This window comes from Coregonus clupeaformis, chromosome 29, assembly GCF_020615455.1.
Source record: "Coregonus clupeaformis isolate EN_2021a chromosome 29, ASM2061545v1, whole genome shotgun sequence".
Taxonomy (NCBI): Eukaryota; Metazoa; Chordata; class Actinopteri; order Salmoniformes; family Salmonidae; genus Coregonus; species Coregonus clupeaformis.
In genome coordinates, this window is record NC_059220.1 from 32,411,976 (window position 1) to 32,556,154 (window position 144,179).

Genomic DNA, 144,179 nt, shown 5'->3' on the forward strand with positions numbered 1-144,179 from the left:
CTAGGGCTCCGCTCCTCCGGGAAGGGAAGGAGCCCTAGGAGTGGTGCAGTGGTCTAAGGCACTGCATCGCAGTGCTAGCTGTGCCACTAGAGATCCTGGTTCGAATCCAGGCTCTGTCGTAGCCGGCCGTGACCGGGAGACCCATGGGGCGGCGCACAATTGGCCCAGCGTCGTCCAGGGTAGAGGAGGGAATGGCCGGCAGGGATGTTGGTAGAGCATGGCGTTTGCAACGCCAGGGTTGTGGGTTTGTTTCCCACGGGGGGCCAGTATGAAAAAAATAATGTATGCACTCAGTGACTGTAAGTCGCTCTGGATAAAAGCGTCTGCTAAATGACTAAAATGTAAATGTAATGTAAAGTGAGAGAGAATTAGAGGGAGCATACTTCAATTCACACAGGACACCAGACAAGATAATAACACCACATATAACAGACTGACCCTAGCCCCCCGGCACATAGACTATTGCAACATACAGTTGAAGTCGGAAGTTTACATACACTTAGGTTGGAGTCATTAAAACTCGTTTTTCAACCACTCCACAAATTTCTTGCTAACAAACTATCGTTTTGGCAAGTCGGTTAGGCCATCTACTTTGTGCATGACACAAGTAATTTTTACAACAATTGTTTACAGACAGATTATTTCACTTTTAATTCACTGTATCACAATTCCAGTGGGTCAGAAGTTTACATACACTAAGCTGACTGTGCCTTTAAATTCCAGAAAATAATGTCATGGCTTTAGAAGCTTCTGATAGGCTAATTGACATCATTTGAGTCAATTGGAGGTGTACCTGTGGATTTATTTCAAGGACTACCTTCAAACTCAGTGCCTATTTGCTGACATCATGGGAAAATCAAAAGAAATCAGCCAAGACCTAAAAAAAAAACATTGTAGACCTCCACAAGTCTGGTTCATCCGTGGGAGAATTTCCAAACGCCTGAAAGTACCACGTTCATCTGTACAAACAATAGTACGCAAGTATAAACACCATGGGACCACATAGCTGTCATACCACTCAGGAAGGAGACGCGTTCTGTCTCCTAGAGATGAACGTACTTTGGTGCGAAAAGTGCAAATCTATCCCAGAACAACAGCAAAGGACCTTGTGAAGATGCTGGAGGAAACAGGTACAAAAATATCTATATCCACAGTAAAACGAGTCCTATAAGCAAGGAAGAAGCCACTGCTCCAAAACCGCCAATAAAAGCCTGACTATGGTTTGCAACTGCTCATGGGGACAAAGATTGTACTTTTTGGAGAAATAATGACCATCGTTATGTTTGGAGGAAAAAGGGGTGAGCTTGCAAGCCGAAGAACACCATCCCAACCGTGAAGCACGGGGGGTGGCAGCATCATGCTGTGGGGGTGCTTTGCTGCAAGAGGGACTGGTGCACTAGTCTAATCTAGAAGTGACAAAAGCATGGATTAGCTTTTCTGCATCATTTTTCAACAAACATGTTACGAAGATGGAAAAAAGCTGTCCATGAAATATTCTTGATTTGTTTGTCAAAAGAGAGATCAGGGTCCAGAGTAACATGAAGGTCCTTCACAGGTTTTTTTGAGACGACTGTACAACCATCAAGATTAATTGTCAGCTCCAACAGAAGATCTCTTTGTTTCTTGGGACCTAGAACTAGCGTCTCTGTTTTTGTCAGAGTTTAAAAGTAAAACATTTGCCGCCATCCACTTCCTTATGTCTGAAACACAAGCTTCCAGAGTAGGCACTTTTGGGGCTTCACCATGTTTCATCGAAATGTACAGCTGCGTGTCGTCCGAATAGCAATGAAAGTTAACATTGTGTTTCCGAATGGTAAAATCATTAACCAAGAGGTCAAATATATAGTGAAAACAATAGGGGCACTAAAACGGAAATGAATTTGTTCATTAATGCCAGACTCAGTAAGTCCCAAATAAAACTGCCCTTTTTTTCTGGTTTAATATCTCGAAATGTATAGATGAAAGATGAATTTGCCGTTTGGATCACTTCAAAGTGACACAAAATAAGGTTTTACGAATTAGAAGTACAGCAGCTTTGTTTACAAATTGTAGGTCAGATTTATCCAAGGAAGCAAATTATGGTGGAAAATAAGTATTTGGTCACCTACAAACAAGCAAGATTTCTGGCTCTCACAGACCTGTAACTTCTTCTTTAAGAGGCTCCTCTGTCCTCCACTCGTTACCTGTATTAATGGCACCTGTTTGAACCTGTTATCAGTATAAAAGACACCTGTCCACAACCTCAAACAGTCACACTCCAAACTCCACTATGGCCAAGACCAAAGAGCTGTCAAAGGACACCAGAAACAAAATTGTAGACCTGCACCAGGCTGGGAAGACTGAATCTGCAACAGGTAAGCAGCTTGGTTTGAAGAAATCAACTGTGGGAGCAATTATTAGGAAATGGAAGACATACAAGTCCACTGATAATCTCCCTCGATCTGGGGCTCCACGCAAAATCTCACCCCGTGGGGTCAAAATGATCACAAGAACGTAGAGCAAAATCCCAGAACCACACGGGGGGACCTAGTGAATGACCTGCAGAGAGCTGGGACCAAAGTAACAAAGCCTACCATCAGTAACACACTACGCCGCCAGGGACTCAAATCCTGCAGTGCCAGACGTGTCCCCCTGCTTAAGCCAGTACATGTCCAAGCCCGTCTGAAGTTTGCTAGAGTGCATTTGGATGATCCAGAAGAGGATTGGGAGAATGTCATATGGTCAGATGAAACCAAAATATAACTTTTTGGTAAAAACTCAACTCGTCGTGTTTGGAGGACAAAGAATGCTGAGTTGCATCCAAAGAACACCATACCTACTGTGTAGCATGGGGGTGGAAACATCATGCTTTGGGGCTGTTTTTCTGCAAAGGGACCAGGACGACTGATCCGTGTAAAGGAAAGAATGAATGGGGCCATGTATCGTGAGATTTTGAGTGAAAACCTCCTTCCATCAGCAAGGGCATTGAAGATGAAACGTGGCTGGGTCTTTCAGCATGACAATGATCCCAAACACACCGCCCGGGCAACGAAGGAGTGGCTTCGTAAGAAGCATTTCAAGGTCCTGGAGTGGCCTAGCCAGTCTCCAGATCTCAACCCCATAGAAAATCTTTGGAGGGAGTTGAAAGTCCGTGTTGCCCAGCGACAGCCCCAAAACATCACTGCTCTAGAGGAGATCTGCATGGAATGGGCCAAAATACCAGCAACAGTGTGTGAAAACCTTGTGAAGACTTACAGAAAACGTTTGACCTGTGTCATTGCCAACAAAGGGTATATAACAAAGTATTGAGAAACTTTTGTTATTGACCAAATACTTATTTTCCACCATAATTTGCAAATAAATTCATTAAAAATCCTACAATGTGATTTTCTGGATTTTTTAAAATCATTTTGTCTGTCATAGTTCACGTGTACCTATGATGAAAATTACAGGCCTCTCTCATCTTTTTAAGTGGGAGAACTTGCACAATTGGTGGCTGACTAAATACTTTTTTCCCCCACTGTATCTGTCCCTATCCATCCACGACCACAGCAACACATTAACAATACATATCTAGCTATATCCCTCTCAACATTAACGAGACTCGTAAAATGAGAGTTGAGTGATACAGAATAAACGTGTAATTTTGCTGAAAAATGGATGTCGTAACGGTTAATCATATTGGCTCCTGGCTGTCAGTCCGTCTGCCTGTCTGTGCGACAGCTGACGATACGCAGGAGCACAGATTTGAAAACACTGGTGGGTCTGTCATTACAAAATTGCTTTGATGTTGCTAGCTTGAGTTTTTTTTTAAAGAAAATTGGAATTTGGGGTGATTTTCATTCACAAAATCCAGCTCTGTCTACTGGTTAGTGAAGCAAGCTAGCTAGCTAATTTAGCTGGCTAGCAAACAGATAGATCCACACACGATTGCTTGCAAATGTGCATATCCTACCGGTGGTTGATTAGCCTACAGCCAAATAAATGTTCAAGCACATGCAAACTTTGCTGGAGAGCTGGCTAATGTAATTGTTGTCCTCTTGGATGTGGTCGAGTTTACTATTGCAACCTTTTGATGGCAAATGTATTCAACCCAATAGTTGCTGAGGGTCGACTTTTTCAGGCAAGTGTTTGCACTGCAAGAGATCAAGCAGATAACGGCGCTACCTTTGCACTGCAGTAGGCTGGCTATATTGTTGAACTTATCTAGCTATGTAAATTAGAATGACATTTTACTGCTGTAACATTCATAGCAGACTCCACTTGTAAATTGTAATTTTTATACAGTAGAGTAACCTACATGCTTGTTGTAGGCTACAAGCAAACTAGAACACCAGCTGTCTGACTGACTGATCTAAGGGTGGCGGCCCAGCGGCCACTTGAGAACCCTCAGATAGAGCAAGTTATGAAGTCGTGCCTGGGTTTGTTTACATTATGACTTGCTTGAGTTTGTTTTATTGCCCTGACAGTTTGATATTTCATCATCACAAATACATAAATTAGACTTACTGGGTCTGGCTTTAAACAGACAGGATACACACTTAGGCTACATTACTCTGCCCTGATCACAGTCAACACACGTAGGGCCTATTTAAGAATTAATATAATGGAATATAACAGAATAAAATATTTTTCCACACACAACTTGAGTGTCAAACGTGTGGAACTGCTGTCATATATGCCTAAGCCTAACAAAAAGGTTTTATTTAGAAACAGAGCCCATGTCCTCATTTAATTGTTTTGCCTGTCCTCATATGCAGGGTAAATTCAGAATGCATTTCCGTCTTCTGTAACCTCTTTCACAGTTTACATTCCCCCAGATTAAATGCCAAAGCATTTCTGTGACAATAAATTACAACAGTTCAAGGACAGAAATACAAAGGGTCCCCAATTTCTCAAAAGGTTATACAGCTGCACCATCGAGAGCATCCTGACCGGTTGCATCACCGCCTGGTATGGCAACTGCTTGGCATCCGACCGTAAGGCGCTACAGAGGGTAGTGCATACAGCCCAGTACATCCCTGGGGCCAAGCTTCCTGCCATCCAGGACCTATATACTAGGCGTGTCAAGTCTAGGTCCAAAAGGTTCCTTAACAGCTTCTACCCCCAAGCCATAAGATTGCTGAACAATTAATCAAATGGCCTCCCGGAGCACCAAGTCTAGGTCCAAAAGGTTCCTTAACAGCTTCTACCCCCAAGCCATAAGATTGCTGAACAATTAATCAAATGGCCTCCCGGAATACTTGCATTGAACGCTGAGCTGCCATACAGGACCTCTATACCAGGCGGTGTCAGAGGAAGGCCCTAAAAATAGTCAAAGACTCAAGCCACCCTAGTCATAGACTGTTTTCTCTGCTACCGCACGGCAAGCGGTAAAGGAGCGCCAAGACTAGGTCCAAAAGGCTTCTCAACAGCTTCTACCCCCAAGCCATAAGACTCCTGAACAGCTAATCATGGCTACCCGAACTATTTGCACTATCCCCGTCTTTTATGCTGCTGCTACTCTGTTTACTATTTATGCATAGTCACTTTAACTCTACCCACATGTACATATGACCTCAATTACCTCGACTAGCCGGTGCCCCCGCACATTGACTATGTACCGGTACCCCCCCTGTATATAACCTCCCTACTGTTATTTTATTTCACTGCTGCTCTTTAGCTATTTGCTTTTATTTTCTATTTTTCTTTAATTAACACTTTTCTATTTTCTATTTTTCTTTTAAAAAAACTGCATTGTTGGTTAAGGGCTTGAAAGTAAGCATTTCACTGTAATGTCTACACCTGCTGTATTCAGCGCATGTGGCAAATACATTTTGATTTGATTTGATTTGATTTTACCTACAAAGCATTACATGGGCTTGCTCCTACTTACAGTGAGGGAAAAAAGTATTTGATCCCCTGCTGATTTTGTACGTTTTCCCACTGACAAAGAAATGATCAGTCTATAATTTTAATGGTAGGTTTATTTGAACAGTGAGAGACAGATTATCAACAAAAAAATCCAGAGAAATGCATGTCAAAAATGTTATAAATTGATTTGCATTTTAATTAGGGAAATAAGTATTTGACCTCCTCTCAATCAGAAAGATTTCTGGCTCCCAGGTGTCTTTTATACAGGTATCGAGCTGAGATTAGGAGCACACTCTTAAAGGGAGTTCTCCTAATCTCAGTTTGTTACCTGTATAAAAGACACCTGTCCACAGAAGCAATCAATCAATCAGATTCCAAACTCTCCACCATGGCCAAGACCAAAGAGCTCTCCAAGGATGTCAGGGACAAGATTGTAGATCTACACAAGGCTGGAATGGGCTACAAGACCATCGCCAAACAGCTTGGTGAGAAGGTGACAACAGTTGGTGCGATTATTCGCAAATGGAAGAAACACAAAAGACCTGTCAATCTCCCTCTGCCTGGGGCTCCATGCAAGATCTCACCTCGTGGAGTTGCAATGATCATGAGAACGGTGAGGAATCAGCCCAGAACTACACGGGAGGATCTTGTCAAGGATCTCAAGGACCATAGTCACCAAGAAAACAATTGGTAACACACTACACCGTGAAGGACTGAAATCCTGCAGTGCCCGCAAGGTCCCCCTGCTCAAGAAAGCACATATACAGGGCCATCTGAAGTTTGCCAATGAACATCTGAATGATTCAGAGGAGAACTGTGTGAAAGTGTTGTGGTCAGATGAGACCAAAATCGAGCTCTTTGGCATCAACTCAACTCGCCGTGTTTGGAGGAGGAGGAATGCTTTGGGGGTGTTTTTCTGCTAAGGGGACAGGACAACTTCACCACATCAAAGGGACGATGGACGGGGCCATGTACCATCAAATCTTGGGTGAGAACCTCCTTCCCTCAGCCAGGGCATTGAAAATGGGTCGTGAATGGGTATTCCAGCATGACAATGACCCAAAACACACGGCCAAGGCAACAAAGGAGTGGCTCAAGAAGAAGCACATTGAGGTCCTGGAGTGGCCTAGCCAGTCTCCAGACCTTAATCCCATAGAAAATCTGTGGAGGGAGCTGAAGGTTCGAGTTGCCAAACGTCAGCCTCGAAACCTTAATGACTTGGAGAAGATCTGCAAAGAGGAGTGGAACAAAATCCCTCCTGAGATGTGTGCAAACCTGGTGGCCAACTACAAGAAACGTCTGACCTCTGTGATTGCCAAAAATGGTTTTGCCACCAAGTACTAAGTCATGTTTTGCAGAGGGGTCAAATACCTATTTCCCTAATTAAATGCAAATCAATTTAGAACATTTTTGACATGCGTTTTTCTGGTCTGATTTTGTTGTTGTTATTCTGTCTCTCACTGTTCAAATAAACCTAACATTAAAATTATAGACTGATCATGTCTTTGTCAGTGGGCAAACGTACAAAATCCGCAGGGGATCAAATACTTTTTTCCCTCACTGTAGCTATTTTTTAATTATTTTTATTTCACCTTTATTTAACCAGGTAAGCCAGTTGAGAACAAGTTCTCATTTACAACTGCGACCTGGCCAAGATAAAGCAAAGCAGGGTGATAAAAACAACAACACAGAGTTATATATTGGGTAAACAAAACATAAAGTCAAAAATACAACAGAAAATATATATACAGTGTGTGCGAATGTAGTAAGTTATGGAGGTAAGGCAATAAATAAATAGACCATAGTGCAAAAATAGTTACAATTTCGTAATTAACACTGGAACGATCGATGTGCAAAAGATGATGTGCAAATAGAGATACTGGGGTGCAAATTAGCAAAATAAATAACAATATGGGGATGAGGTAGTTGGGTGGGCTAATTTCAGAATGGCTGAAAAGCTATCCTTTTCCCAGGATGCGTCGTCATCCACTGACCTGCTGCCCTGTTGTAAAAGGCCTTCAGACCCTTGAAGACGGTACAGTCAAACGGCTGCATCTTGTGGCTGCAGAGTGGTGAGAATCACTTTTGCTGTCAGAACAGCCTCCAGGGTCTTATTATTATTATATATTTTTTGTCATTTAGCAGACGCTCTTATCCAGAGCGACTTACATGAGCAATTAGGGTTAAGTGCCTTGCTCAAGGGCACATCAACAGATTTTTCACCTAGTCGGCTCGGGATTAGAACCAGCGACATTTCGGTTACTGGCACAACGCTCTTAACCACTAAGCTACCTGCCATCTTATGGAAGTGGTACCCATCGAGGATGAGGATGTGGGGTTCCTCAGGGGTGCAACCAACACTGTGGGCTAAGTGGTGGAGCCAGTCGACAAAGATGGTATTGTTGACCCAGCCTGACGTTTTGTATTCCCGTCTCATCCATGTTCCAAATCTTTGTAGGCCCGATGTCCCTGATGCTGTTTAAAACGTCCTCGTAGGCTGTAAAAAACTGGTCCACCTTAAGCTTATTAAAACCCACAGCCCTCGCAAGACTGGTTGCTTGCGGTACTCAAACTGACAGTTGAGGGTTGCGCTTCATGAAGCCACTGACACAATCCACCACTGCATACCCCTTTCCTTTGTTGAACCTGTGCTTGATTCCCATCCTCTCTGCCAGATCGAAGGCAAGTTTTCTCACATCCCATGATGTTAGGCCAAATAGGGCTCTTCCCATTTTCTATTGCCTTCAGGGCATGCTGTATCACTGAAGAATCGTCTGTATTCTTCTTGCATGTTCTCATCTGAAAATAAAAACATGAAATTATATTAGGAACTGTCCCTTAACCTAAGCCCTGACCCCTTATCTAACGGATGGCCCCTAACCCTAACCCTTACCCAAAACCCTCTCTAACCCTAACCCCTAATCTAACAGATGGCCCCTAACCCTAACTACCCCACACAGGACTGTGTACCTTAAGACAAGACAGTTTCTTTCAAACCACCTGACTCAAAGTATTATTATTAACCTGCAGCGGGGAGAGGTGCCAATTTAAAAGCTCTCTCTTAAAAACGTAGCTTGACATAAAGTGCTGTGTAAAATAGCTAAAAGGCTATAAAGTAAGATTAACTGTAAAGCTATCAGTCACTAGTGGAAACATTTACAACTGCAATTAAGTTGTGTTAACTTTTTTAATGTATTTTACCTCAGACGATCTTGTGGTAAGGTTGCTAGCTAGCACTGCTAGCAGCTTATGCTAACTAGCATTTACTGCTAGAGAGGTTGCTAGCTAGCAGGTTAACATAAACTAGCCCTGTCTAAATGACAGGTAGAAACACACTCATAACCTAGTAGGGGAGGCGAGTTGCCCCGAACACACTCATCCAACATATTACTACTTTACTCAAAAAGGGTACTAGGGGGCAGATACCCCCTAGTACCCTACATTTAAATTGAGAGAATAAATGCATTAAAAGCATTTATGTGAATCTTTGTGATAAACAAAGTAAGTTTGATGTGAGACAACAATAGAATGTTCATGATTTAATTATTGCCAAAGACGGTAAGATGAAAGGCAACGTTTATACTGGGTTGGCAGGACTTTTAAATAGCCCACATTACCGCAATCATGACTAGGTCAGTTGGCGGAAATAAAAGTAGGCTACAAGCTTTGTTGCCGGCAATACATTTTAGATATAAATAAAATGGGGCAAGAAGTTGGTGGCATGGTAAAGTTGGCAGAAAAACAAATCGGAATGACAGGTATATAATTACTCATTCCTTCTATGCGCCATCCCAGCTAAAGAGTCACATTAGGTCATTAACTAACGTTTTCATAGGAACGTTCCCGTGATGTTCAAGGAATGTTTCCAAGATACCATTCCCTTAATGTAAAATACAACTTACCCAGAACGAGGTTAAGATGTTCTCAGAACTTAAGATATTCATGTTCTAGAACGTTGCAAGAACATTCATGCCCTTACGAAAAAAGATTGCAGTCAGAGTGCAGTATAATTGCAGTACACTGCAGTGTAACTGTAGTTAGAGTGCCGTATAACTGCAGTTCAAGTGCAGAACACTGCAGTTATTCTGCAATTACTGCGTCCAAAATACCACAGTTGACTTAAGTTACTGCACTTTTACTGCAGTTTCAAAAATGCTATCTTTTTTTGTAAGGGTGTGTCCAGTTTTCTGTGCATTAGGAGAATATTCCATCAATGTCCCACCAAACATACACAGAACATGGTTGACATGTTCTCAGAACATAAGATATTAATGTTCTAGATACATTAAATTAGAACATTGCAAGAACATCCATATGGACAGTTTTCTGTGGGTTAGGAGCCTATTCCATCAACTTCCCACAAAATATACACAGAACATGGTTGCCATGTTCTCAGAATATAAGATATTAATGTTCTAGACATGTTTCATGGGAATAATGCAAGAACATTTATGTGTCTCACGTCACCCCGCTCCTCCGCACACTCCACTGGCTTCCAGTTGAAGCTCGCATCTGCTACAAGACCATGGTGCTTGCCTACGGAGCTGTGAGGGGAACGGCACCTCCGTACCTTCAGGCTCTGATCAGTCCCTACACCCAAACGAGGGCATTGCGTTCATCCACCTCTGGCCTGCTGGCTCCCATACCTCTGCGGAAGCATAGTTCCCGCTCAGCCCGGTCAAAACTGTTCGCTGCTCTGGCACCCCAATGGTGGAACAAGCTCCCTCACGACGCCAGGACAGCGGAGTCACTCACCACATTCCGGAGACATTTGAAACCCCACCTCTTTAAGGAATACCTAGGATAGGATAAAGTAATCCTTCTACCCCCCCCCCCCGTACCCCAACCCACCCCCCCAAAAAAAACAATATATATATATATATATTTAAAAAATAAAAAATAAAAATACGAAAAAAAAACATTGTAAAGTGGTTGTCACACTGGCTATAAGGTGAATGCACCAATTTGTAAGTCGCTCTGGATAAGAGCGTCTGCTAAATGACGTAAATGTAAATGTATGTAAATGTGTCAAAAAAACAAAAACATTACTGAGCCAATCAAGCGAACCACTGATAGCTCTTTGTCTGTTGGCAAAGTTAGGGATACTCACACACACAGTGCTTTCAACTTTGGCATACATGATTTCTGTAGATTGTGCATGTTCAGTTACAATAATTATTATTCATCATGGCCTCACCTGGGATTTGAACTCACAACCACTTGGTTCACAGTACTCTGATCTTCCTGCTATGCCACCAGGTCCTGTTAAACTGACCCCCTCTGGTGGCATTTTCAAAAAAAAGAAATTTCTAAACGACACATAATATTATATACTACCCTCATAAAGTATATTTTGGTTTCAAAACTATAAGTCCTACAAACACATGCTGTTAGAAAGGTAAGAACTGTGGGATTCAGATAAAGGTGTCAGAAACAATGTGACTACTACAGAGCCCGAGATACAGCAGAACCCCAATTGTCCCCATGTTGGGGAATAAGAGATTTGAATGTCTAGTTTTGAGATAAAATATGTCACCAATTACTGTTCCAAAAGGAATGTTAATTAAAATAAAAAAAATACCTAATGGTGGCGCTCTAAACATGCGCAAATTCCTATTGGAACACAGCCATTTTAATAGTGCAGGCATGTGCAATGTGCCATACCTTCATTTTTTGTCTTACAGGAATGATATACATATGATGAGAAAGCTGAAGTCTCTACCTATCCTCTGTCTGATTCCCAGTTCGTCCCCTAGAGAGCAGTAGGAGATCACATTACTTTTCTTGGCCACTTGAAATCAGTTGCGTGTGGTTTGGGTAGTGAGTCACCATGCCACAATGGCTGAATGGATTTTCAACCCCCCAAATTCACCGGGCCCTGTACTGGGCCCAACTGTATATACATATATATATAATATATATTACCTTATGAGTAACGGAATAATATAACAAATTACTGTCTTCAAATCTTGTAACATTATTACAGTTACTTTTTCAAATAACCAGTATATTACTTTCAGATGCATATCTCTACTGGCGTGTTATATATCTTTTTTAAAGCCTTGTCTCATGCTAATGGAATTCATGCTGTAGGCTAACTCGTTTCCAATAGGCTATCTTAAAGCTGAAAATCTAAAAAAGATGCAACTGTGTTCTTACCCGGCTTAACCTTTTCCTAGTGGAAATGCTCCAATTATTTTGAGTTAATCGAGGAGAAGAGAACAACATTTTAGTCAAATGCAAACTCTGCAAAGGCAGCATTGATCTCTTCGTCCAGAAACACCACATCAAACCTGAAAAAGCATTTGGAGGTTGTGCACAAAGGCACAAAGCTGGTAGCGAAAGTTCCAGAAATGCATGAAAGAGAAATCTATATAAATTATGGTAATAAACAAAGATGCATAAATAATATTTCCAAGTGTTCTAATGAAATGTACATATAGACAATCAACACGGCAAGAATGTGATAGCAGGGAGACTCCCCTAGCAGGTTTCAAACCCAGGCCACCAGCATCAATGGCAAACACCCTAACCACTGTCCCAATAAGGTCTATGTGTAGATTTGAAACAACTTGATAGGTGTAAGCCATAGGGTGTCACGCCCTGACTCAGGGGACGCTTATATGTTGAGTCAGGGTGTGTATATTCCTTGTTGTGCTTTTTCTATGTTGTATTCTAGTATGTATAGATCTATGTTGGCCGGTGTGGTTCCCAATCAGAGGCAGCTGTCGCTCGTTGTCTCTGATTGCGGATCATATTTAGGCAGCCTATTGGCACTGTGTAGTTGTGGGATCTTGTTCCGTGTAAGGTATGTTGTGTGTTCTACCTTGGACTTCACGTTTCGGTTGTTGTTTTGTTGTGGTGTTTATAAGTTAATAACATGTACGTATATCACGCTGCGCCTTGGTCTGACCCGTCATTCAACGAACGTGACAGAAGATCCCACCAAACGAGGACCAAGCAGCGTGCCCAGGCGGAGCGAATGGCCATGTCACAGGTGGACAATTTGTGGTCATGGGAAGAGATATTTGCGGGGAAAGGACCATGGGCTAACGTAGATGCCCAGGCAGGAGAGGAGCAACGGCAACACGGAGGAGGCCGGTCGAGGAGGAAGCACGAGTAGCCATTGAGTAGTCATTGAATGACTCTTTCATGTTGTACAATCAAGTCCATGACAGAAGATATAAACATCACAGTACCTGTAGCTGCAATGTGACATTTCTTATTTTACACATACAGCAGTGAAGGTGTTCAACTGCAGAGTGCAAACCCTATTTACTGAGAAACAAACATGTCTGAGAGCTTGAGAACATCCGCTGTTTGTGAATGACCCCATTTTCTGTTATGACCGAGAGCACATCAAGGCATGTGTAGGTGTGTAACAACCCTATTTGTCTGATCTAAAGCCCTGATTAGATCCTGATCAGACCCAAGGCTAGAGATACTGAGACACATTGTACACTGATTCTCTGATGTGTTCCCACATCAACACTAACAATACAGATGAAGTAACTATACCTACAGTGGGGAAAAAAAGTATTTAGTCAGCCACCAATTGTGCAAGTTCTCCCACTTAAAAAGATGAGAGAGGCCTGTAATTTTCATCATAGGTACACGTCAAATATGACAGACAAATTGAGAAAAAAAAATCCAGAAAATCACATTGTAGGATTTCTAATGAATTATTTTCAATTTATGGTGGAAAATAAGTATTTGGTCACCTACAAACAAGCAAGATTTCTGGCTCTCACAGATCTGTAACTTCTTCTTTAAGGGGCTCCTCTGTCCTCCACTCGTTACTGTCACGCTCGTCGTAGGAAGTAGACCAAGGCGCAGCGTGATGAACGAACATGTTTATTTATCTTTAGTGATAAATACGGACAATCAACAAACGACTCGTGAAGTCCACGGTACAAACACAACCAACTGGAACAAGAACCCACAAACACAAAGGGAAAACAGACAGTTTAAATATGGCTCCCAATCAGAGACAACCAGCCACAGCTGACACTCGTTGCCTCTGATTGGGAGTCACTCAGGCCAACATAGAAATAAACAAACTAGAACTCCCAACATAGAAACAGAACACATAGAATGAACACACCCTGGCTCAACATATAGAGTCCCAGAGCCAGGGTGTGACAGTACCCCCCCCTAAAGGCGCGGACTGCGACCGCGCCTCAACCAGAGCAAAACAGGGGAGGGCTGGGTGGGCATTCCTCCTCGGCGGCGGTTCTGGCTCCGGGCTTGCCCACCACCCTCCAATAAACCCCCCATAGCGCCCCTGGTCCGGTCTGGCCCCGCTGGCTGGAGCTGAACTGGACGTAGCAGGAGCGGTTAGCTTCAGCTCCGTAGTGGAGCAGTTGACCGGTACCTGATTAGGCACCGGTGACCCAGGCACGGGTTGTGCCGGACTGACGACGCGCACCCCTGGCTTGGTGCGTGAGGCAGGAAAGGACCGGACCTGGCTGACGATGCGCACCCCTGGCTTGGTGCGTGGAGCAGCAACGGGCCGGATCGGGCTGACGATGCGCACCCCTGGCTTGGTGCGTGGAGCCGGAACGGGCCTCACCGGACTGACGATGCGCACCCCTGGCTTGGTGCGAGTAGCAGGAACGGGCTGGACCAGGCTGACGACTCGCACCCCTGGCTTGGTGCGAGTGGCAGGAACAGGCCGGGCCGGGCTGGCGACGCGCACCGTAGCTTTGGTGCGAGTGGCAGGAACAGGCCGGGCCGGGCTGGCGACGCGCACCGTAGACTTGGTGCGAGTGGCAGGAACAGGCCGGGCCGGGCTGACGACGCGCACCCTAGACTTGGTGCGAGTGGCAGGAACAGGCCGGGCCGGGCTGGCGACGCACACCGTAGACTTGGTGCGAGTGGCAGGAACAGGCCGGGCCGGGCTGGCGACGTGCACCGTAGACTTGGTGCGAGTGGCAGGAACAGGCCGGGCCGGGCTGGCGACGCGCACCCTAGACTTGGTGCGAGTGGCAGGAACAGGCCGGGCCGGGCTGGCGACGCACACCGTAGACTTGGTGCGAGTGGCAGGAACAGGCCGGGCCGGGCTGGCGACGCACACCGTAGGCTTGGTGCGAGGGGGCAGGAACAGGCCGGACCGGGCTGGCGACGCACACCGTAGGCTTGGTGCGAGAGGCAGGAACAGGCCGGACCGGGCTGGCGACGCGCACCGTACATTTGGTGCGAGGGGCCGTAACAGGCCGGACCGTACTGGGGACACACACCACTGGCTCTACCCCGGGATCTGGAACGGGCCGGACCGGACTGGTAACACACCCCAGTACCTCTCGCCGTGCCTCTAAACCTTCTTTCCCTACTTTGACCAGTGGCCCCCGTAACCTGGTGGCCTTCTGAATACGCCCCTTTTCTGCCTCCGTCAGCCCCGTCGTCCATGCCCTGTGCCCCCCCCTAAACATTTTTTGGGGTTGCCTCTCGTCAGCCCGACGACGACACTGATCACGCCGTTGCTCCTCTCTCCGTCGCCTCTCTACTGTCTCACTCCATGGCCGGCGATCCATCCCGGCCAGGATTTCCTCCCAGGTCCAGGACCCCTGCCCGTCTAAGATCTGCTCCCACGTCCAGGCTGCCTGCTCCTGGACACGCTGCTTGGTCCTGTGATGGTGGGTTCTTCTGTCACGCTCGTCGTAGGAAGTAGACCAAGGCGCAGCGTGATGAACGAACATGTTTATTTATCTTTAGTGATAAATACGGACAATCAACAAAACAACAAACGACTCGTGAAGTCCACGGTACAAACACAACCAACTGGAACAAGAACCCACAAACACAAAGGGAAAACAGACAGTTTAAATATGGCTCCCAATCAGAGACAACCAGCCACAGCTGACACTCGTTGCCTCTGATTGGGAGTCACTCAGGCCAACATAGAAATAAACAAACTAGAACTCCCAACATAGAAACAGAACACATAGAATGAACACACCCTGGCTCAACATATAGAGTCCCAGAGCCAGGGTGTGACAGTTACCTGTATTAATGGCACATGTTTGAACTTGTTATCAGTATAAAAGACACCTGTCCACAACCTCAAATAGTCACACTCCAAACACCACTATGGCCAAGACCAAAGAGCTGTCAAAGGACAACAGAAACAAAATTGTAGACCTGCACCAGGCTGGGAAGACTGAATCTGCAATAGGTAAGCAGCTTGGTTTGAAGAAATCAACTGTGGGAGCAATTATTAGGAAATGGAAGACATACAAGACCACTGATAATCTCCCTCGATCTGGGGCTCCACGCAAGATCTCACCCCGTGGGGTCAAAATGATCACAAGAACGGTGAGCAAAAATCCCAGAACCACACGGGGGGGACCTAGTGAATGACCTGCAGAGAGCTGGGACCAAAGTAACAAAGCCTACCATCAGTAACACACTACGCCGCCAGGGACTCAAATCCTGCAGTGCCAGACGTGTCCCCCTGCTTAAGCCAGTACATGTCCAGGCCCGTCTGAAGTTTGCTAGAGTGCATTTGGATGATCCAGAAGAGGATTGGGAGAATGTTATATGGTCAGATGAAACCAAAATATAACTTTTTTGGTAAAAACTCAACTAGTCGTGTTTGGAGGACAAAGAATGCTGAGTTGCATCCAAAGAACACCATACCTACTGTGAAGCATGGGGGTGGAAACATCATGCTTTGGGGCTGTTTTTCTGCAAAGGGACCAGGACGACTGATCCGTGTAAAGGAAAGAATGAATGGGGCCATGTATCGTGAGATTTTGAGTGAAAACCTCCTTCCATCAGCAAGGGCATTGAAGATGAAACGTGGCTGGGTCTTTCAGCATGACAATGATCCCAAACACACCGCCCGGGCAATGAAGGAGTGGCTTCGTAAAAGAAGCATTTCAAGGTCCTGGAGTGGCCTAGCCAGTCTCCAGATCTCAACCCCATAGAAAATCTTTGGAGGGAGTTGAAAGTCTGTGTTGCCCAGCGACAGCCCCAAAACATCACTGCTCTAGAGGAGATCTGCATGGAGGAATGGACCAAAATACCAGCAACAGTGTGTGAAAACCTTGTGAAGACTTTTGTGAAAACGTTTGACCTGTGTCATTGCCAACAAAGGGTATATAACAAAGTATTGAGAAACTTTTGTTATTGACCAAATACTTATTTTCCACCATAATTTGCAAATAAATTCATTAAAAATCCTACAATGTGATTTTCTGGATTTTTTTCCCTCATTTTGTCTGTCATAGTTGACGTGTACCTATGATGAAAATTACAGGCCTCTCTCATCTTTTGTAAGTGGGAGAACTTGCACAATTGGTGGCTGACTAAATACTTTTTTTCCCCACTGTACATGTACATATTACCTCAATTACCTCGACCAACCGGTGCCCCCGCACATTGACTCTGTACCGGTACCCCCTGTATATAGCCTCGCTACTGTTATTTTTACTGTTATTTTACTGCTTTCATTTTTTTATCTATTGTTTACTTAACACTTATTTTTCTTAAAACTGCATTGTTGGTTAAGGGCTTGTAAGTAACCATTTCACTGTAAGGTCTACACCTGTTGTATTTGGCGCATGTGACAAATACAATTTGATTTGATTTGATTTGATTTGAGAACAAGATTCATGATGAAAACCGCTAACCTGCCGGAAATGTTAGTGAATGCTTATTTGTATTTGTGTGTACATGTACAGTATAACAGGCTACAAGGACAGTGGCCAGACATGTTGGTCTCTAAGCTGAATATGTTCTTCGTCTATACCTTTCCCTATCTGGCCACCTTCCTCTCTGATGCAGTGTTCTACCTCAGTCCCATGTACAAGAAAAGGAAAGCAATGCTTTATTCCAAATAGAGAAAACCTGCATTAAGCTGGAGTGACAGTAGAAAAAGTGTATGGCTTTGTATAATGTGCAATATTTGTACGTCACACTTTTCACTTACACTTGCATGTGTTCCAAATGCTCTGGAAGTGTACTCACACTCCTCCCCACCAGCAATAGATAAGAATAGTAGAGGTTTGGGAGGTAATCTAGTGGATTCTATATCATGTTACTGTGTCTTGCTGCTGCTTGCTTCACTCCTTAGCACAATCAGAATACAGAGCCTATGTGGTTGGTTTATGCAAGAAGCTGTGTACAATGTATATAGCAGCTTTTATGTATCATGCTTTACACTTTAAACATTATTTTGTGTTTTTCTCTCAGTTTTTTTGTTGCTATAATACTTTTAACACTACACAATGCTTTATGCAATAAACTTAAAGAATTCAACCTCAATTCTGAGTACATTATCAGTACTGAATCCATAGGCTTTAGTATCCATAGGTTTTAGTATCCACATGCTTTAGTTTCCATAGGCTTTAGTTTCCATAGGCTTTAGTATCCATAGGCTTTAGTATCCATAGGCTTTAGTATCCACATGCTTTAGTTTCCATAGGCTTTAGTTTCCATAGGCTTTAGTATCCACATGCTTTAGTTTCCATAGGCTTTAGTTTCCATAGGCTTTAGTATCCATAGGCTTTAGTTTCCATAGGCTTTAGTATCCATAGGCTTTAGTTTCCATAGGCTTTAGTTTCCATAGGCTTTAGTTTCCATAGGCTTTAGTATCCACATGCTTTAGTTTCCATAGGCTTTAGTATCCATAGGCTTTAGTATCCATAGGCTTTAGTATCCACATGCTTTAGTATCCATAGGCTTTAGTTTCCATAGGCTTTAGTATCCATAGGCTTTAGTTTCCATAGTCTTTAGTATCCATATGCGTAGTAACAGTTTCCCCGCTATTGGTGGATGTGTACCTTCCTCATGGTGCAGGAAACTGCAGTCTGTGTGAAGACCCTCAGTCTCTACAGTATATCTGTCTCTCTATGCTAAGGCCCTATTCCCACTACGATAGATGAAGGAGAGTCTGAGGAGTGGATTGGCGAAAGCGATTTTTACTTTATATCCTTGCCTTGCTTTACCTTTCGTTGTGGCTGTCAAGACAACATTCTTGGTCCGCAGCTCAAATTGACCGTAAATATCACAATAGCCAATAGACAGTAAGCACAAACTATTTAACAATCCAAGCAACTTTTCTTCTAAAACATATTACACTATTGAATAATTCTACCAAACCATATTACACTCTTGAATAATGCAACAATCCACAAGCATGTGTAGACAATGAATGGGTTTATTTTCTCATCCATACACATTAAATGAGTTGACAATACACAGCTAACTTCTGCAAGTTGACGTTTGACGTTTAGCTGAACCATAGCTAGATAGGAGCTCTTACACTAGTTAGCGTATAACATTTATCGTAGAACAAACCAGGCTTCATTTTATCAATATCATGGATGTCATTATATGAGAAAAAAATCATATTTGGTAAAAGCTTAGTCCCCTCCTGTACTCCCTGTTCAACCACGACTGCGTGGCCGGGCATGACTCCAACACCATCATTAAGTTTGCTGACGACACAACAGTGGTTGGGCTGATCACCGACGACAATGAGACAGCCTATAGGGAGGAGATCAGTGACCTGGTAGTGTGGTGCCAGGACAGCAACCTCTCCCTCAATGTCAGCAAGACAAAGAAGCTTATCGTGGACTACAGGAAACGGACAGCTGAGCATGCCCCCATCCACATCGACAGGGCTATAGTGGAGCAGGTCGAGAGCCTCAAGTTCCTCGTGTCCACGTCACTAAGGAATTATTATAGTTCACACACACCAACACAGTCGAGAAGAAGGCATGACAATGCCTCTTCCCCCTCAGGAGGTTGTTGGGGACTCGGCAGAGGCTACAAAGGAATTATCATGGTCCAAACCCCAACACAGTCATGAAGAAGGCTGAAAATATTTGGCATGGGCCCTCAGATCCTCAAAAGGTTATACAGCTGCACCATTGAGAGCATCTTGACTGGGTGCATCACAGCTTGGTATGGCAACTGCTTGGCATCCGACCGCACAGCAAGTGGTACCGATGCACCAAATCTTGAATCAAAAGGACCCTGAACAGCTTCTACCCCCAGGCCATAAGACTGCTAAATAGTTAGTTAAATAGTTAACCAAATAGCTACCCGGACTATCTGCATTTACCCTTTTAGCACTAATTATTCTGACTCGCTGCTGCTACTGTTTATATATCCTGTTGCCTAGTCACTTTATCCCTACCTATGTGTACATATCTACCTCAATTACATCGTACCCCTGCACATAGCCTTGGTACTGGTACCTTGTGTATATAGCCAAGTCTTCGTTACTTATTGTGTATTTATTCCTCGTGTTATTATTTTTTGATTATTTCTAAATGTTTCGCCCATAAGTAAGCATTTCATTGTTAGTCTACACCTGTTGTTTACTATGCAGGTGACAAATATTTGATTTGGAGTTGCTTCTTGCCTGGACATCGGTGGCTCAGTGCAGTCAAGCAAAAACTACACCGTTGAGATTTAAAGCAATGGCGACAATTTCAGAATGTAACAGGCTTTTACTACAATTTCATCAGGTTAAAACTCAACAAAGCAAGTCTCAAAAATAAGGAAAATATCAGCACATTTCAGCTGTTTCAAAATGTTGCTCAACTATTACATTTTTTTATGTAAGACTATTGGTTCAACGAGACAACTGTTTACACTGCCCTGCTTAGAGTGGGGCAACTGTCAGGCGAGTGTCGTGTGCTACCTCCGGATGTAGCGGTCGAGAAGTGACAAGGTCGCAAGTTCAGTAATATGTGTAGCCGAGGGTATTTTTGCAAAAAGTGTAGTAAGTGTGAAGACCCTCTAATTCTTGTAAATCATCATAAGGAGTTGTGTGAAAAATGTACCTTTGTGTTCAAGGGGGCCCTAACAACACATCCCGTATCCACTGTGTGTTGAGTTGAGTTGGTCACTTATAAACATACAGTTTATAGTGCATATGATAGTACACCGTGATAGAATCTATAATACACCATATGATATCACTGATTGTCATGAGAACCTGAAATCAGTCAAAAATGTATATATCTTGAGCAGCCTAAGGATGCTGTGACTGTCTATATGATTGGATTTTGTTGAAGTGTGTCATCATTAGGATTTATTAGATGTTTAAGAACATTACAGGTGGCTTCTGTGACACAAATACTATAGACCTTCTCCTATTATGCATTAATTCCAATTATAACGCAGTTGTACAACTGTTTTATCATCTCCACTTTTAGCTTCTCTTCCTCCACTCTATCTATGCCTATTGACTCTGATCAACACGAACACTTTAATGTGGAAACTTAGTCTGAAATGGTTTTATTTTCTCTTACCCTCCTCTAATTTTGCTCAAACCAAAACTATATTTGTTGCTGAAAAGTGTCTTACCTGAAAAGCTAATACATATAATAAAAAACAGGATGTTAAGAAAATAAAGAGGAAAGTCTTAATGTGTCTTGTAGTGATTATGGGCACAGGGAAGGGAAAGTACTATGCTTGCTTTTGTAAATACAGTATACTGTATTCCAAGGCTTCAGGGGAGAGTGGGATAAGATGAACCATCTTTTAGATTCAGCATCACTCCATCAAGGGAAATATATTATTATCTAATTATCTAACAAAGATATCTACATATATTTCAGGATGTTGTGTATCCCTGGAAATAATCTGAAATCATGTGAACATTAAAGTTTGGAAAACATAGCTTATCCAAAAAAAGTGTTCTCTTGACACAACTTACCCAGGGTATGTGTTAAGCTGAGCCGCGGGACAGGGTAAGTTAAGCCACCTACACATTTCTGTACTGAATGAAATATTACCGCTACCTTTTAAAAACCATCTATCTTTATTTCCTAAACACAATTCAACACAATCACAATCGCTCTTTTGTCTTTTAATCATTTAAATAATATTTTAGTACAGGCTTAACGCCTAACAAACATTTGTACCTTTTTAAACACTTTTCACATAGGCCAGGCGCTGTTCTTATCTCATATCCCAGTGATAATGCCTTCCATTACGCCTGGGAAGAAAACACTTTGCTCAACTTGCCCTTGGCTCCACTTAACTCAAGGCAAACATTTTGAGAATATAAGCCCACACAGCTACAAGGATACATTTCATGCTAGGTTTAGGACATCATATTTAAGCTTATAGAGACTGATCTGACATCTGATGCACAGTATAGAACAATCTTAAAATGATCTACTTTGGTTTAAATACAAACATCATGAAACCGATAACACAATAAATTCATTTGACTTGGTGAAAATACATTTTTGGGACCTACAGTGGTTTCTCAATTAAAAGTTTTGAGCTTATGCCTCCACACTTTGTGTGGTAGGCGGTGTCAGATTGTGGTAAAATGCATCATTGCTCCACACTATCACAAGGGAGAGTTAGAATGCTGATTATGCTTTTGGTATCGCTTTTGGTTTCCCTCCCTCGAAAAACAGACAGAAAGAATTCTAAGATTACAAACTGGCGTTATTTACCATGGTGTGGAACGACCGATAGCCCCTCTATATAAAGTGAGTTTCGGACGGAAAAGCGAGGATACGGACGGAAAAAGGTTGCCAATACTTTCAAGACCTGAGCTATTTAATTGATTTGTTTTGTTTATGAAATGTACTAGTTTCTTTAGGCAATGTAATATATTTGTTTAGGCTTGGCCTATTTAGTAGGCTATTTTGCAGCATAAAGTTAATCTGCTCATGTTGTGTGGGTTTATGTTCAATTATTTGTGACATTGTGGTTACAATGAATAATGTAAATGAAAGAAATCAAATAAATCCTATTCATAATTAATCATCAGATTTGTGTTTGGAGCTGTCATTTTTCCAATATATATACAGTTCCAGTCAAAAGTTTGGACACACCTACTCATTCCAGGGTTTTCTTTATTTTTACTATTATCTATATTGTAAAACTATGAAATACAGTACGAGTCAAAAGTTTGGACACACCTACTCAATCCAGGGTTTTTCTTAATTTTTAACTATTTTCTACATTGTAGAATAATAGTGAAGACATCAAAACAATGAAATAACAGATATGGAATCATGTAGAAACCAAAAAAGTGTTAAACACATCAAAATATATTTTCCTTGTCACTTCTTCAAAGTAGCCACCCTTTGCCTTGATGACAGCTTTGCATACTCTTGGCATTCTCTCAACCAGATTCATGAGCTAGTCACCTGGAATGCATTTTAATTAACACGTGTGCCTTGTTAAAAGTTAATTTGTGGAATTTATTTCCTTCTTAATGTGTTTGAGCCAATCAGTTGTGCTGTGACAAGGAAGGAGTGGTATACAGAAGATGGCCATATTTGGTAAAAGACAAAGTCCATATTATGGCAAGAACCGCTAAAATAACCAAAGAGTCAGTCAATATGGAACATTTCAAGAACTTTGAAAGTTTCTTCAAGTGCAGTCGCAAAAACCATAAAGCGCTATGATGAAACTGGCTCTCATGAGGACCGCCACAGGGAAGGAAGACCCAGAGTTACCTCTGCTGCAGGTGAAGCTGGTTGAGAGAATACCAAGAGTGTGCAGAGCTGTCATCAAGGTAAAGGGTGAAATATATTTAGATTTGTTTAAACCTTTTTTGGTTACTACATGATTCAATATGTGTTATTTCATAGTTTTGATGTCTTTTCCACAATGTAGAAAATAGTAAAAATAAAGAAAAACCCTTGAATGAGTAGTTGTGTCCAAACATTTGACTGGTACTGTATATATTTATAACAATACAAACCATACACATACAAACAACAACATCAGACAAGCATCAACTATATCACACCTACTCAGACCCACATGCTCACACCCCCATCTCCAGCTCCTGTATCACTCTCCACCATATGGCCACAAACTGCACCATTTTGTTTCTCTCCATTGCTCACACACTTTCAACATTTAGATAGTAAAGCATTTGACCTTTCTATTGTGTTAATGATAACTGTAACTTCCTTACCACTTTTTCCATGTGGTTTCTTCCTTCACAGACTCCATGAAATGATGACCTCTTCCTAAATATTTGGTCAAATTCTTAATTTTGTGTATGGTTTCCTGGAAACAAGGGTGGCTCAACTTACCCCTTAGCTCAACTTACCCCACTCTCCCCTACTGACTTGTGGGTCAGGGGTAAATTTGGGATTCAGCAATATTTCACCCAATAAGATCACACCCTGCTTCGTAGTAAGCACCTGTTTGGTCTTTCTGTTGGAAAGCTCCCCTTTGGCACCAAATTACTTTTACTGAAAGTCTGGTTTATGCAAAACATCCCATGGAACTAGTGAATGCTTATTTGTATGTTAGAATTTTTTAAAGAGAGATGAGATCTGTCACAGACAAATACATTTCATTTAAAGACACATAGCATCATTGCATTCTATTAGATTGCATTCAGTTAATCTTTATTCTATTGTTTTTATGTTTGAGTCATTCTTGGCTATATTTGGACAAATAGCAGTATCATGCTGTGAAACAAATTGGCATTGTTAAGCACAGAGGAATAATTCAATAGTTTTGTAAATACACATTGGACATTAGAGCAATTTCAATACATAATGATCAGTATTCAATATGACAAATACCATGTACTGTAGCTACAGCATCAAACAAACGCTCATACTGAATATAACAGTCACTACTGTAGTCCCTGACTAACCATGTTATCATCACCCATGGTAGTTGGAGGCAATCTCTACCTACTCCCATCTTCACATGGTGAATGAGGAGCCATTCTCGTTGTTGGATCCGTCAGTGGACCTGTGAGCTGGGATATAGAGGTCAGAGGTCATGCGTGAGGAGCGACCCGAGGGGTAGATGTACTTCCTGCCCAGGCACCACAGGTCCTCCAGGATCTTCCTGAAGTGGTTCCTGAACTTGACTCCGATGAAGGCGTACAGGATGGGGTTAAGGCAGCAGTGGAGGTAGGCCACGCTCCTGGTGATGGTGAGGGTGGTGAGGATGACCTTCTCCTTCTTACACTCCCTCTCCTTGAACAGCGCCACTGTGTGGTAGAGCAGGGCTACGTTGTAGGGCAGGTGGCACATGATGAAGACCACCACCACGGCTATGACCACACGCATTGCCTTAAGAGAGAGAAGATACAACAAGATAAACTTAATTGACCCTATAAGAAACATTGACTGTATTCTTAGAATTTAACATTCTAATTCTATGACTGGAACTTTGGTGGATACTGGAACCTTGTGCCTCTGGGTGCTGTGGGCCCTCAGCAGGGTCAAGATGATGCTGGCATAGCAGAGGACCATGACCAGGAGGGGCAGGAAGAACCCCATGGCCACCTGCAGGCTGGGTACCAACACCTTCATCAGCCGGGCGCTCTCGTTACTTTTGAACTGCTCCTGGCACACAGTTATAGTCTCTCCCAACCAGTTGGTCTCCTCAACCCGCTCGTTATAGATGACTGTGGGGATGGACAGGGCTACGGCCAGAGCCCAGATGGCTGTGCAGATGAGGCGGCTGTAGATCAGGGTCCGGGAGCGGAGGCCGAAGGAGCGCCTGGCCTGGACGATGGAGATGTAGCGGTCTCCACTGATGCACGCCAGCAGAAGCATGCCACTGTACAGGTTGATGCTGTAGGCTCCTCGCAGGGCCTTAGAAAATGAAGAACACATTCTTATAATTCCATGCAATGAGGAAATCTGCATCTGACTTCACTGTAACGTGAACGACATTGAAACATCAGGAGCTTTATTAGGAACTGCATCAGGAACTGTCCAAACCCGTACCTTGCAGACCGCTGAGCCCATGCTCCAGTCATGCTGTTCATTGTAGATGATGAGCGGCAGGGCCACTATGAACAGCAGATCTGCCACCGCCACGTTCAGAAGGTACATGTCCGTCATGGTCTTGGCTTTCTTGTAGAAGGCATATGTGACAATCACCAACGCATTGCCACAGAGACCGAATGCACAGATGAAGGAATGGACGTAGGTCTGAATGACTATCTCCATATCACGGTTGAGATTCACTTTACAGATATATTCTATTTCGTTATCATCGGGATCATCATAATCATATCCGTCTGTGTACGTCTGCACCTCCATGTTTATCACCTGTGGAGAGAAAAAATGTCTTTCTGCAAAAAGTAGTAGGCCTGCTATCATGATTTAGTCATTGAATTACTCTTTCATGTTGTACAATCAAGTCCATGACAGAAGATATAAACATCACAGTAACTGTGAACCCTTACCTGTAGCTGCAATGTGACATTCCTTATTTTACACATACAGCAGTGAAAGTGTTCAACTGCAGAGTGCAAACCCTATTTACTGAGAAACAAACATGTCTGAGAGCTTGAGAACATCCGCTGTTTGTGAATGACCCCATTTTCTGTTATGACCGAGAGCACATCAAGGCACGTGTAGGTGTGTAACAACGCTGTTTGTCTGATCTAAAGCCCTGATTAGATCCTGATCAGACCCAAGGCTAGAGATACTGAGACACATTGTACACGGCATCTCAAATTTGTTTCCACGTCAACACTGATGTGACAAAAACAGGTCAACCTGTTGCCAGTGAAGCCTGCTTGTCGCATACATATGAGATAAGCACATTGAGAATCAGCTCAAACACGGTATTATCATGACTGTCATGACTTATGTTTGATAAGAAACATAACTGAAAAAACAAGGTGTGTAAAGCTGAACTGCACTATTTTATGCAAGTACTGTAGCTATTTATAAGGGATAATAGTACAATAGCTGTAGAGATGTACAGTGACATACTGTATGAGGAACATTCTGCTTACTGTGTGGTATTGTCGTGCCACCACTCAAATGTTACACTCATGCTATGTTAAAAGACACTTAATAAAAATATGCCATTTAGCAGACGCTTTCATCAAAAGCGACTTACAGTCATGCGTGCATACATTTTTGTGTATGGGTGGTCCCAGGGATTGAACCCACTACCCTGGCGTTACAAGCGCTGTGCTCTACCAGCTGAGCTACAGAGGACCACCCATACACAAAAATGTATGCACGCATGACTGTTATCTCATACACTTCCCTGTTTCACTCAATACATGTTTCTGTTTCATATTTAGCTTCCCCAAAACACTCTGTATCTCACTGACAGCCGTTTAAATGGTTTATGAATTAATTTCAAGATTCTCTGTGCTCAGTGTCACAATAGTGCTGGTCCACAGTGTGAAGACTTTAATCTCTCAATCATCTAGGAACGGTTACGAATAAATGTGCTCATAGTGCTCAATGATTTGCTCTTGCCTTGGAATGTAGTGTGACTAGTTGCAGATCAATCAATCAATCAATTTTATTTTATATAGCCCTTCTTACATCAGCTAATATCTCGAAGTGCTGTACAGAAACCCAGCCTAAAACCCCAAACAGCTAGTAATGCAGGTGTAGAAGCACGGTGGCTAGGAAAAACTCCCTAGAAAGGCCAAAATCTAGGAAGAAACCTAGAGAGGAACCAGGCTATGAGGGGTGGCCAGTCCTCTTCTGGCTGTGCCGGGTGGAGATTATAACAGAACCATGCCAAGATGTTCAAAAATGTTCATAAGTGACAAGCATGGTCAAATAATAATCAGGAATAAATCTCAGTTGGCTTTTCATAGCCGATCATTAAGAGTTGAAAACAGCAGGTCGGGGACAGGTAGGGGTTCCATAACCGCAGGCAGAACAGTTGAAACTGGAATAGCAGCAAGGCCAGGCGGACTGGGGACAGCAAGGAGTCACCACGGCCGGTAGTCCCGACGTATGGTCCTAGGGCTCAGGTCTCTCAGTTGGCTTTTCATAGCCGATCATTAAGAGTTGAAAACAGCAGGTCTGGGACAGGTAGGGGTTTCGTAACCGCAGGCAGAACAGTTGAAACTTCAAATAACTTCAGATCCTCTTCAAATAATAATAATAATAATAATACATGAGACTTATGCAGTATATTGCTTTACAGTTATAGAAACAAATCTAAAAACCGAGCTCAACACCAGACCAAGTCACTATTATTCGAGTCACAAGCAAGTCACAAGGTCCAAGTCTCAAGTCGAGTCCCAAGTAGAACAGGTCAAGTCCAAGTCGTGCATTCTATTTACAGGCCTTGGTGATCCAATGGGGAAAGTGTCATATCATACAAAGTATACAAGTAGATTTACCAAATGTACAAAAGAAATAGCCTCTGTATCAGGCATAACCTGTCCTATCTGAACTGACACAGGTAGAGGGCAAGACTGCACAGCCTCCCCTTGAGAAACCACATTGAATCTGTCTAACAGGAGCTCAAACAGGTAGCCTACATACACTGAGTGTACAAAACATTAGGAACACCTTCCTAATATTTAGTTGCACCCCCTTTTGCCCTTAGAACAGCCTCAATTTTTCAGGGCATGGACTCTACAAGATGTCAAAAGCGTTCCACAGGGATGCTGGTTCATGTTGATTCCAATGCGTCCCACAGTTGTGTCAAGTTGGCTGGATATCCTTTGGGTGGTGGACCATTCTTGATTCACACGGGAAACTGTTGTGTGTGAAAAACCCAGCAGCATTGCAGTTCTTGACACACTCAAACCGGTGCGCCTGGCACCTACTACCATACACTGTTCAAAGGCACTTCAATCTTTTGTCTTGCCCATTCACCACCCTCTGAATGGCACACACCCACAATCCATGTCTCAATTGTCTGCCTTAAGGCTTAAAAATCATTCTTTAACCTGTCTCCTCCCCTTCATCTACACTGATTGAAGTGGATTTAACATCAATAAGGGATCGTAGCTTTCACGTGGATTCACCTGGTCAGTCTATGTCATGGAAAGCCAGCTAACGTTAGTCATCAAGCTAGAATTCATAACATATCATAAGTTTTGCAAATATGTAACATAATGTACGTTTTGCTAATATAATATGAATTGTAATTTGTAACATATCATGCGAAATGGGTAATGGACATCCACAAATTAATACATACCATACGTAACATATAATACTAAATGGAGTGTCCTGGATTTACGTACAGAATAATACTAAATGCTCTGAGACCAGTTTGCAGGCTCAAGGAAGGGAAAGCCTGTGATGTGTCCTGTATGAGTGAGCGAGCAGGTGGTGTTCATGTGTGTGTGAAAAATAACACTGTTTTGGTTCGTCAAAGGTTTTACAAGCCTCATTCATTACTAGACATTATTTCAGATGTGACTAAGAACCAGTTTATATCAAATACACTTCATAAGTTATTAGTACATACAGTGGGGGGGGGGAGTATTTAGTCAGCCACCAATTGTGCAAGTTCTCCCACTTAAAAAGATTAGAGAGGCCTGTAATTTTCATCATAGGTACACGTCAACTATGACAGACAAAATGAGAAATAAAAATCCAGAAAATCACATTGTAGGATTTTTTATGAATTTATATGCAAATTATGGTGGAAAATAAGTATTTGGTCAATAACAAAAGTTTCTCAATACTTTGTTATATACTCTTTGTTGGCAATGACACAGGTCAAACATTTTCTGTAAGTCTTCACAAGGTTTTCACACACTGTTGCTGGTATTTTGGCCCATTCCTCCATGCAGATCTCCTCTAGAGCAGTGATGTTTTGGGGCTGTCACTGGGCAACACGGACTTTCAACTCCCTCCAACGATTTTCTATGGGGTTGAGATCTGGAGACTGGCTAGGCCACTCCAGGACCTTGAAATGATTCTTACTCACTCCTTTGTTGCCCGGGCGGTGTGTATGGGATCATTGTCATGCTGAAAGACCCAGCCACGTTTCATTTTCAATGCCCTTGCTGATGGAAGGAGGTTTTCACTCAAAATCTCACGATACATGGCCCCATTCATTCTTTTCTTTACACGGATCAGTCGTCCTGGTCCCTTTGCAGAAAAACAGCCCCAAAGCATGATGTTTCCACCCCCATGCTTCACAATAGGTATGGTGTTCTTTGGATGCAACTCAGCATTCTTTGTCCTCCAAACACGACGAGTTGAGTTTTTACCAAAAAGTTATATTTTGGTTTCATCTGACCATATGACATTCTCCCAATCCTCTCCTGGATCATCCAAATGCACTCTAGCAAACTTCAGACGGGCCTGGACATGTACTGGCTTAAGCAGGGGGACATGTCTGGCACTGCAGGATTTGAGTCCCTGGCGGCATAGTGTGTTACTGATGGTAGGCTTTGTTACTTTGGTCCCAGCTCTCTGCAGGTCATTCACTAGGTCCCCCCGTGTGGTTCTGGGATTTTTGCTCACCGTTCTTGTGATCATTTTGACCCCACGGGGTGAGATCTTGCGTAGAGCCCCAGATCGAGGGAGATTATCAGTGGTCTTGTATGTCTTCCATTTCCTAATAATTGCTCCCACAGTTGATTTCTTCAAACCAAGCTGCTTACCTATTGCAGATTCAGTCTTCCCAGCCTGGTGCAGGTCTACAATTTTGTTTCTGGTGTCCTTTGAAAGCTCTTTGGTCTTGGCCATAGTGGAGTTTGGAGTGTGACTGTTTGAGGTTGTGGACAGGTGTCTTTTATACTGATAACAAGTTCAAACAGGTGCCATTAATACAGGTAATGAGTGGAGGACAGAGGAGCCTCTTAAAGAAGAAGTTACAGGTCTGTGAGAGCCAGAAATCTTGCTTGTTTGTAGGTGACCAAATACTTATTTTCCACCATAATTTGCAAATAAATTCATTAAAAATCCTACAATGTGATTTTCTGGATTTTTTTTCTTCAATTTGTCTGTCATAGTTGACGTGTACCTATGATGAAAATGACAGGCCTCTCTCATCTTTTTAAGTGGGAGAACTTGCACAATTGGTGGCTGACTAAATACTTTTTCCCCCCACTGCACCTGTAGACAAGCCCTTGAGAGGACAGGTTGCTGGGATACAAAACAGCTGATGAAAGACTTTCTGGTCAGGTTAAGTCCAAAATATATCCTTCTAAATCAAATCAGGCAAAGGCTGGTCAATCCTGTAAATTAGGATTCCCAGATATATGAACTTGAATTGAGAGTACTCATGTTAGGCTATAGTCTCGGATATCCCAGACATTGGTGCAACGTAAACTAGCATTGGTATATTGCCAGAAGCAACGGTCTGTCTACAGAGACTAGTTAGGCTACCTTATGATCTCTGCAGACAGAAGTTACTGTGTGTGTGGGCAGGACAGAGAGGTTCAGTGTGGTTGGTTGTGTCTCTCCTGGGAGGTGGAAACCCCACAGTGTCACAGCTACTAGCTTCTGCACAGGTTATCTGATCTCTCATTTTTTGATCTCATCTCCTGCACATCTACATCCCACCTGTGTTCAAAGATACGCAGGCTTGTATGTAATACCTACATACACCCTCTGACATCTTCATATTCAAATCAAACTTTCACTTGGCAGTTTGAGCATTTTCAGTTTCACATGAAAATGAATTGACATTTGAATATTCATACATGAACCCCTAGGCCCAACATTCTAGGCATAAGATATGAAAGGAATAGGCACTATGGCAATAGCTCCACCTTGCCCTCCGACAGGCTCTAGAGAGTTTTTACCACATTGCTTATACTTACAGTTTTAACCTCTTAGATGTTAAGTCGTCTATTTGGGGGACTTTGAGTGGTTCTGGACCAGTTCCGTCTGATATTTTGGTGTACAAAGCGCTTTGTGAACTTTGCAGGGTCCAGTGCCTTATAGCAGTGGTTCTCAAACCCCTAGATGTCTCACAATTTTGTTGTGGCCCTGAACTAGCTCACCTGATTCACCTAGCCAAGGGCTTGATGATTAGTTGACAAATTGAATCATGTGTGCTATCTGTGGAATAGATCAAATACATGAAACGGCTGGGGTCCCAGAGGAGAGGTTTGAGAACCACTGCCTTATAGTGCCAGAAGGCCTCATCTGTCTGCTTTCGGCTACCACTCTGTCAGCGGAGCTGACTTGAAGTGTCAGGTTTCACATCCCACATTTGCATAGGGAGTGATGTGTCACATTTTCTGGCCTATCCAGACAAATAATTGATTTCCTCTGCCTCAGAGCGACAGAGCCAAACTTGGGAGATCGCATTTTAAATGCTCCACAAAGGTGAATAGCTAGAGGTCGATTTGGGGGCTAGAGTTCGATTTGGATTGTTTCGTGACAATGTAGTTCGTGTGGATGAGAAACTGGTCCTTTGATTCTTCCAGATCTCAATTGTATTCTGCCATGTGAATAAATAAGTACATTTGATCTTGAACATCCCCAATTTGGCCAGCAGGGAGGGCCAACATGTACAAAATGCAACTATTGAGACAGGTTTTGCCCAGTGATTAGGCTTTTATGCCACAAAATGCCCACTTGACACAGTTTGGATATAGCATAGCCTACATTTCTATGTGAGACACAAGGTATACAATTTTCTTCTTGCCCAAATAAAACACCCTTTATAAATGAAATATTTAGATATTGTATTGGCATAGGCCTACAAGTAAAGGACAAAAGGTTTGGACAAAAAAAGTTGTGTCTACTATTTGGAATATTGAGTGCCAGCACCAGTCAAATAAGTGGATACAGCTCTGCTTGAGCAACGTGTGATTCATGTATGAAAATGAATCATCATAATTATTCATCATTGGTTGTTTATCACTGTGACAAATATGAGCACCTTTTACCTGTAGCTGCGGGTGGCTCTGAGAGTGTGCTGGAACTATTTTAGGACCCGGAAGACGACACTCCGCAGTAAAGGAGTTAAGAGATTTAGAAGTTCAACTGAGACAGGTAGAGCACCTTTATCACCTGCGCATTTGGAAATGCGCTCTTGGCCACTTGGCATGCGTTTTTTCCATTGCTATAGCTTGCAAATAGTCTGCGTGGATCGGTTGAATCAACTTTTTTGGTTTCTTATTTCGATTGTTGTATAATTGTTTCAATTCAATTTATTATCGACTTTATTGAAAAGCAGAATTTCGGGCAACCATGAGTAAATCTGGAACATTTAAAATAAATAAATTGTTTTATAAAACAAAGTCACCTGATAAAGAAAACAAGGATGGTGGAAAGCACACATTTAAAGATGTAACTTCATATGTAGATGGGGAACCTGCAAGCGCGTTACCGTCGAGTCCCGGACTTGTCAGCCCACATGATGGGACGCTTCCCGGTGATATTCTACCTACGAGTCCGCCGAGCAACGAGAAAAAGAAGAAGAAACGGTTCCCGTCCTTGAAGCGCAAGAAGAAACACTCCAAGGACTCAGGGAGCATCGATGACCCATTGTTCTGTAACGGTGCCGACGAGCTCGACAGCTTCAGCAGTAACATGTAAATTATAATCTTTATGAAAATTTGTGGGGACTGGGGTAGGTCTATTATTACATTATCACCTTGATTTGTTGATACTATTTATATAGGTAGCCTAGCTCTTGCGCTTAAAGGTAAGACATAAAATAGATAGGCCTACCTATCCTAATTTGCCCCAATGTTTCATGCCACTATGACAGAATGGATGGCATATCTTACCCTGCAGGCTACCTGCATTGATACCTGTCAGCACCAGCTTGGCGCTCAAATGTAGGCCACAATTTAGGCTATGATACAGGTAGGCCTACCTCAGGCAGAGTTATACTTCTGACAACAAATCAACAAATAGACTGATTTTAACAGTATGGTTATTTGCCTTAAAGCTCACCTCCATAGTCAATAATTGGGGATTTTATTGAGAAACAGGCTATTTGCATTCAGAGATGTGATTAAGAATATATTTAAGCAATAAGGCCTGAGATGGTTTAGTATATGGCCAATATACGAAGGCTAAGGGCTGTCCTTAAGCACAACGCAACGTGGAGTGCCTGGATACAGCCCTTAGCCGTGGTATATTGGCCATATACCACAAACCCCTGAGGTGCCTTATCGCTATTATAAACTGGTTACCAACGTAATTAAAAATAAAGGTTTTGTCATACCTGTGTTATATAATAATAATATAATATGCCATTTAGCAGACGTTTTTATCCAAAGCGACTTACAGTCATGTGTGCATACATTTTTACGTATGGGTGGTCCCGCGGATCGAACCCACTACCCTGGCGTTACAAGCGCCATGCTCTACCAATTGAGCTACAAAGGACCACAGCCGTCAGCCAATCAGCATTCAAGGCTCGAACCACCCAGTTTATAATATGTTTTAAATCCCTGTAGAGTTATCACAGATCTTCTATTGACTGATTGCCTAATCCCACTGTCTTTGTCTTGTATGAGGAGCAATTATTAGAAGAACTGGCTACTTTAATGTATGAATGCACCATGATCTGCACAGTGTAACAACAGCTATTAGTCGTGTGTGTGTGTGTGTGTGTGTATGTGTGTTGATGGGTTGGTTAGCAATGTAGTTGAGATTGGCTTCTGGATTTCAACAGAAATAGGCCTACCTGATATGATGGGCTGGATAAAACATAAATTATTTGGAATTTTCACGCCAAACAATGAGTCACAAGGAGTTGGCAAGATAGCGCAAACACATCTGGGATCAGGCCAGGTAATATGCAGGAAGGGTGTAATTCTCCACCTGCATTCTCTCATTTGTACTCTCATAAAGATAAAGTGAGTTCCTCAAGTACTTACTGTATGTGCATATTATAGCATAATAGATTACAGTCCCAGTTAATCCTATATTTCAGACGGGCCTACAATACATAACAACTCTATGGTATTCCAGGTAACACTATAGCTAGCTAATACTGTAACAAACCACCACCAGACCAGACATATGTTTCTCAAGTTAAACTCATTCCTCCAATAATGTTCACATGTATTACTGCACTGGAGGTGTTTGTCGACTTAATATATTTTGATGTATTCATGTCATGCTAAACGCAGAGCAGAGTGTATCTTTTCCCCTGTGGCAGTTTCTACAGGTAAACCAGTGAGGTGTCGAGTTCCTGCTCGTCTAGTTCAGTCTTGTCAGGTTTTGGTCACTGTTGAAGGGAAACAAGTTTGATCTGAAGTTTGGGTCGTGACCGGCATCCTTCCATCTGTGAGACATAATGGGGAATTTACCAGCAAGCAGCAGCAGTATAACAATGGGAAAAGCAATAACAAGGTGTGAGAAGGGTAACGGGGTAAATGAGGTGAACATTTAAATGGAAAAACTTATGTTAAACCAGGGTTATCAAACCATGTTCCTGGACAGCTACCCTCCTGTAGGTTTTTGCTCCAACACTGGTTGTAACTAACCTGATTCAGTTTATCATCCAGGTAATTAGAATCAGTTAGATTCGCTCCAACCTGCTAGATTAGGGTTGGAGCGAAAACCTATAAAACATTAGCTCTCAAGGAACAGGGTTGGATAGCCCTGTGTTAAATTGTGGTTTATTATTTGTTTGTTCTTAAATGTTTGGGTGGATTTAAGTGTGCAATCTGTAATTTTAACAGCCTGGATGGGGTTGAGGAAATGTGTCTCGATATTTTTAAACATATTTTGAAGCTATACATGGCTTACCATATGGCATGAACAGCCATGGCAGCTGCTAATTGTTCATGGTGGTTATGTCATGATTATGTTGCCCTTATGGCGGTGAAAATGTTTTTAGGTAAAGTGTAACCGACAGGGATACTCAACTCATAATGCATAAGTTATATTTAAACAATAAGGCCCGAGAAGGTGTGGTATATGGCCTATATACCACGGCTAAGGGCTGTTCTTATGCACGACGCAACGTGGAGTGCCTGGACACAGCCCTTAGCCGTGGTATATTGGCCATATACCACAAACCCCTGAGGAGCCTTATTGCTATTATACAGTGGGGGAAAAAAGTATTTAGTCAGCCACCAATTGTGCAAGTTCTCCCACTTAAAAAGATGAGAGAGGCCTGTAATTTTCATCATAGGTACACGTCAACTATGACAGACAAATTGAGAAAAAGAAATCCAGAAAATCACATTGTATGATTTTTTATGAATTTATTTGCAAATTATGGTGGAAAATAAGTATTTGGTCACCTACAAACAAGCAAGATTTCTGGCTCTCACAGACCTGTATCTTCTTCTTTAAGAGGCTCCTCTGTCCTCCACTCGTTACCTGTATTAATGGCACCTGTTTGAACTTGTTATCAGTATAAAAGACACCTGTCCACAACCTCAAACAGTCACACGCCAAACTCCACTATGGCCAAGACCAAAGAGCTGTCAAAGGACACCAGAAACAAAATTGTAGACCTGCACCAGGCTGGGAAGACTGAATCTGCAATAGGTAAGCAGCCTGGTTTGAAGAAATCAACTGTGGGAGCAATTATTAGGAAATGGAAGACATACAAGACCACTGATAATCTCCCTCGATCTGGGGCTCCACGCAAGATCTCACCCCGTGGGGTCAAAATGATCACAAGAACGGTGACCAAAAATCCCAGAACCACACGGGGGGACCTAGTGAATGACCTGCAGAGAGCTGGGACCAAAGTAACAAAGCCTACCATCAGTAACACACTACGCCGCCAGGGACTCAAATCCTGCAGTGCCAGACGTGTCCCCCTGCTTAAGCCAGTACATGTCCAGGCCCGTCTGAAGTTTGCTAGAGTGCATTTGGATGATCCAGAAGAGGATTGGGAGAATGTCATATGGTCAGATGAAACCAAAATAGAACTTTTTGGTAAAAACTCAACTCGTCGTGTTTGGAGGACAAAGAATGCTGAGTTGCATCCAAAGAACACCATACCTACTGTGAAGCATGGGGGTGGAAACATCATGCTTTGGGGCTGTTTTTCTGCAAAGGGACCAGGACGACTGATCCGTGTAAAGGAAAGAATGAATGGGGCCATGTATCGTGAAATTTTGAGTGAAAACCTCCTTCCATCAGCAAGGGCATTGAAGATGAAACGTGGCTGGGTCTTTCAGCATGACAATGATCCCAAACACACCGCCCGGGCAACAAAGGAGTGGCTTCGTAAGAAGCATTTCAAGGTCCTGGAGTGGCCTAGCCAGTCTCCAGATCTCAACCCCATAGAAAATCTTTGGAGGGAGTTGAAAGTCCGTGTTGCTCAGCGACAGCCCCAAAACATCACTGCTCTAGAGGAGATCTGCATGGAGGAATGGGCCAAAATACCAGCAACAGTGTGTGAAAACCTTGTGAAGACTTACAGAAAACATTTGACCTGTGTCATTGCCAACAAAGGGTATATAACAAAGTATTGAGAAACTTTTGTTATTGACCAAATACTTATTTTCCACCATAATTTGCAAATAAATTCATAAAAAATCCTACAATGTGATTTTCTGGATTTTTTTTCTCAGTTTGTCTGTCATAGTTGACGTGTACCTGTGATGAAAATTACAGGCCTCTCTAATCTTTTTAAGTGGGAGAACTTGCACAATTGGTGGCTGACTAAATACTTTTTTCCCCCACTGTAAACTGGTTACCCATGTAATTAGAGCAGTAAAAATAAATGTGTTGTCATGCCCGTGGTATACGGTCTGATATACCACGGCTTTCAGCCAATCAGCATTCAGGGCTCGAACCAACCAGTTTATAATATTCAAAAACCAATGGGTACCGTATATCATTGAAATGACCATTGAAGACAAACAGCAGATAGTCACTGTCACACTTGCATCTATCCAACCTGTATGTCTGTGTTACTATGCAGTGTAAATACTATGTTATTTATTGATATTACAGTACTTTCAAAAAGCTATAGACTCTCTCCTCATGGTTATGCAAGTGTACTGCATATGTTTTCCATTATAAACCAAATTCCATAACACACCCCAACAACTCTCCCAACAAGATGATGACAGTCAACCATAACCTAACAGGGTTCGTCCACTGTCAGACAGATACATTGTAAATCCTTATGGTGGGACTCTCACGCACATGGTGCTATCCAGTGTAATTGGCCTTGCAAATATGCATGCATTAATTCAGACAAAGTGTTGTTTTCCTCCTACACATTGTATTGTTTTAGCATTGAACTTTGACTACTGACTAATCCGGTGTGATGGTGATGTGCATCATATGCCTGGCTGAGGAGGTGGCCTGGCCAGCCTTACATAATATTTGAATAGTTGATCAGAAACTTGCTGCACCGGTAGTCCCATGCAGTGCAATCATATCAGCCTGAGCTCAGTGATGTGTGATCCATGCAGGCCTGACAGGGAGGAATATGACTCACACGCACAAACACGCATGCACTCGTTCAGCATATTAAATGGAGATAGAGGAAGTTTTCAGATTCCCGGTAAATGCATGCTAACAGATCCTATCTGTTCTTGAGGTTAGAGGAGAACTGCTGTAACTTTTTATTGCAATACCGCAGTGACTGTCATCACAGAAAACCAGGTGGACTTACTTTCTGTCCTGTGTTTGTTTGTTCATTGTAGCTCAAAGAAACACAGACCATTCAGTTTACATACAGTAACATATCTTTGTTCAGATATGTTTTCAGAGATATGCTCCAAATTCCTAAACCTTCTACCGTACTCTGTCAACAACACCCCTATATAAACAAACCTATTTATAGCACCCTAGTACAGTTCTGTATTCTCAGTCATAAGGTATAAGTGACACAATCGTTTTTCTCCACTGTGAATGACACAGGTCTTGCGCTCAAAACAGTTGTCAATGTAAGGTTTCAAATGGCCCTCAGCTGAAATTCTATACAAAGCAGTCATAGGTAAGGGATATGTAATGATTTGGATTGTAGCACAGTTGCCAGACGGAATGCCAGAAAGGTGTAGCTCATGGCTCCAGCATGCTTGAATGTATGGTTTTGGATGAGAAAAGACAAGTCACATACTGTACCAGTGCACAGGCCCTCATGCATCCATCAAAATGTTAGCATCATTAACCTAATAATCCATGTCTTTCTGTGGTTCCATTATCATTTCTTCAACAAAACAAGCACCCTTTAATTTTGCTGCCCACCCATACTGGAATTATAAGACCGAACACCATTCCAAAACAGAGTGCCTCTTGTTTTGCTTTATGGGCTTACTCACAGTCCTTCATTTGACATAATGTTGAATAGTGGGAAGGGATGTATTTGTTTTAGATATTTTTAGTCATTTAGCAGACACTCTTATCCAGAGCAATTAGGGTTAAGTGCCTTGCTCAAGGGCACATCAACAGATTTTTCACCTAGTCGGCTCGGGGATTAGAACCAGCAACCTTTCAGTTACTGGCACAATACTCTTAACCACTAAGCTACCTGATATGACCCACATAGTCAGTTTGCACAGTTTGTCCAAACATTCACAGCCTTACAGCTTGGATAAATTATTTGCTTATCATACTATAGAACTGATAGATTGTTTTCAGTAATGTACTGTAAATGGTGTTTTGTGACAGAAAGGGGACACTGATTGAGGTGCAGTTGCTCTCTTTCTGTGCTTTGTGAGTTTTGAGTTATATATTGTTTATTTTCCTCCTGTCTTTTATATTTCCAAGCCTGCGGCTAAGTACTGCACTGTGTATTCAGTTCAAGTTTTGGACAGAAGTAACATAATAGCAGAGCATGAATGAAAGTAATTTAGTTACATTTCTCTCATGTAGGCCTTTTCCCCCAACATGCATCCTTCACTGACACAATGACATCGTATCAAAACTTGGGGCTATGAGCAATGCTCCCTCTAATTGTTTTAGGCAGTGAGCAAATTTCAGGTCTGCTGAGCGCAAACTTGAACGTTGTGAAAATTCTCTGCAACTTCCAGTGTGCGTTTACTGTGAACACTGAGGCTGTACCTACTTTAAGTTACAGTTTCAGACAGTGGTCAAGTAGGCTACTGTGGATGATCATAATATAGGCCTACCAGAGTGGCTTATGATCAAAAACAATGGAGAAAATGCATCCCATAACATGGAAATAGCTGTTCTATCGTTCAGACTACAGTAGCAGCCAATGTGTTGTGTTCAATGTAGGCCTACATTCCATGAGACTTTTGAAAAAAACATGCAGGGCTTGACATTAACATTTTTACATTTACATTTTAGTCATTTAGCAGACGCTCTTATCCAGAGTGACTTACAGTTAGTGAGTGCATACATCCAAACTGTTAACCTGTTTATCCACTTATCCTTCAGACAAGGAGGTGACTGAAAATGTTGCTGTGTTGATGCAAGAAACCACTTTACAAAATAAAATTGATTATTATTCCCATACCATTATTACAGAGAATCAGACAAATTATGCTACCCTCTGGCTATTGGCTACTTAGCTTATACAAGCCTGTCTCAAAATACAACACCGCCCCTTTAAGAAAAAAAAAGCTCTTTACCCGACTCGCTTTTCAAAGATGTCTAGAAATGCAGACGTTTTGTGGTCTTGTAAGAAGCAATCACTCCCCCATTGCTGACTACAAAGGATCTATAACTGGGCTAATAACTCACTAACTAGCAAAGGGTATGAACAAATGTGCACACGTGGCTGCATGCAGCTCTCGATTTGGTCTCAAAACAAGCACATCTACTCATGACTGCTCATGCTGTAAACACAGTTCATTTCAAAGTGAATGGCACAGATGCATTATGGCAATGGTCTATTTGCATATAGGCCTACTGCCGTTATGGCGCACCGGTCTGTGTAGAGTACAGAACTGAGTCCTGCCTGTCAATGCAATAGAATCCTACTCCGGTGCGTTCTGCCTACAACAAAATCGCTTGCATAGTTAGTTTTGCATACTAAGTCTTGCAGAGTTAGTTTTGTTTCGGTATGTTGCATTGAAAGTGGATAGTGTTTGCGTTGTTTTGATCACAATTCCCACAGTAATGGGAAATGTTGAGTGAAGTTCAATCTCGTGCTTCTCTGCAGGGGCTGATATTTCTTCTGCAGAGCAATCCCTTGGGAATTTGGCTATGAGCCTTATAGACAAGTCTCTATCAGTATCGTTGAGCGTACAACTGCTCTATATTCCTAGTAGACTCTGTACTGACAGGCTCTCCAGTATGATGTGAAACAGCCAGGTTGTGGTGAGTGCCTGGGGGGAAGGTGTGGACAGGGCCAAGTGGATTCTAACACAACACCTGTGGTTTCCCTTCACACTATAGGACTGCTCCAACACTCCGACGCTGTAGCTTATAGGCCTACCTGTGCTCCTGATTAACACATGCAATGTTATGGTATGACTCATTTACTATGGGTTTGGACTGTAACAACTGGAAGGATGGTCCCCTTTGTGACACTAATGTTGTTGTTTCCTACTGTTGGTTAAAGTAGTCTGCTCTCAAATCCCAACATTGTGTTCTATGGGTGTGTGTACTGGTCGTCTTTGTCTGTTTTCATTATCTACTACTGAAATTGTAGTTGTTTTAAGCAAAGAGTAGGCTGTGCCCCTGGACAACCAGCTTTACATGGCCATTGGCCAAAGTACAATTTACCTTCTGGGATGAATGAATATGGATATTCTCTCCATGCTTGTTTAAGTTTGCCATGGTTTCAACTACCATTGAAGATTTCGTAGTAGACACATTCCAGTTTAGTTCCCTGAAGTTAATGTTATGTGTTATTTTACCTGTAGGAGATTTCCGTTGGTAAGACTTTGATGATATTATTCATATATTAATTCATTATGAGTTTTGATGTTTTGATGTTATTGTTTATTGGGAATGTGGGAATGTGGCAGTTCAGTTACAGATTGTATGAACTCAGTTCTCTCCTGTAGAAGCGGACACATGCAGTATCTGTAGTAAAGGGTTATTTTCATTTCTGTTGATGGAGTTTGCCAGGGGAACTCAGAACAATAAACAGAGGTAGCCTGACTGCCAACTGCTGCAGATCAGAGCAGAGTCAGTCTATTAGTGGTCTGTCACCGGCTCCCTGCTTTCACTTTGATCCCAGCTGGCCCGGGGAGAGTGTTTGTATGAAACTTATTGTAGAGCGAAAGGAAAGATGCCATTGTGTTTGACTGATAATATTGTGGTGAGACACAGCACGCAGACACAGTCACAAAGCTCATCAGCTGACATGTTTCAATCATAGAATTAGAAGATGTAGACTAGCGATCATGTCGCTGTGTAGACATACTCAATTGGTCTAGTTCCAATCACTTTTTCACTTATTTAAACATTCCTTGCTCCATTATTCATATTTCCCAGGCTTGAACGGCTTTTCTTTACCAGATAAATCTGTGTAAATCTTCTCTGATGTGACATAATTTATTCCCCTACCTGTTCCGCGTTCCCTCGATCATCAGAGTCACTCCATTGGAATGCACTTAGCAAGCAAAGCTTTGACAAATAGTTCCCTACTTTAGGACCATTAGATAAGACATTGATTCACCATTCTGTCCATATCAGCCCTATTGATATCCTCTCCTACTGACAGACAGTATTGCTGCCTGGATTCCTAAACCGGTGTTGGCCATACCTCACTCCCAGGGGGAGGTTCTATATGTTTGTGTCAAGAAAACAACCATTTCATATGGGACAAGGCCTGTCAGTGGAGAGCATGAAGGACAGTTGTCAAAAGCATAAAAAATTATAATTACAAACTCTAATCGTTCATGGTAAAGGTTGAGGGGAGTCATATCTGTGCTATCCTAGGTATTGAGCATTATCATATTGAGCGCTTGTGTGAGTTTGAGTGGATTAAGAGAGAGTACCAGACAGGGCCCTGCAGGTAGAAACAGAATAGAGGGTGAGGTCGGAGAGAGGGAGCAAAAACAGGGATGGAATGAGGAAGGGGATGGGGTGAGGTTGGAGTGAGTGATGGGTGGGAGGCTTGAGTGAGAGGGAGGAGTATGGAGGGGTTGCGAGGCGTGGGAATGAGGAGGTGGGACAGTGGAGGATGTAGGGAGAAAAAAAACCTGTCTCCATGAGCTCAAGATGAGTGAAGCATATCGCCCAGTGCTTTCCAAGGGGTTGGGAGATGTACTTGGAATTTAACTGTCATGTCTGACTGGTTTTGGAGTCTAGAGAAGTAGAAACCTTAAGTACTTGTCTGCAGTGAGCACTTGTCTGCAGTGAAATAGAATGCGCATGGTATGAACCCAGAACCAAGGTTGAGAGATCCTGTAGAATTTGCTCTCCTGAATTAAATGTTTTGTTTGACTAGTTCCTTTATTGCTTTATTTAAAAATACATACAGAAAAGAAAAGGAGTTGAAAAGACTTAGCTTAACAGCCATTTAAACCCAATGGCTGAGGCGTCATGGCAAGGTCACAGTTACCATATCAGCACTATCTCTCTGAGTGACAGTATGTTGGTCCCTGCTCTATTGGTCTTTATTGTTTCTCCTCCCCACATTTCTCTATGTTGACAGATTACTCTCTACACCTCCAGGTAAAATGGATGCTTTAGGCGTCACTCCATCACCATCACCAACACATAAACACTGACACAATCACAGGGCCGACAAGGCCGGACGTAGCCTACAGCTCTGATGGGTATTTAGTAGGTTGTGCTGTTGTATCTTGTTAAGGCCAACTCTTGATTTTGAGACAATGAATCAAGGCTTTGCTTTTCAATGGTCAATTCAATTCAGCTTAGTACACCTGTTTTACCCTACCTATCATCATCCAAAATAAAAGGTTGTATTACTTTATATTTTTCATGTATGGAAGAGTATTGGGGCCAAGTGAAAATACATTTGTTTAATGGTGATGGCTGGTGGTACTTGCACGGATATTACTTTAAAAACTCAAAATACTTTGAGAATAAAGTCGACATTTTGAGAATAAGGTCTCAATTAATTTTCGAGAAGAAAGTAAAAATTTAATTTTGTGAATAAAGTTGCAATATTTCAAGAATGAACTCGAAATGTAATTTAGAGAATAAAGTCAACAATTCTAAAATGAAGTCTACATTTTGAGAATAAAGTCGCAGTTAGGGTCAAGTAATACAATTTCAAGATTAAAGTAGAAGATTTGGTTAATTGCATTCCTCCCTGGCTCCCTGTTGCTGTGCGTGCCACAGTTAAAATGGCTGAGTTAGATGACTGCTGAAACTATACATTAGAATTGACTTTAGTAACAAGGAAATCCTTGCTCTTTAAGCACATATTAACCATATAATTAATACGAATTAGGACCTGGAAGAGGTTGTGCCACAGATTGGGTCTTTTCAGAAGGAGGAACCACACAGACTTGGACGAGGTATTTCGAGGCTGTGTAGTTACATACATTGGTAGATATGGGTGGGTTGTGTGTGTATGCGGGTGTGTGTGTATGGGGGGTAAAATGTAAGGGCAAAAGAAACGGCCATCAATCTAATGATCAAATACAATTGTTTAAACAGGCATCGCTGCACACGCACTCATGCTCGCACACACACACACACACACAGACACCAAGTTTCCTCCTGGCAAATTCAGAGTGGATGGATTCTCCCTTTCTTGAAATAATCATTGATCTAAATATAGGTCTATTAGATCAATGATCAATAAATAAATAATCACTGATCTGACATGACTTGGTTGGTAGCCTAGCCTAAAATCTCCTTTCAGGTATCCATCTATCGGTGATGTTTTCAAGGATGGGAAGAATGAAGGTTATCCCAAAACAGGGGCATAGTCTCAGTTATGCTATAGGCTATGCATTAGTCTCAGCTATACAACTAACTTAGGCTACCACTTGTTCACCTTATAGAAGCTAGTGGCTAGACCTGTTAGGTCATAATAATGGACTGTAAAATTGCTGTCTTAAATGGGGATTTAACATTCCTCCCTGCCCCGTGGCTATGCAAGTTCCATGACAGGGGTTTGGGGGCAGCCCTTGAGCCCGACAGGGACGCGCAATCGTTCTCCACGCAATCCATGACTTACATTCACAAGATAATAATCATAGATTGGCCTATGAGGTTACTTCAGCGGAAGTGTACATAAAACACCATGCCATTACACACAAATTTGTAAGTTAACCTTTTGTTTTGACATATAGGCTGCTAGGCTAGCTATTACACTCTCTAAAATACAATGCAAGGTGTTGGCATACGCAGGGGATTGATAACATCATAGCGAATTGGGTGTGTGTATGTGTGTGTGATTTTGGTTTTACTCTCCTTGTGGTGACCAGAAGGACAATTCTGACAAGTGAGGAAATTTCGCAAAATACTATTTTATGTTTAGGGTTACAATTAGAATTAGGGTTAGGGGTTAGTTTAAGGGTTAGGGTAAGGGTAAGGGTAAGGGTAAGGGTTAGGAGTTAGGGTTAGGGTTAGGGTTAGGGGTTAAGGTTAGGGTTAGGTTAAGAGTTAGGGTTAGGTTTAGGGGTTAGGGAAAATAGGATTTTGAATGGGAATCAATTGTTTGGTCCCCACAAGGATAGTAAAACAAACGTGTGTGTGTGTGTGTTCATTCAGAGTGGTTACATTTCGGAGTGGTTACATTTCCCAAGCCCAGCCCTCAAAAGTGTCCCTGCTCCTGATGCCTAGATAATGGATTGTAAAATATGAAAAGTATACAGCTTTGCTGTGACTCAGGTGACTCTCGTGTGTGCGTGGGCTTATGTGAATACTTGACTGGTTGTCATTGACAGGTAGTGTTTTCTCCACTTTGAGACAGGCCTTTCTATCAAGTTCGGAGGACTATGATTGGTATGATAATTAAAGAAGGACTTCTGAGGCTGAAGATCCTCCACCACACCTGGCTTCATTGTTTCCATTCTAGAGTAACATAAGGAGCCCCGTTTATACCTGGTTCTAACATGTGTGCTTTGCCCTGATCTTGTCAACATACTGATTGTGATCAGATCTTCCTGGCCAACTCAGGAATTAGTCAAGCACACATTGTGTCTGGACAGTGAAACAATGTAACCATTCACCATTATCCCATCATCTAAAATCATTGACAGCTGGCGGCGCACTACTGATTTATGGCATCAAGATGTGTCTTAAAATAAAGAAATATAATTTAGAAGAATTATCTGTCAAATATTTTGCATATAGGGAGACTATGAAATCTGGTCACAATGCGGATACAGTGGAGGGACAAGAGACACATCTTAATACCATGTGTAAACGCATTTCTGAAAATGTGGGCACAATCAGAATGTGAACAAGATCAAGACAGAGGACGCATGTTTGTGCCTGTTATAAACGAAGGCTAGGGAGTGTGAATGCAGTCTGTCTCTATGTATACAGCAATTTGGTGCTCCAGGTTCAACTAGACGAGAGTAAGTGACTGTTACCTGCAAAGTTTAAGTTTGGATAACCTGTGACAGTCCATTGGTCTGTTTTCAGTCCAGGCAATGGAATGTGGCTGGTACAGTCTGAGACTAGACATACAAACTGTTACAACTGACCCAGATTCAGCTTTAGGTAGTTAAAATACCAGATTACCTGGTGGCATGTGACAATGATCTGACCTGGGAATATAGCACTTGACATTAAAGGTGTAGCCTATTGTTATTTTTACATCCAAAGCCAATGCAATGCAATCTGGGTCAGAGTATTATAGGAGTGTGTGCGTGTGCTGCACATCCTGTTATTTGTGCATGTGTGTGTGTGTGTGTGTGTGTGTGTGTGTGTGTGTGTGTGTGTGTGTGTGTGTGTGTGTGTGTGACCTTCAAAAGACTATTGACCCTGTCAATGCAGTTCCTATCATTCTGCAAACCATGTATAGTAGCAGGATATTCATGTAATGTGTGTGTGAGTGTGTGTGTGGTGGGAGGAAGTGTTTCTGTTGTTTGAGGGGACTAGGTAGAAGTCAATAACTATTCTAGCTGTTTTGGGGCAAACACAGTCTTTCTAGAGGACTACAATGCAAACATAACCCTGCTTTGAACATCATCCCCCTGCACACACACACTGTATATACAAAGACAAAATCACATACCGTAGGTACTGTATACACACAGACCCACAGAGTGGTATCCAATAAAGACCTAGGGATCATGCTGACACCAGTCATCTTCTGGGGAAATAAAGCACTCTTTGTTGTGCTGCAGTGACGACTTAGCAATCATTATTGCAACATACAGACCTGCCTGTTTGAACGAGATGTGTTTCCTAGCCCCTCCCCCCTGGTTTTACTAAGATCCAGTCTAATTTCTCTGCCACCAACTTTGTTTTCTAGGGATATTTGGAATAAAAATTATTCCAAGATCTGTTGCATTTCTTCCATTTTGTCAGAAATCACTCAACTGCAGGGCTCCAGACTGTGACCATTTAGTCTTGGCTGTGCGAGTTACAGTTTGTATTGGTCACATCGGTCTGAGCTGCACATTCTACATGCTCACCTCACTCCAAACGTCCTCTTTTTTAGGCTACTAAAAGCAGGATTTGGTCAAACAGTAATGTGCATTATTCTCATTCTTTACTGTAATGAAAGTTGCTCCCCTGCCCCTGTGCCTGTTTCGCTGGAGCTTACTTCTGTGATGATCAAACCTCACTCCCTCTCCCAACTCGCTCCGGGAGAAAATAATGTGTTCTGTAAGTAAGCATTTCACTGTAATGTCTGCACCTGTTGTATTCGGCGCATGTGACCAATAAAATTTGATTTGATTTGATTTGATTGTAGGCTGTAACATTTCAAAATCCAACTGCGGGGAAAACACAGCTTTGGAGGCAACTTATGTTGTCACTGTTGAAGAGAGAATATTCTCAGCTTTCTGTAGGTATAATTTGTATTTCTCAACTCTTAATATTGAGCTCTATAGCAATTATTTTACAACCAAGATATTTGATATGGCTTTGAGAAGTATTTTTTAGGACATTACATTTAATGTTAAATTAATACATGGCTACCAGGAGTGGGTATTATGTTTAGAGTTAATGATCTAGCTACCCAGCTAGCACATAACGTTCTGAGAACCATATGTTTCTTAGAGCTTGGTGAGATCGTGGTTGTCCTATGGTTATTTTTCAGGATAGTTGCTTAGCTTTGGAACATTCTTAGCACATGGAAGGAACTTGAGAAAATAACGGAATTTTCTTGGTATTTCATTACTTTAACAGAGTTCAAACATTGTTAAATTGTATAACATTTTGGTAATGTTCTAGGAACGTTCTCCAACTTGTTTGACATTGGGAATATTCTCAAATATTTCAGAGAACTTTAAGAAACAATGTTCTTCTGTGAGAATTTCAGTATAACATTTCCTACAGGTTTCCTCATGGTTCTATTTAAAGTAATGTCCTCAAATTGTTCCGAGAACGTTAAGAAAACGTTCCATAAAAAAAACAAGAAAACTTTAGTAATGTTCAGAGTTCTAAAAATGTTATTTAAAAAACACATACACTATTCTCAGCATCAACAAAACTCTCTCTATCCTCTATCTTGTTTAGTGTGTTCAGCTGTGTTTGCCGCACCCACTAATTGGCCACACCTGGTCTTAATGATTGCTTGTTTCCTTTGAAACAAAATAAACAGCTTTGTATGAGTTATAAAAGCATGGCATGCTAGCCCCATCCTGGTGGTGCAGTGGACTAATTCCATGGATAGAGAACAGAAGAAGATCATAGGTTTGAATCTCCAATGCCACAATAAAAAATACATTTGTTTGCATGATTAATGCCTAACCAAATGAATTTCTATGTGTCCTACCTGTGATTTGAGTTCAAAACAGTAAACTCAAACTAAGCTAGCAGTGTTATTGAAAAATGTTTTTAGAACGTTATTTAATTACCTTCAAATAACCTATCATTTCCATTCTCAGAACGTTAATAAAACCTCCCAGGAAGATTCCCTGAATTTTAGGTTGCACATCAAAATATCTTGAATCATGACATTGAATACGACTTCAGAAGTCTATTACCCCTCTTAATAAAGCATAGTATATTAATTTATAAGATGATTACTACATTTTTATATTGCGTGATGCCGCAAAAAAATAATTGGTGTCACCAAATCATGGGCTGGTGCAACCAACTGAAAAAGTTAGTCTGGAGCCCTGAAACTCATGATCTAAAGGCCCATAGCATTCCATATAGTACATTGTTATTCTGAACAAAACTTCATCATGTCAAGTGTTGCGTTACATGTCCCATAGATGTCTATCTTTATGTGGAGCAGTGAATAACAGGAGAGAGATAAGTGCCAGGATGGATGTGCGTTCTTTCCTCATCCTCCTCCAAAGTAAACATGTCAGGGTTACAACAGGCCTGATTGTGAAACCATCACAACCTTCAGTAGAACAGATCACACTGCGTTGGTCCGTTGTGGTAACATCATATTTGTTTTTCAGTCTCCTTGGTGATTAAAAAAGGGATTAATGTAGTTTTTATTACTCTCTACTGTACTTTTGGATCTCACACAATGTGGTGACAGATATCTATAGCCTACAGTAATTTATTCAGACACACATACTGTAGTTGCGTAATGTATGTGCACAGAGTGCTATATAGTGTTTAATGTTCACATTCTGTGTCAATTAAACGTAAACACACGTATCATTCAGCTACCATTGTAAGCTGCTGTCCAAACCAGAGCCGTTAAAGTGTGTTTTGGAGTTTGCATTAGATTGGGCCTGGCAAGAACAAACTTATCTTTCATCAATAACCACTGGTGAGTCACCCAGCCAGCCCCACTCATAACCTGTAGAATAGTGGTTGAGTCAGGCCTTGACTTCCCTCCATCCCTTGTTTGACTTTATGAAGTCCCACAGGGTCCACACGTTTTTTTCCATGCGTATGTTTATTAAAACATGTTTGTGTGTTTGTTTATATGTGATGAGTGATGCGATTCATGTGACTGTTTTGATAACCTAGGCAAGTTGGCATTGTCATGGCATCGTACTGTGCCAAGCTACAAGTTGTGCTAAGCTGTCCAGTGTGTGTGTGTGTGTGTGTGTGTTTGTGCGTGCGTGCGTGCGTGCGTGCGTGTGTGCGCATGAGTGATACACTGCCTTTTTGACAGAACAGTTGTGTTGTGTTACCATTGTAAGTGTATTGTGTAAACATGCCCAGGAAACTAGTGGGAGTGACCAAATGTATTGCACAACAGTTCATTGAACTTCCAATATGTCTAAAACTTTGTACAACGTTTACATTTTCTATGCTAGTGTTTCAGGAAAACGTATTCAAACTGTTAATGTTACACTCTTAGAAAACAATGTTCCAAAAGGGTACTTCTGCTGTCCCCATAGGATAACCCTTTTTAGTTCCAGGTAAAACCCTTTTTGGTTCCAGGTAGAAACATTTTGGGTTCCATGTAGAACCCTCTGTCTACATGGAAGCCAAAACGGTTCTACTTGGAGCCAAAAAGGTTCTACCTGGAAACAACAAGTGTTCTTCAAAGGGTTCTCCTATGGGATAGCCGGTTTTAGATAGCACCTTTTTTTTTCTTCTTGTTATGCAAAATTGTGCCCGATCTGAATACGTGCTATCTCCAGAGCTCTGTACTGTGTGGGTGACATCAGTTGGCATGGCATAAGGCTATGCTCAAACCCTACACTCCAACCCGAGCACTCCGTTCTGCCACCTCAGGTCTCTTGGCACTCCCACCCCTACAGAAGGGCAGCTTCCGCTCAGCCCAGTCGAAGCTCTTCTCTGTCCTGGCACCCCAATGGTGGAACCAGCTTCCCCCTGAAGCTTGGACGGCATAGTCCCTGCCCATCTTCCAAAAAAATCTGAAACCCTACGTCCTCAAACAGCATCTTAAATATGCCTATGATATGTGGTTGTCCCACCTAGCTATCTTAAGATGAATGCACTAACTAAGTCGCTCTGGATAAGAGCGTCTGCTAAATGACTAAAATGTCAAATGTAAATGTAACAATGAAAGACCAGGCAGGTTGGAGCTGGTTGTTTGGGCCTTGGCTTTGTGTCAAGAGGCTGCAAACTGCAAAATTGTTAATGGTTTCTGTGGTCTTTAAATTAACTTATAGTGCATAGTTGTTGCATTGGATAGGCCTATGTAATAGTGAATATCCATTATGAAACATATGAAAGCAATTACGTATTGTCATCCTTTCAGATCTTTTCATATCAAGCCATGTATTTGAGATATCGTAATCGTGTTCTGACAGACGTGTTTCCTCCTTGGGCTTGAAGTTTGAACAGATACCTCTGTCTTCACGTAGACAGTAAGAGAATGCAACTGCTCTGGATGCTTCCTCTGTGGAAGTCTTGCAAACTCAGCATAATTCATAATCAACACCATTCATGCAACATCCCTGGTTCATTCCCAATTCATGGCTCATAGAAAGGAATGTTGTACAGTGCGGAAAAAAAAGTTATCCCACTTAAAAAGATGACTGGCTAGGCCACTCCAGGACCTTGAAATGCTTCTTACGAAGCCACTCCTTTGTTGCCCGGGCGGTGTGGTTGGGATCATTGTCATGCTGAAAGACCCAGCCATGTTTCATCTTCAATGCCCTTGCTGATGGAAGGAGGTTTTCACTCAAAATCTCATTCATTCTTTCCTTTACACGGATCAGTCGTCCTGGTCCCTTTGCAGAAAAACAGCCCCAAAGCATGATGTTTCCACCCCCATGCTTCACAGTAGGTATGGTGTTCTTTGGATGCAACTCAGCATTCTTTGTCCTTCAAACACGACGAGTTGAGTTTTTACCAAAAAGTTATATTTTGGTTTCATCTGACCATATGACATTCTCCCAATCTTCTTCTGGATCATCCAAATGCACTCTAGCAAACTTCAGACGGGCCTGGACATGTACTGGCTTAAGCAGGGGGACACGTCTGGCACTGCAGGATTTGAGTCCCTGGCGGCGTAGTGTGTTACTGATGGTAGGCTTTGTTACTTTGGTCCCAGCTCTCTGCAGGTCATTCACTAGGTCCCCCCGTGTGGTTCTGGGATTTTTGCTCACCGTTCTTGTGATCATTTTGACCCCCACGGGGGTGAGATCTTGCGTGGAGCCCCAGATCGAGGGAGATTATCAGTAGTCTTGTATGTCTTCCATTTCCTAATAATTGCTCCCACAGTTGATTTCTTCAAACCAAGCTGCTTACCTATATCAGATTCAGTCTTCCCAGCCTGGTGCAGGTCTACAATTTTGTTTCTGGTGTCCTTTGAAAGCTCTTTGGTCTTGGCCATAGTGGAGTTTGGAGTGTGACTGTTTGAGGTTGTGGACAGGTGTCTTTTATACTGATAACAAGTTCAAACAGGTGCCATTAATACAGGTAACGAGTGGAGGACAGAGGAGCCTCCTAAAGAAGAAGTTACAGGTCTGTGAGAGCCAGAAATCTTGCTTGTTTGTAGGTGACCAAATACTTATTTTCCACCATAATTTGCAAATAAATTCATAAAAAATCCTACAATGTGATTTTCTGGAGAAAATAATTCTCAATTTGTCTGTCATAGTTGACGTGTACCTGTGATGAAAATTACAGGCCTCTCTCATCTTTTTAAGTGGGAGAACTTGCACAATTGGTGGCTGACTAAATACTTTTTTCCCCCACTGTAGCACACCTTTCTTCACAGTTTACCCAACGTCACTGTACCAGTGAATCATTAACAAAAGAGACTGGCTTCAAAGTGTTGGCAAAGTTGGCATGACCAGGGTAACTAAACAAATGCCAAGGGGAAACAATAGATTCTGTAGAATGGCAGTATGATGACTTTTTATTGTTCTGTATGATTCATCAGTCAATTTTGAAGTGAGGAAAATGTAATCTGATACACCCCCTTGTGGGCAAAGATGGTATAACAAAGCCAGAAGATGCTGGTCAGTGTTACCAGCTATCTTGAACAAACATAGCGTCCTTTTGTGGTGAGAAATTCACATGACCAGCCATTTTCACTTGGCAGGGGTTTAGGTGGTTGAAAGTTCCCGAAAGTAGAAGATAAAAATTTAAGTGAATAGTGTAGAAGATTATCTTATTGATTGATGTGAAAAGTGTTTCCCTATGTACTGGATTTATCTTCAACATTGCTGAAATATTTATTAACATTTCACCCCTCTTAAAACACCCCTGGTGTTGCACACATATCTACACTATCAGTGGAATGCTGTTTACCATTCTGCATTCCGGGAGTGATTACCATAGCTCACTATTATGGGATGCCACAGTGGGTGAGCTAGCCTAACTGCTTCCATTGACAACACAGAGTCTACTTAAAAGCCTTTGGGTATAGTGATGACAGCCAACACCTCCTGAAAACAGACCAGTGCCTCTTCACACACATGTACCATAATCCACGCTGTGTATTCTAACTGCTGTACACACACTGGTGTAACTTGTGACTAAGAAGCCCTGTGGAGTGAATATCGTCCGACCAGTGTCCCATTTCTCTCTGCTATAATTGTTTGTGTTGTCTGCCATGTGGAGCACGACGAGGGTGTCAACACTTACAATGAATGCTCTAATGGACCCAACCCATCTGGAGGCAGGAAAATATTTTTGTTTGTTCCTGTACTGCAGTACATGTATGTATGTACACAGTGTGTGAAGAGAACAACAGATGTCAGAGTTGAAACAGGAAACACACGTTTTGTCGTTTTGTTCTTGGATAAGTTGATGTTTAAGAAAACCATACTCTTCTGTTTTACAGGTGATATTATTTTCAGAGGGTCAAGCAGTCATGGGAGGTGACTGGACCTTTGTACCTTTCATTTTGACAAGGTCATAAAACATTCATGTGATAACAACAACATATGGGTGGGTAGGACAATCAGCCATGCCATGGGTCTGTGAGTGTGTGTGACAGAATGTGGGTCAGAGGATAAGGATAAAGAATATGATAGAAAAGAAATAGAGGCTGAGTGAGTAGACACAGGATAGAAACAAAGTTACAACATGTTATCTGTGGTAATGGGTGAGAAGATCTGCCTGCTCTAAGCCTAACAGTATCTCTCTCTCTCTCTCTCTCTCTCTCTCTCTGTGACAGGAGTTTTGATCAGCTGAGCGTGTCGACGGAGTACAGCGTCAACAGCACCAGGAAGGAGAGAGACAGGGACGCTACCTCCATGTTCAGCTTTGACATGTCAGCCTTGAACAGCCTCAGCCTCAGCCCCACCCAGTCCAGAAATAAGGTACATCACAATATAGTAGACTACAACAGGAGTCCTCTTTTGTGTTGTGGAGAACTCATCTGGAAATATCCATGATATACTGTATCTGAATTACTGTACTTTTAAACCACACATTCTTTACTTTACTTCCGTGAGGCCAATCTGGACTCCTTTAGGATTTTTGATTTGATTTATTAGGATCCCCATTAGCCGACATCAATGGCAACAGCTAGTCTTAGGACAGACTCATCTAAGAGTGATGTTGAAATTAATGATGAAATGTGACTATAGTTTACATAGTAGCTAATCATACTGTACCATACATGTTTACCATAGTTCTACTGTTCAACAATTGTCAAAAGTATGTGTCAACCATAGAGTACTTTCAGAGTGGTTAGATTGATATCCAACCCACTTGATAACACTTGATTTAAACAAATTGAAACTTTTTTCAAATCATTTGAGAGTGACAGAATCTGTCACTTAGCTTACAGACATTTACCCCATACTACTGGCTGCTAATGCTTGCGCTGAGCCTGGCAGGGAAGTCATATAAAAAGGGTTTAGAGGAGGGCAGTATTGACTCACTTTGCAGGGCATCGGCTGCAAGAGAGGTAGTGTGGTTAAAGGATGCATTCCAGATACACAAATCCTCCTCAGAATATCTTTACATATTGACTGTGTCATTTGCACAGGCCTGTGCAGAAATTGTGTATCTGGAACACACCTGTAGTGTTATTGATTTTAACTGGCCATAAGCATTTATGCAGCAACTGAAATTCTTCAGACAGACCCCTCAATATAAGTTTATGACTCAGTTTATAATGTAGCTTTGCATTACACAATATTTGAGTTTAGAATAACAATTTATATGAGCATTTCTTCAATGCCTGGAGGCATTAAGATGAACGTAAGACTGACATTCTTTATCAGCAGCCCCTTCAAAATGGTATACAAATCATTAGGGTTGAAGGGTAAAATTATAAGATATCATAGGTTATTCACCATTAACACAGACTTGTCCAACCTGTTCTCCAACCTGGATATTATAGTTATTAATGGGGTAGGATTCACTCTCTGTGTTCTATTAATACAACTTTTACAAGTACATAATTGAGCACATTAATCCGTTCAAGAAGAATTATGTTTTTCCTGGAAACCTGGTAACTAGGGTAAACTTTTATTTTGTTTAGAGGTATTTCTATGCTGAGCATACAATTTGGAACATGAACTGGAATACAGTACTGTAACCACAAAGTCTGTGCTTTTACCTTCCATGTGTTTCCTGAACTGTTTGAGACCATTTGGAAACAAAGGAACAATGAACTCTGTTTCAACAGGATTTTTAATAGGTAAAAGTCCTGTTCTTCTCTGTTAAACCATTTCTACTACTGAATGAAGGATGTGCACAGGTCCATATGAAACAATATCAGCAAATCATTCAACTTGTGTCAATTTAGAGGGAAAGGGTCAAAATGTGTGTCCTTGCATGTGTCAGAGTTGGTCAAAACATTCATACTGTACACAACTGAAACATACTGTGTTACGTACATCCACAATAGATGTATTATTTCCTTGTTTCAGTCCAACTGAAAGTAGCTCTCCTGTCCATGGTATTATTATATTGATAAAGAGGTTCCCGGGCTACTGACTTGCTCCAGTTTGATTGAGGAAGGAAGGGTGGGGTTGTTAGGCAGACATCCGTGTCTATACATTCTCATTAGATCATTTATTCCTGTGAATGTTTGCTATGTGAAAGCTCGTTCACAATAGCCTTTATGCTGCACTGTACTTGGCGGTACAAATGGAATTATGCCCTGAAGCGGTGTACTGTAGTTTGTTTGATAGTCTACTCAAGGCTAGACATATACAGATACACACAGACATCACACACAGACTGTCTGTCTCTCTGTGAAGGTCATTTTTCACATTGTTGGATTTGGCGGCATTATGACTCTTATCCCAGCTAAGCAGGAAGTAAAAAGCTGATACACATTAACTTTTTGCACCTGATATGCGAGTGGTCAACTGGGGTGGAGTGGTGCAGTATATGGTCAGTATGTTGGGATTCTAAAGAAAAGAAATCTACGGGTTAAATTCCAGCAAGTGTCACTAAAATGGTATGTAGCGGTCTAATTTTTAGTGTTAGTGCGTATTATCTTTTGTTATGATGTTCTGTATCCTGTTCCAGCCTGTACTAGGAAACAGACAGAGTGTGCTGTGCTTTTGGATGTATGCCACTGTGTTTTTATCTGGTCAACTTTTATGTGATGTGTATGTTTTATTGATTCGATGGAACCCAGGACTCCCTGGAAAGCAGTGGCAAGTGTTCCTGAATGGACTATCCTGGCTAAATAAATAGATGAAAATAAATTAAAATACAGTATGTGACGAAACAAACAGACCACGTCGTTATTGACTTGCCTGGCTAAATATAGGTTGAATAAGACATGGCAATATATTGTACTTGCTTTTAGGTATGATATTTAATCCAATGATACTGTATAGATCTTATTACGAACTAGTATTATTTGATGACCCTCCCATTCCTTGTTTGCCTCGCTGGTTCTCATTCCACCTATCCCGCAGTGGGTTTTAATACCTGTGGTGACTGACTTGTGGGGATCACAGAAATGTTCCTGTAATGTTATATCTGTCCAATGTTGTCATTACCCATGTGCTGTAGCAGCCTGATCATGTTCAACCTGGCTGTTAGTAGAAAGACATCTTCACCATTCAGCTTGGCTTGTGTTTGATTTTGACAATAATCTTTACCTAATCTTTGCGGTAATAGTTAAGGATATTAAGGTAAATGTACTAAATTATTGAACACTTTATATATCAAGGACTGAAAAAAGTGAGATGAGACCCAACCTCTGTGGTTATTTGTATAGCTGTGTCAAAAACAACAGGTGTGTCTGTTCTCCATCTGGGTATTTATCTTTCAGTTTTTTTGTCTCTCTGTCTCCTCCCAGAGCTCAGATGGAGTGTTTAACCGCATCGGAAGTTTCTTTTCCAACAAAAAGAAGAAGAGCCGGAGTGGTTCACTCTCAGTAGGCTCAGAGGATGGATCCTGGCTGGGTCCTGGCACTCCCATCTCACCCCGGGCCCCTGGTTCTCCTCTCTCCCCCCACCAGGAGGACGGGCTGAGGACCACCACTACCCAGAAAGAGGGGGAGGTAGTGGAAGCGGGAGCTGGGCCAGTGCTGGGGAGTCTGTCGGAGCTCCAGGCGAAGGGGTCGGTGTTCAGTAGCAGCTTCAGCCCTAGTACATCCAGCCTAGCTTCTCTGGTGGCGGCAGACAGAGGGGACATGCCGTTTGCAGACAGTGACAGCAGCGGCCGGGGCAGCGTGAGGGAGGTGCATGTGTGCAGGGTCAGCCAGGCGGAAGCAGAGCCAGACGGAGAGGCAGAAGGGAATTCCGGGAATCTGACTCCCACTAACTCGTCCCCCTCCGGAGCAGAGCAAACCCCAGAGCTCAGCCTCACTAAGGAGGTGAGCAGGAGGCTGCAGGTATATCTGCAGAAACAAACCACTGTGAAAGACGGAGAGGGGTCGGAGAGGGGCAGCCCAGTGGTCCAAACCATCCTCAGGTCGTTTGAGCTCTCTCAATCTCACCTTAAGACTGACGTCACCTCTCTCGGCATAGAGTCTAAAAAGTCCTCTCTGAAAACATCTGTTGGAGGTAAGGAGAGTTACCTGGTGGGAGTGACTCTAGGCTCTCAGTCTCACACCCCGTCCTCCTCAGACCCACAGCCAGAGGGAGAGGAGGGAGAGAACAGCCCAGCCATGGGGAAGAAGAACAGGAGATCCACCAGCAGCAGCTTGGCTGAAACAGCTCCCTCCAGCCAGACCATGTTACCTGGGGGAGAGGGGACGAGGCAGGACTCACCTGTGAAGCTACACAAACCTGTGTGGGTGGAAACACACCTGGGAGAAGAGGCCATACCTGTGACTGTGGCCTCTGTGGAGTACACTGATACTGCTGGTGTCCTGGCCACTATAACCCTTTCAGCGGTATCCGGTGGCAGAGAGCCAGAGCTGGCTGTATCCACAGCACCAGTCTCCAAGGACTCAGAAACAAACACAGCCCGGCCAGAGGCGACCAGTCCAGGCACAGACTCAGAGAGCAGCCCCCCTCTAGAGGATCAGACGGCCCTGAGCAAAGAGGAAAAGCGCAGAAGTGTGAAACTCTCCCACAGTGAGAAGCTTTTTACTAAGAAGGTGTATGTGAGCCCTGAGCCCAGTTTTGATTGGGATGAGCAGGTAGAGAGAGAGCTGGAAAAGAATGACATCGTAGACTTGGCTTCAAAGATTCCTCAGAAGTTGGAGGTGAAACTGTAAGTGTCTTTATTTCACATTTTCTTTGGTCTTTTTAAGGAGTGCTTTTATCCTTAACAGGGAGAGAGTGAGAGAGAGACAGAGAGAGAGAGAGGTGTGCAACCTGAGCTGTGTGTTCCCATGCCTCTTTGTACCAGAGGAGAACAATAAGAACAGTTCTTTACACAGCTGAAAAACTCCTGCGTCATTCAAATGTTCACCTACAGTACTAATACTTTACTTGGACTGCATGATACTGACAAGACTACTGTATGTACGGTAGGCCATCGACTATACAGCAATATCTTCTTATGTAATCGTCACAAAATACTGTGTGCACAGTCAGTCAGTCTTTACAACCGAGTCAGTAGGCTACCCTACATTGTTAAGAGTCTGCTGTTGAGCAAGAAAAAAAATACAGGGGAACTATTTCAATATTGTAGTATACTGTAATGCAGTGGTAAATAAATAATGATGCAGCAGTTATTTGAATAATATCATGAGCAACTTTTCCTTTTACCAAGCTAATAAGAATTTTGTTAAATTATGCTAGCAACGACCATGACAGCTTCAGATGTAGGATCTTAATTTGAGCCAATTTGCTACAGCAGGAAAATAATCCTGCAGCAACAGGAAATCTGAATTATTATGTGGATTAAAATGAATTTACATTTTTTGTAGGGGTTGACACATTTTTCTTAGGGCAAATCAAGTCTGACATTTTCAAGTGGAAATTCCAAACTTTAGAAGCCTTTTTATACCTCGAATACACTACAGGTTTGCATTTCCTGCTGTGCAGGAAAATTCTCAGCAACAAAAGAGTGATCAAATTAAGATCCTACATCTGTACCACTGCTGCAAAGCCTATTATCTTCACAATATGCTTAAGACTGTTAACTGTGTCCTCTGGCACAGGGGATTCTGAAGAGATAAATGTTCAGCCCAACCAAGATTGTCTTAAAACAACAGTTTTTTGTTGTTGTCTTAAAACAACTAATTTTCGAATTCTGTCAACTGTAACATTTCACACTAGTTATTTTGGAGGCCACTTTACTGGAGTAAGCAGAAGTTGGTAAACAAAACATTCAGAGTAGATAAACGTATGATGTGTAAAATATAATATACACTACCGGTCAAAAGTTTTAGAACACCTACTCATTGAAGGGTTTTTCTTTATTTTTACTATTTTCTACATTGTAGAATAATAGTGAAGACATCAAAGCTATGAAACAACACATATGGAATCATGTAGTAACCAAAAAAGTGTTAAACAAATCAAAATAGATTTTATATTTGAGATTCTTCAAATAGCCACCCTTTGCCTTGATGACAGCTTTGCACACTCTTGGCATTCTCTCAACCAGCTTCACCTGGAATGCTTTTCCAACAGTCTTGAAGGAGTTCCCACATATGCTGAGCACTTGTTGGCTGCTTTTCCTTCACTCTGCCGTCCGACTCATCCCAAAGCATCTCAATTGGGTTGAGGTCGGGTGATTATGGAGGCCAGGTCATCTGATGCAGCACTCCATCACTCTCCTTCTTGGTCAAATAGCCCTTACACAGCCTGGAGGTGAGGTGTGTTGGGTCATTGTCCTGTTGGAAAACAGATGATAGTCCCACTAAGCCCAAACCAGATGGGATGGCATATCGCTGCAGAATGCTGTGGTAGCCATGCTGGTTAAGTGTGCCTTGAATTCTAAAGAAATCACTGACAGTGTCACCAGCAAAGCATCTACTTTGCGTCTCACAAAGACACAGCGGTTGGAACCAAAAATCTCAAATTTGGTCTAATGTCCATTGCTTGTGTTTTTTGGCCCAAGCAAGTCTCTTATTATTATTGGTGTCCTTTAGTAGTGGTTTCTTTGCAGCAATTCAACCATGAAGGCCTGATTCACACAGTCTCCTCTGAACAGTTGATGTTGTGATGTGTCTGTTACTTGAACTCTGTGAAGCATTTATTTGTGCTGCAATTTCTGAGGCTGGTAACTCTAATGAACTTATCCTCTGCACCAGAGGTAACTCTGGGTCTTCCATTCCTGTGGCGGTCCTCATGAGAGCCAGTTTCATCATAGCGCTTGATGGTTTTTGCAACTTCTTTGCTTATTTGAGCTGTTCTTGCCATAATATGGACTTGGTCTTTTACCAACTGGGCTATCTTCTGTATACCCCCCCCTACCTTGTCACAACACAACTGATTGGCTCAAATGCATTAAGAAATTCCACAAATTAACTTTTAAGAAGGCACACCTGTTAATTGAAATGCATTCCAGGTGACTACCTCATGAAGCTGGTTGAGAGAATGCCAAAGCTGTCATCAAGGCAAAGGGTGGCTATTTGAAGAATCTCAAATATAAAATATATTTTGATTTGGTTAACACCTTTTTGGTTACTACATGATTCCATATGTGTTATTTCATAGTTTTGATGTCTTCACTATTATTCTACAATGTAGAAAAGAGTAAAAATAAAGAAAAACCTGTGAATGAGTAGGTGTTCTAAAACTTTTGACCGGTAGTGTATATTGCATGAGATGTAACCTGCTAATTAAAATCACTGAAAGAAAAAGTAACGTTTGTTCATATGAACTGTTATATTTCAATCAAAATGGAGGGCATCTCCCACTGGGCCCTCACTGGTTGAATCAACATTGTTTCCACGTCATTTCAATGAAATTACTTTGAACCAACGTGGAATAGACGTTGAATTGACATCTGTGCCCATTGGGCTGTGTTTACTTCAGGCGTTATTTCCATCCTGAATGATGACTCATGATGGAAGTTACTCTAAAGGTGATCACAAGTCACTCACTTTGTTTGACTAAAAGGTTTACTGAATAGAATCAGTACAATGCTGATAAAAGTAAGGCATGCCATTCTGATATCCATCTTTCAGATGTAGTTTTGCCACAAGGAATATGTATTTAGTTGTGTCATATTCAGGTGGAATAGCCTGTGTTTAGATTAAAACTATTGTTATACCTCAATGGTATCGAATTACAAAATGCTTGGATTTATTGTTCTACTGATACCTGAAGGGATGTTCTGCATTGCTGGAAGTTTTAAGGAAGAGCAGTTTAGAAGAATCTGTTTTGTCAAGTTACACAGAGCAGAAATATTTCAGTTTCACTTTGCACTTACCGGTATTGCTAAAGGCTGTTTTTCCTTATCTGAAGAATGTGTTTATGTATTTTAAAGTTGAATGTATAAATCAGGTAGCATCATTGTGGTGAGAAGTTTGTTCTGCACACTAAATAGTTTTCCCCTCCTCCCCTCAAAGTTAATATTTTACTGCAGTGGGCTAAATCAGGGTCACACAGAGTGATTCTTGGTAGTCTTAAACAAATCTACTTTGAAACAAAAGTATACACCTCACACACATGGTTATGGGCTTAAAAAAAGAAGACACCTGTACCATGCCAGATATAGAGTAGAAATGTATTCAATTTTGAGTTTTCACCCCAATATTACACTTTATATACATCACAGAAGATTGAAATATAACCAAACTGTTTGACATAGAAAAAACTGATTAATAACATTCCACCCATGAGGCCAAAGAGGGAGCTTTTGGTCATTGACTGCACGAAAGGTCTACTCACTGTTTTTCTATGTTCTCTCTCCAGGCTGCCAAGCCTCAAAAAGGTGAATGTAGATCTCAAGGAACCAAACAATGACTGTATCATCACTGCAGGAGAGATAACTGAGGGTACAGACTTTTACCTAAGCCACCATGAGCCCAAAGCTGTAGACAGTTCCACAACAACCCCAACCCCAGAGCTGGATGAGGCCTCTCCAACCACAACCATGCCAGGACGCAAAACACAGCCCAACACTGGGAGTTCAGGGGTTAGAGGTCAGGGGACACCACAGGTCACCCTGTCTAAACCAGAGGATAAAGTAGAACATGTTGCCAGTCGGTTAAAGAGCCCATCTCCTTCGGTTGGACAAAAGTCCAAAGTTGGCCTGGGCATGGCTAAGGGAAAGGGTCTCACAGATGGTGGCAAGGCGGGAGTTTCTAGTGGGGCTACATCGCAAATGACAACTAAAGATGGCGGTGAGAAAACAGAGGTTATGCCATCTACATTAAAGGATCAACTCACTGCAGGAAAAACAGAGGTCACCGACAGCCCCAAGTCGAGAATCCCCAAAAAGTCATTGTCAGAAGCTACATCGAAACCCCCACTATCACCAGACACAACCTCAGTGGTTGATGTTTCAGTGGTTGTGCCTGTGGCTGGTTACAAACAACAGAAAAACCCTAAACCTAAACATTTAATGATGAAAACAGACACAAAGCCTATCATTGAGGAGGTGAAGGGAGTGGGTTCAGGAGGAAAACAAACGTTTGGGCCTGTTAAGTCAGAAGAGGTGTCACCTACTAAAGTACCACTCATGTCACCTGTGAAGTCCAGCAAAGAGAAGAGCAAAGAGAGTTCAGATAAGGTTAACCTGGCCAATGGCCTGGAGAAAGACCCAGAGGACAACAACACTACCACACCCAAAACAAGTGAACCCAAAGATGTTAGAAAACAGGCTCCCACATGCCCAGACAGCAACAACAGCAGCATTATACCAAAGAGTCGGTTACCCAAAGCCCCTGACAACACTTCGTCTTCGGTCAGAAAGGCGAAAAATGGCAAACCCCAAACCATCGACACAGGCAGTAAAAATACCAAAACCCCTGAGAGAGCATCAGGTGTCAATAGTAGGCCTTCCACACCAACCAGTCCAAAGCAGCAGGAGCTTCCCAGCCCAGAGGAAAGGCCCACAGATGAGACCCTGATCCCTGAACCTGAGAAGGGTAAGACAAACGTGTCATGCATTTTAAACATGCGATATGTTAAGATAAGATTCTCTCTGCTTATTTATGGCATCTGTCTAGCTAACACATTTTAGTTGTGTGGTTAGTAGTGGTAATGTTTCAGAATTATCCAATGGTTTAATTGCTTTGATGGACTCGAGGTACTGTACATGTCACATATTTTAGAGAGAGGTATAGCTCTCATTTTGCATTGTATGATGAAAACGAACCAACAAACCGCTATACTGTCTGACTAACTAATTTATCACCAACAGGAAGCAAGCTGCCCTGCCCATTGCCAACAAACTTGCCCCAACAGCCCTCCAATAAGAGCACTCCCCGTGACGATAGTGACACACCCACCTCTCCCTCACTGGTGCCAACCAAGTCAGATAAACCTGCCTTCCTTAGACTGAAGAAGCAGAGTAACATCACATCCCCCACTATGAACAAGACTGCTGAGGATGCTGGGAGTTTGAAAAGTCCAGTGAAGGATCCAAGTGATTCTGTGACTGTGGCTAGCAAGCTTCCAATGTTGCGTCAGAAAAAAAAAACTAAAGGAAAACCCAGCAAACCCCTTAAGAAATTTGAGCAAACTGTGAACTCTGAAACACTATCTGAAACACAATCCACATTTGTACAAGATCATGTGTTGCTGGTCACAGATAACTCTCAGATAGAAGATCAACAAATCAAACCAGCAACAGACTCCTCACTAGTAGCAGACTGTAGCACTGAGCTTGTAAAATATCAAACAGATAAACCAGCAATCACTGGCACGAAGGAATCACTGAAGGACAGCTGTAGTAGTACACCTGAAACAAAACTGGATGCAAAATCGGAAATTGCACAAGAAAAATCCCTATCGGTCAAAACTACCTCTATTACACAGAAACAACAAACCAAACCACCCCCAGATCTCTCATCAGAGAGTAACAGTGACTATGTGGAAGCCTTAACAGATACACCACAGCTGCAGACAGGTAATGTAGAGCCAGGTGTCGTCGTGGAGAAACGCCCATCTGAACCAAGCCCCATTGTGTCTGCCTCAGGCACACCTACCCATGAGGAAGTAATAGATACATCCACCAAGCCTGCATTGACTGACCTCATTCATACTGACACTGACACCCGAACCAATCAGAAGAGTGATGAGAGCAATGACAATATCTCTACAGCATCAGAGAAGCTCATATCCGGTGCTGGAGAGGAAATAGGTAGTAAGAATCAGCCTGCGGAAAATGGCCTGGATGAAGCTAAGGAAAGCTCACCCAAAAACGCCTCCACTGTGGTTAAAAGTGGAGATAGTCACGATATGGCAACACAGCCAAATCTGATTGGCTTGGAGGAAAAATCACAGGCACTAGCTAATGTTCAAACCCCAGATATAGTACCTATTGGTAATGTCATAGTTTCTGATATATCCATAGTTTCTAGGAAAGAGAGTGAAGTACAGGAGGGAGAGCCAGTGAAGGTCTCAGACATTCTAACAAAGGGTGGGATTGTTCAGAAACCAGTTGAAAATGGTGACGTCCAACTGAACAAAGAGCTTCCTTCACTGACACAAAATTTGGCAGATGCACATGGGCAGCCACACAAAGGAAATAAACAAGAGGACAAACCAACTGAGGCAGCCACTAAGAGTACCGTAACTAAGATGGATGCAAAACAGGAATCAAAGACCATAACCACAAAGGCTATGAAGAAGAAGGAGAAGGTGACAAAACAAGAAGACAGACCGAGTGAAGGAGTGACTAAAAACACTGTCTCTAAGATATTAGACACAAAACAGGAATCAAAAACCATAAGCACAAAATCTCAGGAGGAGAAGATATTGGTCCTCAAAGAACCCCCTAAAACTAAAAAAGCAACCCCCAAGGCTGAACTGCCTTTTCAGCTGCCAACTTCTCTGAAGCTCCCCTCTCCCCCTAAACCTCTCCCTTTGAAACAGGACTCTCCCTCCAGCTGGTTAGATGTGGAGTATGGATCCAAGCGGGAGCAGAAGAAGGAAACCAAGAGGAGGCTGAACTGTTCAGCCAGCGAGGATGAGAGTCTGGCTGAGTCTGACGATGTGGAGGACTTCATCAGGAGCATAAAGGAACTGGGCACCCCCTTTTCCCTGCCCCCCAAGAGGCACCACAGTCATCCCAAGACCCCCTCGCCCCCCTTTGCTATGCCCGCCATCAAGGAGGACCGCTTCGAGAACCCCTTTGACGCTGAGGGCTTCCAGTTTGGCCTGAAAAAGAGGACGAAGGATAAAGTAACCCCGGCCATGTTGATAAAGAAACAGCCTCACCAAGAGGAGAATACACAGAAAAGACAGGCTAGAGTAGAGGGCAGCCTTCTCTACAAAGCCCTCCAGTCTCCATCTAGAGCCCTGAGAAAACCAGGGTATCAAACAGACAGGAAAGATGGAGAGGTAGAAGTGAAGGGAGAGGTGGAAGTGAAGGGAGAGGTGGAAGTGAAGGTAGAGGTAGAGGTGAAGAGGGAGGTAGAGAAGGAAGAGGAGCCAGGGAAAGTAGAAGAAACCGGGCAGCTCTCGTCGCGGCTAGGAAGGATGTCCATACTATCCAAACTGTTGAGTTCCCCCAAGACTTGCAGAAAGGGCAACGGGGATCCTTCCTCCTCAGTCTCTAATGGTGCTCCTCCTTCTATTACAACCCAGGGCACAGTTCCAGGAAGGGCGGGTGGGAGCAGTATGGATCCAGGCCTGCTTGTGGGTGTGGGTGCAGCTTGTGAGTCAATAATCAGTCCCTCCTCACCTCCTCCTTTTCCCTCATTCACTGAGCTAAAGCTGCCAGATCACCTGGAGAAATATCTCAGGAAAGACAAAGGAGCTTCACAGAGTAATGTTACACAGAGTGCTATGGTTAATCCTGTAATGGACCTAGGTCAGGGTGCTGGACTTCCTCCTCTAAATATGGGCCTAAAGGGACTTACGTTAGGACATCCTTCCACCGATAACCACATCCCACAGGCCCCTCTGAATGGTCTTCTTACAGCCAACACAAAGGTAAGAGTCTCAGACGACTGCATGAAACCAACTGACAGTTTGGGATTTCGCATTGATGTTATGTCTACCTTATTATACTCTTTAGCCAGATAGGGGAATTTTTGTCAGCAAGACAAAACATTGAGGTGAGGGGAATTTGTGTTCTTCTTCATAGGTGAAATTAAACAACATCAAAAATAGTATTTTCTTTGTAATTGTTTAAATGATGGGAGTATCCATGTATTCTGTATCCAACAGTTATGTTTGTTGAAAAGAGGAAAGGGAGAGCTATATTTCAAACCTATTTTGGAGTTCCTAGGTCAAGCCATGTGGTAACCAGCATCTTAATTAGGGGGTGGTTGGGGATGGTTGTCACATGGAATGTGGGGTTGGTTGTCACTATCAACTCCATTATAATAAATCCCAAGCTCTTTCGTGCATGTGCTATAAAAAGTTCCCTTTGTTGCCTCTCTCCCATACATATTTTTTCTGTCACACACCCACACACACACACGTGTGTGCAAACACACACATACACACACAAATATACTCAAAATGTCAAACGTTATTCTCACGGCCTAAAATTGCGAATTTTGTTAGGAATATCGTTTGATCAAAGAAAGGCTTGGCTATTTCTAAGACTCTTTATGCTATATGGCTTCATTTCCTGTTACAAAAGGAATAAGGTACTAGCAAACATTGTGACAACAACCAACATACTGTGTGACTTCCAACCCCGAGATGTGTCTGGTTGTCACAAGTAGACAGAGTATGATGGCTTATGTTGGAATAATATATGAGGATAAAAAGGGACCCCATTTTAACCCAAGACCTTGGTCTTGCTCCTAATATTGAAAATAGTCTTGTAAGATATACTGGTGCTGAGAAATACGCACAAGAGTAAAAAGTGTGACAACCAACCCTGGTCTACCCTACTTCGACTAGATTTAGAAGTTATTTTACATGGAGACAATAGAGAAGTGTATGATTAAGACATAGCTATGGTTGTCTCTACCTGCTTCTATTATATTCGCTCAGTACCGTCACTGCTTTAATGCTGCAAACCGATAATTAACTTTAACAACTGAATGAGTTTTGACCTGCAAGGCATTGTTTTATGGGCTGGGCAGGTCCTTCAGAAACTGTTCACTTTGTACAAAGTCCTGACAGCTACAGTATTATCTATCCCCAAGGCAACACATCACTAAATCACCTCAAGTCCAGCTTTTTCTTTTGGAATGTTGAAATCCATTCACAAGTTTTAGATCTTTACAAGGTATGGCTCTTAGAAACAAGCCATACATTGTTTGCAAGTAAAGACAAGAAGAAAAGGCATTCTTCACAATAAATGTTTCATATACGTCTATGCCAGAACGACCTCATTTTGTGCATCAGTGATTTATTCTCAGACCAGAGGGATCAACATGCAAATAGCCCTACTTCTCTCATGTTGTTTTGTTTACATGAGCAAGATGCCATGATTGCCATCTTACTTCCTGCTCAGCAAGCAGTGGGTGTAGACCAACGATGGTTTGTTCTTACATTTACATTTACATTTACATCATTTAGCAGACGCTCTTATCCAGAGCGACTTACAAATTGGTGCATTCAACTTATGATAGCAAGCGGGACAACCACTTTTTTTATGGGGGGGTGGGGGAGGGGGGGTGGGGTAGAAGGATTACTTTATACTTTATATTCTTACACACCACATACTGTGTAGACGACTAACTATTGATGTTCTATAGCTGGCACATTTTTTACTGCTAGTCTTTTGTTGAGTTATTTTTATCTGGAGGCGGTCCAGAGTTTTGTCGGGAGTACAGGAAATACACAGGATACTTCTGCTTTTCCACTCCCCAGTCCCTCAGAAGAAAATGAAAGACAGCATGCTCTCTTTTTCTTTGCAGATTCCAGAAGCGAGAGGTTTTCATAAACGGCCTGGGAAGGTACGGTTGACTTTACATTAAACTAACGATCCAATATCCAGTCCTTTACAGTAACACACTGATATTAGAATATGATGTAAGGGATACAACTAGTTGCGTTTTGGAGAGTTCTAAATGATTCACTCTTATATACTTTTTCATATTTTGTGATAATCTGATATTTAATAAAACAACATCTGCAGTATTCAATTCTATTTTACACACTAAAAACAAATGGTTCTATATAGTGCCAAATTAGGGTTATTTGGCTCGTAACGATAGCGGGTCCCTTTTTGGTTCTATATAGAACCCTTTTTTGAAGGTTCTACAAGGAACCATGCTCATAAGGTTCTAAATGGAACTTTTATGGTGATATAAAGAACCCTTTCCTAAGGTTCTATAAAGAACCATTAAATAAAGGTTGTATATAGCACCAAAAAGGGTTCCGCTATCATTACAACCCTTTTTGGTGCTATATAGAACCTTTGTTTATGGTTCTTTACAGAACCATTATGGAGAATGAGAAAGTTTCTTTATAAAACTAATCTACAAAACCTTTTGAAGAACCATCAGTGTTTTTTATACTGGTTAGCCATATTATATTGTAAAAACCCCATAGGTGTCATTATTTTGTTAATGACAAGTTGAACCAGGTGTGCGTATGCTAGTCATGGAACAGCTGGGTGTCCCTGAGAATTCAGAACCACTGATTTAGACAACAGTTCTCAATTGACGCAAGGCCATACGTGAGTTTTTCACAAGACACAGTCACTGGCCATAGTCATATTTAATATGTAATCGCATAACACAACAGATTAGATCAGGACTGCCCAACCCGGTTCCTGGAGAAGTACCGTCCTGTAGGTTTTTGCTCCAACCCTAATCTAGCACAGCTGATTCTAATAATTAGCAGGTTAATAAAATGAATCAGGGTTGGAGCAAAAATCTACAAGAGGGTAGCTCACTCACGGTTGCACAAAAAGATCTGGGCGCAAACCACACCCCAGAATATTCTAATGAGCCACCGCCCCTAAGTTTTAATTATCACTAAATGAGGAAATAACCATTTTCTGAACTGCAAAGAACCATTGAAGGGCTCAAAGGGTTCTTTGAGTCATTATGGTTCCACATAGAACCATCACCCTTCCCAAAGAACCCTTGAGTGTGTATGAGTAATTGCAAGTGGCCATTATACACTCACCAAGTGTCACATGTAATGACCATGAGATATACTTACTGTCATTCTCTACTTCCTGTTGTAGATAGTGCTCCATGAGCAGGCTCAATTTGAAGGAGAGGCTTACGAGGTGTTTGGTGACGTGGATGATGCCTCCACGATGAAGCTGTCTCCTGTCATCTCAGTCAGGGTCGTCAGGGGATGGTAAGACTGTTTGTGGGGGACAACATTCATCCCTCGGTCCCTCACTTTTTATTCCATCAATAAATGCTTAGAATAATACAAATCTTACACACATAAAAATCGTATTAACTTGTCACAATCCTTTATGAATTGATTGTTTCATATTAACAAAGCATGACAGCAACTCTAAACATATTGTCACCGTTATGAACATGCCTCTGTATGTCATCACTTCCTGTCTGTGTAGCTGGCTGCTGTATGAGAAGCCAGGGTTCCAGGGGCGGACCATCGCCCTGGAGGAGGGCCCCATGGAGCTGGTCAACGTGTGGGCAGAGGAGGTGACATCAGGGACACTGGACCAGATGGGTCAGCCTGTGCCAACCTCACCCATGATCATTGGATCCATCCGCCTGGCAGTGAGGGACTACAGTTTACCTCGGATTGACCTGTACACTGAGGTGAATGGTCTGGGGAGGATGTCATCATTTTGCGACGACATCATCGAGGTCTGTTCCTACGGGAACATACAGAACACCGGCTCCATCAAGGTCCACTCTGGAGTGTAAGTTCTACCCTCTTACCAACCAGGTTGAAGGTTCAAATCATAGTCCAGAAATTGCTTTAATATTAAGTTTAATCCAATATACTGTACTACATCAGGCTTGCTATTGTTCAAAAGCGTGTTGAAATGGATGATTCAGTTTGCAAACTATCATTTTGCATGTTCACTCAATATTGTGTGTAAGCGTTATTGTTGGCAACTCTTCTCATGGACAGAGTTTAAGGCACTTTAGAAATACAGTGTTATATAAAATACACAATAAGACCTGAGAGTGTATTTGTCTGGCATCTTTCTTCTCTTTCCTCAGTGGAAGGCAGGCTGGACTGTTTATGTTTGTTGGAGTGACTTAAACCTGCAGTTAGATGTTTTCACTCAGTCACTCATACTGTTGTTTTCTATATACAGTAGGTTACCTTGGTGATTTTATATCGATCGTCATTTTAGAGATAGTTTAGTAGATCTGCTCATGTCTGTCTTCTCAGGTGTGAATGACAATCACGGGGCTAACACCTGAACTTGTATTGGGATTTTTTAAAAAATATAAATATTTACATGGCAGCTGAAAAAGAAAGGTGCGATGTACGTCACTTAGTGTCTAATCTTTGTATGCGGTGTGTGTGTGTGGGGCCCTTTTCTCCATCCTGTAGCTGGCTGGTGTATGGTGACCCAGGGTTTGGGGGTCTGCTAGCGGTGTTGGAGGCAGGAGAGTACCCCTGTCCAGAGGCCTGGGGATTCCCTCAGCCCTTCATCGGATCTCTGAAACCCCTCAAAATGGTACTGGCATCGTCATGGCATCCTTATCTTTTGAAAAACACTTTCCCCATATAGCTTCTACTATTTTATCTTTATGATGTTGAAAGCCTAATGTGTGGTTTTGTGTCTCTTACAGGGTGGGATAAAGGTGGAGCATCCTAATGAAGTAAAGGTATGTTTACCCTTTGTGAATTCTTCTGTTTTATAGCTATTCCCATGGCCATTCATATTTACATCAATGTTTAAAGATGAAAAAAATAAACATAGTCAGTGAATGACAGTGGGAAGGTTCAACAACTGCAAGAGCCTCTTACCACAAAACTCATAATATCTCAACTCAATTTTATTCTCGTGACATGGCTGAAGACTAGCTGTGATATGATGACATGGCATATTATTATAGCACAGCTGCCATCCTAAATCCTCTGCCGTATCAAATCTGTCCATTGTGAAACAGACAGACAGGCTTGTTGTTGCAGGTGAATTGGCCAGTGACTAGTGAGAGAACGATGTGTGCACTGGCAGCTCTATGGACACATGGCACCACAGTGCTGTCTCTGCATGCTCTCACTCTCTCTGTCTAACCCAGAAGACAGGCCTGTGGTTACCAGTAGAGATGTTTGTTTAGGTCAAGTTCAATAGTCAATGTAAAATGTAGAAATATGCAAGCGCAGTTTATACATTTCAAGAGGCTGATAATGTAGTTGTCTGGCCCAGTATGTGCTGAACATTTGTTTATCCATTCAGACATACGATTGATTTATAGGTTAGGAAAAAGTACCAGGTAGCCATCTGGGCTTAAATTACACTGACATACAGGCAGTGGTGAAATACAGTATGTTTTGGCCAGATGGCACAGGGCCTAGGGAGCTGGAATGTGTGGTATGAGGAGCATGCAGCCCTGGGATGGGGACGGGCATGGAGAACACTGCCCACCTCAGCACATCAGCCTCAACTTTAACCCCTTCTCACCCCCTCAGGCTCTGGTGTACGAGAGGCCGTGCTTCGAGGGCAAGTGTGTGGAGATTGACGATGATGTTTACAACTTCAGAGAGGGAGGAGATGAGGAAGATGAGGAGGAGGAGGAGGAAGAAGGGAATCCAATCAAAAGGAAGACATTGTGTTCTGTGGGATCCATCAAGATCCTTAGAGGACTGTAAGTACTTGTGGTTGATCTCAGCTGACATACTGTACAGTAAGGGATAGTATTGTAGAATTGTGTATCTTATCTAACTATGTAATGACCCCCTTCTGCCCATATTAACCTGTCATAACACAGAAAACGGTCTATTAATTCTATACTGTATTGGGTTGTATGTACTCTAACATCACCCTCCTGATTGTCCCTGTAGCTGGGTGGGCTATGATGAGCCAGAGTTTGAGGGTCACCAGTATCTCCTTGAGGAGGGGGAGTACCCTGACTGGAGGGAGTGGGGAGGCTACGGAGACCAGCTCCTGTCACTACGCCCTGTATGCACTGTAAGTATTGCAACTCACATCCATTCAGAGCTATGTCAACATGACCATGGTTTAAATCTGTTTAATCTGTTGCAGAGCCATCTTTGATTGGTTTTGATGATTGAAAGTATGAATGGTGAGGTAGTTAAAAGATGGTCTAGTTTGATCTTGTTAATCCAGAGGGGCCATTTGAATGGTGTTTGTGTGTACATTCTCTGTGTTGTAGGACTTCCTGTCTCCCCACGTGAAGCTGTTCAGTGAGAGGGACTTTGGGGAGAGAGGGGTCAACATTGACCTGCTGGGGCCTGTCACTAACATGGAGGACACCGGCTGCAGCCCCAAGACGCAGTCCATCAATGTCCAGGGTGGAGTGTAAGTCAACTTCTCTGACAGTCCTATGTAGCAGGCCTTGCATCTACTGAAACTCAGTGTTTCACAACTGCAACAAGTATTCAGACCCCTTGACTTTTTCCACATTTTGTTACGTTACAGCCTTATTCTAAAATTGATTAAATTGTTTTTTCCCCCCTCATCAATCTACACACAATGCCCCATAATGACAAAGCAAAAACAGGGTTTTAGAAATCTTTGCAAATGTATTAAAAATAAAACACAGATCACATTCACATAAGTATTCAGACCCTTTACACAGTACTTTGTTGAAGCACCTTTGGCAGCAATTACAGCCTCGAGTCTTGGGTATGACGCTACAAGCTTGGCACACCTGTATTTAGGGAGTTTCTTCCATTCTTCTCTGCAGATCCTCTCAAGCTCTGTCAGGTTGGATGGTGAGCATTGCTGCACAGCTATTTTCAGGTCTCTACAGAGATGTTCAATCGGGTTCAAGTCCGGGCTCTGGCTGGGCCACTCAATGACATTCAGAGACTTGTCCCGAAGCCACTCCTGCATTGTCTTGGCTGTGTGTTTAGGGTCGTTATCCTATTGGAAGGTGAACCTTTGCCCCAGTCTGAGGTCCTGAGCACTCTGGAGCATGTTTTCATCAAGGATCTCTCTGTACTTTGCTCCGTTCATCTTTGCCTCGATCCTGACTAGTCTCCCAGTCCCTGCCGCGGAAAAACACCCCCACAGCATGATGCTGCCACAACAAGCTTGGAATTCAGGCCAAAGAGTTGAATCTTGGTTTCATCAGACAAATCTTGGTTTAATCTTGTTTCTCATGGTCTGAGAGTCTTTAGGTGTCTTTTGGCAAACTCCAAGCGGACTTTCATGTGCCTTTTACTGAGGAGTGGCCTGATTGGAGGCCTGATTGTCCTTCTGGAAGGTTCTCCCATCTCCACAGAGGAACTCTAGAGCTCTGTCAGAGTGACCATCGGGTTCTTAGTCACCTCCCTGACCAAGGCCCTTCTCCCCCGATTGCTCAGTTTGGCCGAGCTGCCAGCTCTAGGAAGAGTCTTGGTGGTTCCAAACATCTTCCATTTAAGAATGATGGAGGCCACTGTGTTCTTGGGGACCTTCAATGCTGCAGAAATGTTTTGGTACCCTTAACCAGATCTGTGCCTTGACACAATCCTGTCTCGGAGCTCTACGGACAATTCGTTCGACCTCATGGCTCGGTTTTTGCGCTGAGATGCACTGTCAACTGTGGGACCTTATATAGACAGGTGTGTGCCTTTCCAAATCATGTCCAATCAATTGAATTTACCACAGGTGGACTCCAATCAAGTTGTAGAAACGTCTCAAGGATGATCAATGGAAACAGGATGCACATGAGCTCAATTTCAAGTCTCATAGCAAAGGGTCTGAATATTTATGTAAATAAGGTATTTTTATTTAATTTATTACTGTTTTCGCTTTGTCATTATGAGATATTGTGTGTAGATTGCTGAGGATTATTATTTTTTAAATCCATTTTAGAATAAGGCTGTAACGTAACAAAATGTGGGTCACTCCTATCCTCTGATCGCAAGCTTTTAATGAACACACACTCACACACACAGCACTGGAGGGCACAAACATGAAAGAGAGGTGTGATTGTCACGCTTAGTAAAGTAATACTGAAGGTTAGACAATGGGTGTCACGCCCTGGTTCTGGGACTCTGTTATGTTGAGCCAGGGTGTGTTGTTTCTATGTGTTTTGTGTTCTAGGTTTATTATCTAGCTCTTGTGTTTCTGTGTTGGCCGGGGTGGTTCTCAATCAGAGGCAACAAGTATCAGCTGTTGCTTGTTGTCTCTGATTGGGAACCATACTTAGACAGCCTGTTTGCCACAGTGTTTGGTGGGATCTTGTTCCGTGTATGGTTAGTGTCTGTTACCAAGGACGTATCGTTTTGTTGTTTTGTTCGTGTGGTACTCTAATAAAATAAGTATGTTCGCAAATCACGCTGCGCATTGGTCCACTGTGTTCGACGTTCGTGACAATGGGTGGAGAAATGAGAGTGCTCTCTAGGTCTATATATTCTTAAAGATGAGATTAGGGTGTAAAGGCACAATCCTGGAGTCAGTATTAAAACCGTATAAGCTTTGTACCTTTTTCGAAGGGAGTGGCAATGTTCCAGACATTCATTTAATCACCTTGAGCTTCATTGGCTATTAGCGGGATGGATGCCGGAGCTCTTTTATATACGGTATAATCAGTTGTCTCAGTGGTTCAAGTCTCTGTGTTAGAATGAACTTAGAACTTTCATTCGAATGTATCTTTCCAAACTATCTAGTTATGTAGGGCCCGATTCTGACCCAAGTTAAGCACATGTAAATGGAACATAATTCCCTTTTTATGCACTTTTCTTTCTATGTGTATTTTGACCTTAAACTTAAGCATGAGAATAGCATGCTATTAACCAACTATTCATTAAGGTTGGAGATCTAAGAAATCAAGGTGTGGCAGAGGTGTATTCTGACCTTGACTTAATTCCTAAATAATTCTACCACCTTTACACCACAATTCTCCATGCACTGTAATTTAGAACTCGGTAAGCGCTATTGATGAGAGCAAGATAAATGAGTAATCCGTTTGGATAAGGGAATTGTAAATATAGGCCTAAATTACACTTGTTTTAGATCTATTTGACCTTATAATTGCTGGAGACTAATGTGAAACCAGTCATGTGGCAGTAAACTGAAGCATATCAACATATCAACTTTCCCACAGTAAAGTTTATGAAATGCTGTGCCAGTATGCAGAATTTCAAGTGTACGGCCTTTTAACAAGCAGCGATGGGCACTCTCAAATGTCTTAATTGAAGGTTACCTCGACTTTCTCTGTCTCCTACAGTGGGGAAAAAAAGTATTTAGTCAGCCACCAATTGTGCAAGTTCTCCCACTTAAAAAGATGAGAGAGGCCTGTAATTTTCATCATAGGTACACGTCAACTGTGACAGACAAAATGAGAAAAAAAATCCAGAAAATTACATTGTAGGATTTTTAATGAATTTATTTGCAAATTATGGTGGAAAATAAGTATTTGGTCAATAACAAAAGTTTCACAATACTTTGTTATATACCCTTTGTTGGCAATGACACAGGTCAAAAGTTTTCTGTAAGTCTTCACAAGGTTTTCACACACTGTTGCTGGTATTTTGGCCCATTCCTCCATGCAGATCTCCTCTAGAGCAGTGATGTTTTTGGGCTGTCGCTGGGCAACACAGATTTTCAACTCCCTGTTTTCTATGGGGTTGAGATCTGGATTCTTACGAAGCCACTCCTTCGTTGCCCGGGCGGTGTGTTTGGGATCATTGTCATGCTGAAAGACCCAGCCACGTTTCATCTTCAATGCCCTTGCTGATGGAAGGAGGTTTTCACTCAAAATCTCACGATACATGGTCCCATTCATTCTTTCCTTTACACGGATCAGTCGTCCTGGTACCTTTGCAGAAAAACAGCCCCAAAGCATGATGTTTCCACCCCCCATGCTTCACAGTAGGTATGGTGTTCTTTGGATGCAACTCAGCATTCTTTGTCCTCCAAACACGACGAGTTGAGTTTTTACCAAAAAGTTCTATTTTGGTTTCATCTGACCATATGACATTCTCCCAATCCTCTTCTGGATCATCCAAATGCACTCTAGCAAACTTCAGACGGGCCTGGACATGTACTGGCTTAAGCAGGGGGACACGTCTGGCACTGCAGGATTTGAGTCCCTGGCGGCGTAGTGTGTTACTGATGGTAGGCTTTGTTACTTTGGTCCCAGCTCTCTGCAGGTCATTCACTAGGTCCCCCCCGTGTGGTTCTGGGATTTTTGCTCACCGTTCTTGTGATCATTTTGACCCCACGGGGTGAGATCTTGCGTGGAGCCCCAGATCGAGGGGAGATTATCAGTGGTCTTGTATGTCTTCCATTTCCTAATAATTGCTCCCACAGTTGATTTCTTCAAACCAAGCTGCTTACCTATTGCAGATTCAGTCTTCCCAGCCTGGTGCAGGTCTACAATTTTGTTTCTGGTGTCCTTTGACAGCTCTTTGGTCTTGGCCATAGTGGAGTTTGGAGTGTGACTGTTTGAGGTTGTGGACAGGTGTCTTTTATACTGACAACAAGTTGAAACAGGTGCCATTAATACAGGTAACGAGTGGAGGACAGAGGAGCCTCTTAAAGAATAAGTTACAGGTCTGTGAGAGCCAGAAATCTTGCTTGTTTGTAGGTGACCAAATACTCATTTTCCACCATAATTTGCAAATAAATTCATTAAAAATCCTACAATGTGATTTTCTGGATTTTCTTTTCTCAATTTGTCTGTCATAGTTGACGTGTACCTATGATGAAAATTACAGGCCTCTCTCATCTTTTTAAGTGGGAGAACTTGCACAATTGGTGGCTGACTAAATACTTTTTTTCCCCCACTGTATTTCTATTATGTTAAATATTAGCCACTTTCATTATTGACTGTCAGTAGGCCTAATAACCACACATATTTAACTGCCAATTTAGTATTAGTTCCCTTCAGTTGGTATAGCCTACATTATCATTCCATTTATAATATAAATAATATGCCATTTAGCAGACGCTTTTATCCAAAGCGACTTACAGTCATGCGTGCATAATTTTTTTTTTTGTGTATGGGTGGTCCCGGGGATCGAACCCACTACCTTGGCGTTACAAGTGCCGTGCTCTACCAGCTGAGCTACAGCTACATTTAATTACATTGTTTCGTTTAACGTAATTTACTTCCTCTGTAAACGCCATCACGGCTGTATGGTTGTTGCTGAGGATCATTAGTAACAGTTGATAATGTTAACAAAAAGATATGTAGGCTAATTAAATCGTTATTGAGCGCAGACCAAGCCGTAACAGTTTGAAGCCGACACATGGCGCAATACTTGGCTGTGTCATCACACAGTTCCATGGTCAGTACAGGCAATAGACAAGGGTATAGCCTACTATTGTACACTATTCTCCCTATTATAATTCTATGTTCACTAACCTTCTAACATTACCATGGGTTGAAGAACTGAATGTGGCAATTTTCAGAATGAATCAAACCACATTTTTCTTTATTTAGTGTATAAAGGCTCTCCAATCCAGTTTTTATGATTCATAAATACTTTCCTAAACCTAAATAATCTACAAGATCCGAGTATTTATAAATCTACCAATTGGTGCTGAAACGGAGACGAGTATGCATATATTTAGATGTTTTTCATTCATTGAACCCTAATATTCTGAACCTGTTCTCTCGAGTCTGTCGCCAAAATTCTAACTTAAAAGGTACACCGTATTTAAAGTGATGGCTTAAGATAAATGTACTGAAAACCCTATTGAATGAAAACTCCAAGAGAAAAACTGTGGGCAAGTGGGAGGGTTTTCAGCGGTTGAATGAAATGTATTCAGAGCGTGCAAGGTAGCCACACCTGCAGAGCGAATTACCCGACTGAATAAGTTAAGTCTGAATACCAAATACTGAGAAGTGCGTAGGAAAGGCGTAAATTCTTAAATTGGAATCGGCCTCGTAGAGCATAATCGTAAATCTTATGTAGTTCAGAATGAACCACTGAATGGGGATAACCTTTACATAATCTCTTTTTATAACCTTCTGCTGTTTATTCACTAATTGTTTTATGGCCTTTCAAAATGCCAGGGCAGTTTGTTTGGTTAGTATGGAGCTAGAGCTAGTGATTTAAGTTATAAACATCTAATGCCAGGGCTGGTGGTTTGGTTAGGAATATAATGGATTTACAGCTAGTGATTTAAATTATAAACATGTAATGTTAGAGGACTAGAGACTACAGTGAAATGATAAGGCCCATAATGATCATATTCAGACCACCTGTTTAAAGTTTATGTAATACGGAAGGGAATTATGTTATATTGTAAAATGGTACAGTATTATGGGGTGTCCTACTTACTGTAAGTGTTAATTTACCAGTTCCAACCTGTTGTGTGTGTGCTCTAAACAGGTGGGTTGCCTTTGAGAACCCAGTGTTCTCCGGAGAGCTCTACGTTCTAGAGAAGGGCCTCTACGGAAGCCCAGAGGACTGGGGAGGACAGAACCTCAAGATCTCCTCACTGCAGCCAGTGTTCCAGGTAAATAGAACTTGTCCAGGAACTGTTAATTGGTGGACTAGGGAAAGCTGTTGTACAATAATAATCACAGTAGTACCACCTTTATAGGATCATACTAAGATTTTACTTGCATGACTCTGATAAGTTATGAGGTTGGTGAGGATACTTTGAACTGGTTTATCCAGTGACAATAAAGAATATAATCTAGAATTCCTTCTTTATTACTTTCAGGATAACCTGGGTGGATCAAGCAAGTTCAAGGTAAGTTTAGATAGTTAGTTAATAATATTTGTTTATCACTATCTTAACATAGTCAATAGTGTATGGTAGTGATTATACCATCAGTTTGCATGAAGAGTAGCCTACCTGCAGTGGTGTAGTGGAGGGTATAAGCAGGTATACGCCGTATACCCACTTATTTTTCAGTGGGCATTGCGCATACTCACTTCTTGATCGCCACTGATACGTACCAGAGTAGTGCAAAATGTTGATAAACTATTATTTCTTCACATTTTCAGCGCAGCAATGTGCACACGGCGGTAGCCCTAGAACGGTGCAAATGTTCCAAAATGCAATTTGTGGGAAAACACTGTTCTAAAATGCATACCACATATGCGAGTGGTTTCATGGACAGAGATGGACATATCTGTTAGAAATTTAGAGAGGTGAGATCTAAAGATGCAACAACTATCATGGGTTGCTAATATGACTAGGATAATGCCTTTAGCTGCTAGATAATGAAATAAAGTTGAAAGAAAACCAATAGAACAGGAGAAAGCATATGAGGAAGTCTTTATAAAATAATTGCCTCCAAGTTTCTATGGTGGGATTTTAGCTATAGGCTACTTTGAAGCAAGGTCAGACATGCCTCCATAATATTAAGTAAAACGTCTAGGTTTCAAACAATTAAGGAACAGGGAAAAAAATAGCGACGCTAATGATAAACCTAACCGTCTTCTGGTAGATCTAGTGTCAAACTCATTCCACGGGGGGCCGAGTGTCTGCAGATTTTTGCTCCACCCTTGTACTTGATTGATGAATTAAGGTCACTAATTAGTAAGGAACTCCCCTCACCTGATTGTGTAGGGCTTAATTGAAAGGAAAAAACAAAACCCCGCAGACACTCGGCCCTCCATGGAATGAGTTTGACACCCCTGTGGTAGATGGAAATGCTTTCCCAAAAACCTTCTCAATGAAATGTTAACTAGCTACAAAGTAGCCTATGCCTACCTGGCAGAATGATGTCATGATTATTTGCATCAATCCTGTGGCCATTTGTTTTGCAAACTCCATCTCATGTTCTACAAAAAAAATACTACTAACCAAACAACAGTGTTAGGTGCCCGAGCACTTTAATTAAAGGGTAACTACACAAAATATAAAACATTTCTTCTATTTTTCCCAGGCATCAAAAGTGGTGTCCTGATGTGGTTTAAGCATTATTGTGGACTTAGAATAATAATAATAATAATATGCCATTTAGCAGACGCTTTTATCCAAAGCGACTTACAGTCATGCGTGCATACATTTTTGTGTATGGGTGGTCCCGGGGATCGAACCCACTACCTTGGCGTTACAAGCGCCGTGCTCTACCAGCTGAGCTACAGAAGACCACAGCTGAGCTACAGAGGACCACCAATGAACATCCAATGTTGTAGTTTTTCTATTAAAATTGTGAATTTCTGACTCAGTTGACAGCCTAATTTATCTGTTTCAATAGTAGGCCTACTTGTACAGCTTGGGTTGGCCTGACTGTGAAAGACCAATATGGGATTTATCATTTTAGGTCATTCAGACTGTATGTCACTGTTTCTCATATAATTTTTCACACATGGCACCTTTCCTTTGCCGGGTGGGCCGTTTGGGAAATGTTGGGCAAAATTAGAGTATACCCACTTCTCCATGCACCACTACACACCTGTAATCCACTGTACATTATGGTGGGCCCGTCTCATGTCTGTCTCCTGTGTATGTACTGTAGGTCCAGCTGTTCTCAGAGCCTGGGTTCCAGGGCAGAGTTGTGGTACTGGAGGACAGTGTGGTAGCCCTGGAGGAAGACTTCTCCCCTGGCTCCTGTAGAGTACTGGCTGGGAGGTGAGCACAACATCCGCTTTAAATGCAGCATGTAAACATCAATACTGTACTTTTGATAGGTAAAAAAAATACTGAAATTGTGAGCTTTCCTTTTATATCTGTTGACGAAGACATTGTCCAAGAGCCCTCTGAACACTCAAAGAGGACTTAGTACTGGAGAGAGCTGTTGTTGACTGTGTGCCTCTGTGCGTATGTTCCAGCTGGGTGGCATATGAAGGATCCCAGTTCACAGAGCACATGTATGTCCTGGAGGAGGGAGATTACCCCAACACTGAGTCAATGGGCTGTCTGGGTCCTGACTCTACCATCCGCTCCATACAGACCATCAGCCATGTGAGTACAGAGGGGATTATGTGCGTTAGCATGGTATGCATGCGTACAGTATTTGTAAACCTAAGTCATGTCTGTGTAAAGTGACTGCATATCTTGGAGATGTCCTGTACCTACAATACCGTAATAATGTATAAGCTCACGTTTTACCCACCCACCCCTTCCCCCTTGTCTCTCCAGGAGTTCTCCCTCCCATCCATAACGTTGTTCAGTAAGGTTGGCTGTAGAGGCCGAAGGGTGGTGCTGACTGGAGAGGCAGTGAACCTGCAGCTGGCTGGGGTGGACAGACGTATACACTCCATGGTGATCCACGGAGGAATGTAAGTCATACCTGCATAGATTTGACAATTTTTATTAGGCGATAAAACAAACATAACATTTTAAAGCAAGAGTTGCATCTACAATTCATCTTGGTTGGTTGAAGCACTGTCTAAGCACCTAATAAACCATCAACTAGGGCTCAGATTGCGCAATATAAATGTAAATGTTATTTCCGATTGAGCTGACATATGCAGTGTTTACCGTGAATGCAGTCTCCGCTAGCATTGCCTTTAAATTTAATCACACTGTAAAGCTGAACTTCCACGATACGGATTGAATAGAGCCCATAGTTTTGCTGGGCTATTGTAAACAGAAATTGTGTAGGAAGCTTGATTGTTTACATTTGAGGTGTGTTAGAGATTTTGAATAAGAAGACCAACTGACTGTGTGTGATTGATTTCTCCTGCCCTACAGTTGGGTGTTGTATGAGGGTAGTAACCACCGTGGCCGTCAGATCCTGCTACCGCCAAGCGAACTGGGTGATTGGTGCAAGTTCAGCAGCTGGCCGCGAATCGGATCCCTGCGACCACTATTGCAGGTATGGAGGCGGGGCATGGTTCCGTTTTAGAATCACATATTGCTGTCTGTCCAATACAGTTTTCCCTATAGCTAAACAACAGTCAATGGACTGCATCCTAACATGAGATCTGTGTACACAACTCAACTTTTGCACTAATCTCATTTTGTCATCAATGCATGAATTACCCCATAATGCAAATTATATGCAGCCACCTGAAGTTAGGATTTGGCCCTATGACTCATAATGACCACTATCGGGTGAGAATAACTCTTATCTAGCGTAGTCAAGCTAATGTTATGTGTGTTGTTTGCCTGTTGCCCTCTACAGAAGCAGGTGTACTTCCGTTTACGGAGCAGGGAGACGGGCTATGTGATGTCCCTGTCAGGGCCTCTGGATGAAATCAAGCTTTTGCGGGTCCAGGCCCTGGAGGAGACAGGGGGAGTGGACCAGGTCTGGATCTACCATGACGGAGTCCTACGCTGCAAGGTACTTCATGGGCTCAAGTCTTTGTACTGGATCATCATTTCGACTCATTCCATCGCCACCAACTTCATGCATTCCAGAACTGGCTTCCTCATTCTTTCAACATAGTTTCATGTCACGTGTTGAGCATATCCCAGTGCAATTGTAATTTATCTCTCATATAAAATCAAATGAAACTTTGCTTGTCAGTTTGTATTCAATACAGAATCCACCCACATCTGAACCCATATTCCCTGTCTCTATAGCTGGTGGAGGACTGTTGCCTGCAGACATCAGGGAGCATTGTTATGGCGGGCAGCAGGCTGAGTGTGTCTCCTCCGGAGCAAGGGAAAGACAACCAGCTGTGGAACATTACCCCAGACGGCCTGGTCAGATGCCACCTCAAACCTGACCTGGTGCTGGAGATTAAAGGTCAGATCAGCTCTTCTTCTCTCTCTCTCAGCTAGCCTTACTCTCATTAGCAAAGATCTACAAAGGTAGGAGCTCTGACGTTCAGCTCAGTCTCCATAGTTATCGTCTGGCTCCATCTGGTGGTAGGTTTAGGAAGTGTAGTTATTTGCATTACCCACCTGTTGCCACATCCTCAAACTATTGAATAGGTAGCCTACACCAAACCTAAAGATTAATGATGCACTCTCAAACTTTTGTATGATTTCAGCCAGTAATTTTGAAAGTGGTGCTCACGAGCCAAAAGTGGTCCCCGTTTTGTGTACTAGGTCATCAAATTGTGTACCTCACCATCCATTCCATATATGTTACAGTGGGGAAAACAAGTATTTAGTCAGCCACCAATTGTGCAAGTTCTCCCACTTAAAAAGATGAGAGAGGCCTGTAATTTTCATCATAGGTACACGCCAACTATGACAGACAAAATGAGAAAAGAAAATCCAGAAAATCACATTGTAGGATTTTTAATGAATTTATTTGCAAATTATGGTGGAAAATAAGTATTTGGTCACCTACAAACAAGCAAGATTTCTGGCTCTCACAGACCTGTAACTTCTTCTTTAAGAGGCTCCTCTGTCCTCCACTCGTTACCTGTATTAATGGCACCTGTTTGAACTTGTTATCAGTATAAAAGACACCTGTCCACAACCTCAAACAGTCACACTCCAAACTCCACTATGGCCAAGACTTTGTTATATACCCTTTATTGGCAATGACACAGGTCAAACGTTTTCTGTAAGTCTTCACAAGGTTTTCACACACTGTTGCTGGTATTTTGGCCCATTCCTCCATGCAGATCTCCTCTAGAGCAGTGATGTTTTGGGGCTGTCGCTGGGCAATACGGACTTTCAACTCCCTCCAAAGATTTCCTATGGGGTTGAGATCTGGAGACTGGCTAGGCCGCTCCAGGACCTTGAAATGCTTCTTACGAAGCCACTCCTTCGTTGCCCGGGCGGTGTGTTTGGGATCATTGTCATGCTGAAAGACCCAGCCACGTTTCATCTTCAATGCCCTTGCTGATGGAAGGAGGTTTTCACTCAAAATCTCACGATACATGGCCCCATTCATTCTTTCCTTTACACGGATCAGTCGTCCTGGTCCCTTTGCAGAAAAACAGCCCCAAAGCATGATGTTTCTACCCCCATGCTTCACAGTAGGTATGGTGTTCTTTGGATGCAACTCAGCATTCTTTGTCCTCCAAACACGACGAGTTGAGTTTTTACCAAAAAGTTCTATTTTGGTTTCATCTGACCATATGACATTCTCCCAATCCTCTTCTGGATCATCCAAATGCACTCTAGCAAACTTCAGACGGGCCTGGACATGTACTGGCTTAAGCAGGGGGACACGTCTGGCACTGCAGGATTTGAGTCCCTGGCGGCGTAGTGTGTTACTGATGGTAGGCTTTGTTACTTTGGTCCCAGCTCTCTGCAGGTCATTCACTAGGTCCCCCCCGTGTGGTTCTGGGATTTTTGCTCACTGTTCTTGTGATCATTTTGACCCCACGGGGTGAGATCCTGCGTGGAGCCCCAGATCGAGGGAGATTATCAGTGGTCTTGTATGTCTTCCATTTCCTAATAATTGCTCCCACAGTTGATTTCTTCAAATCAAGCTGCTTACCTATTGCAGATTCAGTCTTCCCAGCCTGGTGCAGGTCTACCATTTTGTTTCTGGTGTCCTTTGACAGCTCTTTGGTCTTGGCCATAGTGGAGTTTGGAGTGTGACTGTTTGAGGTTGTGGACAGGTGTCTTTTATACTGATAACAAGTTCAAACAGGTGCCATTAATACAGGTAACGTGTGGAGGACAGAGGAGCCTCTTAAAGAAGAAGTTACAGGTCTGTGAGAGCCAGAAATCTTGCTTGTTTGTAGGTGACCAAATACTTATTTTCCACCATAATTTGCAAATAAATTCATTAAAAATCCTACAATGTGATTTTCTGGATTTTTTTTCCCTCAATTTGTCTGTCATAGTTGACGTGTACCTATGATGAAAATTACAGGCCTCTCTCATCTTTTTAAGTGGGAGAACTTGCACAATTGGTGGCTGACTAAATACTTTTTTTTCCCACTATGTCCTGTGCACTTTTTTTTTGTTGCAATTCGTATAATACGTTACGCATTTGTTTTGCTTAAGATCCTGGAGTGGATCTTTAACTGTATTATGTCTTCTTTTCACAGGTGGACAAAGTTATGACAAAACTCAAGTGATTCTCAACACATTTGATGAGAGAAAACACACCCAAAGATGGTCTTTGGAGATCCTGTAATGGCATATCAATCTGACCATTGCTCTTCCACAGCAGCTCTACCGTGGGACCCATACTCTTGCTTCTTGATGAAGTTACTCCATGGGCCTTAGTGCTCTGTGATGCTGGTCTGCAGTGGGCCTCGAGACATTCTGCAACATTTGTTGAGCATGAGAGCATACATTCCAAACTGTCTTTGTGAAATACAACTCTGAAGACAAAACTACACACGGCTATAGAACTATCTATAAAGCAAGGAGCACTGCATTTTAATACATGCGGCTATAGAACTATATATTGAGCAAGGAGCACTACATTCTACTGTGAGGACTTGATGATGCTGTACAAATACCACAATTCATTTGTTCACTTACCTCTCATTGACCATGCCAAAGAATAACTGTATGGGAATGCGCTAGTGTCTCTACTGTATTCATATAATTTACAATGACTTAAGCCCTGTGTTAATGCTGATTTTATCCACAAATCTCTTTTCTATGGTACTTTACCAGTCAATTACTGAGATGTCTGTTTTCTTACACAAAAATGTTGTAAATGTATATATTTTTTAGCACACTTATTGTTCTATGGCCACACATTCTTAATGTCATATATGAACACTCCTTAACTTCTCCAAATAATGTTGTGTAATGTTTTTTCAGGGCTTTTGAAGTCAAATTAATATTGGATTAATATTTTACTACTTTACTACAGACATCACTGCACAGTACATTTGCGGCAACAGGTGTATAGATTTTGTTGAATGATTAAATATCAATTTCAACACTGCTACAATATCATGCTAACCACTGTCTTAAATGTAAATATGTCAACAAAATGCTGTTACCATCTACAAAAAAATGGATGCGTTTGTTTTCTTGATTGGTGTTACTATGGCGAAGAATCTCAATTACACTTTCAATGAAGATCACAAGGACTTGAATTAACTTTACTTATCACATAGCTACAACAGGCAGCCTATTCTAAGACAGACACACAATCATAGCCTTAGCACAGACAGTCATAAAGGATCATCTCTTGTCCCTTAGAAATGTCTCATAATGGATGCCTCAGGAAAACCTTAAGCCCTGTGGTGGTGGTGGAGTATTTCACTGGTTACTCGGATGAGTCCTCTCCGCTGCTGATCTTGACTACAGTCTTCCCCCGAGCGTGACCCTGCTCTACCTTCAGCATGGCCTGGGGCACCTGGGAGAAGGTAAACTCCTCCTCCACCACTGCACGGATCTGCAGGAACAGGAAATGCGGTCACAGGAAGTAAAAAATCAAAAACAAACCTGACTTAGACGTGTGAAGGGACAAAGTTCGGGATTCATTCAAAGGCTTGTTGTCGACAAGTGCATTGCGCTTGCCTTCAAAATATAATTTACGCTTGAGCCAACATCTCTGCAGCACTTAGCATGAATTGATCTCCACAAACATCTAGGAAATTGCCTTTAAAAGGCGCATTGTTGGTAGTGCAGTGCACAGCCTGCAACAGGCCTTTGACTGAATCCCGACCAAATTGATCTTCCAAAAAAGAAATGAATAACAGAAAAAGATTAGAGGTCAGATATGGTGTTTATCTGTCAGCACAGTAGCCTACATTGAAAAATTGAGAGGATGCTGTGGTGATGATTAGGCCATCAAATCAGTTCCTCTTCTACACAGAATGACCTGATCTTAACCTCTGTGGATTGAGGATAAACTGTAATTGAAGTGGTGAGGATGTACTGACATCCTTCACAAACTACGAAGTACACCAACACCGTACACACAACAGCACCCTGTTCAGCCTAAGCTGCTCTCATCATGTAGGTATATCGTATATTTGAAAATGAGTTTAAAAAAAAGTTTTTCAACAAATCACTGAAGAGAAAATTACATCATTGACATAGTATACTACTGCATATTCTGTTGCTAACCTAACATTGTAATGAGTCAACACACACCTTTGCATCCTGTTGTGTTTGTTGTCATGACAAACATACCAACAGCATGGTATGACAACCAATTGTACAGTCGTGGTCAAACGTTTTGAGAATGACACAAGTATTGGTCTTCACAAAGTTCGCTGCTTCAGTGTTATTAGATATTTTTGTCAGATGTTACTATGGTATACTGAAGTATAATTAAAAGTGTCAAAGGCTTTTATTGACAATTACATTAAGTTTATGCAAAGAGTCAATATTTGCAGTGTTGACCCCTTTTTTTCAAGACCTCTGCAATCTGCCCTGGCATGCTGTCAATTAACTTCTGGGCCACATCCTGACTGATGGCAGCCCATTCTTGCATAATCAATGCTTGGAGTTTGTCAGAATTTGTGGGTTTTTGTTTGTCCACCCGCCTCTTGAGGATTGACCACAAGTTCTCAATGGGATTAAGGTCTGGGGAGTTTCCTGGCCATGGACCCAAAACGTCAATGTTTTGTTCCCTGAGCCACTTAGTTATCACTTTTGCCTTATGGCAAGGTGCTCCATCATGCTGGAAAAGGCATTGTTCATCACCAAACTGTTCTTGGATGGTTGGGAGAAGTTGCTCTCAGAGGATGTGTTGGTACCACTCTTTATTCATGGCTGTGTTCTTAGGCAAAATTGTGAGTGAGCCCACTCCCTTGGCTGAGAAGCAACCCCACACATGAATGGTCTCAGGATGCTTTACTGTTGGCATGACACAGGACTGATGGTAGTGCTCACCTTGTCTTCTCCGGACAAGGTGTTTTCCGAATGCCCCAAACAATCGGAAAGGGGATTCATCAGAGAAAATGACTTTACCCCAGTCCTCAGCAGTCCAATCCCTGTACCTTTTGCAGAATATCAGTCTGTCCCTGATGTTTTTCCTGGAGAGAAGTGGCTTCTTTGCTTCCCTTCTTACATTTTACATTCACATTTTAGTCATTTAGCAGACGCTCTTATCCAGAGCGACTTACAGTTAATGAATGCATACATTTTAGTTTTTTTGTTCTTGACACCAGGCCATCCTCCAAAAGTCTTCGCCTCACGGTGCGTGCAGATGCACTCACACCTGCCTGCTGCCATTCCTGAGCAAGCTCTGCACTGGTGGTGCCCCGATCCCGCAGCTGAATCAACTTTAGGAGACGGTCCTGGCGCTTGCTGGACTTTCTTGGGCACCCTGACGCCTTCTTCACAACAATTGAACCTCTCTCCTTGAAGTTCTTGATGATCCAATAAATGGTTGATTTAGGTGCAATCTTACAAGCAGCAATATCCTTGCCTGTGAAGCCCTTTTTGTGCAAAGCAATGATGATGGCACGTGTTTCCTTGCAGGTAACCATGGTTAACAGAGGAAGAACAATGATTTCAAGCACCACCCTCCTTTTAAAGCTTCCAGTCTGTTATTCTAACTCAATCAGCATGACAGAGTGATCTCCAGCCTTGTCCTCGTCAACACTCTCACCTGTGTTAACGAGAGAATCACTGACATGATGTCAGCTGGTGCTTTTGTGGCAGGGCTGAAATGCAGTGGAAATGTTTTTTTGGGATTAAGTTCATTTTCATGGCAAAGAGGGACTTTGCAATTAATTGCAATTCATCTGATCACTCTTCATGACATTCTGGAGTATATGCAAATTGCCATCATCAAAACTGAGGCAGCAGACTTTGTGAAAATTAGTATTTGTGTCATTCTCAAAACTTTTGACCACGACTGTAGAGGATCTGGTGACCAGGCTGAAGCTAGCCGTCGCCGTTTCATCAGAACAGAATGGAACCATGATGTCATGGTGGAACGCTTCCATAATACCCAGGCAGGCCATGAAGAGACAGGAATCTGTCCCGCTTCCAGGCTGGGGAGTGGACCCGGGGGCCCCGACAGGGCCGCAGACAAAGGGCCCGGATTAAGGGCCTAGCAGCAGGAATACACTGGCATTCCATGTTGGCTGGTCAGGACGGCCCGACATACCAAACCCAGCCTGCCTCACTGTCCCATGAGGAGAAAGTCCTTTCATAGTTTTTTTGTGTACCACCAAATCGATTCTTGTTTGCCATTCTCTGTCTGCACACAGATTCATTGCCAGTGCACATGGGAACGATTCAGAAGTAGAAAATGTACGCCTTTCCTATGCACTTCTCAGTATTCAGACTTACCTAATTCAGTCGCCTAACGCGCTCTGCAGGTGTGGCTAACTCGCATTCTTAATAAATTTGATTCAACCACTGAAAACCATCCCATTTTCTGGCCAAAATAAAGGTTTTTGCCTGTGCTGCTGACGGCTATATTGGTCCGCTAATACAGGACTATTAAAGGCCTAGTGCACTACTTTTGTGAGAAAACATTTATTTTCTCCTCACATTCTTTTTGCAATTAAATACACTACCAGTCAAAGGTTTGGACACACCTACTCATTCAAAGGTTTTTCTTTATTTTTACGTTGTAGAATAATAGTGAAGACATCACAACTATGAAATAACACATGAAATCATGTAGTAACCAAAAAGTGTTAAACAAATCAAAATATATTTTATATTTAAGATTCTTCAAATAGCCACCCTTTGCCTTGATGACAGCTTTGCACACTCTTGGCATTCTCTCAACCAGCTTCATGAGGTAGTCACCTGGAATGCATTTCAATTTGTCACCAAAGCCCCATATACTACCCACCACTGTGACCTGTACGCTCTTGTTGGCTGGTCCTCACTACATATTCTTCGCCAAACCCACTGGCTCCAGGCCATCTATAAATCACTGCTAGGCAAATCCCCGCCTTATCTTAGCTCATTGGTCACCATAGCAACACCCACCCATAGTATGCGCTCCAGCAGGTATATCTCACTGGTCATCCCCAAAGCCAACACCTCCTTTGGCCGCCATTCCTTCCAGTTCTCTGCTGCCAATGACTGGAATGAATTGCAAAAATCTCTGAAGCTGGAGACTCTTATCTCCCTCACTAACTTTAAGCATCAGTTGTCAGAGCAGCTTACCGATCACGGCACCTGTACACAGCCCATCTGTAATTAGCCCACCCAACTACCTCATCCCCATATTGTTATTTATTTTGCTCATTTGCACCCCAGTATCTCTATTTGCACATAATATCTTGCACATCTATCATTCCATTGTTAATACTAATTGTAATTATTTTGCACTATAGCCTATTTATTGCTGTACCTCCATAACTTGCTACATTTGCACACACTGAGTTGTTGTTTTTAATCGCACTGCTTTGCTTTATCTTGGCCAGTTCTCAACTGGCTTACCTGGTTAAATAAAGGTGAAATAAATAAATAAATAAATAAATAAAGTAAAAAAATAACCGGTGTGCCTTGTTAAAAGTTCATTTGTGGAATTTCTTTCCTTCTTAATGTGTTTGAGCCAATCAGTTGTGTTGTGACAAGGTAGGAGGGGTATACAGAAGATAGCCCTATTTGGTAAAAGACCAAGTCCATATTATGGCCAGAACAGCTCAAATAAGCAAAGAGAAACAACAGTCCATCATTACTTTAAGACATGAAGATTCTTCAAGTGCAGTCACAAAAAACATCAAGCGCTATGATGAAACTGGCTCTCATGAGGACCGCCACAGGAATGGAAGACCCAGAGTTACCGCTGCTGCAGAGGATAAGTTCATTAGAGTTACCAGCCTCAGAAATTGCAGCCCTAATGCTTCACAGAGTTCAAGTAACAGACGCATCTCAACATCAACTGTTCAGAAGAGACTGTGTGAATCAGGCCTTCATGGTCGAATTGTCGATGATCAGTGCCCCGCCCCCCCTTTGTTTTTACACTGCTGCTACTCGCTGTTTATTATCTATGCATAGTCACTTTACCACTACCTACATGTACAAATTACCTCGACTAACCTGTACCCCCGCACATTGACTCGGTACCGGTACCCCCTGTACAGTGGGGAAAAAAAGTATTTAGTCAGCCACCAATTGTGCAAGTTCTCCCACTTAAAAAGATGAGAGAGGCCTGTAATTTTCATCATAGGTACACGTCAACTATGACAGACAAAATTAGAAAAAAAATTCCAGAAAATCACATTGTAGGATTTTTAATGAATTTATTTGCAAATGATGGTGGAAAATAAGTATTTGGTCAATAACAAAAGTTTCTCAATACTTTGTTATATACCCCTTGTTGGCAATGACACAGGTCAAACGTTTTCTGTAAGTCTTCACAAGGTTTTCACACACTGTTGCTGTTTTTTTGGCCCATTCCTCCATGCAGATCTCCTCTAGAGCAGTGATGTTTTGGGGCTGTCGCTGGGCAACACGGACTTTCAACTCCCTCCAAAGATTTTCTATGGGGTTGAGATCTGGAGACTGGCTAGGCCACTCCAGGACCTTGAAATGCTTCTTACGAAGCCACTCCTTCGTTGCCCGGGCGGTATGTTTGGGATCATTGTCATGCTGAAAGACCCAGCCACCTTTCATCTTCAATGCCCTTGCTGATGGAAGGAGGTTTTCACTCAAAATCTCACGATACATGGCCCCATTCATTCTTTCCTTTACATGGATCAGTCGTCCTGGTCCCTTTGCAGAAAAACAGCCCCAAAGCATGATGTTTCCACCCCCCATGCTTCACAGTAGGTATGGTGTTCTTTGGATGCAACTCAGCATTCTTTGAGTTTTGACCAAAAAGTTATATTTTGGTTTCATCTGACCATATGACATTCTCCCAATCCTCTTCTGGATCATCCAAATGCACTCTAGCAAACTTCAGACGGGCCTGGACATGTACTGGCTTAAGCAGGGGGACACGTCTGGCACTGCAGGATTTGAGTTCCTGGCGGCGTAGTGTGTTACTGATGGTAGGCTTTGTTACTTTGGTCCCAGCTCTCTGTATGTCATTCACTAGGTCCCCACGTGTGGTTCTGGGATTTTTGCTCACCGTTTTTGTGATCATTTTGACCCCACGGGGTAAGATGTTGCGTGGAGCCCCAGATCGAGGGAGATTATCAGTGGTCTTGTATGTCTTCCATTTCCTAATAATTGCTCCCACTGTTGATTTCTTCAAACCAAGCTGCTTACCTATTGCAGATTCAGTCTTCCCAGCCTGGTGCAGGTCTACAATTTTGTTTCTGGTGTCCTTTGACAGCTCTTTGGTCTTGGCCATAGTGGAGTTTGGAGTGTGACTGTTTGAGGTTGTGGACAGGTGTCTTTTATACTGATAACAAGTTCAAACAGGTGCCATTAATACAGGTAACGAGTGGAGGACAGAGGAGCCTCTTAAAGAAGAAGTTACAGGTCTGTGAGAGCCAGAAATCTTGCTTGTTTGTAGGTGACCAAATACTTATTTTCCACCATAATTTGCAAATAAATTCATTAAAAATCCTACAATGTGATTTTCTGGATTTTTTTTTCTCAATTTGTCTATCATAGTTGACGTGTACCTATGATGAAAATTACAGGCCTCTCTCATCTTTTTAAGTGGGAGAACTTTCACAATTGGTGGCTGACTAAATACTTTTTTTCCCCACTGTATATAGCCTCGTTATTGTTATTTTATTGTGTTACTTTTTACTTTAGTTTATTTGGTAAATATTTTCTTAACTCTATTTCTTGAACTGCATTGTTGGTTAAGGGCTTGTAAGTAAGCATTTCACGGTAAGGTCTACACCTGTTGTACTCTGCGCATGTGACAAATAAAATGTGATTTGGTTTGATTATTAGGGAATGAAAGAAAGCCATCTAAATATATGCATATTTGTCATCCTGAAAGTTGCCACATTCAGTTCTTCAACCCATGGTAATCTTGGAAGATTAGTGGACATAGAATTATAATAAGGAGAATTGTGTACAATACCCTCGTCTATTGCCTGCACTACCCAAACTTATGTCTTGGTCTGGGCTCTGCTCCATAAAGATTTAATTAGCCTACATGTATTTTATTATTTGTATATAATAAACTGTTACTAATGATCCTCGGCAGTGACGGCGTTAACAGCAGAAGCAAATGAAGGTAAACGAAACATCTAGTTGTATAGATGTAATTATAATGTAGGCTGTACCAATTGAAGGAAACAGTAAATTGGGAGTTGAATGTGTGGTTATTAGGCCTACTGACGGTCGATACTGATAGTGGCTAATATTTAACATATAAGAAATGTTAAATATTAGAACTACTGTTTATTGACTGATCAGATAAGCCTCTTTCATTCAATTGGACCACAATCATCTCCACCCCTGAATAGGGATGGTACTAAAATTAGGTTATAAAAGAAGACACATAGAGATAGGAAAATACATTTGCATCGTTTCATTCTTCTAAACGGAGAGTAATTTTCATCAAATCAAAGACCATGAACCGCCTGATGATCTTCATGCTAGTGGCTCTTTTAGTCATTGCTTGTAAGTCAAATCAAATTCATTCTTAAAAGGCAGTATATGTGTAACAGCTCCTCTAACTAAGCTTCGATTATACAGTTGAACAGTAAAAAAAAAATGTTTAACTGTTTTTGTAAACTATAAAAACTTGATAAATGTGCTATATGGTAGGAAATAATGACATTTACATTTTTCTGGTAATTCCAGGTGGAATACAAGAGGGATCTGCATCTCTACATTTATGTTTTATTAGTGGGGGCGGGTGCAGAAACCTTCCTTTGTGCCTTGCTTCTGGTGGTACTAACATTGGAAAAATAGGATGTACATGGCCGAACGTGTAAGTTTATCAATGACCGAAAATTACTGTATGCATATAAATACAGTAGGGACAGTAATATCAGACTGGACTCCCGTTTGCTATTTTACGTAAATCTTTGCTCCTCTAATAAGTATATGGAACATTTCGTATGGGTACTAAAGACAGAAGGTTACTTAAGGGGAGGTTGGTCGGGCCGGATGAGTGGGCGTATAGTGCGACTGTGTAGCAATCCAAAGGTTGCGTGTTCAAGTTGCGTCGGGGACAAGTGTAGCATTTTAGCTACCCCTTCCCCTAACCCAATTCACCTAACCTTTAATTAAATTATCCTAACTTTTCGTATGATATTGTATGTATATTGAATTGACCGCTTTTCCATTCATAATGTAATGTAACATAAGGTAAGTAGCTTTGCACGATCCTTGGCTTTGTCACATGAACAAGTACAGTGAAATGCTTAACTTGCAAGCCCTACCCAACAGTGCAGTATTCAATAGCAAGAAAGTATAACTAATAAGAAAATAAAACAATAAAAAACACAAGAAATAAGAAAGGAAGCTACATACCGGGTAAATTTACAATTTGCAGGAATTGGAGTATTTGAGGTACACTACATGACCAAAAGTATGTGGACACCTGCTCGTCGAACATCTCATTCAAAAATCATGGGCATTAATATGGACTTGGTCCCCCCTTAGCTGCTATAACAGCCTCCACTCTTCTGGGAAGGCTTTCCATTAGATGTTGGAACATTGCTGCTAGGACTTGCTTCCATTCAGCCACAAGAGCATTAGTGAGGTCAGTCACTGATGTTGGGTTTAGGCCTGGCTCGCAGTCAGCATTCCAATTCATCCCAAAGGTGTTCAATGGGGTTGAGGTCAGGGCTCTGTTCAGGCCAGTCAAGTTCTTCCACACCGATCTCGACAAACCATTTCTGTATGGACCTCACTTTGTGCATGGGGGCATTGTCATGCTGAAACAGGAAAGGGCCTTCCCCCTAACTGTTGCCACAAAGTTGGAAGCACAGAATCGTCTAGATAGTCATTGTTGTGGCGTTAAGATTTCCCTTCACTGGAACTAAGGGGCCTAGCCCGAAGCATGAACAACAGCCCCAGACCATTATTCCTCCTCCACCAAACTTTACAGTTGGCACTATGCATTCGGGCAGGTAGCGTTCTCCTGGCATCCGCAAAACCCAGATTTGTCCGTCGGACTGCCAGATGGTGAAGCGTGATTCATCACTCCAGAGAATGCATTTCCACTGCTCCAGAGTCCAATGGCGGCGAGCTTTACACCCCTCCAGCCGACGCTTGGCATTGGGCATGGTGATCTTAGGCTTGTGTGCGGCTGCTCGGCCATGGAAACCCATTTCATGAAGCTCCCGACAAACAGTTCTAGTTGTTTCCAGAGGCAGTTTGGAACTCGGTAGTGAGTGTTGCAACCGAGGACAGACCATTTTTACGGGCTATGCGCTTCAGCACTCGGCGGTCCTGTTCTGTGTGCTTGTGTGACCTACCACTTCGCGGCGGAGACGTTGTTGATCCTAGACGTTTCTACTTCACAATAACAGCATTTACAGTTGACCGGGGCAGCTCTAGCAGGGCATACATTTGACGAACTGACTTGTTGGAAAGGTGGCATCCTATGACAGTGCCAAGTTGAAAGTCACTGAGCTCTTCAGTAAGGCAATTCTACTGCCAATGTTTGTCTATGGAGATTGCATGGCTGTGTGCTCGATTTTATACACCTGTCAGCAACAGGTGTGGTGAAATAGACAAATCCACTAGTTTTAAGGGGTGTCCACATACTTTTGTATACAGTGTAGATATGTACACGTAGGCAGGGATTAGGAGAAAGTAACTGGTAGCAGGATAAATCATAATAATAATAGTAAACAGTATGGCAGCAGCATAGGTGGTGAGTGAATGTATTGTGCAAGAGTGTCAGTGTAGCCGTGATAGGCAGATATACATGTAAACAGGGCTGAAAATGACTGGTAGCAGGAATACATAAATACCTATGGTAATATATACATGTAAACAGGAGTAATAGTGTCCAGTAGCAGGCTAAATATACTGAACAAAAATATAAACGCAACATGCAACAATTTCAAAGATTTTACTGAGTTACAGTTCATATGAGGATATCAGTCAATTAAAATAAATTAGTTAGGCCCTAATCTATGGATTTCACATGACTGGGAATACAGATATGCATCTGTTGGTCAAAGATACCTTTCAAAAAATGGTCCTCAGGATCTCGTCACGGTATTTCTGTGCATTCAAATTGGCATCGATAAAATGCAATTCTGTTCGTTGTCCGTAGCTTATGCTTGCCCATACCATAACCCCACCGCCACCATGGGGCACTCTCTTCACAACGTTGACATCAGCAAACCGCTCGCCCACACAACGGCGGTTGGACGTACTGCCAAATTTTCTAAAATGACGTTGGAGGCGGCTTATGGTAGAGAAATTAACATTAATTTCTCAGGCAACAGCTCTGGTGGACATTTCTGCAGTCAGCATGCCAATTGCATGCTCCCTGAAAACTTGAGACATCTGTGGCATTGTGTTGTGTGACAAAACTGCACATTTTAGAGTGGCCTTTTATTGTCCCCAGCACAAGGTGCACCTGTGTAATGAGCCTGCTGTTTAATCAGCTTCTTGATATGCCACAGCTGTCAGGTGGATGGATTATCTTGGCAAAGGAGAAATGCTCACTAACAGGGATTTAAACTAATTTGTGCACAACATTTGAGAGAAATAAGCTTTTTGTGCATATGGAACATTTCTGGGATCTTTTATTTCAGCTCATGAAACATGGGACCAACACTTTACATGTTGTGTTTATATTTTTGTTCAGTGTTGATATACTAATGGTAATGGAAATCAATAATCAATTAACAGCAGCGTAGTGGTAGTAATACATCTAATCAATAATCTATTTAGCAGCAGCGTAGGAGAAGCCTATCTACTGTTTCTGTAGCGTGAGGCAGCTTGAAGTACAAGTACACCCCCTGGACAGGATGCTAGTCTATCATAGGGCCTTACCCCAATTCTTTCTCCTAATGCTGAGTGCCAAGCAAAGACGCATTGGTTCACATTTTTACAGTCTTTGGTATGACTCGGCCGGGGATCGAACTCCCAACCTTCCAATCTCAGGGCGGACACTAACCGCAAGGCCACTGAGTTGGTCGTAACGTAACGTAATGTATCATACTAAATGGAGGGGAACAGATTTACGTACCAAATCTTACGAATTTCCCCGAGGCCAGGTTGGTAATATTCAATGTGTTCTATACAGCTCTAAATGCTGCTGTTGCTTGTTTTTCCAAACCAAATCTATTGGTTGCTTTCTCTTTCAGATGTTGTAAATGATACTGTCCAGAGTCTTGACAATGGCCACTGAGGATCCCATGGAACATTCAGCAAGAATAGGGACTAGGGGGTGTTAACCCCTGTGTCTTGGCCAGATGCCCAACTGGCAACTCCTACTGTCTTGGCTACCTATAATCTCTTTTGGTTCGAATTGACTATCCCTGCCTGACCTTGTCGTCATCCCTTTTGCTGAATAAAATTGCAATGGAAAACACAATTTGTTCCGTTTTCAATTACACAACACTATATCACAACAACATTTGAAAGGTTTTCACACATGCTTTCTTGCGGCACATGAAATAGACCTATGTTGCTATGCCTTGACCTGGAGTACTGATCCCACTTTCATTGTATAGCTGATATACTTTAATGCCTAAAAGTACAGTACAACTGATGCTAAGACAGTAATGAGCCGGGCTTTGACACTGTGCGATAACACAAATAACAGTTTCTGAAGCAGGTAAAGTTTTACAGATTAATTTCCTTCCCCCTTTGAGAGAAAACTGCTACATTCGGAGTTGCACATAGTTGCACTCCTCACCAAGCCAACAGCCTTCACCTATCCGTCATTCAGAATGCCTTTGTATGGGACTAGCGATCCCGGTTACAGCAGCATGACGGCCAGAACAGGCCCCAGGCTCTTAATCAGTCTGGGTGGTTCTGAGACCCTCACACTGTTGATGCTGAAGCCTGAACCAGAAGCATCCAAATAGCAGCCCATGTCCAAGGAGGAACTGAGGCTTGTGGCTGGGGGACCAGGGTGGAGGAAGGTGCATTCCAGCCTGTTGCTGATCTTCTGGCTAGGTTGACTGGCCATGCTGGGCTCCACTATAGTCATCATAGCACAGGCACGGAGCCCTCGGCCTGTTCCACCACATCTTCTCTGGTGGCAGAGGACAATGTTCTTCCGCCTGCAGCCAGCCTCGTTCATGGACATAGAGAGCGAGAGACCACGGGGTATCAGTATGCCCTACCTGAAGTCCCTTGGGGTGGGGGCTCTGATTCTGGAGGGGCGCCGCGACGTCTCCCCTTCTGACCTCACAGAGATGGACGAGGGAGAGTTGACAGTGGCTGAGATCCAACAGCTTCTCATGGAGAGCCACGAAGCAGGCCTCAGAGTCGTGTTGAACCTCTGTGACCTGGATCTGCTCAGACCACGGGACACTGAGGGTTACGACACAGAGGTTCCCTCAGGCCTCTCCAGGTCAATAAAGTATGTCCTCCGATACTTGTTGAAGCGGGGGTGACAGGATTTGGAGTCTGTGACACAGATCCTGCATATTCAGAGCAGACTCTGACAGAGTGGAGAGTTGTGGTCTAGGAGTTCAGCTCAGAGGACAATGACAGGAAAGTGATGGTGAGACAGACAGGAGTCTCTACCTGCCTGAGTGGCTCCAACATCTCATTGTTGGATTTAGTTGTGAGGTCACTGCTGCCACGCACAAATCACGACTTGTCCGGACAGGAAGTGGCTGTTGCCATGGAGAGACACCTGCAAACACATTTTGTAGAGTCTGATGGTGGGCAGTGGTGAAGCATCACAGGGGCTGCAGGGGGTACTCATGTTTCTGGTGATGACACTACCTGGAACACCTGTTTTCAAATGCAGCAAAGAAATCAGCCATTCACAGAGCATGTCTGTAGAGGGCAGGGCACGTGATCAGAGCAGACCAATGGACAGGGGGATCCTCAGGGGGAAAAGGGGAAACTCAAACGCTCCACCTTGGATCTCTTCCGCTCCCTCAGTTGCTCCCGGTCCAGAGAGGAAACCCTCCTTTTTGGCAGCTTCACCTTCCTCCCTTTCAACACTTCCTCCATCCCCTTCTCCTCCTCCTCCTCCACCTTCTACCCAGTCCTGCCATCGCCCCCCATCCTAGCCTTCCTATGCTCCTGGAGCTGTGTTCACTTCCTGGAAACACTGAGGCTTCAGCCACAGAAGGCCGTTGTCATCAAACTGTATGAGTCTTGCAGCTAGTCAGCCTACTGGACTATGATTTTATGGACTATAAATAATGTACATTCTACAGTAATTAGAAATGGATTATGTGAATAAAGTTTGATCATCTGACTTCAAATGGTGTTTAGTCATTAGCATTCTTACAAATCAACTTCCTTGTTGTTGTGAGAGACCTTATTTGGCAGAAAGTGTTTTGGCAAGGCCAAAACTGCCATTTAAAGAATGTTGTTCAATTCTGTTAATTCCTTCAACATTTCAATTTCTCTTAGTTTGATTCAGATTACAAAAGTCAGGTTACAAGTCGAGCGGAACAGAGGTTTTCATCAAATCCAAAGACCATGAACCGTCACTGTCTGATGATGTGGTCCTCTGTAGCTCAATTGGTAGAGCATGGCGCTTGTAACGCCAGGGTAGTGGGTTCGATCCCCGGGACCACCCATACGTAAAAATGTATGCACACATGACTGTAAGTCGCTTTGGATAAAAGCGTCTGCTAAATGGCATATTATTATGATCTTCATGCTCTGTTAGTCATTGTAAGTATTCAAATGTATTCAACATTTCCTGGATGGTTGCATAGTTTAATATTGTACCAATGACCATTCAGTCAGGATGCTTTCAGCACCTGTTATTCAGCTTGATTACTCTTATAAAAAGGGAACACAGCTGGTGGCTCAACTGAGAAAGTGCACGTTAAGACTGTACAGCACCTTTCCTGCATCCACCATCTCGCTGATGTCATCCAGGGCAGGTCCGTTGGGTGCAAACATCCCCCAGCGATAGTGCACTCCCTTGGATAAATGCTAGGAGTGACAGAGGAGAAAAAGGGAGATGAACAAGGTATTGTACCCTCAAATAAAACAAAGACATTAATGTTGGTGTTGTTTTCCACCCATACACAGACTAACATGCAGATGCTTAAGTCAAGATATGTGTCTCAGATGTACTATATACAAACTTATACAAACTACAAACTTCACATACAAACTTATCAGTCCATAACTAGGTTGAGATTATTACCAGTTTATAACTCACTCCTAACTATGGGCCTATAAAAGAGAAACATACATATGTAGATGAGCACCTTTGTCTGAATCTCTGGTTACATTTGCCTTCATTGCATGTGGAATATCCATGGTTTATAATGCTACTCATTACAAATGCATTGGTTTTATTATTCTGCTGTCGATCACTCACTATACCATTGAGAGGCAGTGTTGGCACATACAAGGCAAGACACCGACCCACACAGACACACCGGCATCCCTGGCTGTATCAACAACCTTCTATCCCAGACACCATACACACAAACGCGCAGATTCATTTTTTTTTTCTAAGGTGACATTCTAACCCAAAGAGGACTGTCTAAGTCTAATGGTCAAAGTATGTCAGGTGACAGGGCGTGGAGCACCCCTCTTTCATGAAGGCATTTCCTATTCATTATTTTTCCCAGCATCGAGATGGGATTCCAAAAGGAGACGGCTGAGTGCTAGGGTTTGTGGGTCGTGTCTCAGGAGGGTGTGGTCCAGGGGAAGGTTACTCAACATAAAGCCTCTGGGGAGATAATAGGATTTTAAAATGAGGACAGTTCAACTGGCAAACCGGTTGTCTGCACTTTAGTTCTCACTACGCTGTGCGTGCACTATGAACACTAAGAGTATGTGGAGAAAGAAAGGTTGGAACTGAGAGGGTGGATTATTTCCTGTCTGAACCCACAGACTACATCGGCAATTCATTATTTTCCACTTTGAGCTTTTGCATTCAGTGCTGCTCATCAATGCTTTATTCTACCAGTGCCCAATCTTCTGCTCCGTGGCCACATACAAACTTATGACACACACAGTTAACAGAGTTTCAATGGTTGGAAGGAGAAAGACATGTTGAGGAGAGCCACTGTGTGTGAATAGGATAACCGCTGTTCCTTTGGAACTCATTTAGACACCTAACAAACCAGGTGAACATACACTATCTGTATTAGTAATAGTAAAACAAAATATGCCTCCAAAGTGTCTAACCACCAAACCATAGGTAAACATTTAAACATTAACCAAATCTGTTAATGTACATTCTACAGTAATTAGAAATGGATTATGTATTCCTGTCTGAGGGCTGTTTCCATGGAGATGCTAGGCCAGGGGTTTGAGGAGCGAATTGTACCCTGTTGTTACATGCTCCCTCTCTGGGGACAGAGGCCTTCTCTCTACCAAAACTACCCAAGGCCCACTAATACTGGGCTGGCCGCGAGATCAGCTCGACACTCCCACAACATTGCAGCCAGCTTTGTTTCCCCAAAGCCTGAGGGCCATGTTTTCCCATCGTTGGCCCCGGACATTAGAGGGCCCAGGGGGCTCCATTACTGCTAATCACTTTGTAGGCTATGTCTTGGAAATGAGAGATCATATGTTCTAGAGAGTGGAGAGAGACAGTAAGGGAGAGGGGAGAAAGATCTGTGGGTGTTCAAAAAGGGATAGTATGGGGTGTTGATAAGGTGTGTTGACTTAATTCCCCCACCTCTTCTATATTCTAGCCAAGGTCTGACTCTTTCAACTGTTAACACTGTCCCGGGACAAACCCCATGGTACAAATCCACCATGCCATTCTACCTATAGTTGGGTAGAAGAACGGTGCATGTTTCCATGGGGTTCCCCCAAGACAAACCATGTCTTCACACACCCACCTTGTCTTCAGTTTCTATTTCCCAGAGTCATTGTCTTTCAATTTCTGTTACTAGAAACTATTACAGTACTGATAAAGTGAGAACCTTATGGCACTGGAGTACAATGTGTTCAAGTCCTACTTCTGCCTAGAAGTGCTACAGTCGTGGTCAAAAGCTTTGAGAATTACACAAATATTAATTTTCACAAAGTCTGCTGCCTCAGTTTTTATGATGGCAATTTGCATATACTCCAGAATGTTATGAAGAGTGATCAGATTAATTACAATTAATTGCAAAGTCCCTCTTTGCCATGAAAATGAACTTAATCCCCAAAAAACATTTCCACTGCATTTCAGCCCTGCCACAAAAGGACCAGCTGACATCATGTCTGTGATTCTCTCGTTAACACAGGTGACGAGGACAAGGCTGGAGATCACTCTGTCATGCTGATTGAGTTAGAATAACAGACTGGAAGCTTTAAAAGGAGGGTGGTGCTTGAAATCATTGTTCTTCCTCTGTTAACCATGGTTACCTGCAAGGAAACACGTGCCATCATCATTGCTTTGCACAAAAAGGGCTTCACAGGCAAGGATATTGCTGCTTGTAAGATTGCACCTAAATCAACCATTTATCGGATCATCAAGAACTTCAAGGAGAGAGGTTCAATTGTTGTGAAGAAGGCTTCAGGGCGCCCAAGAAAGTCCAGCAAGCGCCAGGACCGTCTCCTAAAGTTGATTCAGCTGCGGGATCGGGGCACCACCAGTGCAGAACTTGCTCAGGAATGGCAGCAGGCAGGTGTGACTGCATCTGCACGCACAGTGAGGCAAAGATGGCCTGGTGTCAAGAAGGGCAGAGAGGAAGCCACTTCTCTCCAGGAAAAACATCAGGGACAGACTGATATTCTGCAAAAGGTACAGGGATTGGACTGCTGAGGACTGGGGTAAAGTCATTTTCCGATTGTTTGGGGCATCCGGAAAAAAGCTTGTCCAGATGCTACCATCAGTCCTGTGTCATGCCAACAGTAAAGCATCCTTGCCATAAGGCAAAAGTGATAACTAAGTGGGTCGGGGAACAAAACATCAACATTTTGGGTCCATGGCCAGGAAACTCCCCAGACCTTAATCCCATTGAGAACTTGTGGTCAATCCTCAAGAGGCGGGTGGACAAACAAAAACCCACAAATTCTGACAAGCTCCAAGCATTGATTATGCAAGAATGGGCTGCCATCAGTCAGGATGTGGCCCAGAAGTTAATTGACAGCATGCCAGGGCAGATTGCAGAGGTCTTGAAAAAGAAGGGTCAACACTGCAAATATTGACTCTTTGCATAAACTTAATGTAATTGTAAATAAAAGCCTTTGACACTTATGGAATGCTTGTAATTATACTTCAGTATACCATAGTAACATCTGACACAAATATCTAAAAACATTGAAGCAGCAAACTTTGTGAAGACCAATACTTGTGTCATTCTCAAAACGTTTGACCACGACTGTACAGTATTCCAGCAGTGCTGTACTAAATGAATATAATCAGCACATCACAGTTCTGGTTCTCCCTGATAAGACTCACATAAACATACAGCTATCTGTACTTCTTTGCGATTGTGTGGTGAGGTGTTGAGTGGGAGTAAGAAAAAGTGGAAGAAACTTGCCAGGCACAAAGCCTCAAATGTACTGCACATTTTGCGGTCTGTACACCACAAATGCCAACAGGATGCCAGTGTCACTCTGTCAGGGTTGGATGACAAACAAGGGTAGTGAGATGGGGTCTTGCCTTATAAGTCTTGTAAGTACTTTACTGCATATGTTCAAGGCAGAGGTCTTATATGGTTCTGTGATCACCTGTATGAATACATTAAATAGAGAAACACTGCCACAGTTACCTTGAGGGCCTTGGATGCCACAGTGACCCCGGTCTGGAGCATTCCATCAGCGATACCCAGCCGGTCCGTGTTACGGAGGAAGGGCGTTACCAGTGTTACGTACTTGGCACCGCACCACGGCTTCAGCAGGCCCAGAGCCCAGTTCTCTGTGTCCCCGCCCACATTATCAAGAACCAGATCAAACCTAGGACGGGGGGAGTGGTAGAGAGAGATGGAGAGAGAGAGTTCATTTCATTACATGGAGGGTCATATTTTCCCACACACCAATGACAGTTTACTATGGCTATGAGAGAGAGGTGCTCAATCCTCGATTACAACTAACTGACCCATGAGTTTGTGTGTCTGAGCTCACTTTTCCAGCGCCCTCAGGGGCACCTCAACAGGCCCAGCTGTGTAGTCCACCACGTGATCCACCCCCAGACCCCTCACCAGCCGCTCAGCATTCTGGGAGCAGGTTACTGTCACATGGGCTCCCCAGGCCTTCAGCATCTGAGATGAGAAAACAGGATCTACATCATCATCAACACACTCTTTGAGGTACCTGGAATGAGGTTGATAATATCAGTAAGACTTGTGTATAGAAGTGAGCGAGGGTGCAGCCGGTATACATATAATCTCTTATAACAGGAGAGATCAGATGAACCAGCCCTGAAAAACTAATGTAAGATAGATGTGCAGATTGAGGTCACAGGAAAAGGGTGAAGTGGCACACTAGGTCACCCGATCCCAGACGAGTGTCTAACATTACTGACATAATTATAAACAGCTTTCTATGGAACAGAATTTATATGATTTATATAATTGTTTGTTTATTATTAAGGCAATTTCTTTCCACCATTGTTTGTATTATGATCATGTAGCTATCGTCACTGCGATGTGGTTTGAATACCTAAGATTGAAAGTAAACTTCAAGTCACATTGAAGATTAGGTCATGAATCTACAGAATGAGAACATCATGGTTATCATCAGCATGATCACCTGTATGGAAAACGTTCCGACTCCTCCTGAACCTCCCAGGATCAGAATGCTGTATGAGGACGGAAAACACTGGATTAAAACACAGATAAGTAAACACAAATTCATAATGGAGACAAAAGTATGTCCCTTTAGTAATCCAGGTTTTTGTATTTGACTTTGATATACATTTAATGCGTGTACAAAAAACACACACACATTAAACTAAGTGTACAAAACATTAGGAACACCTTCCTAATATTGAGTTGCACCCCCTTTTTCCATCAGAACAGTGTCAATTCGTTGAGGCATGGACTCTACAAGATGTCGAAAGCGTTCCACAGGGATGCTGGCCCATGCTTCCCACAGTTTTGTCAAGTTGACTGGATGTCCTTTGGGTGGTGGACCATTCTTGATACACACGGGAAACTGTTGAGCGTGAAAAACCAAGCAGCGTTGCAGTTCTTGACACACTCAAACCAGTGCGCCCAGCACCTACCTAACCCTGTTGAAAGGCATTTACATATTTTGTCTTGCCCATTCACCCTCTGAATGGGCAAGACAATGTCTCAATTGTCTCAAGGCTTAAAAATCCTTCTTTAACCTGTCTCCTCCATCTATACTGATTCAAGTAGATTTAACAAGTGACATCAATAAGGGATCATAGCTTTCCCCTGGATTCACCTAGTCAGAAAGAGCAGTTGTTCCTAATGTTTTGTACACTCAGTGTATATTTACATTTTAGTCATTTAGCAGACACTCTTATCCAGAGCGACTTACAGTTAGTGAGTGCATACATTTCTTTTTTTCATACTGGTCCCCCGTGGGAAACAAACCCACAACCCTGGTGTTGCAAACGCCATGCTCTAGTCCCTCTTCTGTCTAGCTGGATTGCCCCTACGCTCAAAATGTGCTGCAGGAAATTGAATTTTTCCCTCTGGGTTGATTCTCAATAGGGGGAAACACAGTTCCGACTGTTCTAATACCCACCAGGGTTGGAGCCAATTCCACCTAAATTATAATAAATTATAATTTATCAAAGTTATACACAAAAATGTGTTCAATTGTTCTATCTATTGCATGTGAACCAGGTGATTCAAAGTGCCAAGTCCAATGCCATGCCAGCCACTGATGAAGCCCATTTCCAAAGAGCCAACTATGCCCACAGTACAATTCCCTCCACATGATCAGTACCCACAGGCCTCATTCAGACAGCCTTTTTATGAAATAACCAAGTTGAATAATCAACTAGATCAAAGACATGAGGAGTTTTTAGATGAATATGGACAACAGCATGGGTTAGAAGGGGAAAGAGACAACTTGAACTCAAAGTGGCAGGAGAAGTGTGTGTGTGTGCGTGGGCATGTGCGTACTTGCCGTTTCTTGGCACAGTTGTCCTTGTTGAGGCCTCCTGTGTTGACCAGGGCAGACAAGGCTGTGGCAGCCACGTAAGGAACAGCCGCTGCCTCTATGTGACTCAGACATTTGGGCTTTTTGGACACCTGGCTCGGACACAAAATGGCACACTCAGGACTCAGAAGTAGGTCACATATCTGTTCATCCTCCAAAATGTTAAGGTAAGGATTAGGGGGAAGAGAAATCTGATCCTAGATCAACTTCTACCTTGAGCCTGATAAACCTCCCACCAAACCTGTCACTATCTGAAATGGTTCAGTAATCATCCATTAAAAGTTATGCATAATGATGCCAACTCAGAGCTGGCTAGTCTGTCTGCAGTCCTAATTGCTCCTCCTCTTCACATAGAAAGGCCAGTGTTTCCCCTATATGCATTTAGCAGCAGCGCACCGGCAGCAGCGCACCGCCACATTACTTATACATATATAATTTTGGGGATGGTTAAATGTTTTCAGTGTGAACTTAAACGACTAAAACTAGATATAAAGTATGAAGAAAAAATTATTGAGCAATATATTTAACAGTGCCTCTAAAACCACGCCATTGGCCACGCCCACACCCACTACTACGCTAATCAAAGGGGAAACACTGACAACAACCTCTCCCTCAATGTGAGCAAGACAAAGGAGATGATCGTGGACTACAGGAAAAGGAGGGCCGAACAGGTCCCCATTAACATCGACGGGGCTGTAGTTGAGCGGGTCGAGAGTTTCAAGTTCCTTGGTGTCCACATCACCAACAAACGATCATGGTCCAAACACACCAAGACAGTCGTGAAGAAGGCACGACAACACCTTTTCCCCCTCAGGAGTCTAAAAAAGATTTGGCATGGGTCCTCAGATCCTCAAAAAGTTCTACAGCTGCACCGGTTGCATCACAGCCTGGTATGGCAACTACTCGGCATCCGACCGTAAGGCGCTAGAGAGGGCACTGTCTACGGCCAAGCTTCCTGCCATCCAGGACCTATATACTAGGCGGTGTCAGAGGAAGGCCCAAAAAATTGTCAAAGACTCCAGTCACCCAAGTCATAGACTGTTCTCTCTGCTACCGCACAGCAAGCGGTACCGGAGCGCCAAGTCTAGGTCCAAAAGGCTCCTTAACAGCTTTTACCCACAAGCCATAAGACCGCTGAACAATTAATAAAATGGCCACCCAGACTATTTACATTGACATGTATTTGAATGTAGAAATAAGCAAACAGTGGTTTGGAAAACAAACAAACTACAACATCATACATAAATGGGTCAGAAACAAAACAGTACCTCATTTGCACTCAACACCACAAACTCAGCCAGACTGCCTTGTTTCCATGGGGGAATGGCTGCCCACACCTGAGAAGAAAAACAACAACAATGGCTTAACCAACCATGCACTGGTATGACCCTGCATGGGTGGCACAGATACCAAGATTGTGACATGTTTTATTCTCTGTTTGGATATACACAATATATACAAAAGTATGTGGACACCCGTTCAAACTGGTGGATTTGGCTATTTCAGCCACACCCATTGCTGACAGGTGTATAAAATCGAGCACATAGCCATGCAATCTCCATAGACAAACTGGCAGTAGAATGGCCTTACTGAAGAGCTCAGTGACTTTCAACGTGGCACCGTCATAGGATGCCACCATTCCAACAAGTCAGTTCGTCAAATTTCTGCACCGCTAGAGCTGCCCAGTAGGTGCTGTTATTGTGAATTGGAAACGTCTAGGAGCAACAACGGCTCAGCCGCGAAGTGGTAGGCCACACAAGCTCACAGAAAGGGACCGCCGAGTGCTGAAGCGGGTAAATATCGCCTGTCCTCGGTTGCAACACTCACTACAGAGTTCCAAACTGCCTCTGGAAGCAACGTCAGCACAAGGACTGTTCGTCGGGAGCTTCATGAAATGGGTTTCCATGCCCGAGCATCCGCACACAAGCCTAAAATCACCATGCTCAATGCCAAGCGTCGGCAGGAGTGGTGTAAAGCTCACCGACATTGGACTCTGGAGCAGTGGAAACGTGTTCTCTAAACTGATGAATCACGCTTTACTATCTGGCAGTCCGACGGATAAATCTTGGTTTGGAGAACGCTAGAAGCCCAAATGCATAGTGCCAACTGTAATGTTTGGTGGAGGAGGATAACGGTCTGGGGCTGTTTTTCATGGTTCAGGCTAGCCCCCTTAGTTCCAGTGAAAGGAAATCTTAACGCTACAGCATACAATGACATTCTAGATGATTCTGTGCTTCCAACTTTGTGGCAACAGTTTGGGGAAGGCCCTTTCCTGTTTCAGCATGACAATGCCCCTGTGCACAAAGTGAGATCCATACAGAAATGGTTTGTCGAGATCGTTGTGGAAGAACTTGACTGGCCTGCACAGGACCCTGACCTCAACCCCATCGAACATCTTTGGGATGAATTGGAATGCCGACTGCGAGCCAGGTCTAATCGCCCAACATCAGTGCCTGACCTCACTAATGCTCTTGTGGCTGAATGGAAGCAAGTCCCCTCAGCAATGTTCCAACATCTAGTGGACAGCCTTCCCAGAAGAGTGGAGGCTGTTATAGCAGCAAAGGGGGGACCAACTCCATATTAATGCCCATGATTTTGGAATGAGATGTTCGACGAGCAGGTGTCCACATACTTTTGGTCATGCAATGTATGTTATGTTTACATCCTTTGATGGGATAGTGTTTCACTGACAATGCATCGCCCCATTGGCTGCAAGCCACGGGCCCAATAAATGATGCTACTTGTCAGTGAGGGGATTCGATTAATCTGGCCCAGGCTCCCAGGTTGGTATGTTAAGTGCCGCCCTATGTTAAAAATTTAAATATAATTCATAGCAAGCAGTGCACTGGAATGACATTCACTCTCATGGGATGGGTGGCCGAAAATAACTAACTGTAAACCACACCCCCATTAAGCCACGAATTTGATAATATTGATGCATACAGTATGTCACTGTGATTCTATGGCTATATATTTATTTATTTATTTCACCTTTATTTAACCAGGTAAGCCAGTTGAGAACAAGTTCTCATTTACAACTGCGACCTGGCTAACATATATTTATAACATATATTTTTTATAACATATATGCACCATGCCACTGCCTACTTCCTTTATTAATTTAGCAAACAAGAAAGCTCATAATCCAGTTCCTTTATCACAGTCAACACATCTATATTTGAGCTTTAAAAGCTTTAAAATTAAACATTTTCTCTCAGCCTCATGGCAAAAATGTGTACAATAGCATGAGATTAGCTATGAAACTGCACATGTTCTTCTCTGCTCCATGGCAAAAACTGTAGAATTGTAGGAAATTAGCTTTAAAACAGTAACATTTTCTCTCAGCCTCATGGCAAAATGTGTATAATAGCATGAGATTAGCTTTAAAACTGCACATGTTTCTCTTTGCCCCATGGCAAAATGTGTAGAATTGCAGGAAGTTAGATGTGTTTTTTGGCCCACCTAAAGTTCTGCAGGCCCCCCCACAAACACATTTCTGGCTACACTACTGCCCCAAGGTGGTGCAATTAAATGTAGCATTATACAACAGCTGTGCTTCGATTAAGTAAACAAAGCACTAACAGAAGAGACAAAAAACAGACAGCGCCTCACTGTCACAACATGCCACAATGACATGACTTCATGAAGAGGAACTGTGGAGCCACATAGGCTTATAGTATAAATACACACACAGGCACACACACACACGCACACACAAACAAATACGCAGAGCCACACACCCACACACCGAACCCATCCCGCAGAAAGGGCCGCCCTATTCTACTCCATCCTGGGGCCTGTGTTTGTGTTACCTCATCCCCCTCTTTAAAGTAGGCTGGTGCCACGTCCAGACCACACTCCATGATGACTCCGGACATATCTCGGCCCAGAATGAGGGGGAACTCACTGCCCGACTGGTTGATGTTCAGGGGGTCTCTCTTCATGGCCATGGTGGCAGCCCCATACCCACCTGAGAGGGCAGAAACAACACAGAAATTAGGCCTAACACAATTAGAAATAACCACAAAAACAGTACATGTGGAGACAAGTGGATTCAGTTACAAACAAGATGATGAGAACACAGATTAGCTGGCAAGATCATCACTGAATACACCGAGAGGTAACCATCAAGAACTCCAAGCACCCCACCTCCTCAAAGAGCACATCTAGGCCTAGCTGTGGTTTAACAGTCGCTGAGTGGTGGGAGCGAGTAAGGAGTTGATGATTCACAATTAAACACCCAAACCACATGTTGCGTCACAGTCTACTTTCCCTTTGCGTCAGAAGAGCTTTACTCGTTTCTTGGGGTGATCCATTCTGCCCACATAGCTCTCTCTCACACAGACCATATTTGAATGGCAAAACATATGCTCAGTCAACTCTGAGGGATGTTGAAATTCCTTTTCACTAGTGGGGTGCACAAATGTGAAGATGTCTTGCATCTGTCTTCATATTGGTGCAGGAGCTCTACAATACGTTTGAGCTAATATTCTATAAGAGGAACAGGAGCTCAAGCAGTAGAACGTTTGAGGTGCTGGTACTCCGGTGAGCTCTTGCCCAAGTCAAGCACAAGCTATATGTAAAATATCTGATAGTCTATTTTCTCTAAGAACTGAAGGTTATAGGAAAACCACTGACATGAAGCCTACAAAAAAGTTACATCAAGGGAATCAAACGAGCTAGAAGACCACATATCTTTATCAGGCACCAACCTCTCATGCTGACGTCAATGGGGTTGAGACCTGCGGCATGGACTTTGACGATTACTTCATTCGGATAGTTGATGATTGGGAACCCAGCGTTTTTAGTGAACCGTAGGACATCATTGCTGCCGTATCTATCGATAACCCAAGCAGGCATGATTGTCATACGGCTGTTTGAGGTGTTGAACAGTCTCCTCTGATCTCCATGGAACAATGTTTTTACACATGGTGCTCTACTATTTAGGAGACACGACCATCGACTGCACGCCAAGTGTCTCAAAGGATGCATGATTATGTTCAGATATCAATTGTCAATACACTTGCTCTTCAATCGTGTACTATGCACATGATTTATCAAGCAATGCACGCGACTACAATTAGCTAAATTACTGATATCTAATCTTTCCTTTCATTAGACAATGCAAAGTTGCAGATACTATCGTTTTTACAGTCTGGAAGGACAGCGTTCACTTCGCTCTGCACTCATGCTGCTTCCTCGTCTACTGCTGGCAGCGTCTGACAGTTTCTACTCAACCAATGGTAGTGCGGTTTACTCATCCCCCATCCAATCACAGAGCACGATGTTGAGATTCCAGAAGCGAAACAAACATGGCAGCCCCCTGTCGCTGAAGGTTGCTGTAGATTTCCCCAGGTTGATTTGATACATGACATAGAAAGCATGCTGAGCTTATCTATAAGAGAGGTACGTTTAATCAACTCGTTACCAGTAACATGAGCTAGTTTGTATTTGGCGTACTTTATTGGCAGTAACGACTAGTATGCTTGTTGCAATGTAATGTAGCTAGCTAACGTTAGCTAGTTACTTAGCTAGCTACCTAACGAGAGCTAGCTACTTAGCTAGCTACCTAGCTAATTACACACATCAACTGATGCAAAGCCTTAAACTCAGGGTGTTAGCTAGCTAGCTACAGTATCACATCTAAAACATCAGTTTATTAGTCCACATCCCCACAGAGACATGGTTAAAGTTGAATGGCAAAGATTTCCAACCATTTCAGCAGTGCCCTGTATGTTGATTCTGTCATGTTGATTCAGCAACCATAATGTTCACAAAATGGAAATGGTGATTATTATAGAATCATACACATTTTACATTATTTGACAGGTGTCCTTGGCTCTGAGGGAGGGTAGGATCTCCCCCACGGAACTGTGTCGAAAATGCCTGAACCGCATCAAGAAAACTCACCATCTCAATGCTTACATCACTGTGACAGAGGAGCTTGCATTGAAACAGGCACAGGAGGCTGAGAGTAGGCTCCTCAAAGGTGTGTGTTTCCTGTCTATCTGTTTGTTTCTGTGAGTTGTATGTGCATGTGTTGTACAGTGCAGATTATGATCAGGTCTTGCCTTATTATCTTTCTTTCCTACAGGTGCACCCAAAGGTCCATTGGATGGGATCCCCTTTGCTGTGAAGGACAACTTCTGCACAGAGAACATCAAGACCACTTGTGCCTCCAAAATGCTAAAAGGTATGTCTGCTAACATCTAAAAAAGGGATTCATTGCTCCTCATTTGAGTTGGGTTCATTGATCATGCAAATCGCCTGCTGTCTGTTTTGTAGACTACACTCCTCCATACACTGCTACAGTGGTTCAGAAGCTCCTTGATCAGGGTGCTGTTCTCATGGGGAAAACTAACCTGGATGAGTTTGCAATGGGGTAAGCATCTTAAACACATTTGAAGAACTAAACATACACTAAGAACTATATTTATTTGCAGAATTACTAAAGTATTATCATCTTCTGGCCTTCATTACATCCCTCCCTCCATCCTTCTCCAGTGCAGGCAGTACTGACAGTGCTTTTGGACCTGTCCGGAACCCCTGGAGCTACGCCGCCCCTTACAGAGAGAAGACTGGGGCTGACATGGACTCTGACTGGGTCATCACTGGAGGCAGCTCTGGAGGAAGTGCTGCAGCCGTGGCCTCTCTCACCAGCTTCCTGTGAGTCTGCAGACTCAGGGCTACGTTCAAGGGCTTTGGACTGTTGCAAACTGAAATGACAATTTAAACACAAAAATTCTGTATTGTTTCCTTGTTCTGGCACTTGCAGCGCTTTAGGGTCGGATACAGGTGGCTCCACCCGTAACCCAGGGGCATTGTGTGGTGTTGTGGCCCTGAAGCCCACCTACGGCCTAGTGTCCAGACATGGCCTCATCCCCCTGGTCAACTCCATGGACGTCCCAGGCATCTTAACCAGGAGTGTCCATGACGCAGCTACAGTCCTGGGTATTCTCCAAGGCCATGATGTCAAAGACTCTACTACCATAACCCATAACCCCTCCACACTGACACACCTACCTGATGACTTTGATATCAAGAACATCTGTGTGGGCATTCCCAAGGTGAGCTTTCCCTATACGCCCAGTAGGATCAGGCTTCTCAGTTCATCCCAGTGGTTTAACATGGAGATTGTTGTTCTGGCTGTGTTGTGTGTCCGTTCCCCCACTGTCAGGAGTACCACGCCCCAGGTCTGTCCCAAGAAACCCTGGCCCAGTGGAGCCGTGTGGCAGACATGTTTGAGCGGGCGGGGGCACGGGTGGAGCAGGTGTCCCTCCCCCACACCCAGCACTCCATCGTCTGCTACCATGTCCTATGTCACACCGAGGTGGCATCCAACATGGCACGCTTTGACGGCCTGGAATATGGTAAAACCAGGTTTCAATATTTAATGCTGCGCACTGAAAATGCCTGAAAATTGCCACTTATAGATTAAGTTGTATTGAATTGAATGGTTCTATCTATCTGACTGTTTGTCTGGCTATGCCATTGTTTGATGATCTATGATGTGAATTTATATAGCTCAGTAAATGCAAGACAAAGACAAAGGTAATTTGATTTGAAAGCCCAACAAAGTGAAGTTTTCCTTAACATTATATTTATTGTAAACGCCCTATAGCCAGCAAAGCCCATGATGGCCATCTCTGTTTATTTTCATTATCGCTGTATGTGTAGGGAGGCAGGTAGCCTAGCGGTTAGAGCGTTTGGCCAGTAACCAAAGGCTCGCTGGATCGAATACCCGAGCCGACAAGGTGAGACATCTCTTGATGTGCCCTTGAGCAAGCCACTTTACCCTAATTTGCTACAGAAATGTCATACAGCTATGGCTGACCCTGTAAAACAACACATTTCACTGCACCTATCCGGCATATGTGACAATAAAACATATACAAAAAACAACAACATAATATTTATTTACATTTACAAGGGATTTGTCATTGTAAAGCAACATTGATATGATATTATTTGTGAATTGTTCTCCACAGGCCACCGTAGTGGGGTCGACAGTTCAACAGAGGCAATGTACGGCACCACTCGCCACGAGGGATTCAATGATGTTGTACGAGGAAGAATCCTCTCAGGGAACTACTTCCTGCTCAGACAGTAAGATACATCAGACACATTTTCAGTAAAATAAATCACATTTTAATTTCAATAGCTTATTTATAGCTAATATAAAAAAATACTTCACATTTCTACGACTGTAAGATCGGTGATCATGTTGGGGATGGAAGCATAAATTAGAGTATTTGGACAAAAGTTTAGACGGACTCTCACGGGTTGCCTCCCTCAGGAACTACGAGCACTACTTTGTGAAGGCCCAGCAGGTGCGGCGGCTAATAGCGGAGGACTTCAAGCGAGTGTTCAGCTCTGGTGTTGACGTGCTGCTCACGCCCACCACACTGAGTGACGCCATGCGCTACACAGACTTCATGCAGGAAGACAACCGCACACGCAGTGCCCAGGAGGACATTTTCACACAGCCCGTCAACATGGCAGGTACTGAGGACACACACACTCCCCCCACACTTCAAGGGAAATAATGTTAATCTTTTAACTCTCCCTTTTCAAAGGAATTGGGTTTGAATTCATAGTTCGGTCAACCCATTGATTATAAATCAGATAAAGGTCTATCTCAAACAGTTAATCTCCAAAAGGAAAACCGATCACTTTGAGGGCAGTTAAAGCTTCACCCATATTTTATCCTCGCAGCCACTGATCTTCAAACAACCTTACCCTCTCGACTTTCTCACATTTACCCCTTCAACTCTCTCTATTTCTGCCCCAGGGCTCCCTGCTGTTTCCATGCCAACAGCGTTATCGAAAAGAGGCCTTCCCATTGGCCTGCAGCTGATAGGCCCCATCTTCCAGGACAGGAAGCTGCTGACGGTAGCCCAGTGGATAGAGCAGAAGGTGGGTTTTCCCCCCATTCGTTACCATGGAGATGCCGGAGAGGGGGAGATGGGTGAGGAGGTCCATGAGAGAGAGCAGACCTCCGTTGTATGAGGAGAAACATGGACACTAAACTAATGATACAGACCTACTCATGGATGATGGTCAAGGAAAGGACATACTCAGAAATAGCCCTTTTCTGGTTACCCTTCCAGGGTACTACCACCCAATGAACCCACTTAAAGTGATGCTCCAGAACTTTTCTATAATTTCTGTGTACTACGTCATCCATTTCATATGATATGTTATGTTGCAATTTGTATGATATGTTACGAATCCAATTCGTACAATATGTTATGAACTTGTTGTGCTTAAGATCCCAGACTACATCTTTAATGACTTGCTGTTTGTCTGGCAGTTCCAATTGAATTTGTATGAATGACTTAAAAAGATTAGATTATGTCACATCCAGAAGACATATTGTGAACCTGGGCGTCGAACATCAGTGGTAAGGTGTGGAGAACACAATACACCCTCATCCTGTTACAATCTTTAACATGGAACACGCAGCCTTCTCTGAGCTGAGGGAAAGGAAATCCATTGCATCACATGCAGTACTATAACTGTTCAATTTGTAATGTTAATAAAGGAACACCATGAAATGTGGTAGTTGACCGTGGCTATTAAATGTTGCTCCCTTGTGTCTGAAGATAAACAGAAACTGTTTCAGTAGTATTTGATTTGTACAGAGAACCCTTTCACATGTTGCATTAGGAGTATGTTTACACATCTGTCTGATTATAATGGCCATTATAAATTAGCCTTTATCTTGTGAAATGTGTACTTAAAAGCAACTGCTGTGTGTCTGCAGAGTTTTCAAAAGGCTTTAATCAATATTTGTACTTGAAACTAAAGAACACAAACCCCTTTCCATACACAGTGCAGATAGTAAAACTTTACCAGGCAATATTCATCTTATATACTACTGTTTACCTTATTATCAGAATATGTTTTGGTAACTTTGAGAATGGTTGTTAATGTGTGCAGCTCCAAACAGTACTCAGGAGAGGGTTGTGAGGAGACTAGTTTGCCTTAGGTTAGGTTACCATACCCTGAGGCACGGTTAGTCACATGGCACAACATAAACACAGAGTAGAAAGTCTGATATAGCTAATTTCATCACCTAAAGGTTACGTTTAGGATTGGGTGTAGGATCATCTAGGCCCGTATTCACAAAGTCTCAGTGTAGGAGTGATGATATAGGATTGGTTTTGCCTGTTAGGGGGGAATTCAGACCTGAACTGTATTCCCTTCTTATGCACTTTTCTTTCTAAGCGTATTCTGACCTTGAATTTACGCATGGGGAAAAGCTAGTGCCAGCAAGGTACGCGTTTGGAGTGGAGATAAAATGTAGTTCTGGCGGAGGTGTGTCTACAGATACTCTGTATTCTGACCTTGACTTAATTCCTTCATGATTCCATCCTCCTTTACGCTCTAGTGGAAAAACATTGAATTAATTGTTTCCAATAGAAGTAACACCATTCTCCATGTACTGTAATTTACTAATTGATGAGTAGGTAAATGAGTAATCCGTTTGGATAAGAGATTGTAAATATTAATGACAATTGTTTAAGATCTATTTTACCATATGATCACTGGAGACAAATGTGAAACCAGTCATATTTCAGCAAACTGAAAAACATGTTAACATGACAGGTATTTTGGTCTCTTTTCCACATTATAAATGGCTGTATTTATTCAGAATTGTATTGTAAGGCCTATGGCTTCATAATTTGTGGGGCTGGAATTTGGAGACCCAAGCCTAGGCTGTAGCCTATATAAACCTGTGTGCACTGACAGCAAGTTTATTTATGCACTTTAGAATGATTTAATTATATGCCCAGATTATTTGTATTTTTTTTTACCATTTCGGTATCCACCGTCAGTAATACCCGCATACATAATAACTGTCACTTTGGTGCAGTGACTGTTAGTTTCCTTCACTTTGTAGCCTTCATTTTGCATCATTCCTGACATCATTAGTTTACCTTTCTTTCCTCTGTCACATTTGTGTGGTTGTTCCTGAGGATCGCTAGCAATAGTGGATCATATTAGGCTAAGGTATTGCAGGTTGTGCAATTATTGCGGACATGTAGCCTATTTTAATCATTATGGAACGCAGATCATACATAGCAGTTTACACCTGGAGCCTGGGCATGTTTCATGACAAGTGGACCATTGTCATCACAGTTCTGTAATTAGTGAGGATTAGGGTAGATTTAAAGGACTATAATTCAACCGCTATTGTACACTTTTGTCACTTTCCAATATTTCATGGATTGAATAATTTAATATGGCAACTTTCAGGATGAATCAAACAGCATTTTTTATTCACCAATATATTTAGTGTGTAAAGGAGCCACCTCTGCAAAGCCCTTTCTTATCCACCCCTTTCCTACGCACTTCTCAGTAGTTGGTATTTAGACTTACCTTATACAGGTGCGTAACGGGCTTTGCAGGCGTGGTTCCCTTGAGCACTGAATAAATGTAATTCACCCACTGAAAACCCTCCCACTTGCTGGCCAACAGATTTCCTTGTGGAGTTTTCATTCAATAGCTTTTTCAGAACATTTATCTAAAGCCATCCCTTTAAATTTGGAGTACCTTCAGTTGTTGTTTTTTTTGTTGACAGACTCACTAGAATATATGGTGAGAGGGGATCTGAATATATGGGATCAATAAAAGAAAGTAATGTAGGCCGAAGTAAACGCATATTCCTCCCCATCCCCTTTCCCATTTTCAGCACTAATTGGTAGATTAAAAAAATACTCTGATCTTGTATATTCTTTTGGGGTTAGGAAAGTATTTATGAATCATAAAAAACAGGTTTGGAGAGCCTTTATGCCCAAAATATATATGTGGGAAAAAAATACAGTGGTTGGTTTGATTCATCCTGAAAGTTGCCATTTTCAATTATTCAATCCATGAAATATTGGAAGCTGAGAAAAATGTACAATAGGGGTTGAACAGTAGTCCTATAAATCTACCCTAATAATGCTCACTAATCATGGAATTGTGATGACAATAGTCCAGTCGTTGTGAAACTTTTGCAAGGCTCCAGGTTTAAACTGCTATGTATGGTGTGGGTGCAAAACATTGTTTTGTTACAGTCTAAAATGCTATGAATATGCTTGAGTTGTATAGCGCTATTAAACTGGTAATTGTCCATTACTGTCTTGTGTTCCTCTTCTCACAGCGCACAAAGGAGTGATGTGCTGCTGGCTCCAGAGGCCTAGCTCAAGGTTGAAATCTTCTTGCAGCTGCATAGGCTTTAAAGAACTCATTACTCCCCTCTCTTAGACATGTGGGCTGTGAGGACTGGTGTACAATGCTTTAAGGAAGTGGAGCCAACTACCCCTTATCTCTCATGTAAGCTGGCCTCCTTTTAGGAGAGGCAAGCAGCTCTTTGTGTAAGAAGAAGTTTATAATGACTGTGTGTGACTCTGTAACTTTAAATGTTCCTCTCAGATTCATTTTGAGTGTAATCTCCCTTGCAATTGATTGAATAAACTCTTATTAACTGGATAATGAGTTCTCCCTGATCCTTGGAATGAGTTTTCCTCAACAATGGTCTGCGTTCCATAATAATTCCCAAATTATTGCACAATTTGTAATACGTTAGCCTAATATGATCCACTATTGCTAGCAATCCTCAGGAACAACCACACAAACGTGACACAGGAAAGGGAAACTAACGATGTAATGGAATGATGCAAAATGTAAGGCAACATTAAAGTCAGTGACAGTTCTAAATGTATGTGGGTATAACTGACGGTGGCTATCGATAAAGGCTAATATTTAACACAATACAAATTCTTTAAAAAATACTTTCAAAAGTCCTGGGATATAATTAAAACATTATAGAAATCCTAACTCGGTAGGTTTGGCGCTATACTGTCAATTGCGCATCCCTAGAGAAGCCTATAGCTTGGGCCTCCAAATTTCATTCCAAGTTATATGGCCTGTATTTCATAAACTTCACTGTGGAAAAGGTGAACATCTCATTCCAAAGTCATGGGCATTAATATGGAGTTGGTCCCCCATTTGCTGCTATAACAGCCTCCACTCTTCTGGGAAGGCTTTCCGCTAGATGTTGGAACATTGCCGAGGGGACTTGCTTCTATTCAGCCACAAGAGCATTAGTGAGGTTGGGCACTGACGTTGGGCAATTAGGCCTGGCTCGCAGTCGGCGTTCCAATTAATCCCAAAGGTGTTTGACAGGGTTGAGGTCAGGGCTCTGTGTAGGCCAGTCAAGTTCTTCCACACCGATCTCGACAAACCATTTCTGTATGGACCTCGCATTGTACACAGGGTCATTGTCATGCTGAAACAGGAAAGGGCCTTCCCCAATCTGTTGCCACAAAGTTGGAAGCACAGAATCGTTGAGAATGTCATTGTACAGTGAATTCATAAAGTATTCAGAACCCTTGACTTTTTCCACATTTTGTTACGTTACAGCCTTATTCTAAAATGAATTAAATCGTTTTTCCCCCTCATCAATCTATACACAATACCCCATAATGACAAAGCAAAAAACTTTTTTTTTAGACATTTTTGCAAATGTATTAAAAATAAAAAACGGAAATATCACATTTATTTAAGTATTCAGACCCTTTACTCAGTACTTTGTTGAAGTACCTTTGGCAGTGATTACAGCCTTGAGTCTTCTTGGCACACCCATATTTGGGGAGTTTCTCTCATTCTTCTCTAAAGATCCTCTCAAGCTCTGTCAGGTTGGATGGGGAGCGTTGCTGCACAGCTATTTTCAGGTCTCTCCAGAGATGTTCGATCGGGTTCAAGTCCGGGCTCTGGCTGGGCCACTCAAGGACATTCAGAGACTTGTCCCGAAGCCACTCCTGCGTTGTCTTGGCTGTATGCTTAGGGTCGTTGTCCTGTTGGAAGGTGAACCTTCGCCCCAGTCTGAGGTCCTGAGCGCTCTGGAGCAGCTTTTCATCAAGGATCTCTCTGTACTTTGCTCCGTTCATCTTTCCCTCGACCTTGACTTGTCCCTGCCGCTGAAAAACATCCCCACAGCATGATGCTGCCAACACCATCCTTCGCCGTACGGATGGTGCCAGGTTTCCTTCAGACATGACGCTTGGCATTCCGGACAAAGAGTTAAATCTTGGGTTCATCAGACAGAGAATCTTGTTTCTCATAGTCAGAGTCCTTTAGGTGCCTTTTGGCAAACTCCAAGCGGGCTGTCATGTGCCTTTTACTGAGGAGTGGCTTCCGTCTGGCCACTCTACCATGAATGCCTGATTGGTGGAGTGCTGCAGAGATGGTTGTCCTTCTGGAAGGTTCTTCCATCTCCACAGAGGAACTCTGGAGCTCTGTCAGAGTGACCATCGGGTTCTTGGTCACCTCCCTGAAGAAGGCCCTTCTCCCCCAACTGCTCAGTTTGGCTGGGCGGCCAGCTCTAGGAAGTGGTTCCAAACTTCTTCCATTTAAGAATGATGGAGGCCACTGTATTCTTGGGGACCTTCAATGCTGCAGAAATGTTTTGTTACCCTTCCCCAGATCTGTGCCTCGACACAATCCTGTCTCAGAGCTCTACGGACAAATCCTTCGACCTCATGGCTTGGTTTTTATTCTGACATGCACTGTCAACTGTGGGACCTTATATAGACAGGTGTGTACCTTTCCAAATCATGTCCAATCAATTGAATTTACCATAGGTGGATTCTAATCAAGTTGTAGAAACATCTCAATGATGATCAATGGAAACAGGATGCACCTGTTTCAATTTCAAGTCTCATAGCAAAGCGTCTGAATACATATGTAAATAAGGTATTTCTGTTTATTTTATTTTATACATTTGCAAATATTTCTACAAATCTGTTTTCGCTTTGTCGTTATGCGGTATTGTGTATAGATTGATAAGGAAAAACATTAATTTAATCCATTTTAGAATAAGCTGTAACGTAATAAAATATGGAAAAAGGGAAGGGGTCTGAATACTTTCCGTATGCACTGTATGCTGTAGCGTTAACATTTCCCTTCACTGGAACTAAGGGCCTAGCGCGAACCATGAAAAATAGCCCCAGACCGTTATCCTCCTCCACCAAACATTACAGTTGGCACTATGCATTGGGGCATCTAGCGTTCTCCAAACCAAGATTTATCCGTCGGACTGCCAGATGGTAAAGCGTGATTCATCAGTTTAGAGAACACGTTTCCACTGCTCCAGAGTCCAATGTCGGTGAGCTTTACACCACTCCTGCCGATGCTTGGCATTGAGCATGGTGATCTTAGGCTTGTGTGTGGCAGCTCAGCCATGGAAACACATTTCATGAAGATCCCGACGAACAGTTCTTCTGCTGACGTTGCTTCTGGAGGCAGTTTGGAACTCAGTAGTGAGTGTTGCAAACGAGGACAGACGGTTTTTACGCACTTCAGCACTCAGTGGTCCCGTTCTGTGAGCTTGTGTGGCCTACCACTTGCTCCTAGAGGTTTCCACTTCACAATAACAGCACTTACAATTGACCGGGGCAGCTCTAGCAGGGAAGAAATTTGACGAACTGACTTGTTGGAAAGGTGGCCTCCTATGACGTGCCACGTTGAAAGTCCCTGAGCTCTTCAGTAAGGCCATTCTACTGCCAATGTTTGTCTATGGAGATTGCATGGCTGTGTGCTCAATTTTATACACCTGTCAGCAACGGGTGTGGCTAAAATAGCCGAATCCACTAATTTTAAGGGGTGCCCACATACTTTTGTATACAGTGGGGAAAAAAAGTATTTAGTCAGCCACCAATTGTGCAAGTTCTCCCACTTAAAAAGATGAGAGAGGCCTGTAATTTTCATCATAGGTACACGTCAAATATGACAGACAAATTGAGGGGAAAAAATCCAGAAAATCACATTGTAGGATTTTTTATGAATTTATTTGCAAATTATGGTGGAAAATAAGTATTTGGTCACCTACAAACAAGCAAGATTTCTGGCTCTCACAGACCTGTAACTTCTTCTTTAAGAGGCTCCTCTGTCCTCCACTCGTTACCTGTATTAATGGCACCTGTTTGAACTTGTTATCAGTATAAAAGACACCTGTCCACAACCTCAAACAGTCACACTCCAAACTCCACTATGGCCAAGACCAAAGAGCTGTCAAAGGACACCAGAAACAAAATTGTAGACCTGCACCAGGCTGGGAAGACTGAATCTGCAATAAGTAAGCAGCTTGGTTTGAAGAAATCAACTGTGGGAGCAATTATTAGGAAATGGAAGACATACAAGACCACTGATAATCTCCCTCGATCTGGAGCTCCACGCAAGATCTCACCCCATGGGGTCAAAATGATCACAAGAACGGTGAGCAAAAATCCCAGAACCACACGGGGGGACCTAGTGAATGACCTGCAGAGAGCTGGGACCAAAGTAACAAAGCCTACCATCAGTAACACACTACGCCGCCAGGGGCTCAAATCCTGCAGTGCCAGACGTGTCCCCCTGCTTAAGCCAGTACATGTCCAGGCCCGTCTGAAGTTTGCCAGAGTGCATTTGGATGATCCAGAAGAGGATTGGGAGAATGTCATATGGTCAGATGAAACCAAAATATAACTTTTTGGTAAAAACTCAACTCGTCGTGTTTGGAGGACAAAGAATGATGAGTTGAATCCAAAGAACACCATACCTACTGTGAAGCATGGGGGTGGAAACATCATGCTTTGGGGCTGTTTTTCTGCAAAGGGACCAGGACGACTGATCCGTGTAAAGGAACGAATGAATGGGGCCATGTATCTTGAGATTTTGAGTGAAAACCTCCTTCCATCAGCAAGGGCATTGAAGATGAAACGTGGCTGGGTCTTTCAGCATGACAATGATCCCAAACACACCGCCCGGGCAACGAAGGAGTGGCTTCGTAAGAAGCATTTCAAGGTCCTGGAGTGGCCTAGCCAGTCTCCAGATCTCAACCCCATAGAAAATCTTTGGAGGGAGTTGAAAGTCTGTGTTGCCCAGTGACAGCCCCAAAACATCACTGCTCTAGAGGAGATCTGCATGGAGGAATGGGCCAAAATAGCAGCAACAGTGTGTGAAAACCTTGTGAAGACTTACAGAAAACGTTTGACCTGTGTCATTGCCAACAAAGGGTATATAACAAAGTATTGAGAAACTTTTGTTATTGACCAAATACTTATTTTCCACCATAATTTGCAAATAAATTCATTAAAAATCCTACAATGTGATTTTCTGGATTTTTTTTCCTCATTTTGTCTGTCATAGTTGACGTGTACCTATGATGAAAATTACAAGCCTCTCTCATCTTTTTAAGTGGGAGAACTTGCACAATTGGTGGCTGACTAAATACTTTTTTTCCCCACTGTATATAGCGTTGATATGCAGCAGTTTGCTGCCATATGACTGGTTTCACATTTGTGCCCAGCAATAATAAGGTAAAATATATCTAAAACAATTGTCATTTATATTTACAATCCCCTTATGCAAACTGCTTACTCATTTACATATATCTTATCAATAGCTCTTCTCGATTTGTAAATTACAGTTCATGGAGAATGGTATTATTTATTTATACTGGAAAAAATAAAGTAGATGTTGTTCCACAGCTTGCTCGACCTTACTCATCGTTTCATCGAGCGTAACGTGAATTTATGAGGGAATTAAGTCAAGGTCAGAGTACGCTGTATCTGTTGACAATCCTCCACCACAAACCTTCATTTCTTTGATCTCCACCCCAAATGAATAGCGGGTGAATAGTATGCTATTCTCGCTCATATATTCAAGGTCAGAATACGCATAAAGAGAAAAGTGCATAAAAAGGGAATTACGTTCCATTTACGCGTGCTTATTTGCGGTCGGAATTCCCCCCATTTCATCGCAGTTACAGAGCTGTAGCGTAAAATCACTAGTGACATGAATGCAGTCTCACTTCACTGTGTAAATGTTTTTTCACTGAAGGACACCCACACACTGACACATAATAACACACACTGACACATACGGAAAGAGGAAAGGGAAAAGGGGGTATCTAGTCAGTTGTACAACTGAATGCATTCAACTGAAATGTGTGTTCCGCATTTAACCCAACCCCTCTGAATCAGAGAGGTGCGGAAGGCAGCCTTAATCGACATCCACATAATAACACACACACAGGATAACTCAGAGCCCTGGCTTTCCTCTTGTTACAGTTGAAGTCAGAAGTTTACATACACTTAGGTTGGAGTAATTAAAACTCGTTTTTCAACCACTCCACAAATTTCTTGTTAACAAACTATAGTTTTGGCAAGTCGGTTAGGACATCTACTTTGTGCATGACACAAGTCATTTTTCCAACAATTGTTTACAGACAGATTATTTCACTTATAATTCACTGTATCACAATTCCAGTAGGTCAGAAGTTTACATACACTAAGTTGACTGTGCCTTTCAACAGCTTGGAAAATTCCAGAAAATGATGTCATGGCTTTAGAAGCTTCTGATAGGCTAATTGACATCATTTGAGTCAATTGGAGGTGTACCTGTGGATGTATTTCAAGGCCTACCTTCAAATGCAGTGCCTCTTTGCTTGACATCATGGGAAAATCAAAAGAAATCAGCCAAGACCTCAGAAAATAAATTATAGATCTCCACAAGTCTGGTTCATCCTTGGGAGCAATTTCCAAACGCCTGAAGGAACCACGTTCATCTGTACACACAATAGTACGCAAGTATAAACAGCATGGGACCACGCAGCCATCATACCGCTCAGGAAGGAGACGCGTTCTGTCTCCTAGAGATGAACGTACTTTGGTGTGAAAAGTGTAAATCAATCCCAGAACAACAGCAAAGGACCTTGTGAGGATGCTGGAGGAAACAGGTACAAAAGTATCTATATCTACAGTAAAACAAGTCCTATATCGACATAAACTGAAAGGCCGCTCAGCAAAGAAGAAGCCACTGCTCCAAAACCGGCATTAAAAAGCCAGACTATGGTTTGCAACTGCACATGGGAACAAAGATTGTACTTTTTGGGGAAATGTCCTCTGGTCTGATGAAACAAAAATAGAACTGTTTGGCCATAATGACCATCGTTATTTTTGGAGGAAAAAGGGGGTTGCTTGCAAGCCGAAGAACACCATCCCAACCGTGAAGCACGGGGGTGGCAGCATCATGCTGTGGGGGTGCTTTGCTGCAGGAGGGACTGGTGCACTTCACAAAATAGATGGCATCATGAGGAAGGAAAATTATGTGGATATATTGAAGCAACATCTCAAGACATCAGTCAGGAAGTTAAAGCTTGGTCACAAATGGGTCTTCCAAATGGACAATGACCCCAAGCATACTTCCAAAGTTGTGGCAAAATGGCTTAAGGACAATAAAGTCAGGGTATTGGAGTGGCCATCACAAAGCTCTGACCTCAATCCTATAGAAAATTTGTGGGCAGAACTGAAAAAGCATGTGTGAGCAAGGAGGCCTACAAACCTGACTCAGTTACACCAGCTCTGTCAGGAGGAATGGGCCAAAATTCAAACAACTTATTGTGGGAAGCTTGTGGAAGGCTACCCGAAACGTTTGACCCAAGTTAAACAATTTAAAGGCAATGCTACCAAATCCTAATTGAGTGTATGTAAACTTCTGACCCACTGGGAATGTGATGAAAGAAATAAAAGCTGAAATAAATCATTCTCTCTACTATTATTCTGACATTTTACATTCTTAAAATAAAGTGGTGATCCTAACTGACCTAAGACAGGGAATATTTACTGGATTAAATGTCAGGAATTGTGAATAACGGAGTAAATGTTTTTGGCTAAGTGTAATGAATACTCGGACAGAGTGGTAAGATCCAATCGCAGAATTGCGATGCTTTATTAGAGTACAGACAAGGGAATAGCTTAATCGTGGTCGGGCGGGCTGTGGTCAAAACCGGGCCAGGCATAGACAAGGGAGCGGGCTTAGTCGTAGTCGAGGGCACAGGCACAGGGTCAGAGGACGGTAATCACTGGGGTAGACAAGCAGAGGATTAAGCAATTCGGGGAGTCAAACAACAAGGCACAGGTCGGATACACGGGTAATCAAAAACAACAAACTCTCTCTCTCGGAACAAAACGCTTAGCAAGTCACAAAGGAACAATACCTCGCACCGACTGAACTTCTGAGCACACCTTATATCCTGCCCTAATTACGGACAGGTGTGCTCAGAACTCAGGTGAACCAGATCGAGTCTGATGACTCCCCCTCTCCGTAGATCGGGGAAGTGTCAGACTCTGACTCAGACCCAGCCAACCCCCGATCCCTTACAGTATCCCCCTCCCCAGGGCCGGCTCCTGACGGCCTTCTACCTCTACCGGGTGGTCTTCCTCTGGGTCGGGGTCCGGAATGATCTGGGTGTTCAGCGTGGAAAGTGGCCTTGAGAGCGGGGTCTAGTATGTCCTTAGCAGGGACCCAGGACCGTTCCTCAGGTCCATATCCCTCCCAGTCCACAAGATATTCGATGCCCCCTCGTCTCCGTCTTGACTCCAGTATCTCGTGGACTGTATAGGTGGTGTCCTGTTCATCTTCCAAAGGTGGTGTAGTAGGTTGTTGAGCGATTGGTGGGTACATCGGGCTATAATGGACAGGTTTCAACAGGGAGACGTGGGAACGTAGGATTTATCCTGTAGTGTCGAGGGAGTAACAGACGGTAGGTGACAGGGTTAATACGTCTCTGTACCTTGAAAGGACCAATGTACCTGGGTTGGAGCTTCTTGCAGCTCCGTCGGAACCGCAGGTCTCGGGTAGACAGCCACACTCGTTGCCCGGGTTGATAAGTGGGAGTAGGTCTCCGGCGTCGGTCGGCGTAGGTCTTTTGCTGTTGAGAGGCTTGACTGAGATGTTGATGGGCCGTCTCCCAGACCTGCGCACTCCGACGGAACCACTCGTCCACCGCCGGTACCATCCCTGATGCGGTATCCCACGGGAACAGGGGTGGTTGATACCCTAGAACACACTGGAAAGGCGTCAGGCGTAGGGAGGTGTGAATGAGTGAGTTCTGAGCATACTCTACCCAAGGAAGGAATCGGCTCCACTCTTGCGGCTGCCGCGAACATTGTTGCCGTAGATATTTCCCAATTTCCTGGTTGAGCCGTTCTGTCTGCCCATTGGCCTGGGGATGATATCCGGAGGTTAGGCTAACCGAGATGCCCAAGCGTTCGCAGAAGGCCTTCCATACCCGGGATACAAACTGGGGTCCCCGGTCGGAAACAATATCCTCCGGGACACCAAACTGCCGGAACACCTGGGTAAACATAGTCTCAGCCATCTGAGTGGCGTTAGGCAAACGGGTCATGGGTACTAACCGGCACATCTTGGAGAAACGATCGATGACCACGAGAATTACAGTATGGCCCTCTGATTCTGGTAGGTCGGTAACAAAGTCCATAGCAATGTGCGACCAGGGTCGTTGAGGAGTTGGCAATGGCATCAGCTTACCCTCCGGTAGTGCACGAGGTACCTTGGACTGAGCACATACTGGACAGGATAAGACATAGTCTCTGACGTCATCTGTGAGGGAATCCCACCAGTATTTTCGGCTGATGAGTCGTGCAGTTCGAGTGATTCCGGGATGGCCAGATCCCAGCGACGTGTGGCACCATTCCATCAGTTGAGGTCGAAGCGGAGCTGGTACAAACACCTTTGACTCCGGGGTTTCTGGAGGGGCTGGTTCCGATTGTAGGCTCTCCTGAATAGTGTCATCGATAGCCCACCTCACAGGACCAGCACGGCAACTCCTGGGGAGGATAGGTTCTGGTTCCACGGGTCTTTCCGCGCGCTCGAACCGTCGGGAAAGCGCGTCCGCCTTACCATTCTTGGACCCGGGGATATAAGAGACAGTGAATCGGAAACGGTTGAAGAATAAAGACCACCTTGCCTGTCGGGAGTTCAGTCGTTTAGCACTGTGAAGATACTCCAGGTTGCGGTGGTCCGTGAGCACTTGGAACGGATGCTCTGCTCCCTCCAACCAATGTCTCCACTCCTCCAGTGCTAACTTCACCGCCAGTAGTTCACGATTACCCACGTCGTAGTTCTGCTCGGCCGAATTCAGTTTCTTTGAAAAGAAAGCACAGGGTCGTGATTTAGGCGGCTCACCTTGGCGTTGGGATAACACGGCTTCCACTCCAACCTCCGAGGCGTCCACTTCCACGATAAACGGCAAGGTAGGCTGACATAAAATAGGAGCGGTGGTAAAGCGTTGCTTCAACGTTTCAAACGCACGCACTGCCCCCTCCGTCCAGTTCAGACCGCGACCCTTGTAGCTGGTCATCGCCGACAGGGGAGCTGCGGTGGTGCTGAAATTACGCACGAACCGTCTATAGTAATTGGCAAACCCCAAGAATCTCTGGAGCTCTTTCACCGTCTGGGGTTGAGGCCAATCTTGTACCGCTTGTACCTTGGATGCATCCAGTTTAACCCCGTCGGGAGTGAGTATGGCCCCAAGGAAGGAAATCGTGGTGACATGGAATTCACTCTTTTCTGCCTTCACGAACAGAGAGTGGTGTAGGAGCCGATCCAGAACCTGTCGTACATGGGACACATGTTCACTCAGAGAGTTAGAATAGATTAGGATGTCATCAATGTACACTATCACAAAGCGATCAATCATGTCCCTGAAAATGTCATTCATGAACGCCTGGAATACTGAGGGCGCGTTGGTAAGTCCATAGGGCATGACACAATTTTCATAGTGTCCTCGATGTGTGATGAAGGCGGTCTTCCATTCATCCCCTTCTCGAATGCGCACCAGATTGTACGCACTCCTGAGGTCCAGTTTACTGTAGATAGATGCCTTCCCCACCTGCTCGAGGGCTGCTGGGATCAAAGGAAGAGGGTAACGATTTTTTATGGTAATATCGTTCAAACCTCGATAGTCTATACAAGGACGCAGTCCGCCATCCTTTTCTTCACGAAGAAAAAAACTGGATGCGGCGGGAGACGTAGATGGGCGAATGGCCCCTTGCTGTAGCGCCTCATCAACATACTTGCTCATCGATTCTCGTTCCGGCTGTGACAACGGGTAGATTCTTCCACGAGGAGGTGTAGCCCCGGATAGCAGATCAATCGCACAGTCCCAGGCCCGATGAGGTGGTAATACGGTAGCCCTCTCCTTGGAGAACACCTGCGCGTAATCCTGGTATTCTGTTGGCACAACAGTAGACACCGCCCCTGCGCATCCTCCACAGTAGACGTTTTGCAAGGTAACTTGAGGCACTCGGCCCTACATACCTCACTCCAAGCTGTGATATCGCCAGATTTCCAGGAGATGACCGGATCATGGGTGACGAGCCAGGGGTGGCCGAGAACTAGCGGCTCCCGTGGAGCGGAGATGACGAACAAAATGATGTCCTCATGGTGTATGGAGCCCACTTGTAACTTGATTGCCTCAGTACGGTGCGTAATGAACCCCGTGCCCATGGGCTCACCGTCTAGCGCGTTGACTCGCAGGGGAGGTTGAATTGGGATAAGTTGAACTCCCAATTCCTCAGCGAGACCCATATCCAGAAAGCTGGCAGCCGCTCGGAATCAATAAGACCCTCCAACCTGCGCACTTTCTCTCCGACCGATAAGGTAACTGGCACATACATTTGTTTAGATGTAATGTTGAACACTTGAGTCTCACTCACCGGTTTGGCAGTTCCGAGGCGATATCCTGGGTTACGGTTTGGGCGTACCGGACATTGACGAACGAAATGACCCGACTGACCACAATACAGGCATAGTCCGTCTTGCCGACGTTGTTGTCTCACCGAATCTTGTAGGGGTGACCGTCCCAGTTGCATAGGTTCCTCCTCAGATTCTCTCCTCCGCTCTGTCGATTGCGTAGGACCAGTGACCGAAGGCTCCCGGACTGTGGATACCTTATGTTGCACTATCAGATTATCCATAGAGATGGCTATTTTGATAAACTCATGTAGCACAGTGATATCTCCTCGACAAGCCAACTCAGTCTGTATGTCTTTGCGCAGCCCTCTTCGGAAAACGGTGAGCAAAGCAGTCTCGCTCCATCCGCTACCGGCTGCTATAGTACGGAACTCCAAAGCGTAGTCGGCTACTGTGCGACGGCCCTGCTGAAGTTCGCATAGTTGGTCTCCCACACTACGCCCAGATACTGGGTGGTCGAACACCTCTTGGAACAGTCTTTTGAACTGAACTTCCGCATTCAACTCGGGGACCTCAGCTGCCCAAAGCGCAGTAGCCCAATCCAGTGCTCTTCCCGTTAGCAGAGAAATCATGAAATCCACCCTGCTACGGTCATCGGGAAACATAGTAAGATTTTTTATTTTTATTTTTTATTTCACCTTTATTTAACCAGGTAAACCAGTTGAGAACAAGTTCTCATTTACAACTGCGACCTGGCCAAGATAAAGCAAAGCAGTGCGATAAAAACAACAACACAGAGTTACATATGGGGTAAAACAAAACAAAGTCAAAAAAAATAAAATACAACAGAAATACATATATATACAGTGTGTGCAAATTTAGCAAGTTATGGAGGTAAGGCAATAAAATAGGCTATAGTGCAAAATAATTACAATTAGTATTAACACTGGAATGATAGATGTGCAAGAGATGATGTGCAAATAGAGATACTGGGGTACAAATGAGCAAAATAAATAACAATATAGGGATGAGGTAGTTGGGCGGGCTAATTTCAGATGGGCTGTGTACAGGTGCAGTGATCGGTAAGGTGCTCTGACAACTGATGCTTAAAGTTAGTGAGGGAGATAAGTGTCTCCAGCTTCAGAGATTTTTGCAATTTGTTCCAGTCATTGGCAGCAGAGAACTGGAAGGAATTGCGGCCAAAGGAGGTGTTGGCTTTGGGGATGACCAGTGAGATATACCCACTGGAGCGCAGACTACGGGTGGGTGTTGCTATGGTGACCAATGAGCTAAGATAAGGCGGGGATTTGCCTAGCAGTGATTTATAGATGGCCTGGAGCCAGTGGGTATGGCGACGAATATGTAGTGAGGACCAGCCAACAAGAGCGTACAGGTCACAGTGGTGGGTATTATATGGGGCTTTGGAGACAAAACGGATGGCACTGTGATAGACTACATCCAATTTGCTGAGTAGAGTGTTGGAGGCTATTTTGTAAATGACATCGCCGAAGTCAAGGATCGGTAGGATAGTCAGTTTTACGAGGGCATGTTTGGCAGCATGAGTGAAGGAGGCTTTGTTGCGAAATAGGAAACCGATTCTAGATTTAACTTTGGATTGGAGATTCTTAATGTGAGTCTGGAAGGAGAGTTTACAGTCTAACCAGACACCTAGATATTTGTAGTTGTCCACATACTCTAGGTCAGACCCGTCGAGTGTAGTGATTCTAGTCGGGTGGGCGGGTGCAAGCAGCGTTCGGTTGAAGAGCATGCATTTAGTTTTACTAGTGTTTAAGAGCAGTTGGAGGCTACTGAAGGAGTGTTGTATGGAATTGAAGCTCGTTTGGAGGTTTGTTAACACAGTGTCCAATGAAGGGCCAGATGTATACAAAATGGTGTCGTCTGCGTAGAGGTGGATCTGAGAGTCACCAGCAGCAAGAGCGACATCATTGATATACACAGAGAAAAGAGTCGGCCCAAGAATTGAACCCTGTGGCACCCCCATAGAGACTGCCATAGGTCCAGACAACAGGCCCTCCGATTTGACACATTGAACTCTATCTGAGAAGTAGTTGGTGAACCAGGAGAGGCAGTCATTTGAGAAACCAAGGCTATTTAGTCTGCCAATAAGAATGCGGTGGTTGACAGAGTCGAAAGCCTTGGCCAGGTCAATGAAAACGGCTGCACAGTACTGTCTATTATCGATCGCGGTTATAATATCGTTTAGGACCTTGAGCGTAGCTGAAGTGCACCCATGACCAGCTCGAAACCGGATTGCATAGCGGAGAAGGTACGGTGGGATTCGAAATGGTCGGTGATCTGTTTGTTGACTTGGCTTTCAAAAACTTTTGAAAGGCAGGGCAGGATGGATATGGGTCTGTAACAGTTTGGATCTAGAGTGTCACCTCCTTTGAAGAGGGGGATGACCGCGGCAGCTTTCCAATCTCTGGGGATCTCAGACGTTACGAAAGAGAGGTTGAACAGGCTAGTAATAGGGGTTGCGACAATTTCAGTGGCTAGTTTTAGAAAGAAAGGGTCCAGATTGTCTAGCCCAGATGATTTGTAGGGGTCCAGATTTTGCAGCTCTTTCAGAACATCAGCTGTCTGGATTTGTGTGAAGGAGAAGCGGGGGGGCATGGGCAAGTTGCAGCGGAGGGTGCAGAGCTGGTGGCCGGGGTAGTGGTAGCCAGGTGGAAAGCATGGCCAGCCGTAGCAAAATGCTTGTTGAAATTCTCGATTATTGTAGATTTATCGGTGGTGATAGTGTTTCCTAGCCTCAGTGCAGTGGGCAGCTGGGAGGAAGTGCTCTTATTTTCCATGGACTTTACAGTGTCCCAAAACTTTTTGGAGTTAGTGCTACAGGATGCACATTTCTGTTTGAAAAAGTTACCCTTTGCTTTCCTAACTGCTTGTGTATATTGGTTCCTAACTTCCCTGAAAAGTTGCATATCGCGGGGGCTATTTGATGCTAATGCAGTACGCCACAGGATGTTTTTGTGCTGGTCAAGGGCAGTCAAGTCTGAGGAGAACCAGGGGCTATATCTGTTCTTAGTTCTGTATTTTTGAATGGGGCATGTCTATTTAAGATTGAGAGGAAATTACTTTTAAAGAACAACCAGGCATCCTCTACTGACGGAATGAGATCTATATCCATCCAGGATACCTGGGCCAGGTCAATTAGGAAGGCCTGCTCGCTGAAGTGTTTTTGGGAGCGTTTGACAGTGATGAGGGGTGGTCGTTTGACCGCGGACCCGTTACGGACGCAGGCAATAAGGCAGTGATCGCTGAGATCCTGGTTGAAGACAGCGGAGGTGTATTTAGAGGGTAAGTTAGTCAGGATGATATCTATGAGGGTACCCATGTTTACGGATTTAGGGTTGTACCTGGTAGGTTCGTTGATCATTTGTGTGAGATTGAGGGCATCTAGTTTAGATTGTAGGATGGCCGGGGTGTTAAGCATATCCCAATTTAGGTCACCAAGCAGTACGAACTCTGAGGATAGATGGGGGCAATCAATTCACATATGGTGTCCAGGGCACAGCTGGGGGCTGAGGGGGGTCTGTAGCAAGCGGCAACAGTGAGAGATTTATTTCTGGAAAGGTGGATTTTTAGAAGTAGAAGCTCAAACTGTTTGGGCACAGACCTGGATAGTATGATAGAGCTCTGCAGGCTATCTCTACAGTAGATTGCAACTCCACCCCCCTTTGGCAGTTCTATCTAGACGGAAAATGTTATAGTTGGGGATGGAAATTTCAGAATTTTTGGTGGCCTTCCTAAGCCAGGATTCAGACACTGCTAGAACATCAGGGTTGGCGGAGTGTGCTAACGCAGTGAATAACTCAATCTTAGGAAGGAGGTTTCTGATATTTATGTGCAGAAAACCAAGACTTTTACGGTTACAGAAGTCAACAAATGATAGCTCCTGGGGAGTAGGAGTGATACTGGGGGCTGCAGGGCCTGGGTTAGCCTCTACATCACCAGAGGAACAGAGGAGGACTAGAATAAGGATACGACTAAAGGCTTTAAGAACTGGTCTTCTAGTGCGTTGGGTACATAGAATAAAGGGGGCAGTTCTCCGGGCATTGTAGAAAAGATTCAGGGCATTATGTACAGAAAAGGATATGGAAGGATATGAGTACAGTTCAGGTAACCCTAAGCGTTGGGTAACAATGAAAGAGATAGCGTCATTGGAGGCACCGATTGAGCCGGTCTCGGCGTGTATAGGGGGTGGAACAAATGAACTATATGAGGCAGTTTGAGAGGGACTAGGGGTTCTACAGTGAAATTGTATAATAAGAACTAACCCAAACAGCAATAGGCAAGGCATAATTGACATGGGAGAGAGGCATAAAGCAGTCACAGGTGTTATTAGAGAGAGCTAAGACAACAACTGGAAATAGCGATAACGTTTGGGCTAAGACTAAACAGAATAAACAGGACAGGGTACCGTGTAAAGGAACAGTCCAGCAGGCATCAGCTGTGCAGCTGAGTGATCGTAAGGTCCAGTGAACAGCAATATGTGAGTCCGAGAGCAGTTCAAATTGGTGCTTCAGCACAGCTAGCAGGGAGCACGGTTGTAGTTTGCGTGTGCTAGCGGGCCGGGGCTGGCAGATGGATCTTCGTGGTCGTCGCAACTGGAAGCCTGATGAAACCACATCAGACTATTTCGTCGGCAAACCAGTCGTGTTGGATCGGCGGGGCTCAGTGTTAACACTAGGAGGTCCCGTCCGGTTGACAGAGAGGTAGATAGCCAGGAGATGGGCCTGAGGCTAGCTCAGGGCTAACTGGTGCTTGCTATAGGGCAATGGTAAATCAGCCACAACAGGTTGCAGCTAGCTAGCTGGTTGTGATGATCCGGCGCTAGGGTCCAGTGATTCCGGCAGAAAGTCCAATAAGCTCTGGGTCGATAGCACGCTGGGTCGATAGCACGCTGTGCAGACTGGCCGACGAATTGTCCAGGCTAGAGCTAGAGCTAGCTGGTGGATAGTGTAGGCCACGGACAGTGGGGAAGACGCTAACGGTGACTAATAACAGGTAGCCATTTAGTTGCGGCTACACTAGTATCAGCTTACGGTTCTTGATGAAAGTTATAAAGAAATAATAGAATCCTTTCCACGTTGGGTGAGGCGGGTTGCAGGAAAGTATATTTAGTTAAAGAATGAAAAGTAAAAATTAAGAGATATATACAAAATAGACAAAAAAACAAGAAACGGGATATTTACACAGGACGATGAAATAAAGCGACCGCACTGCTACGCCATCTTGGATGCGATTATACGACATATACAGGGACGTCTGGAGTAGAAACCCCTGACATTTGCCAGGTTCCCCGTCGTACCTTGTCGGTAGAGAAATCGGAGGTGCATGACGAGGACTGACCGTGCTTGGGGTGGTGCCTTCAGCCGCACCAGCGTTGAGTAGTTGCAGGAGTTCATCCATCCGTTTCTCCTGTATCTCCCATCGCCTCTGTAATTCCGCTGGATCCATGGTAATGGCGAGGTATTCTGTAATGAATACTCGGACAGAGTGGTAAGATCCAATCGCAGAATTGCGATGCTTTATTAGAGTACAGACAAGGGAATAGCTTAATCGTGGTCGGGCGGGCTGTGGTCAAAACCGGGCCAGGCATAGACAGGCAGAGGTACCAAGGGAGCGGGCTTAGTCGTAGTCGAGGGCACAGGCACAGGGTCAGAGGACGGTAATCACTGGGGTAGACAAGCAGAGGATTAAGCAATTCGGGGAGTCAAACAACAAGGCACAGGTCGGATACACGGGTAATCAAAAACAACAAACTCTCTCTCTCTCTCTCTCGGAACAAAACGCTTAGCAAGTCACAAAGGAACAATACCTCGCACCGACTGAACTTCTGAGCACACCTTATATCCTGCCCTAATTACGGACAGGTGTGCTCAGAACTCAGGTGAACCAGATCGAGTCTGATGACTCCCCCTCTCCGTAGATCGGGGAAGTGTCAGACTCTGACTAGACCCAGCCAACCCCCGATCCCTTACACTAAGGTGTATGTAAACTTCCGACTTCAACTGTACCATCACACACACGCACACACACAATAGCAGACAGGAACATATCCTAATACCACTCCAACCCTTCCACACCACACCTCAGGACAGGCACACACACTCACACATGGACACACATACATCCACCTACTCCCCCATCACATCCCCTCCTCAGTGGACTCCAGGACAACCCAAAGGCACTTAATTTCATTGTATCCAAGTGCTGTGGTTATTGGTCAATTTTTCCATTACAGTAGACCCAATGTTATGGCTTGTTTCCACAGTATATTGATGAATGATTAAGATAATGTACTGTACATGTACAAATGTACTACCAACACTTCTGTCCATGTGATTTGCATGCTATGACGAACAACATATGACACAATGTAATTGAATACATGGAAACTGCTTTCACTTTATAACCTGCAATGAAACCAAGTCTTGAATTCTCACAAATTAGATATTGATGAACAAAGTCATTTCCAAAAGGTGAGTGGAATTGGCACAATTTTGTGGGAAAGAGAAGAATGGAGTTACAAAACTCAAAGTAAGCTGAAACAATAAGGCAGAAGTCACTGGGCTGGTGGAAGAGGAACAAGCAAACAATGGGCCCTCTTCAACAACTGCTACGAATGAGCAGTCTCCACTCTGCACTGAGTGCACTTGTCCAAAGTGCACATGGACGCGGTTGTGTTTTCACAAAGATTAGAGTGGGCGACCATTGGCTCAATGCAGAATTCAAATTCCGTGTACACAGCCACGATACAATGGTCCCTCTGACATGCATACTTCATGCTCTGATGTGGTCTTTTGATTAACAGCACTCACACTCCTGATTCACAGCCCATATGTTGGACAATCTAATCCCATTCAGTCTCACACATGCAAGATACTGGATTGTTAACATCATAATAATTGACCACACACACCACAATAAATGAGTCTACATTGTCCACAAAGCATTCTTGACAGTATTACATTCCTGACTGCAAGGGAAAATGAGAAAATAGCCATTTGACTGTTCTCGGAGGTGGCTACTTTTACTTCAAGGAAAATGGAGAGACAAAAAACAACGACCACTTATGTCCATATATAGCAAATCTTTCTCTCTGAATAGTGAAGTTGGGGACTTTACATTGCAAAAATAACTGATGAACATGATGTCTCCTTCCTGCTCATCCAAGTAGAAAACAGGTGAGGATGGTAACCAGAATAGGGAAGTGTGTGTGTGTGTGTGTGTGTGTGTGTGTGTGTGTGTGTGTGTGTGTGTGTGTGTGTGTGTGTGTGTGTGTGTGTGTGTAGTGTGTGTGTGTGTGTGTGGACATGTTTAATTATTCTTGTGGGGAACAGAAGTCCCCACAAGAAAACGAAACTAACAAATATTTGACCAACTGGGGAGATTTTGTTATTTTGCTATTTCTAGGGGGTTTAGGGTTAAGGTTCTAATTACTGTTAGGGTTAGAATTACGTTAAGGGTTAGGGTTAAGAGCTAAGGTTAGTTTTAGGGTTAGGGTTAGGGGTAAGGGTAAGGGTAAGAGTACGGGTTAGGGTTAGGTTTAGGGGTTAGGGAAAATAGGATTTTGAATGGGACTGAAATGTGTGTCCCCACAAGGTTAGCTGTACAAGACTGTGTGTGTGTGCGTGTGTGTGTGTGTTTCTGTGTGTGTCTAGGTCCTTTTTAAACTGGGGATTAGCGACACAGCACGGCACCATCCAGGTGATGGGATGTTGAATGTGGTTGTCCTACTCTTAATCCAAAGATAAACTTTGGGTTGCATAAACAGTTAGGCCTATCTCTAAGGAAAACATCTGACGCTCCCCAAAGGCAAATAAAATCAGTTGTTGCATACAGCAATCGGCCAATAGCTGGACAGAGATTTGATCTCTCCATTGTCCTGAGGGATTTGCTGTATACAATGCCTTCAGAAAGTATTCACTACCTTGTCTATTTCCACATTTTGTTGTGTTACAGCCTGAATTAAAAATGAATGTTTTACACATTAATTATAAATGAAAAGCTCAAATGCCTTGTGTCAATAAGTATTCAACCCCTTTGTTGTGGCAAGCCTAAATAACTTCAGGAGTAAAAATGTGTCACATAATAAGTCACATAAAAAGTTGCATGGATTCACTGTGCAATAATAGTGTTTAACTTGATTTTGGAATTACTAACTCATCTCTGTACCCCACACATACAATTATCTGTAAGATTCCTCAGTCGAGCAGAGAATTTCAAACACAGATTCAACCACAAAGACCAGGGAGGTTTTCCAAGGACTCGCAAAGGGCACCTATTGGTAGATGGGTAATAAAAGCAGACATTGAATATCCCTTTGAGCATGGTGAAATTATTAATTACACTTAATACACCAAGTCACTACAAAAATACAGGCATCCTTCCTAACTCAGTTGCTGGAGAGGAAGGAAACCGATCAGAAATTTCACCATGAGGCCAATGATGACTTTAAAACAGTTACAGAGTTTAATGGCTGTCAGAGGAGAAAACTGAGGATGGATAAACAACATTTAAATTACTCCATAATACTAACCTCAATGACAGAGTGAAAAGAAGGAAGCCAGTACAGAATACAAATATTCCAAAACAGGAATCCTGTTAGCAATAAGGCACTAAATTAAAACTGTCAAAAATTTGGAAAATAAATTAACTTTATGTGCTTAATACAAAGTGTTATGTTTGGGGCAAATCCAACACAACACATCACTGAGTACCACTCTTCATATTTTCAAGCATGGTGGTGGCTGCATCTAGTTATGGGCATGCTACTCATCGGCAAGGACTGGGGAGTTTTTTGGGGATAAAAATAAACAGAAAACCTGCTTCAGTCTGATTTCCAACAAACACTGGGAGACAAATTCACCTTTCAGCAAGACAATAACCTAAAACACAAGGCCAAATATACAGTGCCTTTTATTAAAAATAAAAAACGTAAATATCACATTTGCAATTTCCTCCCAAGTTATAAGGCCTGCATTTCATAAACTTCACTGTGGAAAAGGTGAACATCTCATTCTAAAATCATGGGCATTAATATGGAGTTGGTCCCCCTTAGCTGTTATAACATCCTCCACTCTTCTGGGAAGGCTTTCCTCTAGATGTTGGAACATTGCTGCGGGGACTTGCTTCCATTCAGCCACAAGAGTGGAAGCAAGAGACCACAAGAGACTTGCTTCCATTCAGCCACATCTTCTATCCAAGATGACGTAGCAGTGTGGTCGTGTATTCTGTTGTGTCCTCGTGTAAATAGCCTGTTTTTTTGTTTTGTTTGATTTTTCATATATATTTCTCTATCTCACTTCCCATCCTTTAACCAAATATACTTTACTGCAACCCACCTCATCCAATTTGGAACGAATTCTATTATTTATTTATTTTTATCAAGAACCTACGGCTGAAACTACTGTCCGTGGCCTGCACTACCTACCAGCCAACTCTAGCCTGGACAATTATAGGTCTGCACAGCGTGCTATCGACCCAGAGCATATCGGATTTTCTGCCGGAATCACTGGACCTTAACACCAGATCATTGCAACTAGCTAGCTGCAACCGAATGGCTGTTGTTGGCTAATTCACCACTGTCCCGAAACACCAGTTAGCCTTGAGATAGCCTTGAGCCAGGCCCATCTCCCGGCTATCTACCTCTCTGTCAACCGGACGGGACCTCCTAGTGTCAACACAGAGCCCCGCCGATCCATCACGACTGGTCTACCGACGTAATCGTCTGATGTGGTTTCAACAGGCTTCCCGTTGCGACGACCACGAATATCCATCTGCTAGCATACAAACTGCTCCCGGACTTAGCTATTGCTGTTCACTGGACCTTATGATCACTCAGCTACACAGCTGATGCCTGCTGGACTGTTCCTTTACACGGTACCCTATCCTGTTTATCTGTTTAGCCTCTGCCCAAACTTTCGTCGTCATTACCAGTTGTTGTCTTAGCCCTCTCGAATAACACCTGTGATTGCGTTATGCCTCTCTCCCATGTCAATATGCCTAGGCTATTGCTGTTTGGGCTAGTTCCTATTGTACTATTTCACTGTAGAACCTCCAGTCCCACACAACCAGCCTCAGAGAGCTCCTTTGTCCCTCCCCCATACACGCGGAGACCGGCTCAATCGGTACCTCCAGTGATGCTACCTCTTTCATCGTTATCCAATGTTTAGGTGTACCTCCACTGTGTGGCGCAGTGGTCTAAGGCACTGCATCGCAGTGCTAGCTGTGCCACTAGAGATCCTGGTTCGAGTCCAGGCTCTGTCGCAGCCAGCCGCGACCGGGAGACCCATGGGCGGCGCACAATTGGTCCAGCGTCATCCAAGGTAGGGGAGGGTTTGGCCGGCAGGGATGTGGGTTCGTTTCCCATGGGTGGCCAGTATAAAAATAATAATAAAAAAAACATGTATGCATTCACTAACTGTAAGTCGCTCTGGATAAGAGCGTCTGCTAAATGACTAAAATGTAAATGTACTCATATCCTTGTCTGTACATAATGCCCTGAATCTATTCTACAACACCCGGAAATCTGCCCCCTTTATTCTCTGTACCCAATGCACTAGAAGACCAGTTCTTAAAGCCTTTAGCCGTATCCTTATTATATTCCTCCTCTGTTCCTCTGGTGATGTAGAGGTTAACCCAGGCCCTGTAGCCCCCAGTATCACTCCTACTCCCCCGGCGCTATCATTTGTTGACTTCTGTAACCGTAAAAGCCTTGGATTCTTGCATGTCAACATCAGAAGCCTCCTCCCAAAGTTTTAGTTATTCACTGCGTTAGCACACTCTGCCAACCCTGATGTTCTAGCAGTGTCTGAATCCTGGTTTAGGATCCCGAATTACAACATTTTCCGTCTAGATAGAACTGCCAAAGGGGGCGGAGTTGCAATCTACTGTAGAGAGCTCTATCATACTATCCAGGTCTGTGCCCAAACAGTTTGAGCTTCTACTTCTAAAAATCCACCTTTCCAGAAATAAGTCTCTCACTGTTGCCGCTTGCTACAGACCCCCCTCAGCCCCCAGTTGTGCCCTGGACACCATATGTGAATTGCTTGCCCCCCATCTATCCTCAGAGTTCGTACTGCTTGGTGACCTAAACTGGGATATGCTTAACACCCCGGCTGTCCTACAATCTAAACTAGATGCCCTCAATCTCACACAAATTATCAAGGAACCTACCAGGTACAACCCTAAATCCGTAAACATGGGCACCCTCATAGATATCATCCTGACTAATTTACCCTCTAAATACACCTCCGCTGTCTTCAACCAGGATCTCAGCGATCACTGCCTCATTGCCTGCGTCCGTGGTCAAACGACCACTCCTCAACACTGTCAAACAGTCCCTAAAACACTTCAGCGAGCAGGCCTTTCTAATTGACCTGGCCCAGGTATCCTGGATGGATATTGACCTCATTCCGTCAGTAGAGGATGTCTGGATGTTCTTCAAAAGTGCTTTCCTCTCCATCTTAAATAAGCATGCCCCATTCAAATAATTCAGAAATAAGAACAGATATAGCCCCTGGTTCATCCCAGACTTGACTGCCCTTGACCAGCACAAAAACATCCTGTGGCGTACTGCATTAGCATCGAACAGCCCCCGCGATATGCAACTTTTCAGGGAAGTCAGGAACCAATATACACAATCAGTTAGGAAAGCAAAGGCTAGCTTTTTCAAACAGAAATGTGCATCCTGTAGCACTAACTCCAAAAAGTTCTGGGACACTGTAAAGTCCATGGAGAATAAAAGCACCTCCTCCCAGCTACCCACTGCACTGAGGCTAGGAAACACTGTCACCACCGATAAATCTACGATAATCGAGAATTTCAATAAGCATTTTGATATGGCTGGCCATGCTTTCCACCTGGCTACCCCTACCCCGGCCACCAGCTCTGCACCCTCCGCTGCAACTTGCCCATGCTTGTGTTATTGACTGTACGTTTTGTTTATTCCATATGTAACTCTGTGTTTGTTGTTTTTATCGCACTGCTTTAACTTGGCCAGGTCGCAGTTGTAAATGAGAACTTGTTCTCAACTGGCTTACCTGGTTAAATAAAGGTTAAATAAAAATAAATACAATTTAAAAAGAGCATTAGTGAGGTTGGGCACTGATGTTGGGCAATTAGGCCTGGCTCGCAGTCGGCGTTCAAATTCATCCCAAAGGTGTTCGACTGGGTTTAGGACCAATCTCGACAAACCATTTCTGTATGGACCTCGCTTTGTACACGGGGTCATTGTCATGCTGAAACAGGAAAGGGCCTTCCCCAATCTGTTGCCACAAAGTTGGAAACACAGAATCGTCTAGAATGTCATTGTACAGTGCATTCGGAAAGTATTCAGACCCCTTGACTTTTTCCACATTTTGTTACATTACAGCCTTATTCAAGAATTGATTAAATTGTTGTTTTTCCTCATCAATCTACACACAATACCCCGTAATGACTAAGCAAAAACAGTTTTTTATGAATTGTTTGCTAATTTATAATAATAAAAAAACGTAAATATCAAATTTACATTTACATTTTAGTCATTTAGCAGACGCTCTTATCCATTTACATAAGTATTCAGACCCTTTACTCAGTACTTTGTTGAAGGACCTTTGGCAGCGTTTACAGCCTCAAGTCTTCTTGGGTGTAACGCTACAAGCTTGGCACATCTGTATTTGAGGAGTTTCTCCCATTATTTTCTGCAGATCCTCTCAAGCTCTGTCAGGTTGGATGGGGAGTGTTGCTGCACAGCTATTTTCAGGTCTCTCCAGAGATGTTCGATCGGGTTCAAGTCCGGGCTCTGGCTGGGCCACTCAAGGACATTCAGAGACTTGTCCCGATGGCACTCCTGCGTTGTCTTGGCTGTGTGCTTAGGGTCGTTGACCTGTTGGAAGGTGAACCTTCACCCCAGTCTGAGGTCCTGAGCGCTCTGGAGCAGGTTTTCATCAAGGAACTCTCTGTAATTTGCTCCGTTCATCTTTGCCTCAATCCTGACTAGTCTCCCAGTCCCTGCCTCTGAAGAACATCCCCATAGCATGATGCCGCCACCACCATGCTTCACCGTAGGGATGGTGCCAGGTTTCCTCCAGATGTGACACTTGGCATTCAGGCCAAATAGTTCAATATTGGTTTCATCAGACCAGAGAATCTTGTTTCTCTAGGTGCCTTTTGGCAAACTCCAAGCTGGCTGTCATGTGCCTTTTACTGAGGAGTGGCTTCTGTCTGGCCACTCTACCATAAAGGCCTAATTGGTGGAGTGCTGCAGAGATGGTTGTCCTTCTGGAAGGTTCTCCCATCTCCAGAGAGGGATTCTAGAGCTCTGTCAGAGTGACAATCGGGTTCTTGATTATATTTTTTTTATTTTTTTTATTTAACCTTTATTTAACCAGGTAAGCCAGTTGAGAACAAGTTCTCATTTACAACTGCGACCTGGCCAAGATAAAGCAAAGCAGTGCGATTAAAACAACAACACAGAGTTACACATGGGATAAAACAAAACATACAGTCAATAAAACAATAGAAAATCTATATACAGTGTGTGCAAATGTAGTAAGTTATAAATAATTACAATTTAGTATTAACACTGGGGTGATAGATGTGCAGAAGAAGATGTGCAAATAGAGATACTGGGGTGCAAATGAGCAAAATAAATAACAATATGGGGATGAGGGAGGTGGGTGGGCTAATTACAGATGGGCTGTGTACGGTAAGCTGCTCTGACAACTGATGCTTAAAGTTGGTGAGGGAGATAAGAGTCTCCAGCTTCAGAGATCTTTGCAGTTCGTTCCAGTCATTAGCAGCAGAGAACTGGAAGGAATGGCGGCCAAAGGAGGTGTTGGCTTTGGAGATGACCAGTGAGATATACCTGCTGGAGCGCAGACTACGGGTGGGTGTTGCTATGGTGACCAGTGAGCTAAAATAAGACGGGGATTTACCTAGTAGTGATTTATAGATGACCTGGAGCCAGTGGGTTTGGCAACGAATATGTAGTGAGGGCCAGCCAACAAGAGCGTACAGGTCACAATGGTGGGTAGTATATGGGGCTTTGGTGACAAAACAGATGGCAATGTGATAGACTACATCCAATTTGCTGAGTAGAGTGTTGGAGGCTATTTTGTAAATGACATCGCCGAAGTCAAGAATCGGTAGGATAGTCAGTTTTACGAGGGAATGTTTGGCAGCATGAGTGAAGGAGGCTTTGTTGCGAAATAGGAAGCCGATTCTAGATTTAACTTTGGATTGGAGATGCTTAATGTGAGTCTGGAAGGAGAGTTTACGGTCTAACCAGACACCTAGGTATTTGTAGTTGTCCACATACTCTAAATCAGAACCGCCGAGAGTAGTGATTCTAGTCGGGCAGGCGGGTGCAAGCAGTGTTCGATTGAAGAGCATGCATTTAGTTTTACTAGCGTTTAGGAGCAGTTGGAGGCTATGGAAGTAGTGTTGTATGGCATTGAAGCTCGTTTGGAAGTTTGTTAGCACAGTGTCCAATGAAGGGCCAGTGTCGTCTGCGTAGAGGTGGATCTGAGAGTCACCAGCAGCAAGAGCGACATCATTGATATACACAGAGAATAGAGTCGGCCTGAGAATTGAACCCTGTGGCACCCCCATAGAGACTGCCATAGGTCTAGATAACAGGACCTCGGATTTGACACTTTGAACTCTATCTGAGAAGTAGTTGGTGAACCAGGCGAGGCAGTCATTTGAGAAACCAAGGCCATTTAGTCTGCCAATAAGAATGCGGTGATTGACAGAGTCGAAAGCCTTGGCCAGGTCGATGAAGACGGCTGCACAGTTCTGTCTTTTATCGATCGCGGTTATAATATCGTTTAGGACCTTTAGCGTTGCTGAGGTGCACCCATGACCAGCTTGGAAACCAGATTGCATAGCGGAGAAGGTACGGTGGGATTCGAAATGGACGGTGATCTGTTTGTTAACTTGGCTTTCAAATACTTTCGAAAGGCAGGGCAGGATGGATACATTTGCAAACATTTCTAAAAACCTGTGTTCGCTTCATCATTATGGGAAATTGCGTGTAGATTGCTGAGGAAATTGTTTTATTTAATCAATTTTAGAATAAGGCTGTAACACAACACGTGGAATAAGTCAAGGGGTATGAACACTTTCTGAAGGCAATGTATCTGCTTTACTATCGTATGGTAAGAGCTGGTTTAGTTTCCC

The 144,179-nt window shown here is 43.1% G+C and overlaps 4 protein-coding genes across 6 annotated transcripts; 2 read left to right on the forward strand and 2 right to left on the reverse strand.

Moving 5' to 3' along the window:
* Positions 1 to 24,022: 24,022 nt before the first annotated feature.
* Positions 24,023 to 25,847, reverse strand: LOC121544481 (C-C chemokine receptor type 6-like). The gene is made up of 3 exons (XM_041854407.1): positions 25,530 to 25,847; positions 24,984 to 25,394; positions 24,023 to 24,866 (listed from the first exon to the last, which is right to left on the reverse strand). Exons 1-3 carry the CDS (start codon positions 25,845 to 25,847, stop codon positions 24,492 to 24,494), a joined length of 1,104 nt encoding a protein of 367 aa, XP_041710341.1. The 3' UTR covers positions 24,023 to 24,491.
* A 6,690-nt stretch (positions 25,848 to 32,537) lies between these two features.
* LOC121545048 (microtubule-associated protein futsch) lies at positions 32,538 to 85,409 on the forward strand. Of its 2 annotated transcripts, XM_041855404.2 has the most exons (22): positions 32,538 to 33,031; positions 53,419 to 53,563; positions 56,518 to 57,881; positions 61,484 to 62,661; positions 62,937 to 65,674; positions 67,564 to 67,602; positions 68,844 to 68,962; positions 69,189 to 69,503; positions 70,151 to 70,277; positions 70,393 to 70,428; positions 71,237 to 71,412; positions 71,609 to 71,735; positions 71,941 to 72,086; positions 78,062 to 78,188; positions 78,399 to 78,428; positions 80,149 to 80,261; positions 80,462 to 80,594; positions 80,772 to 80,911; positions 81,327 to 81,450; positions 81,760 to 81,918; positions 82,161 to 82,326; positions 84,542 to 85,409. In XM_041855404.2, exons 1-22 carry the CDS (start codon positions 32,688 to 32,690, stop codon positions 84,628 to 84,630), a joined length of 7,935 nt encoding a protein of 2,644 aa, XP_041711338.1. In that variant the 5' UTR covers positions 32,538 to 32,687; the 3' UTR covers positions 84,631 to 85,409. The 2 variants fall into 2 exon arrangements, with proteins under 2 accessions (XP_041711338.1, XP_041711339.1); XM_041855405.2 differs by lacking the exons at positions 32,538 to 33,031; positions 53,419 to 53,563 and adding an exon at positions 55,372 to 55,662.
* A 122-nt stretch (positions 85,410 to 85,531) lies between these two features.
* Positions 85,532 to 110,655, reverse strand: rtn4ip1 (reticulon 4 interacting protein 1). Of its 2 annotated transcripts, XM_041855406.2 has the most exons (9): positions 110,165 to 110,654; positions 109,265 to 109,422; positions 106,721 to 106,789; positions 105,420 to 105,544; positions 104,067 to 104,115; positions 103,440 to 103,576; positions 103,088 to 103,271; positions 99,258 to 99,350; positions 85,532 to 85,854 (listed from the first exon to the last, which is right to left on the reverse strand). In XM_041855406.2, exons 1-9 carry the CDS (start codon positions 110,442 to 110,444, stop codon positions 85,726 to 85,728), a joined length of 1,224 nt encoding a protein of 407 aa, XP_041711340.1. In that variant the 5' UTR covers positions 110,445 to 110,654; the 3' UTR covers positions 85,532 to 85,725. The 2 variants fall into 2 exon arrangements, with proteins under 2 accessions (XP_041711340.1, XP_041711341.1); XM_041855407.2 differs by lacking the exon at positions 106,721 to 106,789 and having other exon boundaries at positions 110,165 to 110,655.
* Positions 110,656 to 110,753: 98 nt separating this feature from the next.
* qrsl1 (glutaminyl-tRNA amidotransferase subunit QRSL1) lies at positions 110,754 to 115,013 on the forward strand. Its single transcript, XM_041855408.1, has 10 exons — positions 110,754 to 110,858; positions 111,282 to 111,441; positions 111,547 to 111,645; positions 111,738 to 111,834; positions 111,957 to 112,118; positions 112,228 to 112,519; positions 112,630 to 112,822; positions 113,441 to 113,558; positions 113,749 to 113,954; positions 114,244 to 115,013. The coding sequence occupies exons 1-10, from the start codon at positions 110,835 to 110,837 to the stop codon at positions 114,459 to 114,461; spliced, it is 1,569 nt and encodes a 522-aa protein (XP_041711342.1). The 5' UTR covers positions 110,754 to 110,834; the 3' UTR covers positions 114,462 to 115,013.
* Positions 115,014 to 144,179: the final 29,166 nt, after the last annotated feature.

Coding starts and splice junctions, on each gene's coding strand:
- LOC121545048 (XM_041855404.2), top strand. CDS start 32,688: ATGAGTAAATCTGGAACATTTAAAATAAATAAATTGTTTTATAAAACA. Junction 57,882..61,483: donor CAGAAGTTGGAGGTGAAACT/GTAAGTGTCTTT, acceptor TTCTCTCTCCAG/GCTGCCAAGCCTCAAAAAGG. Junction 71,736..71,940: donor CACTACGCCCTGTATGCACT/GTAAGTATTGCA, acceptor TCTGTGTTGTAG/GACTTCCTGTCTCCCCACGT.
- rtn4ip1 (XM_041855406.2), bottom strand. CDS start 110,444: ATGCATCCTTTGAGACACTTGGCGTGCAGTCGATGGTCGTGTCTCCTA. Junction 103,577..104,066: donor TCGGAACGTTTTCCATACAG/GTGATCATGCTG, acceptor TTCTCATCTCAG/ATGCTGAAGGCCTGGGGAGC. Junction 99,351..103,087: donor TGGCATCCAAGGCCCTCAAG/GTAACTGTGGCA, acceptor TGTCACTCCTAG/CATTTATCCAAGGGAGTGCA.
- LOC121544481 (XM_041854407.1), bottom strand. CDS start 25,847: ATGGAGGTGCAGACGTACACAGACGGATATGATTATGATGATCCCGAT. Junction 25,395..25,529: donor TGGGCTCAGCGGTCTGCAAG/GTACGGGTTTGG, acceptor TCATTTTCTAAG/GCCCTGCGAGGAGCCTACAG. Junction 24,867..24,983: donor ACAGCACCCAGAGGCACAAG/GTTCCAGTATCC, acceptor CTCTCTCTTAAG/GCAATGCGTGTGGTCATAGC.
- qrsl1 (XM_041855408.1), top strand. CDS start 110,835: ATGCTGAGCTTATCTATAAGAGAG. Junction 111,646..111,737: donor TGCCTCCAAAATGCTAAAAG/GTATGTCTGCTA, acceptor TCTGTTTTGTAG/ACTACACTCCTCCATACACT. Junction 112,520..112,629: donor TCTGTGTGGGCATTCCCAAG/GTGAGCTTTCCC, acceptor CCCCACTGTCAG/GAGTACCACGCCCCAGGTCT.